The sequence below is a fragment of the Sander lucioperca genome, chromosome 10 (assembly GCF_008315115.2).
Source record: "Sander lucioperca isolate FBNREF2018 chromosome 10, SLUC_FBN_1.2, whole genome shotgun sequence".
Lineage (NCBI taxonomy): Eukaryota > Metazoa > Chordata > Actinopteri > Perciformes > Percidae > Sander > Sander lucioperca.
The window spans coordinates 24,467,539-24,589,434 of record NC_050182.1 but is presented as its reverse complement, the minus strand read 5'-3'; the positions used below and the strand labels follow the sequence as shown (position 1 = coordinate 24,589,434).

General features: G+C 41.5%; 10 protein-coding genes across 14 annotated transcripts in view; 4 read left to right on the top strand and 6 right to left on the bottom strand.

The window, feature by feature from the left end:
- The first annotated feature begins 2,708 nt into the window (after positions 1-2,708).
- On the top strand, positions 2,709-6,215 carry mfap5 (microfibril associated protein 5). Its single transcript, XM_031299573.1, has 7 exons — positions 2,709-2,831; positions 3,827-3,902; positions 4,014-4,046; positions 4,176-4,202; positions 4,337-4,424; positions 5,279-5,352; positions 5,826-6,215. Exons 2-7 carry the CDS (start codon positions 3,860-3,862, stop codon positions 5,936-5,938), a joined length of 378 nt encoding a protein of 125 aa, XP_031155433.1. The 5' UTR covers positions 2,709-2,831; positions 3,827-3,859; the 3' UTR covers positions 5,939-6,215.
- A 45-nt stretch (positions 6,216-6,260) lies between these two features.
- Positions 6,261-12,930, bottom strand: LOC116049670 (adaptin ear-binding coat-associated protein 1-like). Its single transcript, XM_031299560.2, has 7 exons — positions 12,678-12,930; positions 11,581-11,681; positions 11,054-11,158; positions 10,749-10,830; positions 10,517-10,625; positions 10,148-10,295; positions 6,261-7,974 (listed from the first exon to the last, which is right to left on the bottom strand). The coding sequence occupies exons 1-7, from the start codon at positions 12,776-12,778 to the stop codon at positions 7,862-7,864; spliced, it is 759 nt and encodes a 252-aa protein (XP_031155420.1). The 5' UTR covers positions 12,779-12,930; the 3' UTR covers positions 6,261-7,861.
- A 627-nt stretch (positions 12,931-13,557) lies between these two features.
- Positions 13,558-15,456, bottom strand: aicda (activation-induced cytidine deaminase). The gene is made up of 5 exons (XM_031299564.2): positions 15,321-15,456; positions 14,445-14,610; positions 14,068-14,350; positions 13,776-13,891; positions 13,558-13,650 (listed from the first exon to the last, which is right to left on the bottom strand). The coding sequence occupies exons 1-5, from the start codon at positions 15,338-15,340 to the stop codon at positions 13,600-13,602; spliced, it is 636 nt and encodes a 211-aa protein (XP_031155424.1). The 5' UTR covers positions 15,341-15,456; the 3' UTR covers positions 13,558-13,599.
- Positions 15,457-18,631: 3,175 nt separating this feature from the next.
- On the bottom strand, positions 18,632-20,690 carry nat14 (N-acetyltransferase 14 (GCN5-related, putative)). 2 transcript variants are annotated; one of them, XM_031299552.2, is made up of 4 exons: positions 20,499-20,690; positions 19,912-20,069; positions 19,519-19,824; positions 18,632-19,425 (listed from the first exon to the last, which is right to left on the bottom strand). In XM_031299552.2, the coding sequence occupies exons 2-4, from the start codon at positions 19,990-19,992 to the stop codon at positions 18,976-18,978; spliced, it is 837 nt and encodes a 278-aa protein (XP_031155412.1). In that variant the 5' UTR covers positions 19,993-20,069; positions 20,499-20,690; the 3' UTR covers positions 18,632-18,975. The 2 variants fall into 2 exon arrangements, with proteins under 2 accessions (XP_031155412.1, XP_031155414.1); XM_031299554.2 differs by having other exon boundaries at positions 19,519-19,662.
- Positions 20,691-20,838: 148 nt separating this feature from the next.
- On the bottom strand, positions 20,839-28,558 carry znf628 (zinc finger protein 628). 2 transcript variants are annotated; one of them, XM_036005935.1, is made up of 10 exons: positions 28,406-28,558; positions 27,394-27,968; positions 27,119-27,191; positions 26,078-27,010; positions 25,159-25,329; positions 24,659-24,992; positions 24,019-24,173; positions 23,362-23,604; positions 21,172-23,225; positions 20,839-21,131 (listed from the first exon to the last, which is right to left on the bottom strand). In XM_036005935.1, exons 2-9 carry the CDS (start codon positions 27,777-27,779, stop codon positions 21,219-21,221), a joined length of 4,302 nt encoding a protein of 1,433 aa, XP_035861828.1. In that variant the 5' UTR covers positions 27,780-27,968; positions 28,406-28,558; the 3' UTR covers positions 20,839-21,131; positions 21,172-21,218. The 2 variants fall into 2 exon arrangements, with proteins under 2 accessions (XP_035861828.1, XP_031155343.1); XM_031299483.2 differs by having other exon boundaries at positions 20,839-23,225.
- Positions 28,559-29,313: 755 nt separating this feature from the next.
- Positions 29,314-35,577, bottom strand: il11a (interleukin 11a). The gene is made up of 5 exons (XM_031299565.2): positions 35,180-35,577; positions 34,267-34,424; positions 31,357-31,452; positions 31,051-31,212; positions 29,314-30,895 (listed from the first exon to the last, which is right to left on the bottom strand). Exons 1-5 carry the CDS (start codon positions 35,184-35,186, stop codon positions 30,716-30,718), a joined length of 603 nt encoding a protein of 200 aa, XP_031155425.1. The 5' UTR covers positions 35,187-35,577; the 3' UTR covers positions 29,314-30,715.
- A 12,577-nt stretch (positions 35,578-48,154) lies between these two features.
- Positions 48,155-56,946, bottom strand: rasip1 (Ras interacting protein 1). Of its 2 annotated transcripts, none has more exons than XM_031299493.1 (16): positions 56,651-56,946; positions 55,800-55,921; positions 55,018-55,469; positions 54,585-54,845; positions 54,282-54,502; positions 54,029-54,193; positions 53,289-53,493; positions 52,907-53,205; positions 52,638-52,799; positions 51,478-51,518; positions 51,025-51,179; positions 50,783-50,895; positions 49,608-49,902; positions 49,013-49,176; positions 48,789-48,930; positions 48,155-48,688 (listed from the first exon to the last, which is right to left on the bottom strand). In XM_031299493.1, the coding sequence occupies exons 2-16, from the start codon at positions 55,919-55,921 to the stop codon at positions 48,510-48,512; spliced, it is 2,976 nt and encodes a 991-aa protein (XP_031155353.1). In that variant the 5' UTR covers positions 56,651-56,946; the 3' UTR covers positions 48,155-48,509. The 2 variants fall into 2 exon arrangements, with proteins under 2 accessions (XP_031155353.1, XP_031155355.1); XM_031299495.1 differs by having other exon boundaries at positions 54,312-54,502.
- A 1,577-nt stretch (positions 56,947-58,523) lies between these two features.
- Positions 58,524-61,811, top strand: LOC116049682 (cytochrome c oxidase subunit 6B1). 2 transcript variants are annotated; one of them, XM_031299576.2, is made up of 4 exons: positions 58,524-58,628; positions 59,147-59,285; positions 60,862-60,962; positions 61,485-61,796. In XM_031299576.2, exons 2-4 carry the CDS (start codon positions 59,180-59,182, stop codon positions 61,536-61,538), a joined length of 261 nt encoding a protein of 86 aa, XP_031155436.1. In that variant the 5' UTR covers positions 58,524-58,628; positions 59,147-59,179; the 3' UTR covers positions 61,539-61,796. The 2 variants fall into 2 exon arrangements, with proteins under 2 accessions (XP_031155436.1, XP_035861852.1); XM_036005959.1 differs by lacking the exon at positions 58,524-58,628 and having other exon boundaries at positions 59,165-59,285; positions 61,485-61,811.
- A 5,717-nt stretch (positions 61,812-67,528) lies between these two features.
- slc2a3b (solute carrier family 2 member 3b) lies at positions 67,529-78,698 on the top strand. Its single transcript, XM_036005949.1, has 11 exons — positions 67,529-67,777; positions 67,868-68,029; positions 71,112-71,216; positions 71,698-71,858; positions 72,363-72,603; positions 73,539-73,701; positions 74,464-74,651; positions 76,000-76,104; positions 76,198-76,299; positions 76,406-76,609; positions 76,692-78,698. Exons 2-11 carry the CDS (start codon positions 68,006-68,008, stop codon positions 76,932-76,934), a joined length of 1,536 nt encoding a protein of 511 aa, XP_035861842.1. The 5' UTR covers positions 67,529-67,777; positions 67,868-68,005; the 3' UTR covers positions 76,935-78,698.
- A 2,057-nt stretch (positions 78,699-80,755) lies between these two features.
- Positions 80,756-121,896, top strand: part of ephb6 (eph receptor B6) — a 45,339-nt gene continuing 4,198 nt past the window's right edge. The window contains exons 1-16 of the mRNA XM_031299487.2: positions 80,756-80,916; positions 93,949-94,013; positions 103,240-103,512; positions 105,909-106,078; positions 106,170-106,465; positions 116,630-116,785; positions 117,163-117,434; positions 118,029-118,110; positions 118,826-118,950; positions 119,056-119,218; positions 119,824-119,938; positions 120,035-120,090; positions 120,469-120,585; positions 120,702-120,949; positions 121,093-121,311; positions 121,397-121,546. Coding sequence (XP_031155347.1) covers positions 80,811-80,916; positions 93,949-94,013; positions 103,240-103,512; positions 105,909-106,078; positions 106,170-106,465; positions 116,630-116,785; positions 117,163-117,434; positions 118,029-118,110; positions 118,826-118,950; positions 119,056-119,218; positions 119,824-119,938; positions 120,035-120,090; positions 120,469-120,585; positions 120,702-120,949; positions 121,093-121,311; positions 121,397-121,546 — 2,613 coding nt within the window. The 5' untranslated portion in view covers positions 80,756-80,810. The remainder of the gene's footprint in view (positions 80,917-93,948; positions 94,014-103,239; positions 103,513-105,908; positions 106,079-106,169; positions 106,466-116,629; positions 116,786-117,162; positions 117,435-118,028; positions 118,111-118,825; positions 118,951-119,055; positions 119,219-119,823; positions 119,939-120,034; positions 120,091-120,468; positions 120,586-120,701; positions 120,950-121,092; positions 121,312-121,396; positions 121,547-121,896) is intronic.

Genomic DNA, 121,896 nt, shown 5'->3' with positions numbered 1-121,896 from the left:
ATTGGGCCCAACACTGAACCCTGTGGAACACCACAAGACAGGGGCGATGATGCAGAGTGGGAATCCCCAATAGAGACATCAAACTTCTATCTGAGAGATAGGATGTAAACCAGTCTAGGACCATAGACCTACATCTGAGGCCATCTGAAGGTCATTATGGACTCTCACCAGGGTGGTCTCAGTACAGTGTCTCTTCCTATAGCCTGACTGAAATTTGTCATACAGCTCCAAATTCTCTAAAACAGCTGTAAGTTGATTAGCCACAACCTTTTTGAGAATTTTGGATAACAATGGCAGCTTTGAAATGGGGCAAAAGTTCTTTAAAACTGTTGGGTCCAAATTAGGCTTCTTTATTATAGGTTGGATAGTGGCATGTTTAAAGTAGGACGGGACACAGCCTGTAGCCAGTGAAGAGTTGACAATAGCCACTATACTAGGGCCAATTGCAGGAAGTGCTTTTGAGAATACTGAGGGTGGTATTATATCCTGTGGACAAGAGCACATTTTCATTTTCTTGGTCAGGTTTAGCAAATCATGGAGGCTGATTGGATGGAAAGACTCAATGGTAATAGGCCTAGGTGAAGGAAGGCAGTCTACATGAAGGTGTGACCCAGGCTGAATATTTGATCTAATAGACTCTACCTTATAAATAAAAAATGACAGCAGCCTATTACAGTGATCTTGAGAGCATATTGTAACTCTGCCACATCTATTTCTAAATGTGGCAGAGTTACTTGCAAAATGAAACTAGACTAGAAATAGTCTAAAAAAAAAACACGAAGCAGAGCAGATGAGGAGCTGAGTACCTTGACCATCTTATTGTGGAATGGATCACAACTTTCATAAAGATTCCATATGGTGATGCTCTTTTTTAAAATAGGTCAGCAGAGGCAAATACTGTATGTTTGCAGAAAAATGTAAAGTTATAATTTAGTTTTAGTGCTTATTTTACAAATATCTTATTGAAGGCATCACCTGTTAATGCACAATATTCCAAAGCCACTCAGGAATAAATGAAGTATAAAAAGTGATGCCAAAACTCACAGCTACAACGGTGTCTTTTCGATGGAGTCTGTAAAGGCAGACATGATCTCCTCAAATACAATTCATCTTCTCTAACTGTTTTAAAGACTTCCCCGGGAAGATATGGTTTCTCAAAATCAGAACAAACCAAGCAAGATTTATTTATTTCTATGACAATAAATTAAACCAAGGCTGCTGTTTCTGTTTCTGCAATATGAGCCATCACTGGACAATATCCTGCACTATGCACATTTATCTATTTATCACTCTTTGCTACCTCCAACTGTGCAATATGTCATCTCTATTCATCCGCACCTTACTCATCTGTATATCTGTTTATATACTGCCTTTTATAAGGTTGTTTAATTCTATTCTATTTTTTCATTTCCATTTCCTATACTTTATGTATATTTTTTCTATGTCTACTTAATGTGTATTTGTGTTATTCTGATGTGTGTAAATTTTTTATTTTGAGCTGCTGTAGCACAGGAATTTCCCCAGTGTGGGATTAATAAAGTCTATCTTATCTTATCTTAATTTATCTTAACAAATGGTGTAACAATTAATATGTTTGTATTTGTATTTTTTGCATTTGTATTGATTAATAGTTTACCTTATAAAATGTCATAATAATAATAATAATAATAATAATAATAATAATAATAATAATAATAATAATAATAATAAAAAATATACCCTTCACAACTTTCTGGAGCCCAAGGTGACCTCTTCAAATATCTCTTTTTCTTTCACCAAAAGTCCCAACCCCGAAGATATTCAGTTTATAGTGATGCAAACCAGAATATTTGGTGTTTTTGCTTAATAAATGACAATTAATCAATTAATATTTTTAGGTTTTCTATTGACCGACTAATTGATTAATCAACTCATCATACCAGAAGTAAATTAAACAAACAAAGTGTGGTTTCCATGGAGAATTTAAATCATCCATATTCAGGTTGTGCGACACATGATGCGGGGAGAGGAAATACATGTTTAAAACACAGGACTGTCACTGATTATTACAGCAGAGACAACCTGGGCTTGGCTCACATAATGGCATTAACTGTACTGTCAAATCAGTAACTTTTTTTGACTAACCCCTTATAGGATTATTTGTGGAGGCCAAAACCCATGTTCTATGTGCACTGCTCCACCTGCTGGTTATATTAAGTAGTGCAAAAATCACATTTGAGGCCCACTGTGGTTGGGTGCCTTTGCTAGTAATTAGTGTCTTTCAATTGCTTCATTATTTAGTTTTCTCCATTAATATGAGAACTAATCCAAGCAGATTCCAGAAGAATGGTAAGTAAGAAACAAGTAGCAGATATATTCAGACAAGACTGTGTTTATCTTAAATAAACAATGACTTTGAGTATAAAGAAAAGGGTGTTGACAAATTCCTCACTTGTGCGCCTTTATAAATTTAATGGAGCCTATTTAATGAACAAGAGCAACTGCCCTACTTTTTGTGGAAGATGACAGCCTGAATGTTTGGCTTTGTGTGGTAATCAGACACTAGAAACAGGGCTATGGAACTGTACATATGTCTAATAAAATGTCTGTGTGAACCAAAGAAGAAAAACTCTTTACATGAAACACATCAGATTGAGGCTGCATGATACATCTATTTACCAGATTGGGGCAGGAAGAAAAAGTAAAAAGCAAGAAAACTGTGATGGTTAGGAGGACAGGGGGAGGAGGAGGAGGAGAAGGAGGAGGGAGGAGGAGAGGGAAGGAGGGGAAAGAAGAAAAGACAAAAGATTCATAAAACTAAACTAAAGCAGTTGTGGACGACAGCAAAAGTTGTAAGTACGAGTTAATTATGCTTCTTTTTCACCCGATTTTAACTCATATTATAGCAAATACACAAAAGTGCATCTGCACATGCAGGATCTCTCACATCCTAAGATATTAATGGTAGGATATTTCCTATTGATAGGATGTAAACATTAACTGTAAGAGTGAAAGCTCGGCTGATTTACATCAAAATTTATATTTTACAGTAATGCAATGTGTGGTTGTATGCAGAGTTCATTAAGTACAAGCAGTGAAAAACATGCCACTCTCACAAACAGATCAACAGAGGCATGCACCAAGTTAAACCAGGACAATCCAGAGTTTTCAAATCAGTAATTGCAAATGTGTGACTCTGGGATTATTGGAGCAGAAAAATGCAAAACTATCAATGATCAGGGGGCTTTGTGATGATTGTACAGTGGGAAAGCAGTAATATGTTCTATGAAAAGAAAGCTGGAAAAGAATGTGCGACTGTACCAGAGGAGGGGCGGAGGGGCTCTCAAATAGGGCACAAAAAAACACATTCTTTTGAGAGAACTCACGTCTTGGACTCCAAAGTTACACTGACACATCACGAGAGGAATGATGCAGGGAGGGAGAGGGAAGGAGAAAGAGTGAGGGCCAGACGAAAAACTAATTTTAAGAGGTAGAAACTTTATAAAGTGTCATTTAAAACTTGTTCTTACAGTGGCTTCTCTGCTACTTAATCTGGTTGTTTACAAGCAGTCCAACGTCTACATAAATAAACTGTAGAACAGATTATTCCAATGCAAAATGACATCAGGCACTCCTCTATAACGATGACAACTTATCCAAAACACAGCACTACTCTGTGATTTTAGCTGGAGCAAAACCTTAGGAAAAACATTACAGTGACCTGGGAGCATTTATATACAAGGAGATTAAAGGAAACATAAACAGCAACAAAAATCTTGAGTGCGGATATTGAACAGTTCCACTCTGTGAAATCATTCTGACTCTTTTCCTCTTTGGTTTCCTCCAGCTCGTAAAACTCACCCTCTTACAAGTTGAAGGAATGGGCAGCCTTCCAGTGGTCCTGCTCCTCTGCAGTTTCCACGGTAACGCTGCCAAACAGAACACACAAATCATCATGTTTAATTACGGTTGAGTCGCTGTGTGTTTGTTTTTATGCTGCGAAACACTCCCCTCATGTGGTTTCTGTTCCACAGCGTTCACAGCTGTTGCCCAAGCCCAGCAGCCCGGTAATGCTCTTCTCCTCATAAGCCTTTTTTAGTTATGTTGCATGACATCTGTCAGTCTGTGAGTCATTGCAATGGGTCACTGCTAAGATGTGTTCCCAACCTGATTGTGTTTTCTCTCCTTGTTTCTAGAGAGCACTGACGCCACCTTGCCAGCCAGTGAGTGACAGCAGATTGGAGATGACCTCTGACCTGCCTCTCAGGAGGCCCTGTGAACTGAAAGTTTCCTGTGCTTCATCTTGTCAGTGTGATTGATACATTTTAAATATGTATTGTCTCTTCTGTCTCTGCAGACTGTAGGGAGGAGATGTATCCTTGCACCAGGATGTACTCGGTTCACCGGCCCATCAAGAGATGTATTGGTGCTCTTTGTCTCTACAGGTGGTTTGCAATCTTTCTACCGAACACCAGTTCTAATTTAGCAATTGGGAATTAGTAGTTGGTCCCTTTACTAAAGTAAAAGTAGTGACACCGCAATATAAAACTACACCATGACAAGTAAAAGGCCTGCCTTCATAATTTCATTTTCATCAAGCATCTGAATATTCATGTCTAAATAAGCAACAATCAGAGATTAATTTCAGAAAAAACACGTTTAGTTTTAATTTATCATAAGGACTGTGCAGGAGTGATCTGCTAGCTTAAGCATACAACCCTCAACTGTCATCAGATTTTTGATTAAAATGTTGATAAAACAGCGAGAAGAGCAGAGACAAAAACAATAGTACAGAAATCTTGCATAAAATAAACCAAATCTGCTCATTATAAGAAGCTGATTGAATAAATAATTTCAGGGCCTTTTAGTCAAAGCATATTAGCATTATCAGCAAAATGTATTAACAAAATGTACTTAAAGTATCAGTGCTCGTTATGCTGCAGAATATCCCCTGTCCGTGTTTTGATTGGTTGTTACATGTTAGATGTTATTATTGGATTAATATCACTGATGCATAAATTGGGAAGCAGCTTTTTAATGTTGTTGTTGGTCCAGGTGGAGCAAACATTTTAAAAATGTAATCCAAACAATAACTACTAAAAGTATAAAGTTGCAGAAAAATGACAATACTTTGAGTACAAGTACCTCAAAATTGTACTCCAGACAGTACTTGAGTAAATGTACTGTAACAATCCACCCCTAGTAACTGTAGTTGCACCTTGTGACACCAGGTCAAACTATCACTTCAGCTCTTTTACAATACTCATGATGTTAATGTTTTCTCCTACTTCTGACGCAGCCTTCCTCGTGTCTACGTGATCAACAATGAGATCTGCATGAGGACGGTGTGCCAACAGGATGACTATCTGAAAGGTGAGATACTCGCGACTGGAATACTCTGCAAAAGATTCTCAAACTGGACAAACTCATTTCCATTTCATCCCTCAAACCCATCATATCATCCTTGTTCACTGACATATGCAGTTGCTTCTCTACATAATAATTTTTCCAGCTAAATATTTGAATGGTTTCTCCCTCCCTTACTCACCCATGTACCTGTGCACTTCTCTCGTTATAAGTGTTTACTGTTGTCTGTGTAGTATTTCAAATTGTATTTTATGTAATTTCTATGCATTTCTAATGTATTTATTTTCTAGCCCTCCTTCCCTTTCCCTAAGTGGCTTTGCCAATTGTCAGGCCGCCATTGTAAATAAGAACCTGTTCTTAATGACTTGCCTGTAAAAATAAAGGTGAAAAAAAAAAAAACTCTACATGTAAAACAAGCACGTTGTTGGATATACGTGATCATGCATTTACAGAAATGATCCGTCTTTTGCACATTACAGCCGAACTGTGCAGAGAGTTGTCCGGGTGGCCCAGGCGTGTTGAGAGGTCATCTAATAGGAAACGCTGTCGCAATCGCCGTAGCAACCCCAAAACCTGGGCAAACAAGGCCTGATGGGGCCCAGGATGGCGATGTGACCACCTCTGAGGATGGAGCCTCAAACCAGGGACGTCGTCAAATAAAAACAGCCCATAACACCATAAATCAACCACTCGACACCTGTGGGCCTTTGTTTTTTCTCTTTCACACATACACACAAGTGTGCAGAGTCATATCTGTTTATGTATTAGTCTTTTGTGTGTGAAATATTGAAGCTCATTTCATCTGTGTTTTTTGACACAGATCATGTCTTCCATGGTTTACGATCCATTAAAGGTACTGTAGTAATGGGCCTATAGCAGCACTGAGTCATTTCATTGTACAAAGAAAGACCCACTCTATGTATATCTTTATGTTTTTCTTTGCATATACATTTCCATATTCATATACAGTTTGAATAACAAGTAACATTTGGGAGAGATGCATATAATTTAAACAGTAAACAAACACTGACAGACATTGTTTAGGGTTTTACACTCACACAGTCTCTGTATTCCAATCAAAATCTATCGTCACACCACTTGTCAGCTGTCACAACACATGTGCATGTGATACCAGTGCAACATAAGCCATCTCTCTGTACATGACAATATCACAACAAAACACTTCATCAAACACAGACTAGCTTGGTCCCACATTGCATTTGCCTGCATCAGAATACCATTAACATTACATCTTAACATGGAATTGAAGTTCACAGTTAAAACCCAGTTTGTACAGTACAACATGCTGTGTGATTGAGGTCTGCGACCTGACCACCTTCTCTAAAAAAGAGAGAAGCAGATGAATGTCTCCCCAGACTGACTGAACAGTGCAGAAACACAGACCTATTCATTGAGGAGGAGAGAGGTCGTGACCTAAATGACTCACCAGTCGCAGCTTTAACAGCTGGGCTGAGTAGAGATGACATAACATGGACTAAATCATTTTGGTTTCCCCCTTGAGGCAAAGATAAAAGCACTTGATGCCTCTCTTTCTTTCGCTAACACCCTATCGCATCAAACATTCTTAATTCTCTGTCTCTTTGTACTGCTTTACAGTTAAAACAATGCACACAGTGCCAAGGACCCATCCCCTGTGAAATATGTGTTCAACAGCTGCAGCTCAATTTGAAATGTCCTCTCAAATTGATGCCGCAGAGCCACTAGAGAGCGCTAGAGAGCACAACTAGTCTGTAAATCAGCTTCTTTCAAGTAAAATCATTGTGTGGTAAACTTCACCTTAACGTAAGTCGAATATTTGAACAATCCCTGTGTTAAATGCAGACTTTATGCATTACTAACTACGTAGACAGAGTAGACTGCCAGTCAGTGCATATAGTCAGTCCCACTGCTGGGGACTTGAGAGATCAAATAAGCTACAGTACATACAGATGACAACATCAATGACAAGAATTACAAACTACCAACAATATATACATTTAAAATAAATATTCTCTGTACAGAAATTCATTCATTATTATATTTAATTCGGTTTCATCAATCAGATGTTTCTGATTATGTCTCCCTTGCTCATATTTCTATTGTGTATACTCTACGATAGAAATCAGCAAATAAACCATTAAGACGAGGACAAAAAGGGCAAAAGCTGAATTCAAATGGGAAAATGGAAACTAGAGAGCTAGATTGGATATACGGAAGGAGAGAGGGAAGAGGATCCCCAAGTAGGATGGGGGTGGGGGGTGGGTGGAGTGGAGAGTGTGATGGCCTATAGTTGTAACTCTTTCTAATTAAGACTGGATTACGAGGTCAGGGTGTATCTCTGGCTAAGAGCAAAAGCCATGAGGGACTGAACTAAAATAAAACAAACTAGCACAGGGGGTTACCCTGCTTGGCAGGGAGAGATACGGGACCCCATAACGGGGGGAAACAAAAGTTGCAAAATGTGCTGCATTGTTTACAGAGAGATAAGTGGGAGACAAACAAAATGTATCCCTCCTCACTTCGTGGATACGGAGTCAAAGTCTCCCCACAGGTCTGAGCTGGCTGTGGTGGTGGGGTCGGAGGGAGCTGCTGAGTTGGAGTTACTGGTGTCCAGGTCAAGCAAAAAACCTGGTTAAAAAAAATAAATAAATACTGAAACATAATGCACCTCTGAAAAAGTAACAAAAACATAGATTTCTGATGTGACGGTTTGTTTCTTATCAGTCTAAGAATTCAGCAACTTTAGGCAGGATTACAAGAAATGTAAAATCTTTATTTTACAAGTAATTTTACCTGCTACGATGTCTAACAATTATAGTTTGCTAAAGGGTAAGTTCACCCAAATAACAAATAAACATACAGTACTTTCCTCCTCACTCACCCTAGTGGTATCTAGCCATGCAGATTTAGTATTATATGCTGAGGTTTTGAGATATCGACCTCTAAAACGTCTTCCATTAGCCAAACACAATGGAAGTGAATGGGGCTTCATTTGTGCTGCTTTAACCATTGAAAACTCAAAAGCAATGAGTCGTTCAACAAACAGTCTCCCATTTACTCTGGGTAATCCACACACTTTATTATTAACAGTTTTCTTGGGGGCTATTTCTTTGGAAGAGAGGAGTTTCAATGAAAATGTTCAACGAGAGGTCTGTGGATTATCCTGAGAAATTGGGACATCATTTTGTGGAAATTGCATTTTTTCAATGCTTTGAGCACCACAACCAAACTTCCATACACCTTCATTGTATTCAAATGGCTGCAGAAATTTCAGAGACAAGCATCACCAAACTTCAGCACATGAAACCGAAACTGTGTGCATGACTAAACACCACTTGGAGTGCGTTGAAAACAATTTCAGTTTTTTGATATAAACTAGTGTGATTTTCAGTTTAAAAGCGTCTTTGCTACAAAGGGCCAGAGAGGACAGGGGCAACAATATTTTCTTTAAAGGAAAATTCCAGTATTTTACAACTGGAGTCATAGTTTTGGTTACTATCCCTACAGGTCAGCATAACATTGCACTCACCACTTTCATTGTAAAGACTGTTGAAACAAGTGCTCCACTGGAAACAGCTTTACAACAGTCCCCAATGGGGCAAAGGAAATACAAGCTTTCAACAACGAAAAACTTTCCTCTGGTTTACATTGACTATTAACATGAACTCTCAATCTGTATGACTTCTGAGGTCACACTCTATGTCCCAATGTGAATGAAACAGCTGCACTGATCTAGAACAACCTATAGGTTGAACACGGATGTAAAGCTGCAATGCAATGGATCATTGGGGTAATAATGTTAAACATTTAACCTTCCTTTAGGACAATTAAGTTAAAGGACAATTCCGGCACAAAATCAACCTAGGGGTTAATAACACATGGGTACAGAGTTGACCGTTCTCTGGGATATGTTTTCATGCTAATCGAATGTGATCAGTTTTAGCGCAAACCGCTAATTAGCTTATAAAGCTAGTCGTCGGGGCATGTGAAAGTAAAAAGAAATCACTATTTCTATACCACTAACAATGCTCAAAATAGCACCACACTTCCACGGTAGCATAATGAGGGTCCCTACATGTAAACCGAAGCATTGAGAACTTTTTTTCCCAAGATGGCGCCTGCCTAATAAACTGTCCGCACACTAACAAAGTTACATGTAGGGACCCTCATTATGCTACCGTGGAAGTGTGGTGCTATTTTGAGCGTTGTTAGTGGTATAGAAATAGCAATTTCTTTTTACTTTCGCATGCCCCGACGACTAGCTTTATAAGCTAATTAGTGGTTTGCGATAAAACTGGTCACATTCGATTAGCAGAGAACGGTCGACTCGGTACCCATGTGTTATTAACCCCTAGGTTCATTTTGCTTGGAATTGTCCTTTAAGATTGAGTTAAGATTGGGCTGGCTGTCTCTACAGTAACAGTGGTGAGGACAATGCTATGCTTACTGATAGATATGTTGACCAAAAGAACAACCATCGGTCTCCAAATTTAGTTTTCTCATGATCATGGGAAATCATTTTTGTGATTTCAACATAACACAATAAATACATATACCATATATATATATATATATATATATATATATAACACATATATATGGTGTGATCCTGATATAACAAGCTATCAAATTACTTTCTTGTGATTATGGAATAATTATTGTGGGATATATAGGATAACAGAGCATCTTATGTGGAGATCATGATGTATTTATTTCCAGATGATGAGAAAACAAAGCGCAAGACAGACTGTAGGTGCATGACCTCGCCGGCTTTCTGTACTGTAGTGTTACAATTACCCACCGGTGTCACTTCCTCCTGCAGATGGTTGTGTGTTATGATTGGTAGATCTGGACGAAGGAGGTGGGGCTAACTTGCCCCCAGGAGGAGGTGGAAGAAGCCCAAAGCCACCTGAACTCTGTGGGCGGGACCTGTCCTTCTTTTTTGATTGCTGGAAAAGGTATAATTAGGAGAACCCAAAACTCAGTGAGTGTGTGGGTTTATACAAGTTCCCAGATTGTTTGTCAAGACCACAGAGAAAACATACTAAAAGAGATTAAAAAAAGTTTAAATAGTAGTATACATTTGGTAGTTCAATCGTCAAACTGAGAGCAATTTTGCTCTTCCACTAACCAACCTTATAAACATTAAGTTGAATGAAAATAAGGTTACCCCAATATTGAGAGTAATGGTCTGTCCTTCTTTGAAGCCTAGGTCCAGTTTAGGGGTGGTGTCTGGAGCCTGCTCCTGCTTCTTAAATTCATCTTCCTGTTTCACCCACCTGGAGAAGACGAGGAGAGACAGAAAAGGCAAAAGTATTACGAGATAGTTAAATAAACCAGAATAAATAAGTTCACTACTTAATTAGTTATTATTCGTGACACACTATGAAGCAGCTGCATACTTGAAGTGGTCTTGAAGTGCAACATTGAAGTCAAAGGAATCGCCTCTGTCTCCAAACCCAATGCCTATGAACGCACTTCGGCCTATGAGAGGAATGAACACAACAAACAAGGGTTAGGGTTTAGTAAGAGATTTGCGAGGTAGTGCACACAAAAGCGCACTAAACCTGGCAGTTTCTCGCAATAATCTGTACACTACAATTAAACAGTTTCACATCTCTGCTCTGGATCATCCTGTTCAAACATGTTCTAAATTATGAGCACATTTACAAAATATTTATAGCTTAGCAACAAACAGTTTACCCACCGTTGTCATCCTGGATGCGGAGCACAAAGTAACGGCTTGAGTCACTAACTGTTTCCACTGTGATGCCAGGGTACTCGACCACTGGTGCTTGGGCAAACAGCTCCCCTGTAGAACAAAAAAAATATGTTCATTATCTATTTGGCAAAATGGTCCAGTGGAAATTTGGATCACGAAGAGACACTAAAAAAAACTCAACTAAGAAATCCTCAGATTTATAATAGGGCAAGAAAGTAAACATTTGGCTTATGCTGGGCAAGATGGATCCAACTTCTAGTATTCAGATCATATAACAAATGGGGCAATATAAAGTATAATCCAAGGACAACAACCATGCCAACATCTGAAATGCACAGACAGAAAGAGATTATCAGCCTGTTTGCTTCAAAATAAACTGCATGCTTGGACGTGGGCTGGGTCACCTTGGAATAGATGAGTAACAGAGAGGGGGATGTTGAACACAGTGAAATGATTTACAACAGCGACAGTGCCAGTAAACAATGGCACTGTTCTGTCTGCTTCTCTCTCACCAGAGATTTTGTCTTCCAATTTCACGTAGGCCACTTTGCCCCGGGCCGTCACACGCATGCGTCCTGTCCAGTCGGGGGCATCCAGCTTCCAATCAGCAGCCCTGGGACACAAATACACACAGGCAGTCAAGGAGATGTAGTGTGATGTAGGTAAATTGGTGACAGCGGTTCATTGAAACTGATGTTGACACGGATGGGGAGAATAGGCAAGAAAAACAAGAGATTTGTGTTTTGGGTGCACGTGTCTGTTGTTATGATTCGTCCAAAACTCAGACACACTGTAGCTCTAGTTTGGGCTATTTTCTATGTGAACAGACCGTGACTAAGGCATCAGACCTACGGCTGAAATATTACATCATCACCCTTACTCATTGTACATATGGTCACTGGTTAACCAATCATGTGTCTCATGGGCCTATGCTACTGTTTGGTTGGTGTGAAATCTACTCAGATGCAGCTGGAGCACCAGCCAATGAAAAAGGGCATAAACAATTCAATGTCAACCTTTTCAACAACACAACAGCTCTCCTGCATAACTCAGAAACAGATAAAGGTGTCTGTCAGGACAACACTTGTCTTTCAGTTTGATTACCCATGGCCATGTTTAACCTTTCTTCATCAAACAGCATCGACCCTGCTGAAGTGTCCTTGAGCAAGGCTTTTTTACAGCTCCAGGGATGCTGCTCTGTTATACTGCCTACTACCTAAATGTCAGACAAGCAAAATAAGAGTCTCTAGAGCTAAATAAAATGTAATTACCAAGAAAGTTGTCCTATAAAATCACTTTTAAGCAGTGTAAGCATTATTTATCCTGATGTGCCATTGGACGACAGCATATTAACTGACAGGAATGTAACCCATCCATCCCAGTCCCTGTTTAGAGGGCTAACGCAGTGCAGGTATAACCGTACGTATTTCCCATGATGACCTTGCAAATCATACAATAACAACCAGCACAAACACCGCCGTTACTTGAGCCTCCGTGATGATTAGGGGATGAGCTCGGTAGGTAGGTCGCCGAGGCAACGACTCCTAACGGCTGCAGCTCGCGGATGCTGGGTCAGAAATCTTGCCATCAGGCCGCTGCTCCCCCTCACCTGATAGCCCGGTTGGAAGCTCTCGGTGGGATTCGGTAAACGTTGACTTCAGGTTTGACACAGAGGACCGCCTCGTACTCGGACTGACCGTCAGTCGCCATCTTGACTTTTACTCAGTCGGTGCACGCCACCGTTGGTGGTGACGGTGAGTGGCGTGTCCGACCGTGCGGCGTTAAAGCGTGACCGTAATAGACGGTGTATTTGCGCACAAACTGGCGACCCAGCTTCACTGCTACTGTTTCAGTGATGCCCTTAAAGGGACATTCCAGCAATTATACACACAAAGATATTTTACTTAACATGGAAAGTACATAAGTACTTCTGAGCCTGCATCAACTAAATGAAAATATCTTAAGTGACATCACATGAGTAGTTTTGGCTTGGGCTCGGAGACTGTACAGCAAACCTAGCTACATTACAAACTGGGGCATGCCATGGAGTTTGAAAGAAATGAGTGTTGACTTGTATTAGGAGCTAACATTTAGGATATCTCTGTCTCTGCTGCTTCAATTTGAACCATTTACGTGTTTGCTTATGTCTCTCCCATAATTTGTCACTATAGTTCACTTTTAATTTGCAGTCAGTCCAATGCTCAACACTTATTAGCTGTTAGCTGGATACACCACCAGTTAGCGGAAGTTCTATAATAATTTTTGAAAAGCTAATGTTAGCTTGGCTAACATAAGTTAACATCAACAACACAAGACATAATTATCGCATTGTTTTATTTCACATGACCATATTGCTACAGAAACAGCAAGCAGCAGCTACCTAATGTTGCAAGCCTTGCCACAACTTTTCTCAGTTTTTCTCATTCTCAGTAAAAGCAGTTGTAGTGATGGACCAACACCAACATGTTTTTTCTATACAGACTTAATGATAGACCTAATGGTAACACCAGATCACAGGTCACAGGTATTTTTCACAGTCCAAGAAGCTTGAAGGCATCTCTTAAATCTTCTGTTTCAAAAGGCTGAGAAAGAAAGAAAGGGAGGAAGGAAGAAAACATGTAATTATTAGAATTTTTAAACAAATCTTGATTGGTTTGACTTAAGACTGTAGATTGAAGAAAGACATGCAGTATAGTAACTATTGTACCTGGAGGATGCGGTTGAGTTTTCTGGCAAGGCGAACAGAGTTTGGGTGCAGCTCTTCCCAGGCCTTGAAGTTGCTTTGCTTACGATCCACAAAGGTCTGCCAGCAATAAAAGAAGTCTGAAGAGAGAGAGGAAAAAATGATCATTGTTCACATCCAGAAAGCGACCATGATAAGGAAAACAATGACTTTTTAAGTGGAATCTGGCTTGTTTGATCTTCTGTTAGTTTCTTGCTCTAGAATCATATAGCCTACACATCATCTCTACCACATATACACCAATTTATGCCTCCACCTTTGTAACTCATGACTGTGATCTGCACGCCAGCTTTTTTCAACATTCTTAGGCCATCTCTTTCAGGGCTGTTCTCCATGTCACAGAAGTAAAGGCGAGAGACGAAAATCCTTAGGCGAAGGTTGGGCGTCCGGCTGAGGAACTGGGACAGTCTGATGGAGCAGTTGGCACAAGGAGACCAGGAGCAGAACCAGGTGATGGAGTAACTGAGCCTCCTCTCTCCAGTACCTCCGCATCCCCACAAACCAGGGCACAAGGCTCCAAGGTAGCGCAGGAACAGCAGCTATGGAGAATGAAAAAAATAACAGGGATAAAATCATCCTATACTTTTAATTGTTATTTTCTGCCTTTCCCCCATCTTGACCCACATAACTTACCTCTACATGGCAGCCATTGCGATTGCGGAGGTGTCCAAAGTCAAAGGATAAGGAGTCTGGCCCCACTCGCCTCTTCACTACAAAGCAGAGATATGTCTCATGCCGACCCCTTGCCCAGCGCATGTTCTTGTAATGGTAGATGAACTTTTTTCTGGGCAAAAGCACACTGAGACAGAGGGATAAAAGGTGTCCTTTTTATTAGGTAATGACATATGAGCGCAGTACATCCTACCTAAAGAATACTTAAAAAGTTCTTTTTTAAATAATAGATCCACTTAAAAAAAATGTGCAATCTGAATTTATCAGTCAACATTTAATCAGTAATAATGCTGTTCTCGAAAGCGTTGCTGTTCTGTAAACAGAATTTGTTGGCGACAGAATCTCAGTAGTATTCTGTAATTATGCCAGGAAAGTATATGAGACCAATTCTGTAAAGAAACTCATTAAATTACCATTTTAACTTATTATTAGTCAGATAACTCACACATGAATTCAAGTTTGATACCTACAGTAATTAGCACAATAAACTCATGTAAAACCTGTGGTTAACCAAATGTGAGTAATCGATAGTCAGAAGACAACTAACATTCACTGCTTTTTTTCACTCTCAGTTTCACAACTTTTAGCAAAACCAGGACATTAAAGGCCTTCATCACTCATTAATACTGAAACCTCAATTGATGATGCTCAAAGGTGGTATAGTGCCATAATTATTTAAACAGAATTTCACTAAAGAATATTTTTATACTAGTATCAAAGTATCATCACTTGTAAAAACCCTTTTTTCATTTAACAGTATGCATGTGTAATCTGTATAAATATGTGTCAAATAGAAAGACATACATCATATAAATAGAATGTATCCATTTTGCTCACCTGTCTAGCTTTGTAATCATTTCGAAAGACGCGCTTTGCTTTCTTACTCGGCGGGTGCAATAAATGGAGGTAAATGACAAAGAGTGAAAGTGTGTGTGTGTGTGTGTGTGTGTGTGTGTGTGTGTGTGTGTGTGTGTGTGTGTGTGTGTGTGTGTGTGTGTGTGTGTGTTGGGGGGTTAAAGGGAGGGAACTGAGAACATATACCTCTAAACATAAACATCCTGCAGACAACAGAGGCAGCTTCTGGTTGGACAGAATGATTTTTCAAAGTACATTCAGGGGGCGTGATACAAAAGAGATGGATGGATTGTATTTTCTTGCTGCAAAACAATAAAAGCTATAAATAAATTGCTCATCTTCTAAATTCTTTTAAGGGCATCACATTTTCCTGTGTTTTAAACATTTTAACGTTAGTTCACATGGTGATTGAAGTGAAACCATTCTTTTGGTTACAAGGCAATAAAGGCATTTTATTGGTGGAAGTAGATTACACAACAAAGATTTTACTAAATCTGAGTGAACACACATGAGAGGACGAGTGTTTGACGTGATTTGTAACCTTTGGAATTTTTACATACGTCAGTAAACTGAGCCAATTGGCTGGAACTTTCATAACACTTAAGACTCATCCAGTCTCTGGCCCTTCCACTTTAGTTTTCCCAGATCATTAGGTAAAAGCTTCAAGATACCTTCTCACCTTGATCCACAGTGGGATCGCCACCAACCCCTCCTGCTATTCAGCCTTTCCACTTAACTTGTTCCCTCACATCCTCTGGGCACCAAAATTTGGTGGAGCCATAGGTGTTCCCAGACCTTGGAGGCCCCTGACACCTACTTCATCCTCTGATCTGGGATTTCCCAAACTGTGTCAGACTGGGAGCAGAACTGTAGTCGACCTCCCTCACCCTACGTGTGTGCTAGAACGGCCGGCCAGCTGACCGACCACAGTGTGTGAATAAATCTCACTCATAAGCCTTTGAACCATCAGATGCTGTCATCCGTCCTTGCCAAATCAGGATGTGTATTATTTTGCTCTCGTCTTTTCTTTGCTCTGTCTGTTTTAGCTCTGGCCCAGTCTGCTCACTCAGTGGCACTGCATGCAGGCATCCTACTTTCCCATGACTCCCCTCACCCTCTCATGCACTCTGTGGTTTGGGGAATTCACCGTTTCCCAGGGTGGCTGTTTTTGGAGCTCATCTGTGTGTGTGTATGTGTGCATGTATGTGTGTGTGTGTGTGTGTGTGTGTGTGTGTGTGTGTGTGTGTGTGTGTGTGTGTGTGTGTGTGTGTGTGTGTGTGTGTTAGCCATCTGTATGAGCATGTAATTAACACAGTCTATATGTTATACATCATCTGGAACTAATTTATCTAATTTATCCTATGATTGTGTGGTGCCCCGAAATTCTGAGTGATTCGTGTGTGTGTGTGTGTGTGTGTGTGTGTGTGTGTGTGTGTCTGCATGATCTGAGCGACCTCACATCATATTGCATTACTCTTACGGTGCACTAAGCCTAATGTCTCTGCACATTTGATCTTGTGTGCATGTGTCTTTTCTCGACTTTAAGAGGCTGATCAAATGCCAAACTATATGTAACCACTTCCTACCCAGCTCTCTGGGTTTGACCACAGTTGACCAAGGTCATCTCACAGTCACACATGAATGCTCACGTGCACTACCACTGCTCCGATGTGTGTGTGTTTGTGTGTGGTGGAGTAGTACAGTATGGCCAGACACGGCTGTGCATTTAACCCATAGTCAGGGGCAAAAACTGGGTGTAGGAAATGCCAAGTCATACTTTCCAAAACCCACCCGCCCACACCCTGCACACGTGCACACAAACACTCACACACAGCCATACCGTGCAGACACACATGACCACAGTCACAAACAGACTTTCTTTCCAGTGTGTGAACTCACATCTGTTTCCTGACAACAATAATAGCTACAGATCAGGCGGGTAGAGGCCCAACAGGTGTCTGCTCTTTGACAGTCATGAAGAAACAACCTGATGATGACCAAGAAGTGGCACAAGTAAAATACAGCTTTCACAAGCTGAAAATGACCTTACCACACACTAACTCATGCATGTAACAACACTGTTATGTTACTGGGTGTCTCAGCTTTTTCATCAAAGTTAATTAAAGGACAGTGATTTTCCACTACAGCTTGCATGATTGAGTTTGCAATAAAGTATAGGCCTTTATTTGTCTTCACATCAGGTGAGATATGCCTCCTTCCCACACATATTAACAGTGTACAAACATCCTGTGGTGTTTATCTGTGGCACATTGATGCTATACTGACTTTGCTTGAGGTTAGCAGGAGGTAGATGCGCAATGCGAGCATGTGAGCTGCTAACCATATTAAGGTTAGCCTCAGACTGGGGCTGTGTGCATTTCCCCACTTAGTCACATAAACTGCCAGTCACCTGCTAACCACACACATTCTTGAGTCAGAATACCTATGCATATACTGTATTTAATGTGCTGTGTTTTGAAACTAAAATCCAAGTAATTTTTTCAGATTTTGATTAAAAAAATAAATACAATATTTTAGGGCTGCAACTAACAGTTACTTTTATTATTAATCTGTATTTGTAATTCATATTTAATGTAATATACTGATGTTACCACAGCCCAAAGTGAAGCCTTAAAATTGCTTATTGGGCGCCTGGATGGCTTGGTTGGTGGAGCGGGCGCCCATATATAGAGGTTTACTCCTCAACGCAGCGGGCCCGGGCTCGACTCCGACCTGCGGCCCTTTGCTGCATTTGATTCCCCCCTCTCTCTCCCCTTTCATGTATTCTGCTGTCCTATCAAAATAAAGGCTGAAAATTAAAAACATTTTAATCTTAAAAAAAAAAAAGTCCTTTAAGTTTGAGGTTTAAAAAAAGCATACAAATCCTTACATTTGAGAGCTTGTAACCAGAACATACTTTTTGACTTGACAATTTAATAATAATGAATAATGTTTGAAACTGTCATTGATTTATTTCCTGTTAATGTTTCAGCATTAAAGAATGCAACAAAGAAAACCAAAATGAAAGAAGAAAAAAACTGAAGACAAAGGAGGGAGCACTGTTATTTGCAGACTCATGTACCCACATACTGTACGTCAGGGTGAGCAACGGCAGCGAAGGAGCGTGGAGAAGGATGAAAGCAGATAAATTCTGCAGATTCACATAAACCACACACACTTCCTATACAGTAACTGTACATCCTCCTACACATCTGCATGGTTTCACACACAAACACGTGTGCAATCATACACATAATTTCCTGTGTGGACATCTTTTAAGAAAAGAACCACACAAACACATATTTAGTAAAACATATTTTATTAAATTAGAAATAATGATAGAACAGCATGACTGTGGCTTCATGATGTCATATTTGAATGATTACATAATAAACATCCATTTCTTTTATGAGAATGGAGAGATGGTACTTTCTATGATGAAAAGGTAAAAATACTTAAACAGAACAGCAACACATACACTAAATAAATAAATAACACAAATACTGAATAAATTATGAACTCAAACTAATCAATAACACCTTTAGCAGAGATCCATAGTTTGCACTGATTTTATGGCTTCTTTACCTTTAGCCATTACAATGCTTTTTTCCCCCTCCAAGAGTCCATCACCGCTCAATCACAGGTCTTTGTAAAATACTTTAGTGAGTGGGTATCCCAGAAAGCCTCTCTCTGGAGTCTCCAGCTTCCTCTCCTCCTCGTCATCTTCTTCCTCATCAGCCCCCTCCTCAAATTGCCGATAGCCCAGCTTCCTGAAGAAGGCCTCCCCCAGCTTGGAGGGGTAAGGGACGTGTGCATACACTCTGCGTGTGCCACCCTCACTCTCTCTCTGCTCCAGACTCTGTACAAGCAGCCGGCCCAGACCCTCCCTGCGGTACCAGCAGCCCGTCACCAACCTGCAGATCCTCCTGATATTCGCTCGCTTCTCACTTTCCCTGAAGATGCACCCGAGGATATCACCATCGCAGTCTGCCACCCACACCTGCCCTGCTTCCTGCTCCCTCTCTGGGGTGACATTCTCTGTTGACGAATCTTTGTCCTTGTCTTTGGGTGTGATTCTGCGCCTTGGCTGAGTAAAAGAAATAAGATTATTTGGCTGCAACATTTCCTCACTAAGTGAAAACTACCCCCCAAAAAACATCATGCAAACCAGTAGACTAACCTTTTTAGTCACTGATGTTTTCCCACTGATCCTACAGTAAGGATTCTGCAGTGTCTCATCCTCTGTCCCTCTGTAGCTGCTACCCACATAGTCCCAGTAGGGGCGGCTGCTGCCCAGAACCCCTGTGGACCGCGGCATGGTGATCTTGAGAAAGATAATTAGCAGGAAGACAGGAATAGCAAGGGCCAGGATAAAGGAATGGACAAGACAGCGCAGGATTGAGGAGAAAACAGCCAGGATGAAGAGGCAGAGTGGACGCGTGAGGATGTGGAGGATGAGACGGTTTTCTGTGCCCTCGCAGCCCTCCTGGTGACATGCAAGTCAAAAGAAATCAGCCTCACAAGGACAAGAGTAAATTCCCATAATGAGCTGGTCTAATTATATTGTACAAACCTTTATGAGGGCTTTGACCATCTCTATGTCGTCCTCCTTCATCCTCCTCATCACCACCTGATCCAGCTCCAGCCTCACCATGTTTAGGCTTTATGCTCCAACAGCAGGATTGCTGCACCACTGTTTCTATACACATCCACACAGTGTGCACAGGGACCCTACAAAAACAGGGCAGTCATTTATTCTTGTTGTTAAAAAAAAGTGACACTGAAATGCAACGATGTCTGATACTAAATCATGCAGATAACTGATACTTTTGTAGACCTTATTGTGTTATCTATACTATGACACACATGCTGTAGTTGAAATGGGTCAGATATTTCCAATATTCATGTTATGCAATGCACTAGACTTCGTCGACAGTAAGCTAGTAGAAATGTGACATCACACCCACGCTGGCTCTAAACAACATAGACAGACAGACAGATGGGGGATTATGGAGGATTTGTAGCATGCAATGTGTCGTCATCATTCTGTACTTGACTATAACGCACGCCACAGGCGAAAAGACCTTGTTCAAATCCTTATATGGTTATTACGAAGTGCTGACACCCCCCGCTTCTGCTCTAAACCCCGGTTTTGCTTACCTTCTCCGCCACGCTGCTCAAATCAAACTGAAAATGGTTAAACACTCCGCATGTTTAAAATTAAAGCAGAAACGGACCAGAGAGTAGACCAGAGACATTTCTTAAGGAAAGGAGGGATTCTGAACACAAACGTACTCTGTTCTATGTCCCGTTGCACGTTTTCAATGTGTCCATCTACGTCATTTCCGTAAGCATGATCCGCACTGCGCAAAGGATACGTGAATGGCAAACGCAACGTAACAACGTAAACAGCGCTCCAATTAATCAATTACCTTTGAATGTTCAATGTGTTTTAAGGACAAACTCAAACTACAAGAAAGCAACAAAAAAAGGCAAACGATAAAAGATATTGACAGATTTATTAATAATGAACGATTTACTATTAACATTGTGAAGAAAGTGTGCCATGTACATTTATTCACAAAAATTCTTAATTACTTAAACAAACTGCATGACAGTATCATTTAAACTAATATAATCAGGAATATTCCAAGGTCCATGTACAGCCTATTTGAATGTATAACATTTCTAGAATGTGGCACCATGGGATTACAACACAGTACTCCTCTAACTGCATGTTCTCCCTCAGCTCCAGGAGAACACAAACTAAAGTGCTAACACACTGAGCCCACAAATACACACACACACACACACACACACACACACACACACACACACACACACACACACACACTTTCTTCTTCTCAAACATGCACACTTTCAGTTAGAGAACTGCATCTCTTTAGAGTTAAGTATAGGTCCATTTCTTATTGTGTCCTCAGATGATGTCGGTACCTCTACATTGGCTGCAGAGCTGTGTTCCTTAACAGACTTTTCATTTGCCTCAGCTGTTACACTCTCATATTTCACCTCACTACTTTGTGAGATCTCTCCATCCCCTCCTCTCTCCATTCTTCCTTCTCTTAAGCTACTGGTGCTGACCTCAATTATGACAATTTCCTCTCCATTTCCCAGCTGAAATATGCCTTCCATGGCTCCTCCATCCTCGTCCACCCTCCCACTTGCGGTATTGCAACCTGCCCCTTCTTCTCCCATCATTCCCCCTTGACCTTCTATCAGGGCTATCATCTGCATACCCTCCTCCGTTTCCTGCTCTATCTTGGTCTCACCCCCAAGTTCAAACACAACCTCCTGCCCATCAAGTGGCACCAAACTTTGGGTAGGTGTGCAGGAAAGATGCAAGCTGGTTTCTTGCCCTTGGCTGAAGGTAGCACTGGACGGACCACTGTCCTGTGCCTCAGTGTGAAAATGGAGGACATAAGACTCTCCCTGGCTGCCTTCCTCCCCTGTCTGTCTCTCCCCCTGTTTTTCTCCACCCCATTCATGCAGAAGTGACATCATCCCTCCCTTATCTCCCGCATTTGCTCCTTCACCTTGCCCATCTGTCTTGAACTGCAACACAAGTGATTTTCCCTCTCCACCTATTCCTCCATCCACCGTCTCTCCTGATTCATCCCCTTCAAACTGTAACACATATGACTGCCCACCTTCCTCGATATTCATCCCCTCCTTTGCCCGTCCTTCATTATCAAAACATAACACAAACTGTTTCCCTGCCATGGCATCCCCTGTTCTTACTTGCCCCACTGTGGTATGAGTAGAAACTGATGCTGTGGCTACTGTGGTGCCTGATGTAACCATGGTAACAGTTGATAGGGGTCCTGAGGTGTCCACTGTGGGGGCTACAGTGGTAGAAGATGAAAGAATTGGGACAGCAGTGCAAGATGTTGACAGGGGACAGTGAGACACTGTGGATACAGATGATAGTAAGGAATCTGTAGCAGCAGTAATAGTCTGTGAGACGTTGGTCACATTACAGTTTGACAGTGACAGAGCTCCACCTGCAGTGTGACTGACAGGAGCTGCTGCAGTTTTCTGAAGAGTAGCTTTTGCTTTGCGTCCCCGTCTGCCCCGAGCAGTCCGTGTGCTTTTCCCTAATATGGGCTTGGTCAGTAGGGAGTTGGCTGAGAGAGTGTGTGTTGGCGTGGCAGTGTTTGTATTGTTGATATTGTTGGTGATTATGAACCTGGTCTGCTGTTGTTGCTGTGATGTGGTCGGAAAGTGGGAAATCCGAGTCTGTGTTTGGTTTAGGACGGGCTGGAGCGCTTGGATAGTCTGAAGCACAGGGAGAGCCTGAGGCTCCGGAGCTGGATGAGGGTTGTTTGCCGTTGGGACGAGAATTAAGCTGGAGTGGCTGCCGTTGTTGGAGGGGCACTGTAGAAGGAAGAAGTTTTGGGGCTGGGACGGAGGTGGTGGTGGTGGAGGTGGAGGGGCTGGTGGATGGGATGACAGAGGAATGAGCTGCAGGCCGCTGGCTGTCTGAATCATAAAGTAGTTCTGAGAGGTGTTGGGGGGAATATTAAGAGCTGGCTGGGACACAATCAGGCTGCCATGGTTTCCTGAGGTTTCCAGAGTGATGGGGTTGAGCAGAGTCGTGGTGGTTGTTACTCCCCCAACACTGGCTTTCACAGCCACTCCATCTCTACCTCCACCACCAGGGCAGGGCAGGGGAACACCACTGCCATGGGTGCGGATGTGCCTCTGCAAATAGGAGTGCATGACAAACTCCTTTGAGCAGTACGGGCATTTGAAGTCCTTGCTTGAGGAGTGTGTACGAAGGTGGAGCTGGAGGTTGGAGGAGTGTGTAAAGCTTTTATTGCAGTGTGTGCACTGAAAGGGTCTCTCACCAGAATGGGTGCGTTCATGCTGCTCACAGAGAAATAACAAAAGAAGAGGGAAGACAAATTAATAAAATAAGATCAGATTAAACAGATCTATTCCATACTAAAAACGCTAATAATCTACATGAGTTCATAGCTGAATCTGTCCCGGCTGTACTGACCTGTTTGAGGTTTGACGTTTGGGAGAAAGACTTTGAGCAGATGGAGCAAGTATGAGGTCGCAGTCCAGAGTGCATCTGACTGTGTCTACGCAGGCAGCTGGTGTTCTTGAAGGACTTGCCACACTCCTTACACACATATGGCCTCTCGCCTGTGTGCTGCCGCAAGTGGTACTGGTAGTGAGAGCTCCATTTGAAAGTGAGAGGGCAGTGAGGGCACTGGAATGCCCGAACACCTGTGTGTACCTGGGTAAAGTGAAAGTAAAAAAAATTACACTTTTTGGTGTTTTAAGTTATTTTTGTTATATGATCTACCACTTAATTGTATTTACAATACAAAAACCTATAAGTATCTGCTAGACAGTTTTTGGTTGTTATTTGGTTGGAAATACAGTTTTCAAGTGTAGTACGTAAAACTTAAAGAATGCAATGAAACCCATTGTTGCCATTTCATTATCTTTTCCAATAAAACCTAAATGCAACCTAAGAGAATGCAACCAGGAAACATCATGTGTGAACGTTGCAATCAATTACAACTGTTACAACTAAAACACACTGAAATTATACGGTGACATAAATGATCAAATTTAGCTCTCAAATGATGGATCTCTAATTGGGAAACTTAACTTGTGTGTACATTTCTTGCAACAGAAGTCTTACCCTCTGATGAATTGAAAGCAGAGATGACCTCTTGAAGCTCTTTCCACACTCGGTGCAGCGGTAGGGCCTTTCCCCAGTGTGATCCCTCATGTGATACTTAAGCCCTGATGAACCTTTGAAGGCTTTTCCGCACTCTGAACAGCGGTATGGCCTCTCTGTATCAGTGTGTGAAACAGAGTATCACGATTGTGAAAATTAAAACTTATTACCACCATGTGGTTGCGCCTCCGCCAACCAATCAAGTTGCAGTTTACATCTATGTCTGTCCAGACTCATAATATATGTAGTGAAGACTTTGAAGCAAACAACATATGACATACATATAAAATGACAAAATTACACATGACATAATACAGTAAAAAATAATTGAATTAATGTTGATTGTCTAGCCCCATTGTAGTAATTATCAAAGTAAAGAACAACCTCTTAAGCGTTAAGTTATTTTGAGAGAAAAAAAAATTCCCTGGTTGCTATAAATGTATTAAACAACCAATTTGATATTGGATACAGCATGGCTAGCTTTTCAGTAAGAGAATTACCAGAACACATGAGCAGATTGCTTGGCTCATATTTCCTATTTTTAGTCAGATCTCCATTGTCTCTATGTTTTGTGTCTGCTCTGCTATGAAAATGCCTTTACCTCCAGCAGGGGTGCTCTTGCTGGCTCCTGTCTTTTTGGGGGCTTTGGTCGGTTTGGCCGGTTGTTCCTCTTGCTCCTCACCGACGGTAATGATGTTGACATGGATCTCCCTCTGGCCTTCCTGCTGCTTGTCAGCATGGCTGGGAGAAGAGGGAAGGGGGAGAGACAGGGAAAGGGAAGGAGGGCACACTATCTCAGCCTCTGCCTCAGCCAGGAGACGTTGCTCAGGCGTGTGGGAGTGCTGGTGGGTGAGGAGGGAGGAGAGAAGGGGAAAGGAGCGGTCACAGGCGGAGCAGCTGAACTGGGAGCGGGACTGTGATGACAGAGAGTGCATCTGAACAAAGAAAAAGGGGAACACAGGAGGAAAATATTACTCTACGATAGATCAATCAAAATGCAATATATTAATCTCATTGCTCAATATACAGTGCAGTGCAGCAATTTGTATACCAGTGCTAGTAGAAGAGCAATTAGAACTTATAACATTAAAACATTCTCACCAGTGATACATGTCTATTGAGGCCTCCACTGGTCTTAAAGGTCTTATTGCAGTAGCCACATGACAGCCCTGCCCATGTGGTTCTGGCCTCTGGCTGAACGATCTCAGAGCTCTGAGTCACCTCGGTGAAGCTCTGCAGCAGGTCAAACTGGGCCTGGGTGGTGCCCACATTCTGAGGACAAACCAAAGGAAGTTATACACATAAATAAAACATATCTTCAGGTCAAACTCACTTTATAGAGTAGGTATGTATTTATTTATTTTTTTTTACATCAATTAAAATTAGATTCTGTAGACAAATTAGTGTTTGTCTTCACTTTCAGGAGTACGGTCATTCTATTCCATACCATGTTACAAACAGGTGATATACTGTACCTCATACAACTTAGTCTAATAATCAGACTGAATTGCCATTTTGTTTCACTTCATTTATTTAGCCTGGTGTGTTTATAACTGATGTCTTGTTTTTTCTAAACCAATCAGCAGCGAGTGACATATCGGTCACGCTAACGTAATTTTCAGTTGACGCAGAAGCTGCAATAGCCAGGAGCAGTTCCCTTTGTCGCATTGATCAAAGAAATTTGCTGATCTGTAAATCAAAGTGAATCTCATCTACGGTTGTCACCATTTTTCTGTCTGAATTTTTCATGAATGTAGCTAGCAAGCTAAAAAAGAAAGATGAAGTTTACATTTCTAATCCCACATGCTGACCTCTAATTCAAGTCAATTGTATCTCTAATCAAGGGAGACAGCTGTCACTGGGCACAAACCCAGACACATTTGAATTGCTGAACAAATCTGAGATGTGGGTAGTGATTCAGAGGTCTGGAACCAGGCTACATACAACGCTCCATGACCTGATTCCCCATTTAGATAATTCACTTCACTTTCTGTTATGGAAGTTTAATCCAATCACTTACTGTATTGCTGCCATCTGCTCCCTCCGTCAGTCCAAGAAGCACCTCTGTCGTATGTCCATTTTCAGCCACTGTGGTAGTCTCCACCACCTCCTCAAAATCAGCCAGCAGTTGTCCAGCTCCCACTAGCCCATCCGCCACCTCCATCCCTGCCCCAGACCCCACCTCTCCCCCGGCCCCATGTCCATCTGGAGCCATGTGGGTGGACTGGTGCTCCTCTAGATCTGTTCGTGTGCCAAAGGTGTGGCTGCAGCTGCCACAGCTGTACAGCAGCACACTGGCCCCGGTGTCTGTGCTCAGGTGAACCTCTGTCCCGATGGCCCTTGATGCACACACGCCTTCCCTAGAGGAGGTGAGGGTGAGATGGGGGAGAAGATTCGGATTCTGCCCGGATGAAGTGGTTGACAGGAACACTTCTTCCATACCCAACCCCACTCCATCAGTTCCCTCCTGGCTCACAAATCCCACCATGTCAGTCAACATGGACGATGTCACTTCCTCTGTCCCAACCACCACCTCCACTACCTCACGTCCCTTCCTTGCATCCTCTCCCCTCTTTGCCTCCCTCCCTCCTGCATTGAGGTGCGAGTTCTTGTGCAGGGCCAGGTTTGATGAATGTGTGAAGCTTCGTCCACACTCACCACAGATGTAGGGCCTCTCACCTGTATGTATCCTCATGTGCTGCCTCAGGTTGGTAGACTGAGTGAAGGATTTGTTACACACTGTGCAGGTATAAGGCTTGAGACCAAGGTGAACATTTTTGTGTCGTCGCAGACTGCTTGAGTTCTTGAAGGCCTTGGGGCAAGTGTCACAGGGGTATGGACACTCTCCAGTATGCTGGCGCAGGTGATACTGGTAATGAGAGCTCCATTTAAAGGTCAAAGAGCAATAGGGGCACACGAAGGTACGCACTCCAGTGTGGACACTCTGGTGGACCTGGAGATAGACAGAGATACAGATGTGAAATGTCTTGCTCATTTGTAAGACCTTTTTTTTTCCCTAAAAGAATCCTTGTTTATAAAATGACTTTGTTTGACATCTCACCTGGAGCAGAGAGGAGCGTTTGAAGGCTTTGCCACACTCCTGACATTTGTAAGGCTTCTCCCCTGAGTGAGACCTGCAAAGTATGCCAAGTATAGCTGTTTTTATTAAATGTATGGGCTATGGAATACACTACTTTGAGTTTCCTGTAATCTGAATTTGGACACTTCTGCCTCTCTCTCCTATTCACTTCAATACATAAAGTAATATGTACAACTTCAGGACTCTGTACCGTGTTACATTTCTAAGGGTGGTAAAGAGAATGTAATTTAGGGTACCGTTGGTGGTAGAGTAGAGCAGAGGAGCCCTTGAAGGCCTTGGGGCAGAGGTTGCAGCGGTATGGTCTCTCATTGTTGTGGCTCCGCTGGTGGTGGGTAAGCCTGGACGACCACCTGAAGCTCTTCCCACAGTCCATACACTGGAAGGGATGGTCCGACTGCTCGGCCTGCTGGGGTGGGCCCGGCACAGATGATGTCACCATGTCAAGAACCACCTCATCCCCACGCTGTACTACTCCCTTGTCTCCCTCCACCAGCTCCCCTCTGCTCCTATCGTCCTCGCCATCCTCTTCCGAACCAAGAAGGGATGGGAAATGAGAGAGGGAGGCGGTGGACTGAGGTGGTAAGAGTTCTGCTTGGACCACTAAGGCCACTGAGTTAGCCATTACCAGAGCAAGCTGGTAGCAGATGAGGGGGTTCCTTGGCAGCAGGTGTGGATCAGTTTTGGTGCAGCATCATGGTTTTTCTGTTACCTTTCCTTCGTTCATGTTTTCTTCTGTGCCTTTCATAAATTCTTTCCCTGTCAGCCACTGGAAACACCAGCTGTCATCCCAAGTAGACAGCTCAGGACAGGTCTGAGAAATGGAAATAAATACAGTATTATAACTTGGTAACTCCTGGTGAGAATGTCCCCTTTAAATTTCACCCCCTGACTCCCTCCCTCCCTCCTGTATGAAGCTAGTCCCGCCGCCCCCTCCCTGCTGTCTTTCCTCTGGCAGTCAGTCCCCGCAGTGCGGTGCTTACCATATCTATGGGTGCTTATTAGCAATACACACAGAGGCTACAGCGAGGTTACACATGAAGCTACTTTATAACTGTATCCAAATATAACCGATCAGCTGTGCAAGCCGACAGACAACACGCACAGAAAATATCAGTTTTCACAGTATCAACAAAAACAGCTAACGTTACTGGCCTTCATTTAAAGCTAATCTCACCCCGTCAATGCGGAATAGCGTCGGTTAACTGCTCGATAAGGATGTGCATAAATTCAGGCGGAAGCAGTACTCACCGAGCATCTTTAACTCATCCTAAAGCTATATTGTTGATATTATGAAAAGGAACTGGGTACCGCAGTGCTAATCCACACAACCTTAACAATAAACACAGCGCAAACTAACAGCAGTTCTCCACCCGATGCCGCCTTCTAAGAACAGCGACGGCGATTGGCTGTTTGCTACAATAGATGTACTACTGCCATTGGCTAAGAGCTTCAACAGACAGATTGACGTTTTTAAACCTTGCTTAAAATATTTCTAACTTCCAAATTTGACTTGAAGCACTTATCAGTCATGTATCTACACTTCAATATTTTAAAAATAATTTATAAAGTGTTTTCACTATCGATATGTATCCTTTATTTTCTGACTCTTGTGCACAGACTTCTGGGTAACGAAGTTCTGTGTGTGTGTGTGTGTGTGTGTGTGTGTGTGTGTGTTGTGTGTTGTGTGTTGTGTGTTGTGTGTGTGTGTGTGTGTGTGTGTGTCTGTGTGTGTGTGTGTGTGTGTGTGTGTGTGTGTGTGTGTGTGTGTGTGTGTGTTTGTGTGCTTGTTTTACTACATTTGTGGGGTCCAAAAACCGGGGAATACAGTATACTTGTGGGGTCTGCACAGCCTTGTGGGGCCCAAAATGCTGGACCCCACAAGGTTAAAGGGCTGTTTGAGGGTTAAGACTTGGTTTTAGGATTAGGGTTAGAATTAGGTTATGGTTAGGGTGAGGGTAAGGGTTAAGGTTAGGCATTTAGTTGTGATGGTTAAGGTTAGGGTAAGGGGCTAGGGAGTGCATTATGTCAATGACGGGTCATTGTGTCTCAAGGTGTGTCTGCCCTATACCTCTTGATATACAGTCTATGGCAGTAGCTCCCATCTGTCCCAGTTTACACTGCAGGTGGACTATAGGTATTAAACATATACTAAAATCCATTGTGCACATTCTTTAGTATTTATTTCACCAAGGCACATATTTCACATTGAGGCCAATCAGTGTGTGGAAGAGGCATCTTGATGTTACAACAATAATTTAAACATGATGGTATAATAAAAGTAAATAAGAATACAAACTGTATAAAAGTACAAAAAGAATGGAGACTTGCTCCACCGCAGCACAAAATAAATAGTTCCAACAAGTTACTTAAATAAATAGTCAATACTGTAACAAATACTAAATTAGGAATGAACAAAAAATATAGTGATAAAGTTGGTAAAGTACTAAATTATATTGTAGAAAACAACATAATACACAAACGCACTGTGTACAACAATTTACATTATTGTACACTTATGTACACCTGTACAGAACAAAGTGTCACAATACATAGTATTTTAAGGCTTTGGGTGTTTAACTAACAAAAACAAACTTTTCTACTCCAAAGCACAGGTTTAAAATCAGCCATCTCACTCATCCAAGAGGCTAATCCTAACAAGTTTGTGCAAAGAATGTAATGAGATCCATCAGTTCTTAGCAACAGGGCACATTCATACAACTTTACCACAACATTAAATATGCCTCCTCATGCAGATCGAAACAGGCAACGACAATAGACTCTGCCTGTGGTACAAAAGAAAGTATTCACTTCTCTTTGGCTACCATTTTGACATTTTCAGATGTATACAATTAATTTTAATTGATACGTTAAGACGTGGCACGTTTAACATGGTTAGAAGATAACATTAACATCTAAAATGTTTACTCTAAGGGCACTTTAAGTGAGATAGTGAAAACCTTGGCTGTCCCTATGTATGCTACATCTACTGAAAGAATTATTGGCTAAAGAAATACACAAATGCAAAGTAGATTAAACAAAAGTCAGGAAGTGCTACTGTGTTTTTTTTTTTTTTTTTGAGGATCAGTGAGACACAAGACAAAAAGAAAGATTACAGAGATGTGGGCAAATAAATTCACGTTAATACAGAAATAAAGATGAGAGTGACAAATTACAACTTCAAATAAATAAAATTAAATAAATTACTAACAGTCAATAAATAAATAAATACATAAATAACATGGTCATGAACAAGGCCCTTTAGGAGAGAGTTTGGGGAATTATGACATGATCATCATAGTTAAACTGGCAGTTTGCTTTAACAGGAATCTTAACGGTTGTAACTGGCTGCAGTATAGCTCATCTTTATTGGCTCTGATGGAAACACATTCTTCAACACACATGTCATTAGTTGACGTTTTGGCCTTTTAAGGGATGCTGTCGACTACAGTGCACACTGACATAGTCCTAATTCCCCTTTGGCTGAGGCGGGATTCCATGTGTCCTCACTGGCTCTGCAGCCATGTAGTTGAGAGGAAATGAATGAATGGGTTTTGATCGTCATTGCACTGCAGAGACTTTGGGCTTGAGGCTGATGAATGCTCTGTATGCCCAATCACAGAAGAGCTTGAAGTGTTGAAGAAGCTCATGGCTGGACTGCAAGACATCAAACTGATAGGGGAGGTGAGGGGGGAGGGAGGGGGTTGCCTGAGTCAGCCTTGGTGCTTCAACTCTCAACATCTGTAGGAGAGAAGACAGGTAGACAAACAGATTAGAAAAACAATTAATTTATTACACAGTAAAGTTATAAGTGTTAGCAATATATTAGAAAATGACACAATTTCCTGCTTAAACTTACATCGACAACTGAGTATCAAAAGGGGAACGCTCTTTACCTGACGGTGCAGCAGATTGATGAGAGATTTCATTTCTCTGATCATCTCTACCAGCTTGGGCAGCGCAGGGTGGTGGTGCTTCTTTGAGACCTTGTTCAGCCACTCAAAGTGGTGCTCATACAGCTTCAGGTCAGCATGCAGCTGAGAGAGTGTGGGCTTCAGCTGGAAACAACACAGACATACTTAGAGACTTTGCATGGGTGTGGCAAGATGTAACTGTGTGGATAGAAACAGACTAGCCCCTCTCCATTCACGAGCATGCACGCACACACACACGCACACACAAATACATTATCAGAGCATTACCTCAAGATTGTTGAGGTCATTGGCTGATCTGTTGCTCATTTCTGGCAGAGACCTGAACCTGTGGGGCTCCACGTCTGAGTCAAATGCATGCTCCCTCTGAAAGAGAAAACAAGACAGAGCAGCCCGTTAGTAATTTGCATCAGCGCAATTGTACTCATCCTGAGACAAGTCACGGCAACATGAGGAAAGTATTAGTCTTGCACCTCGATTAAATGACTGTTTTCTGATCTTAGAGACAGTAGCTCTCACTGAGGGGAGTGTGGTTGATCGGGTCAGCGTGAGTTCACCCACATTCAGCCTCCCCAAATGTCAACAATAAGACCAAATGACCTGAACCCACAGGATGTTTTCTACAGGGAGCGAGGATAACAACATATCCAGTGACTAAGAAATCTCCAAGTGGGACAGACAACACAGGGCTGTAGGGAAACTCCAGGGTCACAGCTATAAAAAGAGAGAATGACGCAGTACCACTGCCCAGCTAGAGTTGTGTTGTAAACTTCGTCCAGACAGCAGGTGTAATGCTCATCGTGGCCACCAGAGGGAGATAAACAACCTGACAGGTACATTACAAAGGCAGCTGTGCTCATCGGTGGTACAATTGGTATTAAACATGTACTCCAGATTCAGTAATGAATGCGAATTAACGGAGATGACTGATGTGGCATGCGTCATTTCCAATCAGCAGAGGAACACAACAACATTAGGACGATGAGTGCTGAGAAATGTTTTGTGTAAACAGGTAGTGTGTGCTTAATGCTTCCTTAACCTGTTATGCAGTGTTTTTCTTGGCCTAATGTTTGCCTCCAGTTGTTTGTGTTGATGTTTTTAGTGATGAATGTGCCGCATTGTCTCGCATGTCTCTCCATCAGCCTTTCGTACGAGCTCACTTATGTTTGTGGTCCAATGTTTTGTCTCTGTTGCTTTTGTCCCCTTCCATCCCTCGCTTCCCTACCCTCCCCCCCCCCCCCCCCCTCTCTCTGTCTCATACCAGGTACACAAGCACATGCAACATCTCGTGCACATGTGCATGCATGCACACACATACACCACTGGCTTGTCATCTAGTTGGCTCTCTGATCTCTTCATCTCTTGTGGTTTTTGCTCCATCTTTCTCAACCTATAATTCTCCCTCTTATCCTCCTTTTCTCGCTCTCTCCATCACAGATCATGACCTCACCCGACAGAACTAAGCATCCAACCTTTTTCTTCCTGAATGCAAATACTGGAATGTGATAAATCTTTTTGATTTTTATCAAGTCACTTTGCTGTGGCGACCGAAAGCAAAACACCAAACACCGCACCTACACAACCATGACTATTTACAGAACCATCAATGCACACACACACACACACACACACACACACACACAGCGCCACAAAAATGCATACACACATATGCTTGCACACATATACACATTTGCACCCATACTGTATGCATGCAAACACAGACTCACTCACACACACATACGCACACACAGTTACGTCGGAAAACTTATATAGACCTATGTGTGTACACACACACATTTCTCTCTTTAAAGAATCAGTTTCATTGCTTTTTTGCAGGGACTTTCCATGGATTCCAGTTCTATTTATCTTTCCTAACTTTGTGCTCTCTTTAGTGGAATTCCACACAATAAGGAAAATATTTAAAATAAATCTTCCATGTTACTGAACACTGTCTAATACTGTCCCCATCACCCTTTGATAATGCTGGTTTGTTCACATCTGGACCCCAGGTTACAGACTTCTGCTACACAATGGTCTGTGACATTGTTTTAAAACAACAAACCCACACACACATACAGAACACACACCCACACTTTCTGAACACTATCTACCAGCCAAGACTAGAGAGAGTATGTGGCTATTTTTGATTTTATCCCCTGAACAAAAGAGTTTAACGATTTGCATAATGCAAAAATAGAATCTAGATCAGTCATGTGTAACTAAAGATCCACAGATATGATGCCTCTTTCTTTTCACCTGTTCAAACATTGTGTTGATACACAATCACCAGCTGGAGCAAAATCTTGGATGAGTTCCTCAAATCTGATTTTCCTACCCACTTGACTGTCCACTAAATAAAGTTTTGAGCCAGTGTTGTCAGTACGGTGCACATTTCATAAGAGAAAAAAAACTCTTCAAACTCCATCCTCACTTCCACAGTCTAGCCACAGAACATAAACATGTTTCTATGTAAACAGGCAAGTGATATACTTTGCTGTCATGTCATAGATGGTATGCTTAGCAGTTCAGCTTTAGTTGGATGCAGGTAAAGTGTTGATATGTATAGTCCTAAATTAGTCTGGATGGGAGAACATGTTCCTAGAACTTAATGTTTGGTTTCTCTATCCCCTGACCACATCGTGTATCTTGTGTATCCATCACTGTAGATGTGTGTTTATTCTCCTTAATTCCATAAAACTTGATATTAATTCATTTCACTGGACTGCATAAAGGCACAAGCCTGGCCACCAATCTTCCTTCAACCGCCACAAGTCAAGTGACCAGGCAGACCAGGAGGTTGCTGAGTCAGACCTCTCCGGTCCAGTGTGGATTAAAAGTGAGATCACTCAGTCAAATCTCCCCTAAAGCTTTTTGCATGCATTCTTAAGCATGCAGATGGACTTCAGCCAGTCTGAAAGCAGCTTAAGTTAAACTGAAGTCCTGAGCAAAACTATTGTACAGTGCATGGTGCAAAGTTAGTGCTGCTTGAAGTGATACCTAAACTGAAAGGTAACATTAAGACCAAAATCCAATTAGGGAAAGATCAATCAAGACAGGCTGTGCATCCTCTTCCACCCTCACACTAACAATTCAGTTAGCACAGGATAGTCAGGGCCTCATTAGCCTTTCCTCCAATCAATAGCTGAGATTGGCAATCACCATGACGACATCTTCACTTACCAGCAGTTCTTGGGTGAGCTTCATTAGATTTTTGGTCTGATTGGACAGTTTGTCCATGTCAGTGGGTCGCCGCTGTGGTACTGGAGAGGCAGACGTGAACACGGGCAGCTGAGCCAATAGCAGCGAGAAGAGGAGCGACGAGGAGGAATCCAGCAGCACTGTAGGGTAGAACAAAACGGAAGCAATTAGTGGAGAGGCGCTGTCATCTCGCCATAATGATAATGACCTCAGGCCACGGCTGTCAGCTCCAGGGGGAAGATATTGCACCATAATATAAACAATAGCTCTAGACTTGGCAGAGGAATCCTCAAGAGCTTCAGTGTCAGAGTCATGTTTTCACAGGCTGAATGCAAATCATTAAATCATTAAAAAGCCCGGGCTTTGACACTGAATATCAGCATCACTTTTTTTTACCATAAGCAACTGCAATGAATGCTGCTGATTGTCACACCTGCAACTGGATAGGTACGTGAGTTGGTGGTATAAATTATATAGACCCAGCCAAGTCAACTCTCTAACAGTAAGCTCATTCATTCTTTTCCTTTCAAGTTCAAATACAAGGTAGACTAAGTATTAAAAGGGAACCACAGTGGTGTTGAAATGATGAATGCTTGATAATTACAGGTGAACCACAAGAATCACAGCCAAAATAACACTGCAGGAGCATCTGAGCTCCCTGCCATATAGTGTAACTTTTACAGTGTAGGGATCACCAAAGAATACAGTTGTCAAGTCATAAGTAAGAAAAAATAATTTAGCCTGTATATGAAGGATAGAATAGGTGTTTACAGTCACATAAACGTTATAGATCCATAGTTTAAATAGCGTTTAAAAATAAAGTAACACTTTAAAAGAAATGTTAATTAACAACTAAAGCAATTATGAATGAAAACATACTCGTACAAACACTTACATTTCATATTTGGTTCGGATCCAAGGGATAGGTAAACCAGCAAACAAATGGTAGATAAATAAATAAATAGAAAATAAATAAATAAATTGAACTCCGGAAATTGTCACGTGCTCCGGTTTCTTCTTCGCACGCTTCAGTCAGAGTGAGGAGGAAAGTTGTCAGGACGAGAGAGGATGAATGGGAGAGCAGAGTGATGACTGAAGCACTCAGACAGAGAGAGAAAAGGAAGGTAAAAGTAATCAAACTTTCTGTCTTTGGTAAAGTTTGAGATGAGCCCTTGTAGTCTTTATGGAGTGCTGAAGGCAGAGAGACACTTAGACAGTTTGGAGAGAGAGAGGCAACAGAAATGCAGAGAGAGGGATGCGAGTGTGGTAAGTCCAATTTTTGCGCGCAGTGAAGTGTTTAGGCTTGTTTAAAACTTCCTTTATAAAGACGTCGGGCCTATGACACATCGGCAGTGACTCACTTCATTCATAAAAACACACACACAGACACACGCTCTCTCTCTCTCTCTCTCTCTCTCTCTCTCTCTCTCTCTCTCTCTCTCTCTCTCTCTCTTTCCTCCTCCCCTCCCTGCTGCCTGTCTCCCTTTGCGAAACTTAAAAAAAAAAAATGTTCCGTTGTTTTTTTCTGTTTTATTTTCTTTCCTCTATCACTTTCTCCCGTCCTGTCCTGTCCCTATCTCCAGCACTTCCTCTGTCGCATCCCGCTACCTGCACCAATCAGTCCCATCTACCTCTTTTTATCTTTCCATCTCCAAATCTCTTCCCCCCTCTCTCTATCTATCACTGCAGACGTTTTAAAAAGCCCATTGTTTTCACGTGTATCAGCATATCTTATATGTAACCATCTATCTTTTAGAGGCTCTAGTTTTACCTGCCCTTTCTTTTTTCTTGTGCTGTATTCAGGGGTGAAATGTCATAGAAGGTGTGTTCTTATTTGTGTTATTTAATTTATGGCAGAGCTCTTTTAGGCTACACATGCCACATTCCCTGTATCATAGCTAATACGCACAGCAAACACCTTTTCTCTCCCATATTTCTCTCCCTCCTTTTCTCACCCCTTGCTCTTTTTTTTTAGCGCCCCTCCTGAGACAGCAGCCTGTTATTTCCACTGCCCCCCCACCCACCTCCTCTTTTTTTCACTCCTTCTCTCCCTCTCCAGGGTGAAGGAAAGAGTGAGGAGTGAGAGACGGATAGGAGCAGGAGCGAGGTGTTGTCCAGACCAGAAGGGGCCTCTAAAAGTGTTGCATAGAAACAGTGAGCAGACACACACACACACACACACACACACACACACACACACACACACACACACACACACACACACAACAGGACATTAACACAGACACACACAATTGAGGGATGGGAGGTGGTTGGTGGGGTCAACACAGCAGACACACACACACACACACACACACACACACACACACACACATACAAAACATGCACATGGATGCACCCACACGACACGCGCTGTGTCATAGAAAAACATGCTGCTCTAATAAACCAAAACACACCAAAAAGACATTTCTAGCTCAGAAACACACACTGATACATGCAGAAACATAACAGTTTACTGTATACACATCAACATGATTTATCTCTCACACACACACACACACACACACACACACACACACACACACACACACACACACACACACACACACACACACGTAGAGTGGGGCAGCCTGGAAACACTCAGTCAGGTGCAGTAAAGCGTGGCCTACTGTTGCAAAGGGCAAGAATGAGTTTCCAGACACCACAGGGGGACAGTTGATGCATCATACTGTATATCACAAGGGAGTCAATGGGTGCGTTTCCATACACCTGTGAAAAACTGACTGGAATCGGCGAAAATGCGGCGAAAGACAAATAATGATGGCAGATGGAATCATCAGTTCTGTGTTGAGCGATGAGGAAACTGTAACACTCCTCAAATAAATACACAAAAAAACTAACAATGTTAGAAGTTTGACTGGTGCTCCTTTAAGTTATCTCGTTGCACCTCTTCTTCTGCAGTAGTATTATGGCACCTGACTGGAGAATCATCGCACGTATTGCTTATCTTGATGAACCAACTCCTCATAGTTGCACAACAGCAGTGGATGGAAACACACGTTAGCGTTCACATTTTCTTTTGCCGTTTTTCTGAAAATTCAGCTAAAATATGCACCATACTTGGATGGAAGCCGGACTTCAGACACAAACAAACAAAGGAAGAGAGATAGAGAGACCAGGGGGAAGTAAGAAACCGTTTTTGAGTCTGGGTGTGAGATTAGGAGACCCTCATTCACAGACATACACTCATGGTGTGGTTTGAAAATAATTAGTGGTGGGCCTTGTATGCGCACAGTCGCACACTCATACCCATATACACACAGAGTTGCCAGTCCGGTGGTGGGCCTACACAGACAAACAAACACCCTCGAATGATGAGGGCCTGGTGGCAGCGAGTGGGTGGCAGAGTTGTTGTGGTGAAAAGGGGTCATACTCTGTTTTTGCGGGTCAACAGTAGAGAAGAAAAGCAGGAGAAGGAGGAGAGCAGTAGAAGAAGGAGAGGAAATAGATGAGTGAGGTTGGACGTAGGGAGATATTGACACACTCACTCTTTTTAATTTCCCACATCAAAGGGCCGTTTGAAGACACAGCTGGGGAGAGAAGAAAAGAAAAAGTGAAGTTAGTCACTCTCCCTCATTCCCTCTCTGGGCTGCCTCTCATGATGGGGGTCTTCTGGGTGGTTCTGAAGCACAGTCTTCTTCTCCATCCGCCAGCGCTGATCACTCACACACTATGATACCGGGTGGGTGCCCTTTAAGTGTGTGTCTGTGGGAGCGTGTGTGTGCACGTGCATAGATGTCAGTGCACAAAATAAAAAGGGTTATGTATCTTTGTTTAGACTTTTGTTTTTGTGTGTGTGTGAGCGAGTGAGCTGGTGCATGCATGTTGGAAAAGGGGGAATCCAGGGTTTGTGTGAATGGGTGTGCGTACAGTATATGTGTGTAATTATGGGTATGTGGTGGTATAAGTGCGGTGTCTGTATAACGTGCATGAGCATCAGTGTTTGTGTGTGCGTCTGTGTGTTTGTGTGTGGCCTTCATATGCTACCCATTACATCACCAATCTGTTTAAACCACCATAGGAGGAGAAACAGAGTGAGACACTCAGACTACGACCTCAAAGACATCAGAGAGGAAGGGGAACCTGTGACATGGCCTGCCAGGCCTCGCTGCCAGACAAACTTTACTCACACAAGCTTCACTCAATTCGGTCATGCTTTACACTAGGTTTCCTGTGCGCCATGGCATGTATTCACACATTATTACGCAGGCTTCAAATCATTTGAATGCCTCACACTTTTCGCTCACCTTTTGCCGGGTTGTTAATCCACAATGAAAGTTGCTCGATTCATTCGTTTACCGGAGTCACTTTAAAAAGTTTGATTTAAACAAATTCAGAATGAGTGTTACTGTAATCTTCATAGTTTATTTATCTGACAAGGAAGAGCTTGAGTATGAATTGGTTTTGTCCGTTGGGGATTGTTGTGTACTTAAGTGTGATTATGGTTGAAGTCTGATAATGTGGGTTTTCCCATAAGTGTTTTGTTGCCGTCAGTTAATTTCCATGTCCAGGTAGGTGATAATATAATCTTGTGGATTTTAGGGTTAACTCTCATGTTCTGCTTAGCTCAGTGTCATATGTAAACAGTGAATATGTTGACCGTGACGCAACGCTGCTCCGATGGTAAAAGGGATTATAGGAGAAGGAGTAGTAATAAATTCATCATTTTTATGTTGCACCCTCATTTCCTCCAGGGAATTCCAGCAGGGTCTGAGTAAACAAACGCAAAGATTACGTACAAAAGGAAAACCAAAGGTCTGACCTTTTACTGTTAATATTTACTCTCCTAAACAGGACACTTTCAAGTTTCCCCATGACCTTCTCCACCTCCTCTCTACTCCGTCATTTTGTCCCCCATTCATTCTCTCCAGCTCGCTGCCAAATGCGTGACTCCAGCTGGGTATCCTATCTGGGGAATTGTCATGGTAACCTTACCCTAACTTGCTACCCACCGCCATCATCTCCCCCATCCCCGTTCTTGCCCCCTTACTTCAACCTACGTCAGAGAGAAAGTGAGTCTGTTAATAGTTGAGGGGGGTAGGGAGAAATAGTGACACACAGGAGGGGGCTGCAATCATTGGGCAATAAAGTGACGTCTCTGACTCTCTCTTTCTCGCTGTCAGTGGTCAGTGTTAAAGTGCTGATGTCCTCCTTCAAATATATAAAGATATATGACAAGAGACCCTCTTCTCAAGCCCCCCTCAAGCTCCCCTCCTCTGCCGAGTCTTTAGTTGATAAAACTCCCCATGGACGTGATTCACAAATTATGCGTGTCAATTGCTCTCTTCCTTTTCCATGTGAGCGGCCGACTGGTGGCAAATATGGCTGTTGTGCATCTGTTGCTTTGCCTTTTATTAGACCATTAAATAGGGACATTAACCAGCATCATTATTGCAGGTTTCCTCTGCTGGCTCAGCTCACAGAGCAGAGCAAAGGGCAGGATGCAGGGATGAAAGCAAGAACATGAGGCAAACGTCTCTCCTGGCAGAAACTTTGGGTGTAAAATGTTTAAATCAGCTCTCTTATTAAACATATTTACGAGGCTAATTTTGTTTGGAAACCAAACTCTATGGTGTAGTGACAAAACACAATGTACGTGTGTGTGTGTGTGTGTGTGTGTGTGTGTGTGTGTGTGTGTGTGTGTGGGCGGGCGGGCGTGCATGTGTAACAGTGAGAGTAAGCCGAAATCCTCTCCCTCTCTGACTCTGCGTTGCTCACCTGCTCACGTTCCTCTCTCACTTAGTTTTGCGTCTGCCAGTGAGGAAATCTCTGAATGAACTAGTTGAAGCAATAGGTCACAGACAGAGTGTGTGAGTGAGTGTGAGAAGGAGAAGAGGAAGGAGAGAGAGAGAGAGAGAGAGAGAGGAGGGGGAGTACAGCGGGAAGCAAGCAACCCACGCAAAAGGAACTTTTTACTGTGCAAACACTTTCCATCTACCCTGCTTGCTCCCTCCATCTCAGACTGGTGTTAATACACTGGAGAGCCCAGGCCTGTCTCAGAGCTCCCGCTCCTCTCACCGCCATTCTCAGTCGCCCTAAACATTCTTTCCTCTCCTGTCATTGCGTGTCCTGTCTGTCTGCATCCCTCTCTCTCTCCATCTCTTCCTCCTTTCAAAGTGCTTCCCTACCAGCTCCTCTCTTACTTTCTCTTTCACACACTCACTCGCTTCCACTTCACATCCCTCTCTTGTTTTCTCTGGTGCAGTCTGGTGCGCAGGAGGATTAATAAAACATAAACAGTACAAGCTTTAAACAATCAAAGCATATTTAATCAAGCAGTGAATTATTTGTATCTCTTGGCTGTTATATATATCTGCACCAGTGACCCTATACAGAACTTAAAAAAAGAAGAAAAAAAAGTAAAAGAGAGGAGAGTGAAAGTCCTATTTCTGGTGCATTCCTCAGCATGCAGAATAGTTATCCCGGAGACAGTACTTGTGCATTCCCTGTCCCTTTGTCAGTCTGTGTGTGTGTGATGTATACTGTATCAGAGCTGACCACTACTTGCCGGCGCGCCGTGCGTCTGCATCAGCCACACACTGAGCCTGTTGTCGTGTTATTCTACGGAAGCTGAGAGCTGCTGACAAACGCAGGGGAAACAGGGAGGGGTGTGTGTATATGTGTGTGTGTGTGTGTGTGTGTGTGTGTGTGTGTGTGTAAAGGGGCAGTGGGGCCAGGAGAGAAGACGGGGAAAGAGTGAGAGGAGTGGGAAGACAAAAGGAAGAGCACTTGTGTGACGTCACAGTTTGCCCTACTTAGTGACTTTGTCAACGTGACGTGACCTCAGTCACATTGGGGGGGCGGGGGGTGCCCTTTTGCAGACAGATTGACACACACATACACACAGACACACAAACAAATGCACAGATACACACATATGCTTACGTCTGTTAGACAGTTCATCCCAGCATTTAAAACAATTTATAACCCACTGCCCCCTTTTAACCTGACATGTCCTGGCTGTTTCTTTGAATGCTGACGCACATCAGGCCCCTTCATCACTGGCCATTCATTAAATTAACGCTCATTACACGCTGACAATCGTAAATCAACCTCCTACAACAATGATAGCAGATAACACAACTTATAACAGTGCACATGGGCAGCTGTATTGATTCTACGTTGTTCCGCCGACCACTTCCTGTGCGTCAACCATGCAGAGTGTGTAAATTTCATCATAACCAAGAGCAAACACAGGAAAGGAAATTTCATATCCGCGTGTTGTCCCTGTTTATGTTTTGAAACAGCGTATGGACATCAGGATCAGGGAGCTGAGTACAACAGTTCGGAGAGTGCATTTGAAAATGTTTGGAAATCAAAAAGCCTACTCTCCACATTCAGTAGGCTGTGCTTTGACCGCACAGGGAGGGGAGGCGGACCTCAAGTTCACTGAAATGTCAACTTTGGTTTGAAGTGACTTTGACTAAAAGCGGTGCAAATATGGCACAGAAGATACACTGTCTTCTTTTTTGGATTGAAGTTTCTGCAGTTGTTGTCGCATTGCAGTTTCGCTTTTTCGCATATTGTTGTAGATAGAAAACATTTACTGTAAATGTTTATATAGACTGTGGACTATCTACCCCTCATCCTCCTTGGACATGCTATCTTATCTCAGGAATAGTGAGAGCAAGATATGGAAGTAATGTGTTTGCGTGCATTCTTTGTAACCACCATAATTATTATCTCCAGTTGACAAGTCTGACTGCCATCTTTTACTTACATCTGCACGACCTGTCACATCCACGGCGTCTCTCCAGTTTTATTTTCTTGACCTTTGTTCATTGTGGTAACTCACAAAAGCTTTGTTTAGTGTGCAGTTAGAGAACCATCTTTTTCATTGGAGGGCTGTGACTAAGAGGAATGACATGAAAGTTATTCTAATTTCTCTATTCTTGTTCCCGATGTTTATGTGCACTTTGACCCCCTGCTGTTCCCAATTAGCCACAAACGGTTCGGTCGGGAGATGTTTAAATGCCTTACATGTCTTCTTTTATCAATAACAGTCTGTTAGTCAAGTACTTAGAAATGAAAACTATCCAGAATATTCTATTTTTGGCACAGAGTTCACACACATTTCCATTACGCCAATGCCGCCCCTGTCTTTTTATGTCTCCCCTTCCCTTTTCTCCCTGACTCCTCATCCTCTTTCTGTTCATCAATCACTCTGTCCATTTACATCAGAAGGTCACCGCTGGATGTATGAATGGTGTCAATTGGCCTCAGCGTCTGCCTTGTATTACAGACGCCCTCGCATCTGGCTGGACCCCTGGTAGCGCCAGGAAGCATGCCAGGAATGCAAGGAATGGCTCAGTGAACGATAAGAAGGAAATTCACATCAGACTGGACTTAAAGCCCAGAAACAACAGGAGCAGGGACAATCACTAGGGATAAATGAAAGGGATGACGACAAAAGAGTAAGATGGGAGGCGATGGAATAGGATGCCTGGACGGACATTGGTCTAGATTTGACACTAAGACAATAAATACAGTGACAGAGGCTATCCTGGGAAGCCAAGAGGGATGACGAAGATGGGATGGTGACACATGAAGAGAGAAACAAAAGTTATGGGATGGGTTGGGAGGATTGGAGAAAGATAGGTAAAACGGTCATGGAGAAAAAACGAAGTGATGCTATGGAAGAGAGTGACTGAACAAAGATAGCAAGACTTAAAACAGACTATCACCAATCTAAAGGTTGTTGGGCGACAGCGTGGGATAACTGTGGCACAGGAAGAGGGATATAGATAGAGGCATGTCACAGGAAAGGCGAACCCCTTTAATCTGCCCCTGATTGGGTGTCAGTGAGTGGGAAGAGGAGGACACACACACGCCTCACAAGCAGATTTCTGGCTGGTGAATCTTTGGGTTTGACTGACAGCACCTTTTTATGATTCACTAACCCGGCTTTTCTGCTGTCTCCCACACTGTACCATCTGCAGAGGCTTTCAAGCTCAGTGTGAAACACAACATTGCCAAACCCTGATCCAGATTAGCTTCCCCTCTGCAGTGACCTAGTAAATCTGACTTTACATCAGTGTCTACTAACAAGCAAAGTCTACATCCCTTTTGTCTGGCTGCTGGCGCTGATTTGGGGCCAGCCAGTTGGTAATTGTTTTGAGCTGCTAAATTGCACCGGGAGGGATAGGATTACCTACCACCAGGGTAGTCCCCCCCTTCTCGCTTCCCTGTTTCCCCTGGATTACATCAGAGTTTAGGCTCCTTCATCTGTGAGTAAGCACATACCTCACAGTCACAGGGGAGGCCAGAAACATGTCTAAAGTGTTACAAAAGAAAGGTGTGTAATGGGATATATGGAGGAGGGCAGGAAGTGTAAAGAGTCCTTCTTACACATGGTTTTCTATTCATCTCCAATGAACAGATAAGAATGGTTGATGGTGATCTAGTTTCTGTTTGTGTGTGTGTGTGTGTGTGTGTGTGTGTGTGTGTGTGTGTGTGTGTGTGTGTGTGTGTGTGTGTGTGTGTGTGTGTGTGTGTGCTTATTGTTCCTATCTGGCCTTAACCCAGTCTTTTCTGTATTCAGATCATAAATAATGAACAACCCAGAAGGAAATGAAACATTATTCACATAAAACTCCCCAGGGTGCCTTATCTTGTGTGACAGTGATTCATTTCTGTAATATCATGATCACAGCATAAACCTTGGCCAATTACAATAACAAAATCTAGATAGATAAATAGTATTCCGGCCACAGTCTGGGCTTCTTCTCTCAAAAGCTACTTACTGATTAAACTTCAAAGTAAAAAGCATTCTTGCGTGACAAAGCAGGTCCTGTAATTCACCACTCAGGGAACACTTTCCCAGGTCAGATCAACATTGTAAAGCTCAACAGAGAACATACAATACAGTAAGTACATAACATTGTGATGAGGGGCAATACGTGAGACTTGATTTGTACTGTATGTGTGGTTGTACAGAACAAATTGGGGTCAGAATTTGATCTAGTGAACTTGGACAGTTCTGCCTCTCTCGTATGTTTAAGTAAAAACCTCATATAATGACTTGTGCGGTTCCCTGGCTTTTCGACCCATCTGAAACAGCTGACGCAAGGAAGATAGGTGGGTGTGTGTGTGAGTTTTGAGGTGAAAAGCACAGGCACACAAAGAGAGGTAACTCTTTTGTAACTCCATTAAAAAGCACCCCTGGGAGGTTTGGACGACTGACAGCTGAGGTGGAGCCCGGGGCAGCCAAGCAGGAGGGAGAGTGTTTATGTGTGTGTTTTCCTTCACTACTGGTGCTTATGTATATGGCTGCAGGGGTGTCTCTCAGGTCCGCAGCTGAGTGTGAAGGGGGTCCACTCAGGGGTATAGGAACAGGCCCCGGGGACGACCTATGGAACACCCCCGTTTTCCTCCAGGGAGTGATCCTTTTGAGGTGCGGTCCCCCACCACTCTTCACCTCCAATGTGCAGAATCAGTGGAAGGCAGAAACCCAGAGAGTATCCCTGACACTAATATGGAAAAAAGCCTGTTTGGAACGAATATAAGGGCAAATATTATTCTTCCTGAGCGTAACCACGGCGAGCACCTCTGACCTGGCAGTGAAAGTGCTGAAACAAAAAGCCCAAAGACTTTTTCTGCTCCATCAAAGGAGAGCAGCATAAAATAAACATGGCCATCAGATTACCACGCTGAACACGGGGCCGCGTTAGCCCGCGCCGGCTGCCCTGCCGCCCAACCCCATAGCTCTATGGGAGTTAAGTGTGGGGTCCGCTCAGTCAACACCATGACGCAAAATGGAACAAGCCTCTGACAGAAGCCCCAGGCTGATGGAATAAGGCCCCTACCCACAGGCCCCCCGGCCCGAGAGAAACATACTGAGCGAGAAACGAGAGAGAGAAAAACGGGAAGAAAGGAGGGAAAAGGTAGATGAGGGCATTTTGGAAAAGAGGAAAAGCCCAGCAGTTCCTAATTGGTGGCACTGGCCCTGTCCCAAATTGAAAAGCACACACATAAACGCTCTGCTACCCTGCAGAACCAGCAGCAGCAGGCCAGGACAGACAGCCGCCAGTGGAGAGAAGGCCGGGGCAGGGCAGGGCAGGGCAAGGCAGGGTACAGTGGTTGGTGGTGGTGGTTGTAGCTGCCAGTGAGACTGTGAGGCTTAGCTGGCTAGTAACAGTGAACAGCCTCAGCCTGGTGGATCTGACCTCACAGGGGTTCTTTTATATCCCTGCGTGTGCCTGTGTGCATTTGTGCGTAGGTGCACGCACGTGTGCACCAAAAAAAAAAAGTTTGTGTGTTTATGTTTGCATTTCACATTCGGGTGACGTAACCAGGAAAACAGATCTGTCCCTTGAGGAGGACCAAGGCTTTTCTTTCGGCCTTTTAGTCATCTCACTGAGGCCCTGCTGTCCATTTCATCCATGAGTCTCCCCATCTCCAAACTCAGTCACAGTCTGTCGTCTGTCTGCATCTGACTGATTTCCCTACCGGCACCTCTGACCTTTTCACCACTAGTCTCAAACCTCTCGCAGATTCCTCCACCCCCAGTCTGTCTTTTTGTCAGTCAGTCTGCTCCTTTGTTTCCTTCCTGGTCTTAACACAGGACTTAGCCCAAAGCCATGTACAATATTCCACTCTTACTTTGTTTCAGACAAGAGCAAGTCTCGCATTGCCAGACCTTACTCCACAGTGCTGTGGAGTAGACTAGAGCTGACTTGGTGACTGTGTCTCATGCAGCCTGATCCTTCAATATTTTTAATCTGAGACCCAAAATAAGAAATTTAGCTTAATTTATTAGGAGCCAGACTTGTAAAAATAATATTGTCCCCCACAATGCAGGTCTCCGCTGGTATAAGAAACCAGATTCCGTAATATTTGGTAATGATGACTCTGTTGGACATAAATGCTCACACTTTCCCCTCTGATTTCCTGATAAAACATGTCTCACAACCTCCATCAGTGGCCCTACAGTCATGGTATTCTGCCCTTTCCCGTGACGTATGACTTGAAAAACCTCCTTATACTTCAAGCTTTACGATGACGTACAGCTCAGGTAAAGTGTTACCAGATAACAAATAGATACTGAGGCCGTTCCAGGTTGTAGCTGTTAGTGTGAGAGCCATGGGCCCTTTTTGGTTCCTGAAAATGACTCCTGTGTGTAACAACAATGAGCACAATCACTGTGGTCCACTGGGCCTCACACCAGCAGCATTGCATTACCACGCTCGCCTCCCTACTGTTCTCCTTTTCTTTTCATCCTTCTCTCTTTTCTCCTCTGACTCAGCTGTTTTGTAGGAAACTCCGTCTCTTTGAAGAAGGGAAGAATCTTTCATTACTCGACAGCAGGGAGAGAGAAGGAGATGATAGGGAGAGAATAACTGCCCCATTGTCTTCACCCTCCCCTCCCTTCCATCCACCAATGATAATTGTGTTGAGCTAATTACAGAGAGCTGCTACAACAGGTGTGGGAGTCTGCACCTGGGTGAAGAAGTCTACTTAGTGTGTGTGTGTGTGTGTGTGTGTGTGTGTGTGTGTGTGTGTGTGTGTGTGTGTGTGTGTGTGTGTGGAGAGAGACAGAGAAAGAGTATTGTGTGTGTACTGTATATGACTACGCAATTCTGGGTGAAAGTGTGTATGACATTTTGTCTGTGTCAGTGATTGAGATCACAGAAAACTGTGTGTGTGTGTGTGTGTGTGTGTGTGTGTCACATGCTTACTAAACCTTACACGTTACTTGATAGTACTCAGACATTGGTCACCGTATTGTATCACAGACTACCGTAATATCACACAATCACCATGGACCTATACCAGTCTGAACTCCATCTGTGTTTAATTATAAAGCTACAGACTACATCTGTTTGACATTACTGGAAATTTGAAATTAGCACACAAACAAAGTCTCACTCTCACTCATACACCACATTGAATTTCAAATGAGAGTGATTACAATCCCCTAATTGATAAATGTGACCACAGAGAGCCTCTTCTTATGATTCATAATCTATAACCGGTCTTTCTCAGTGGCATGTTTTTGATGTCAGCACTGTAAGAAATTGGGGAGACAGAACCGGAGGCAACAGTTATGATGTAAGCAGGGGGTCTCTCACGGGACTGATGTGTTTTTTTGTTAAAGCTTTTTACCGTAAAGGAATTCATCTGAGAGGCTGACCGGAAGAAAGGAAGCCATTTGGTCGGGCGCCAAAAGGAGGAGCGTGATAAGTTTGTGGAGACGTCATAGAGCTTCACTCTCAAAACAAAGAAAGCGGTGAACTGTTTTCTCAAGAGGTCTGCCTGACTAGACAATGAAATTGACTGGATATTACCAAATTGTGACAGTTCAAGTTAAGCTGTTACTCACTCCTGTTGATGATATCACCTGTCTGCTGCCTGCTCATAACAGCCACTTGCTGATTTATGCTTAATGAGCTGCACTTTAATAGGGCCATAGGATTGTACCACATTAATGAAATGTGAAACCCTACCAATCAGACCACTTGTGTGTGTCACATCAACAAAGGGAAATGAAAATCTCCCCTGCTCTTAAGTCACTGGCTTTGACCTTTACGACAGCTTACCTTGGTAAAGTTAACCTTTGTGTGTGGTCGTCACAGCCTCATTTGCTTTCTTGAGTCATGACCCCTTCGTAAAATGCTACCATGATTACAGGAAATGAGAGTGTGCCTTTGGAGCAGACGATAATGTAGATGTTTGATCGCCTCCTTAGTCAAGCAATTCTACCTGCAGACTCATCATTTAACGTCAAAGGGGAATGAGTCCTGCATCGCCACCTTGTGGAATATTCCTTTGGTGTGGAAGTGTAGGCGATTGCCAAGCCCAAGGGGCCCTGCTGTGGGAAACAAGCTTGTCAAAGATCACACGGAAACTGTAGGTCTTTTAGACTAGAATTCAGCATTTTATTAAAAACAAGTAGTTTAAAAACATACATGGAAGCCAAGTAAAACAGTCACGTAAAGCATAACACTGCATGGCCCAACAGACATGAGGTTTTTACTCCCTGCTTTGTAAAACCTATAAAGGCATACCAAATCCAATACATTTCTTTTACTTGAAAATATCTAAATGGATAAATGAATTGATATGGAAATGTCATGAAAAAACAACAACCAGGCAACAAAATGCAGAAAATATGTCCGGTTTGCTTTTTTTGTGGTGTGCAGTTAGCGGTTTCTGGTGATTTCCTTTTCATTTCTGAGACATCCATGGAGAGACAAATATGGGCTTCCTTAAAGCCGAGTCCTCTGATTGGCGGGGAGCTCATCCTGGTCGAGTCCCCACAAGAAGGTGCGGAGACATGTCACTTCCTTTTGGAGCTCAGGGCTCGGGATTGGCTGGGAAAGGTCGAGGCGTGGAGTCTCATTTGGCAGGATTAGAGGAGGATGGTCCAGGAAGCTCTCAAAGATGTCTAAAAGATGAGTAAAGCAAAAGAAAGAATTGACTTACACACTTAACAATTAACAGATAATTTTCCTGGGTGGATTCTTATCTCTGTTAGTTTTATTTACCTCCACTCAGCTCTGTGCCTGGCAGAGGGGCCCAGGATGCTGGTGGGGCTCTGGTTGGACCCAGCTTGTAATGGGTGAGCAGGTGGTGCAACTGGGAAGGGCTTAACAAGACATGGTCCTCCAGTAGACTGGTCCAGGATGACTGATAGACGAGAGGTTAATAGTCAATCAGTTAATAATCTTGGGCTAGGACTGAAGGCTTCCTACACATGTAGCTGTGTTACCTGGATAAGTCGAGTCTTGGGAATACATAGGAAGTTGACTGTGACTGACAGTTTCTTCATAAACTCAGAGGCTATGTCTCCTAATCCCGCCCCCTGTAGCCAGTCCAGAACCAGGTCCAAGTTTGTACGGATCTGGACCGCTCTGGACCATGAAAACAGTCCATCTAGAGTAGAGAGAGAGAGAGAGAGAGAGAGAGAGAGAGAGAGAGAGAGAGAGAGAGAGAGAACAGAACCAATTCTATTATTAAAGAGAGCACTTAAAGAGCAGCTCTGATTTTAAAGTGAGACTATCTAACTTTGGAAAGAAGAAATAACACAATCTTACTTTTACAAATGAAAAGTTCTAATAATAATAAACAATAAAAGACACCACTGCTCAATTTATTACACTCAGGGGTTTTACTGTTACAACCTTCCTTAGTCTGGTATTATTGTTTGAAACTAAATATTGCGGTATAACTGATCATTGTCACAAACTTTGTGACTCTTCTCTACTTGAGCTCCTTTAACATTATGTCCTAATTGTCACTTGTGGCCACAGTGGCTGCTGTTCAGCAAAAGTTACTTAGGCTCACTTAAACCTGTGACCTCTCACCTCTCTCCAACAAAGTATTGAGCAGGGAGGTGTTGGTGAAGAAGAAGAGGTAGCCAAAGGTTTGGGAGGTGAGCGGCGGGGACAGACACGCCTCGCGCGAAAGCATCAGAGTACAGCGATACACTTCCACCAGCCCGGCAACTTTGGGCGGTAAGGTGGACACGTCATCCACCTCTACTTCCCCTCCTCCTTTCTCTTCTCCCTCTGCACTCTGAGCTCCATCCTTCTCCTTCTCCTTCTCTTCGCTGGAGAATGGGTTGCTGTCCAGTAGCGCTGGGAGGAGTGAGTACAGGGTCTTTGTGGACAGAAAGACTTGAGTTGAGAAACTTGAGTTAATTTCTTGGCAGGGAGGGGACAGATTAAATAGGGATGGGTTAAAATGAAGATGATAGACAGGAAGGTGGAGAGTTGTCTGTTGGTCTGTCCACCATTTTGGTCCACATTAAAATATTTCAACAAATATTGGATGGATTATGTTTTGGACATTTGTGGTTATGATTAAAATGTCTCAACTGCTATTTGATGGATTTTCTTGAAATTTGGTGCAGATATTCACATCCACCTCTGGATAGATTCTAATAACTTTGGTGTTCCCCTGACTTTTTTTTTTGGTGCGATCATCAGGTCAAATGTTCAAATTTGTCATTTATGACCAAATACCTGCAAAACTTAAACTTTGTTTCCATCAGCCTCAACTGTACTTAGAGTGTTTAATGCTAATTAGCAAATGCTAGTAAGTTAATACGCTAACATCTGTTTTTTATTAGTATGTAGTGTGTTTACACTGGATAGATTACAAAATAAAGTATACTGAAATAACTTTACTGACTACAGTCAATTTGCAAGTGTGCTGTTGATTTACACTATTCTCCCAGAATGCAAAGCACAAAGAGAATGGAAGAGCTGCTCACAGATGGAAAGAATTAAAATAAATTGTGGGTGTTGTTGGGGATGGCCATGGTGAGACAACTCCAGAAACATCTTGGAAAACAAAAAAATATGTATTAAGTCTTCAGAAAGACAATTTGCTTGTCGCTTTGTGAAGTTTAATTCGAAGTGGTATTCCAAAGTATTCCTGGCGTCATACATACAAAGCAATAAAGTTGTTGACTTTTTTTGTATGCTAACTGCTAAAACAGTATAGCGAAATTTAGTAGCATACTTTTATACTGTACCTTGGTGAGGTGATACACACACTGTTGGAAGGTGTGCATAATGACGTCATCCAGCTGCGCCAGAGCTTCTGAGCAGGTGTCCATGTCAGCCGTCAAAACTGGGTCCCCCGGAGCTTTAAAAAAAAGATCAGTAAGAGTAATTAAAGATTTTATGCCCACTTTAATTTCTAATTTATTTCATTCAAAGGCTTTTTTTTTTTTACTTGAATCAGTAATTTCCAGTCTTTTCAAATCACTCTCACCTTCAAACTCCCACTCTTTCTCCATGGCTTCTACTTTGACCTGAAAGAAGTTAAGGAGCTCTGTGGCATTTGACATCCAGAACATCAGGGGTCGAAGATCAAAGGACAGTTTCTGGACATTCGGCGTGCTTATCTCACCTTCTTGCTCTGTGGAACTGGACACATTTATGTAATGCCAAAGTTATGTTAGCTGTAAAATATTTGTGAACATTCTCCTGTCAGTATTTTCTTCATGCTTTAAAAGAGAAACACACCATACTGTGAGTAAAAATAGACTGTTATTATTGCTTAACTATATTTAAACCTTTTTTCAACATTGCCTTGTTATAATGCTTTCATCATACCACAAAAATGTACCAAAGACATAACAGCACAAGCACAAATGTATCATGAATCACTCAGCAGTAGATCTCTGAACAGAGGAAATATGAAGTAGAACAAAAATGTTCTTACTTTTGCGTGGGATGCTTATCCCCAAATTCCTTAATGTTGTCCTGTAAAGAGAGTTGGAGACAGAAGAGAACAGACATCTCGGGTTAGTGTGGGGAGGAGGAGGGGGAGCGGGGTCTAGCCCTGCAGCCAGGACAATTACAGCACATTTTCCAACAGGAGGGCAGTGACATCAGCTCATCCTCGCTCCTGTCCACAATGTAGCAGGCCACAATGAAGGGCACATGTCTGACTGCTGGTTTTTCTGTCTGACTGAATATCTCAATCTGCCTAACTGATGTTTTTTTGCCTACAGTAAATGTTTGAAGTAAGGACGTGGCCATATTGTCATGAAATACGTTCCCAGAAAAGGTTCATGCTTCAGATGAACCACCACTAAACCTCTGAGATATTTTATTATTTTACTTAATAACATGAGGCACATTTTATATGTAAGGCATGGCTCTATGGATGGTAATGTCAGTCGATTCACTCCTTTGCTCCAGACTTATTAAATAGAGTGACATTCATGGTTCCCAGAAATCCTATACTGACTATGTTGATTCCCTGACTTTTTCTCTGGCACCACCAGCAAGTTGACATTTTTGTCTTTTACTAAATTGTGTTGATAATTATTAGATGGATTGCCATAACATTTGTTTCAGACATCTATTACCCCATTAGGGTTGAATTGTAATAACTTTGGTGAACTTCTGATCTTTAATCTAGCACCATCATCAGGTCAAAATTATAATTTGTACAACACTTTTGTTTATAACCAAATACCTGCAAAACAAATGACATTCCCATTAGCCTCAGCTGTACTGTGTTAAGTGTTAATTGCCAAATGTTAGCATGCTAACACATTAAACTAATATAATAAAAATGGCAAACATTATATCTTCTTAGCATGTTAGCATTGTAATTATAAGCATGTTAACATGCCAATGCACCGCTGTTCCTAAATAGGTTTTTCTTGTATTTATTGGACATGTTATGCCTCACAGAGCTAACAGTAGATGATCAGAAAGGGGGGGAGAGATGGGAAATGATATGCAACAAAGGTCCATGGTTGTTGTCATTGTTGCGGCTCATGCTTGGCACCATTAATCCCAGGCCACCAGGACACTCCACATATCATTTCTTTTATTTTAGATATTGGTCTGTTGTTGTTTTTTTCTTACCCAGACAATTTCTTTAATTAGATTTGCTGACTTGAGTAATATCTGTGGTGTGAGCGCGGGATCCAGGTGTTTGGAGGCATGATCTATCATGATTGAGAGGAGATAAGCAGGAGCTAAAGGTCCGCCTCCAGAGTCTGGGGAGGAATTTTTGGAGATAATCTCCTAAGAGAAAAAGGGATAAATATGTAATTGCATGTCATTGGGGCCATTTCTCTATGATACCAGATAAATGAATAGTTAGTAAGAGCTTCTTTATCTGCCTGTCTCACCTGTAACAGAGCATCTGCGTGACGGGGATGAAACTTCAGAACTGCCTCTGTAGACCCCAGGTAGTGCCTCAGAGCTTCCTGTCTGTCCACCAACCCTGAGGGGCAGCAGGTGGTGGAGGCATCCACCTGCCATGGCAGGGTCAATGCCAGCGGTGGAGCTGGAGTCACACGTGGGTCACGGTACAGGAAAAGGAAGTGGTTCCCCAAGCCAATCACATCACCAGGCTTTAGGACCGTCTCCCTGTAAAGGGCCACTCCATTGTGTGTGACTGCGCCTCCTCTGAAGGGCCGCATCAGAGCTACAATAAAATAAAATTAGATTTAGGTAAACAGCAGGTGCACCATGGATCTAAGTATGATATGAGTCAGTGACTGTTAGTACCCTGTCTGTTGGGCATCTCAGGAACAGCTGAGTCTCTCCTGACCAATAAGTGTCTGGCCAAGAGGTCATGAGCAGAGAGGAACGTGTCCACCTTCAGAGGCCTCTTCCCCTTCCTCTCCCTCTCTCTATCCTTCTCTCTCTCCCTTATTGTGGGCTTTCTTCCAAACACATGCGTATGTCCCGCCATGATGTACAAAACAAAATCCTAAACAAAACACAAAGTGGAGAGCAGAAGAAAGTCAGGGAGGTCTGTTATCTTTTAAGTGCTATGGTTTATATCAATCTTGTCCATCTTAGAGATGTTAAGTTGAACAGAAGGCGGTTGATAAGGTATGAAGTGTGTCACAGTTTGCTACAATGGAGACCTGTGTGATGTACACAGAGGGGTTTTATGCGTTCGGTGGATAAATTGTTGAGGCATTGTGTTGCTCTGAGGCTGTTTTGTGCAGTACGCTGAATGGGAGAGGCTTGTAGAGGGATGGAAATCCTGATGGTATGTGGCGATTACAGACATGCAGGTATGATGTAATGTACTGGGTGTGTGCACGCGTGTACATCTGCACAAATCCTCTATAAAAATGTCTGTTAGTTTGCATATGTGCACATGAGTGTGTATGCACCTTGCTATAAAGTATACAACATAAGTGTCTGTGTGCCTGTGTTTACATAGTGTACGTGTGTGTGGGTGTTGTTTGTGAGTGTTTTGTGTCCGTGAGATATCATCTGTCAGCGTGTCTTGCCTTGCTCTGATCGTAACCCTGCAGCAACAGGAAGTAGGGCCGGTCTGTGGGTGGAAGGATCAAACTTTGTGACATCACTTCCAGGTCACAGCTGGAGTAATCTTTCTCGTCCTCCGCAGGCTGGTTCGTCCATCCAACCTTTGCTTCAGCTTTTGAAGCTCTAATCTGAAGAAAAAGCGGGTTAAGACATGATTGTTAGAATGCCACATGCATGATTGATTATGTTTTTTCCTCACCACATCAGCTTCTCTACCTCTCCGTGCTGTGGGTTGATCATGCTCACAATGTTCTTCCTATCCTGCACTCCTCCGTTGTTGTTAGGTTGTTTGCTGACGTGGTTGCCTTGCCGACGCCGCAGACTCAGGTTCATGTCACTGATGCTCCTCCTGAGCTCTGAGTTTCTTCCACGGTGGCCACGCTCGCTCTCCTCTGGTCCGCCTCCTGATGACATCCTGCTCCGCCGCCAGCGCACACCTGTTGCCCAGACAACCAGAGGATCGGTCAGTCTGACCCGTGTCGTGTATAAAGAAACCTGCCTGTTGAGTCTTACACATACCTTGATAGTTCTCTCCCTCCCTCTCACGCTCCTTCTCCCTCTCCCTCTCTTCTCTCTCATAGTCTTCCTTTCTTTGGATTTCAAAGCGCCGCTCAAATCCGTCCTTAGGCCGCCACATGTCCACTAACAACAAGGGACATTCCCATGGGGCAACGCTTCTCCGGCACTCTGTCTCCCATTTGATAGCTCCATCTGGCTGCTGGATGGGCTTTCCAATGACATCACACAACAGGAAGTCCTCTGGGCTGTGTTTCTGGAGAACTAGAAGGTAATGGAGGAAGAGAGGAGGAAAGGGGTGTAATTATTTTTCCATAACACCGCTGTTTATGTTTATATTAAGTCATTCCCAATTGGTTTAAATATTTGAGCAAACAATTCCCAGTAATGGGTCGCAACAGAGGTCCAAATGAGAGAAAATTTCCCTCTCTCATACCTGCGTCATCTGTCTCCTCCCTCTCCCTCTCAGTGTACCGGGTGATGACCTGGGCAATGAGCTGTCTGGCTGTAGAGTGAATGTTGGCCAGCAGGGAGCGATAGTTGGCCCCACTAGAGAGGGCATCCCCATAGATCTTGATCAGGCCCGGGGCAGAGGAAGAGGCAGGGGGCAAGTAGTGGTGGGAGGAGGGGGCAGCTGAATGAGCCCAAACCTCTCTCTCCCTCTCCCCCACCGCCCGGTCCCTGTCGCTGTTAGAGCGCCCTCGCAGGAAGAGATGGGAAAGGCGTTTTGTGCGGGACTGGGTCGCAGCAGGCCGCGGCCTGAGGAAGGCCGGGGAAGGAGATGGGGATGGGGTAGGGGAAGCCAGCGAGGGGGTGGAGATAGAAAGGGAAGAGGAAGGAGCAGAGGGGGCCTCGTGGAGGGAGGCTGCGTCAGAGCTGGTGGTCGACCTGGGAACAACAGAGGAGGGGAAGACAGATGGAAGAGAGAGGAAGGAGAAAGGAAGGGACCAGTCAGCTGTGAATTATGACTGACTAAACACAGACAAACAACAAGGACTAAAATAAAAGAGGGAAGGGTTACAGGGTTGAAAGGATACCAGTGACAGTGGAAGTAAGATAAGATGACATAAATACATGAACTATTCATTCAACAATCAGGCACTGAATTCTAACTAAACAATAACTGCCATGAAAGTTCCATAACAAGAGAACAATTATACATGACTTAGAAGCAAAACAGGAGATAAAAAAGTGAGTTTAAGAGAACTTCAGACTAACTTGACAGAGATAGCGCTGGGCCAGCGACCCCCTAATTTGGCAAAGTGTTTCCTGGGCGAGTTGATCCACAGACCCACTGGGAAATGGAGCTTTCTGAAGCGAGGACTGCCAGACCCCTCCATCTGACAGAGGGAGAGCATAGATATGCAGATATTGAGAACAAATATGTTTTTAACTCAATAATCTGCAGTATGTCAAGATACTGTAAATTTAACTTTTCCCCTAATCTGCTTAATCTACCTCCACACTGCAGCAAGGAATGTGAGTCAGCAATGCCAGGATTGAAACAATATAACAATATAACAATGGCATGATGTCACCATTAAAAAATATCAACAGGATACCTACAGCAGGTTGTCAACATGGTGAAAACAAACAGAAAGAAATTAACTCAAAACACCCCAATCAGCCCCTGAAAATTATAGCGTGAATTTCCCATTCTCAAACAGGAAGCATCTTTTGTAAGACTCAGGTCCAGCTGTTGCACTGACAGGGAAATACCCACTCCAAAGGTCACTGTCTGTCCTATTCTCAGTATTATTTCTATGTAAATTACAATCAAAATTAAGGATCACGCTTGCTTTTTTGAATTTGGAGGCCTAAACAAAATCATTGTAGTCCTCTGGAAAACGACTACCTTTTAGTGTGATTTCTAACAACACTACTTGTTATGTCTTGACACGTGTGTCCACACCTAAAATCTAAGTTGTCATACTACGCAGAAAAGACAGCAGTTTTTAATCCTTCCAAGATGTTTTGGTGGAATATTTAAAAAAATCAAACCATGAAATCAAAACGGTACATGAAAGAAATCCCAATGCTTTTAGTTGTTAGATTTTGAATACACTTACCCACAGTTACTACTGATCCTTCTATAGTGTGTTATGAGGATTCTTCGCCACTGAAATGCAAATACGCAGCTCAAAATAATCTAATAACCTTGTACGTTTCCTTTTTCCCGTGACGAAATTCCATTTTCAAAAGGGCCTAAACCTAACACACATCTACATATATATCTATAATTCCTAATATCCTTTAATATCAAATAAGTTATCTTAACTAAAATACCTTTCTCTTTTGCTTTTCTCTCTAACTGGAAAATATCTGCTCCCTCTCGCCCTCTGGCTCTCAGCCTCTCTGGGTCTATAGATAGAGAAACAGGCCCATTGTTCTAAGTGACAGAATTTCCTTCCTTTGCAGTGGACAACACCTATATCCTGACTAAGTGAGAGAGAGAGGCAGAGATGGGTGAATTTACACACACATATACAATGTAAGGCCTTATTGGGAATATTGCATACTGTATTATACACCACAAAGCAATCTAGATATCTATATTTTGGTCTGTCTGGATTATACACAAATATGGGGTCTCTGTTTCATCCTAATAAAGTTTAGTTACATCAAACAGGGTTTCAAAGCCACATAAGATTCCCAAGAATGTGTCCATTTAAATCCTGTACAACGCTGTGATTTTTATTAGAACAGATCACAAAACATACAGAGGGCCCAGTTTGAAGTTTTGCTGGAACGAGGATGAAGGAAACACTCACAGCGAGACAGGAAGCTCAAGGGAGCGACAGAGACACCTGCGATCTTTGACCTTTTCTTTGACAGGAAGATGGCGATGGAAAGAGAAAGGAGACTGGCTCTGTGTCCCAGTTCAGGGGATGGATCCTCCAAAATCTGCATTTCTAGACCGAATACAACATCAACACGGGTCAATAACCCTTTTCCCATTTCGAAGGCTCCTCCACTGATTCAAAGTGTCACTGAGGGAGAAGAGAACAGGTTACTTCAAGTTAAATGTGGACAACATGTACAATAGCTGTAACATTAGCCTGATATTATCATAAGTCAGCATCATATTGATACAACAAATTAGGTCTTACTGTAGTTGGCCTCCTTGCCAATCATACATAAGGAGCTGAAGAATACAGACTATAGGCCTACTGTGAGTGACTTTGTCAAACATTAAAAAGAAATATTTAATCAAAGGACTTTAAAATGAATTCTACGTTCAACTGGTTACATCCTAAACGCTGTGTTTTCTTGCGGCCTGAGGGGACTCCTGTCAATGACTTTGAGCCAACAATCTGATACACTTTAGCAATGATTTGTGACTTCTAGGACTTTATATATTTTTAGTCGAAATACCTTAGCCAAGCCCAAAGATTAATGTTGCTATGTAGGCTACTTAAAAATTGATTTATTGAAAGCAACACAAATTCAAACTGACCACAGCAGTCTTCTTCAGAGGAAGCCATACTAAATTTAAAATTAGTTCTAAATTTTGTCAGCCACCTTCAAATCTACAAGCCTATTTGGTACTAAAATGTGTGTGGAGTGTTGCTTAAAGCTTTGCGTCCAAGATTAGGTAACCTACTTTATTTGTTTCAAAATAATACACCTTTAACAATGACTACATTAGCATGTAGATACTGCTTCTCATTAAACCACCAACATGCTGTAGTTTTGTGCCGATCCATCCTACTGCTGAGGTGGGAAATATCAATAAAGCAACATAATATTCCACGTGATTGGTATATTTTGTCTCTGTTGCATTAGATTTGTAAGCTAAACTGATCCCTCTATTATGAGACAGGCTAGTGATAGTTGTTATAGCTCAATAAAAATGAATAAAACATATTTTAGAAATATATAAACTTAAGTGCGCTAGTCTGGATTGTAAAAACAAGGACTGGTCAGGCAATATAGTACACCCATGACTCCCACCCGTCAGCCGATATCCCAGCATCCTTAGCGCGTCGACGTAGGAGGGCATGTTTCCGGAGCGCACCGAGGACACATATCAAGAACTGTCCCAAGGTTAGCTGTCGTTAACTCCTAAACTTTGTGTGCTTTGTACAAATGTTAAGCTTCTATTGCTCAAGCTCTCTGATGTTTTGACTTACCAAACTCCCGGAACAACCAGGCGTCCTCAAATGTGTTATCTAACAAGATCTAGCTAGATATATTAACATGTTAGCAACGAGCCAGCTAACAGCTAAGATTAGCTAGCTAACTGACAACACTTTGTCAAGCTATGCAAACTATGCTAGCTTGTATTCAAACATATGTGGCCGTGTCAATATTTGTTTTTGACAATAAACTTATCAGAGTTAGATAGTTGTCATTAGGTTTGATAAATGAACTAGCATTGCGTAATGCGTAAACAAATCTAACCTAAATTTAACATTGATCGCAACGGTATATTTAGCTTAGCCAGATAACATTGAGCATTATACTGAAGTAACACCGGGTTAGCTCTGTTCATTTAAGTTTTTTTTTTTTGTATAATGCTGCACCAGCTGTGAGTTGATCCACCCTGTGTCTGTGTGTTTTAGTATCGTTCAGACGTGTGATTGAAGCTCATAAAGATGTCTGACACTTTTGATGAGAAGATCAAGAACTACAGGACGGCTCCCTTTGACGCCCGATTCCCCAACACCAACCAGACCCGCAATTGTTTCCAGAACTACCTGGGTGAGAACATGGATCAATATGTTGTGATTACTCGTTTATAAGACTGGGGAAAAAGTTGATAAAACTGTTCGGACTTAGCATCCAAGGACAGGACACTGAGAAAATACCTGAACTTGTCATGATGTGTATACTGCAACATAATCAAAGCATTTACACACACATAAACGTGGTATTTTTTTAGGTGCACCAATAAAATGTGCATTCATCAGCAACTTTTTGGTTTTGTTAAAATCTTTGTATACATTTGTAAAATCTTGTGTAGAAACGACCATCACATTTACTCGGTTCCCCACAAGATAGCTGGCAGTTAACGGTAACGCACAAATCAGGCATAGTTTAACTTCTAAGAACATTTTCACTTGAAATTAAAATATGACCTCCACATGACATTGGTAGTAATAGGTACACACAAGTCACAGTTCAGTTCATACCCTGGTTTAGGAGTGAGGGTTTAGTGTGAGTTCAGAACAGCGGAAAAAAACATGCATAAGGATACGTTTATTTTCATTTATTTTGAACAGACTGTAGTGCAAGTATCAAAGACAGACACAATCCCCTTGTTGGGGACTGAGGTAACATTTTGCCCACTGGAAACTTTTGTAAACTATTTTCATTATAAAAACAAGGAACATTTCAAAAACTTTTGTATTACACTGTATGAACACTGAACACTTTCCCAAAAGGCAAAAGGACACAACAGGCTATAAAACTGAAAGGCATCTCTTATGTTTTAACAATGAAAATACAAAATAAATAGAATAATAAAAAACAGAGCTTGTGCATTAAGAGGATGGTTACAATTAGTTCCACCTTGGCTATATGCAGTAATTGTTTTATCCTATTCTGCTTTTGAGTCTAAAGGCTGCTTGAAAGCAGCTGGGGTGAGGAGTTGGGCTCCGGTTTGATTTTTCCTTCATCTGGGTGATTGATTGGGTCGTTGAATGTGCGTAAGCATGTTCGCTGTGTTTAGATTTACATACCCTGATACACCGTCCTTGTTTTCTACACAACTCTCTAACCTAAGCACCTGTTGCTAACGGCGTACAGCTAACAGTTTCCGGGCACAACTCGTGCTTGTGAAATCTGGTTCCGTATTACGTGCATACTGTGACGGTTTGGCATAAATACACAAACCGGTACAGCTCTATTTGGTAGTATTTAAAATTAAATTTTTAACAAGTTCAGCAAATTATCAACTATATACTCAACTGGAATCAGTATTCTGATTAATCCATTGGTCATAAAACACAATAAAAAAATGAGCGGTGTAACCATTACATAGCCTCTGAGAGAGTTTTTTCCCGGCACTGTGATATGCAGGTTGGTTCAGATGTTATTAGCCACATTGTTTCAGGTATTAGCCCTGAGTGGTATGGTTATTACTTTTCGCTTCAGATTGAAGCTTGATCATCTTGCTAATAAAATGTAACGAAACAACAAAATCTCTGGTTGTTAATTTGTTCTGTCCAGACATTTTAATGCTGGTACTGACTGCCCCTTTGATCTCTGTGGCTTCTTTTTTTATGGTGTTTTTAGTATGAACATTGTGTCACATTTTTGTTGTGTTTTGCTCCAGACTTCCACAGGTGCAACAAGGCCCTGTCAGCCAAAGACCAGGATGTGGCTCCCTGTGATTGGTACCAGAGGGTTTACAAGAGCCTCTGTCCCATGAGCTGGGTAAGTTATAGGATAACAGCTAGTACCCTTATGTGAAGGTGTATGAAAGTGGAATGCACCACTACACTTCTTTCTAATAGTTTCATTGGACACACACACTGAATGTTGTTGGTGCTGACTAGATAAGATTAGCTAATGTGTCCCAGAGACACTCATTGGTTTCCTGCTTCTTGATATTCTGAGTTGTGTGTGTGGTTTTGCTTCTCTGTAATTTATTTTGCTTTGTTGTGTGATTTAACTGTTTGTCAGTTATCTCTAGGTGGTCTCATTATTGTTGAGGTTCTTTTAGAGTTGCTGCAGCTGTTGAATTGATGAGGAAATTTGTACATGACATCAGATAACAGCTGTGAGACTATCTTAAACAACATTCTGTTCCCAAGGCCAAGACATCTCATATCTGTGTCGGTGTTCCAGGGACTGACATGAAACTACTACTGTCGATGTAAAGCTACAGTTCTGCTAGTGCTTGAACATTAATTTGTTGTCAGATGGGGCTAATGTTTTCTCTGATATCTCCCGCAGGTCGGCAAATGGGACGAGCAGATAGAGAATGGAAGTTTCCCGGGAAAGATCTAAAATCGGCAGCCGTTATTGATCAGGACAGTTCACTGCTAGACATGCTGTTGCACCTTTACCTCTGTAGTGTGCCTCATGACATCTTCAAAACGGCTAACAAACCATCATCAATAATGTTAACTGTTATTAACTTTAAATATAAACACGCACAGCTTTTTACCTTGCATGTTAAGGTCTGAAGTTTTTTTTCTCCGTCTATTGTAGAGTACTCTTCGGCTTTGTTTGATCAATAAATACAGTGCGGATTTAATTAAAAGGATGTTGTTCATTAAACCGTTTCAGTACTTTGTCATACTGGATTTACCTATAGGGCATTTTTCCAAGCTAGACACAGTAAACTGTTTTCTTAAATTGGTTCCTTAATTTCACAAAGCAAGCCTGGTTATGAACTATACCCATTCAGGGGTAGATGCAATGGTTGCCATTAAGATTTCAGTTTAACTTGCAGAGACCTGTAGTCTCTCTGGATCACCTAACGTAGCCTTCAGCTGTATTGATTTTTCTGCTCTGTATTCTCCAAAGTATTCAAGACTATATTTCACCGGAGATGAAGTGTTAAAGCTTAAGTGCGTAACTTTTTAATATTATTGAATGTCCGTTGCATTCAAGCCATTGCCAAATGAGTTGCTACAAAGCTAATTAGACTATCAGCTCCACACAACTCTGTATTTCTCAGTATGACTATGTTCAGAAGATTTCGTCATTGCGTCGTCACGCACAGAAGCTCAAGTGAAGATAATTACCTCTTCTGAGTCCATGTTTTTTTAATCCTCCATGTCCTCCTTGGCTCCTGGAAACTGCGTGGAGGAGGGGGGGGTGCGCAACAGAAGGCTTGTATCGTGGACGCGCCGACTGTTGTTGTTAGTACTTCCTCATGGGGGGACAGAAACTACGCTCTATAGCTTTAAATTAGTTGTTTCTGAAACACCTCTCAGGACTGTCTAGTGTAAAAACTTAATATAACAAAAGCCTCTTTCCGACCAAGTAGTTACAGGAACGTAGTTCTAGGAACAGTCCACTTCTAAACAGTTCTACTTACTACTCTTGTGTGAACACAAAAGATCTTTTGTTATTATAACACAGCCATCTAACCACCACAATATTTTGTTATGATACCACAGCCATTTAAATTGCTGCTGCTCTTTTTAATCAAGCAGGTAGGCCTACCTTCATGTGTGCATTTACAAATAACTGTAGTAACCCACTTTTCTATTAAATATTTAATTTATATAAAAGTAAAACACAACACAGCAAACTTTAGAGTGCAAAGATAAACTTAAGACCTGTTTACAAAAGTAGAATGCATGCTAAACAGTGAAGTTAATATAATATTAAAAAGATGCAGAAAAGGGAAAAGGCCCTGAAGTAGGAGCTGAAAGAGTTACAGGAACTGCGGTCAGAGGAACTTAATAATCCCTAAATTGGTCCAGTCGGAACACGAGAAAAAAAAGGGTTCTAGGAACGTTATGTTTTAGGAACTGTAAAAAAACCCTCCGGTCGGAAAGGGACTGAAGTGTTTCCAGAGGGTGGCAGTGGTGTTAAAACCAGATGCTTGTTTTGGTGTAATACTCTATTTTCACCACAGTGTGGCACAGTTGAACTGTATCTCTTTGACTAAACGGCTTACAAGTGAATTGTTACTATAAAGCTTATTGATGTAGGGCAACTGAATAAGTCTCTTTGAGGACCAGTATCTGATATATTTGTATTAATTTGATGCTCTGAGTCAGTGTGGCACATTGACTATTAAAGGAAGCTGATCAATGGGTGTGATAGGTTGTGTTGACATGGAGTTAGTGCTGCACCCTGCAACAAGTACTGATCTACTGAACTGATTCAAGTCTGGAAACCATAGCATTAGTTCATTTCATCAGAGGTGGCTATGTGCACATAACTTGGCATTCACTGCAACAGAAGTAGAAGAATGTCAATGATTTCATGATGCAAATAGTCTGAAAATGTACAGATTTACAGGTTTCACAGATAAGAAAAACAGACAGAAAACTTTAAAACATGTTAAAAAAAGGAAAGGGTCTTGCCTATACTTCCTGTTCAGTCATCCAAACACAGCATCTTCTGTAATACATCTTAAAAATATATATAAATTACTTCTTAAAACAGTACTGAAAGTGTAGGCTGTGCTGAATTACCAAAAAACATACACAAAGATTCTCGTCTTGAGATTTTCTCATTCATTACTTTCTTTCAAAAGTAATATTCAACATGTTCAGGTTCGTCAAACACAGTGTTGTCTTCTACATTTCCTCTCTAATGTGTATAATTATTTTATCGGTCAGACAATAATTAACTTGCTCCTCTTTACCAGGATTTCACTGTTTACTTCACGCTGCCATTGTGGGTGGGTTTAACCTTCAGGATCTTAAGAAACATGCAGTCTTGCATTGTGTTACAGTGACAGTATTGGCGCCTCCGTCCTCAGTGCAATCTTCCTTTGATTATCATCAGCTCAGCACATCCTCCACTGGCAACTGTTCACCTCAGCTATGCTACAATACGTCCTGACAAGCCAGAGAGGGTGTGTTCCGCTCTTCTCTGTTGATCTGTTAGGCCAGATAAACTTTCCTTAAGCCTTTACTTGTTTCTGATAGTTGTGCCATAGATGTGGTGGCAAAATAAAAAGCCTGCTCAAAACATAAAGCTAAGTGACTGCTAGAGAGCTGTGGATGTCATGTGGGAGTATATGTCAGAGTCAATTTGTGTCAAAATCATGGCAACTCTAAAAACACAAGGTGGCACTGCTGTACCAAATGGAAACGAGTAACACCTCCAGTAATCTGTTGTCACAATGCTCCATCTCTCTGTTGACCATGAACCATAGACTTATATACAGTCTATGCCCTGAACCACCATATCATCGTTATAAATACGTTTATAATGTTTAATCCCACACATGAACTCAAATTGACCAAATATACCTGAAATTGAACTAAAGAGAAATGTGTATAAAATTATGGAAACATTTAGAATATTTCTATTTGATGCAGTGACGGAGCCATTTCAAAACATTGACAACTGTGTTTGAATATTTTGCTCTACGTAATATACCATAGGCCAATAGGAAAAGGTTCAATGACGTGTTGGAATATTCAATATAGACTGTAGTTTCAGTGTGGGAAAGGAAGGGTTTTCTTTCCTTAGCTTTTAAGCTATCAGACAGAAAATCTTATGGAACAATCTTGCGTTTGCCAATATTGTTGTTCCCTGTTCAAACATTATTAAAGCAAAACCTGTTATAAATTTGCTGATAAAATGGCTTTTAAGTAAAAGTTTAAAAGAATGGTGCACTATAATGGCCACAAAAGCAAAACAAAGGAAGGAACAGGCTTTACTTGTCTTGTTGACTTCATATTAAGTCTATGCCACTTGAATTTACATACAGGGCAACTAACACACACGGATGTTTTGAGCTCAGGCTACAGGATATCGTTTGCAGATAATTTGATTTGCTCACTCAGGCCAGGTCACCGGAGGAGATGCTGCGGGATCGGTTTCCTTGGAAACGGCTCACGGGATCCAGTTGGAAAGACTGGGACAGAGGTGTATTTTCTAAAAGAATGAAAAAGTATTGATGCAACATTTGCACATCTCTCTCTCTCTCTCTCTCTCTCTCACTCTCACTCTCACTCTCACTCTCTCTGTTAGATCCTTTTCTTGGTTATTTCAAGAGAAAATGAAATAATTGATTGCACAGAACCAACCGTTTTACTCTTTCAACAGATTGCCAGTCACTTTTTTTCCCCCAGGTTCTGATGTATCAACTCATTGATGAATCAAGCACAATAGTAATGACTTACATCTGCTGGCAGGCCTTAGGAAAATGTGGTTTAATCTTAGTTTAGCAATAAAATATCAGTATTGTAATGTGAGTGGATCTGTCCAAAAGGAGGCGTGGTTGTTTTAAGGTATTTTGACATTTATTAATATGTACAGCATATAACCTAGGTTGTCATATTCACAGTCAAAGCTATAGGTTCAGCCATGGTTTGGTTAGGACTGAGGGCTCTGAATAGCTCCTTGAAACACTGCATAATAGTGGCTCCTCTTCCTGTCACGTATAAGTTAAAGTCTAAACTCTGATGCAATGTGTAACGGCAGTTCCAAAATGAGCAATAGAGAGATGAGTTAACGCTCAAACAGGCGTCACCTGAATGTGTTGTTGAATAATATCCTGTTCATGAGGTCAGATACTGTTTTTAAACTCATACTGGAATATCCATACTTGTTGCTCATAAATGAATAATCAATCTGTATTTAGTTTTGATGTAAATGCCAAAAATGATCCGGTGTCCACTCATTCTGCTCAGGAATTAATGTCTATTTATGTCCATCATTTCTAGAACTAGACTGTTATCTATAGGCTACAGTTTAAAGGATCACATGTGTGATTAAATGTTAAACTAGAAAACAACCTCTAAGTGTTGGCGCCTCCACCATCAACTGTAAGAGAGTGAGAGTTGAGATCAAGTTAAAACTTTTTGACCATAATCACTCCATCATTTATTCCTGCATTAAAAGAGTTTATAACACAGATCAGGACTGTAGCTGCCACTGAGGACACAGAGGTCAGAAAACTCACAGACCGATACAGACTTTTATTTTTGATATGTGGTCAATGTCTTCTGTTTCAGCATTGTATGATAGGCTACTGACAGGCTTTTACATCTTTAAGTTGTTTTCTCTGGAGACATGCTGGGTCAGAGGATATTTGTTTTTTTTTAATAAAATTTCAAGACAATAACCAAACCAGAAAAAACATGTTCATATTTAACCTAACGTTAAATGCTGAATTGTCTCCCAAATCCAAGATCATGGTGATGTAATGTAATGGATGCTGATGTTGTTGTTGACGATGGTCATTGTTGATATTGTGTCAACTTTGTAGGCTGATATGCACTTTTCCTACCCTATGTAGGTTACTTTGACGCTGCTATCCATGCACCTTGTACTGGTATTTATTTGTCCTCGTACTGTTACGGTTGTGTTCCAGTTGGAGTGTGTGTAGAACTTGTATGTATGTATGTGTCTTGTATGTGTTTATACTTGCTGCACACCTAATCGCCCTTCGGGTACACAAATAAAGTTGAAGTTGAAGTCATGTTCAGGGGCCTCCACTTGAACCGTCACTTAAAATGTAAAAATACAATAAAATAGGAACCCACCCTTCTCGCCAAGTGGATTTACATATGGCTCATTACTCCCATTTTCTGGAGAACTTGTCAAATTCCAGACTGGGATTTAGGTAGGCTGTGTGACATAGTTGATGAAGAATTAGGAGGGCTCCCCGTTTGTTTGCCACCCACTGAGCCGGTCTCATGATTTCTGCATGACCAGGCTTTGTATCTGAGCTCGGTGCACATTGCCTTTTGTTCTCGCGCCCCCGGTGGGCAGCCGACGGCCCCGCAGCAGCACAGAGACTCCTTTCATCGGCACCGTTTGTTCTTCATCTCGGCTCCGTACTGTACGCTCGGCCGAGCACGTCCCCTTCAGCTGAGCGGAAATGCATCTGCGCTGCTTTCACCGGTATTACGACACGAGACGAGTTACTCCGAATTGTGAATCGGCTGGGTGGGAAATTGCGTTAAGAGTAAAAAAAAAAGAAGCTGTGAAACGTGCTGGTGAACTTGTACCACTTTCTATAAAACACACACTGATGGGAGGGAACATGAACATTTGTCTGAGCAAACACATCTGGACAGGACTGATTTACTGGATGCCCAAAAGCTGGCACAGATTCCACATAACGGTAAACAAACATATATATATATTTTTTAATTATTATTATTACAATGCCGATTAGTTCATGTAGTTTGTCAATGTCAAAAATTGTTCACATTAATTTGAGGTAGCGAATTATCTGTCTGTATTCTTATTATCACATTATTAGAATTAAAGTAGTTTACTAAATAAAAGTTGATCAGTACCGCATTATATGCAGCTCCGTTGCACACTGTGGGTTAAGTTCTCTGCAGTCTATTGAGAAGGTGGTTTATACTTTGTATTGATAAAAATAAGCAAAGCGACAGTAATTTAATTTGAAGAGAAGAGGTTACATCACTTCTTTCTAATTTGATTTAATAATTAAAGAGCCGAAAAGGAGGGTGAATACAGGAAGCAGAGGGAGGGGTTTACTGTCATTTTGGGCACTGACTCCTGTTGAATTCAGTGAGTACAGAAAAGTCTCTCTGAGTCCTCAGGTCTGGGGTTTATGATCATTACTGGTGTGGTATAGTTGTTCAGATTCTTTAAATATTGATTATTTACTCATTTAAGGAATGTCACACATTGTTCTTGTGTTTGTTTATTTCCAGGTTTTCTCTGCTGACTGTTGTTTGCAGAGGTGTGTGTGTGTGTAAGGAATTAGAGGCAGCTCTGTCTAAGAAGCTTCAGTCTGCGATCTGAAGAGTCCCTGTAGTTTTCTTCTGAATATCCTCTATCAAGCAGCAGAGATGGAGCGGATGGAGGGCGATAAGGTACATATAACTGTTTCTAACTTTTATTGCTGCATGAGTTGCTCATGTGTTTTGTTTTTTTTACTTTAAAACTCATCTTTTAAAACCTGCATGTATGACAGCGCTGTACAGTTTCTGCACATTAATCTTCTCAGGTTAAGCTGTCTCTCTTATTTCTCAGTGGTCCCTGCGGAAGAGTGCCAGCCATTTTGCCATTGTTTGTTATGTTCTGAGCCTGATTAGTGCCAACACATCCTAATGAATAAGAATGTGGTATTTACGAGTCATAGCCTGGCTATTCTGTATTTTTCCTTTCTGGCAAGGGCAGAAGATGGGGGTGAGAGTCAGTCAGAAGAAGACTAAGAGAGAAAGAGTAGGAAATTGGACTGGTGGGTGGCAAGTTAGAACTTGCGTGTGTTTTAGTTCTTTGATTGTATTGGCTTGCTCCTTAGAAAGGTGGCATAAGGGAATAGTAACATGACATAGTAACATGAAAAATAGACCTGGAAAAGGGAAAGCAAGGATTAACAACTTGCAACAGCACAAATATAGGACAGATGAATAGTTTGTGTTTCTAGTGATAACATGCTACACAAGAGATGTAGTGTTGAATTTGAATGCATTACCTCTCTGGCATTATAAAATGAAAATGTGCCTGCTGTCAGTCTTCCCTGTGGTTTGTCTTTTGAAACATACAGTTATGGCTGTTGCACATCATGTGTGTAGATGTAACTTCCCACCAAGCCACAATAAATACTTGCATGCACTCCAAAAAGCCTTGTGCAAAATGTATGCACAAAATCATCATAGTCAAATATGCCTTCCTTTTGTAAATATATTTCCTTTCAGTTGTACTTCAAAAAATGTGTTATGGAACTGCTGGAAAAGCCATGCTTATGACAAAGAGACACAAGACAGGGTCGATGCAGTATAGTTAAAAAACATAAAGGTAGAAAACTAATTTTGTGAAACAAGTGGGAGAGAGGTTTTGAATGAGAGAGAGAGAGAGAGAGAGAGAGAGAGAGAGAGAGAGAGAGAGAGAGAGAGAGAGAGAGAGAGAGAGAGGAACGAAGATTGCAATATCACATGAATGTGGAAGCTGAGTCTAAAAAAAAAAGGTGTGTCAATCCAAAGTTGTTCTTCTAAATATTGAGAAAGACGATGCACTGTTGAAACACAGGTATTGCATGTGGTTTTAAGTAATTTGTTATTTTTTGCTATTTAATATTAGAGGGGAAAATGAAGCAAACCTATGTAAAAGAAGTAACCACATTAAGAGGGTAAAGCATAGAAACTGAGGTTTAAAGTGCATTGGAAACAGAAGCTAAGAAAAGAATCTCACTACAAGATCCATTTAGTAGCTGTTCTGGAGCTTTCAATCATATCACATGCTCTTCATGAGCAGACAGAGTTTCCCAACTGCCATTGAACAGTGCATGTTCAACGTCCATGTCAATTTGAGTTGTCAGTATTTGTATTACTTTTAACATTATATGCTTGGCTGATTTGACAAGTAACCTACGTATAAAACACAGATACATTATTTCTGTGCAACCACATTCCCTCCAAACATGCAGATAGACATGCATCATGCAAAAGTTTAATTTGTAGTAACATGTTAATGTGATTATATTCTCAAATGTTAGACCACTTCTTTTTACATTTTTCATTTATTTTTTCTCACTCCATCTTCATCATGCATTTGTTTTATTACCGGATCTCTGTATTTCCCCTTCACTATCACTTTATCGTGTATGCAGCACTTCCTGTGTGCAAAACGGTCAAGATACTATGTCCTTCACATATAGTTCACATCAGCTTGTTGTGTCCTTATAATGAGACAAGGCCATGATGACTCGAGAAACACACTGTGGCTTGATTACAACTGATTATCACTATCTTACTGTGGTGAAATATTCTCAAGTAATTCATCACTTCCTCCTGCGTGTTCTATCATTTTGACCTGTCATGGTAAGGCACCTGATAAGAGCAGCCACAATTATGATGTACTTGAAGCACATTTCTGATGGTTCTGTTATCAATAAGGAACATTAGAGGGAAACTAAAGCAAACAAAAGTACAGGAAATCACATAAAGAGCATTCTTGACCTTGGAGCAGCTAAGAAAACCTGAATTATGAAGTTCTCTGTTGAATCTCAGTACATTAGAAAAAGGAGGTGGCTGATCAGATGAAAGAACACAGTTTGTTTCAAGAGAGGAAGACTCTTTGAACTGAATGAACATGCGTTTTCATAATGTTTGCGGAGTTTTGTTATTGTATCTGTGCAGATAGTGATATGAATAGTTTGTGTCTGTTTTCTGACGTGAGTTTGATTACAAATATGCATCATGAATGTTTCACTGTGCATTTAGTGTTGAAACGGGCGGATTTTGAAAGGACTGGATTATTAAAATGGATTTCATTCATAAGCTGATTTGGACCATTAGACTCTGGAAAAGTTAGTGGGTGTATTACAATAAATGTAAAAGAGAAGAAGTCACTAGGTGGGTTATTAAGTCAAAGTGAAACTTTGATTGGGGATTTCTGTTTTTGGCATGGCGCCTCCACATAGTCAAACTCAAACCACAACTTCATGTAAACCAATTACTCCGTTCAGTTCTGCTCGGTTGGATACTTTTACATATTGCAAATTTCACTCCCCAACATGCCCTGCCATATTAGAGGTTATTGTCTGGTGTATTAGCTTGTTATTACGAGCTAATCCTACTTTAATTCTGAAACCAGCAGGAGAAAAAACACTCACAATAGGATTCAGTCTTATTCTCTCAGGGTGCCTTTAGTATACTTAGCTGAGAAATACCTCAGAGCTGCAAATCATGGAGCCTGTGCAGTGTTGTAACACCTAGCTTTCACAGCAGTGCTGTGAGTTGCTGATGCAGAAAGCTGAAAAAGGGAGGGAGAGCAGATGTAGAAAGGCTTATTGTGTGCGTGTTACAAGTGTCACTATAAACAACACAAGCTTTGTGGAGCCAGGGACAGGCCATGTCCACCACACAAACCAAGGGGGTTGATGGTACATAAACTCCATTTGCTCATTGTTTTAATCTTTCATATCTCTCATGTCTTTTCCTCTTGCAACAGCCGAAGAAGAAGGTAACCTTTTACCTTCTTTACTGCGTTTCAACAGCAGTCATCGGCTCGCTACAGTTTGGCTACAACACCGGGGTCATCAATGCACCAGAGCAGGTGTGTGTGTGTGTGTGTGTGTGTGTGTGTGTGTGTGTGTGTGTGTGTGTGTGCGTGTGTGCATGGGTGTGTGCGTGGGTGTGTGTGGGTGTGTGTGTTTGCTGGATAAATTGCAATGCCACATCTTCTCTCATTTTCTGATATTACCATTGTAATAACTTAAACACTTTTAATTGCCAATTTGTGAATCATTGTGACACTTTTAAGTTGTTGTTCTGGATCTGTGTTTTTTTGAAAATTAAAGTTATTGTTCTCGACATAAAGTCCCTTTTCATTTGTGAGCACAGCATTGCAAGGTGGCAATGTTAAAAGCTATACTGCCCCCATGTGGATGTGTCAAAAACTCCCAAATACACATCCAGCAGGAGCTTTGTCACATCTGTTAGACCCTAAATACATTGTGTTAATCATAATTCAGATTAGACAAACACTTACTTAAAAGCAGCCACTTCTAATCCCGCCACACTTTTCTGTGGTACAGAAATTGCGTAGGTTTTTCCAGAATGTGTCGACGGAGCGGTACGGGGAGCCATTCAGCTCAGGAACCAACACCATGGTGTGGAGCTTTGCTGTGGCCATCTTCAGTGTGGGAGGCATGGTCGGGTCTTTCTCTGTCGGAGTCATGGTCACCAGATTTGGCAGGTGAGAACACTGTGGTGCAGGAAATGGTTTGATGTAAAATGACAGAAAGTAAATCAACCAAGTCCTTTTCAGGATCATTTGTGCACTTAATGATAGTAGCTGTTTTGGTTCTTATATTTCCTTCGATAAGTCATGTAATAACTTAGAAAATAGATTATTTGTTTCATTTATCAAGCAAAAATGTCAAACATATGCTGTTTTTTGTCTTTAAAATTTTGAGAGTTTCTTTCTTTGCCAAATCTGATAGCAAATTAAATATCTTTGGTTTTTTTTACTGTTGGTTGGACAAAAAAGACATACGAAGACGTCACCTTGGAGTCTTTCATTATTTTTAACTGAGAAAATAGTTATTGCTAAAGAAAAAAAATAAAAAGGTGCAGTTCTAATTTCCTTATGCAAACTATTTAGACATGCCTTTTATAGCTTCTTATTTTTTATTTTCTCTTAACTCACTCACTGACTCACTAACCATGTCCTTCCTTCTTACTCTCCTCTCTTCACCAGGCGTAAGTCCATGCTGATAGCTAACTTCCTAGCTGTACTTGGCGGGGGTCTGATGGGACTGTCGGCTGTGTGTAAATCTTTTGAGTTGGTCATTGTCGGCCGGTTGATCATCGGAGTGTTCTGCGGTCTGTGCACGGGACTGACACCCATGTACGTGGGCGAGATCTCTCCTACTGCTGTCCGAGGAGCCTTCGGCACGCTGCACCAGCTCGGTGTAGTTATTGGCATCCTGGTGGCACAGGTATGATACTATGATATGGTGATTATGTTACTGTTATAATATTATCAATGCTTTGTGTATTAGGTTGTGCAAAAACTGTGGACTGCAGAAAAACGTGGACTAAAGATATCAGCTGTGCTTCAAGAATGTCATGTCCATCAAAATGAAAACATTGCACAACTCACCTCCAGTGCACAATGCTTTATTCACCTTTTCGGACATCTTCCTCAATTCTTATTTACATGACAGATCAATGAATTGTATATAAGGAAACTGGAAACAGCTTTAAACGCTACTCTATAAAGGCAAGACAGCCGAAAATGTTTGGTGAGGTGAACGGAGCATGGTGTCCTGGAGAAGAACTGTGCGACTAGTTTTAGTTTGATGAAATTGAAGCTAACCTCATCTGAGTCCATTAAAAGCAGTGGTGGAATGTAACTAAGTACATTTACTCAAGTACTGTACTTAAGTACAAATTTGAGGTACTTGTACTTTACTTGAGTCTTTCCTTTTCATGCCACTTTCTACTTCACTACATTTCAGAAGAAAATATTGTACCTTTTACTCCACTACATTAATCTGAAAGTTACTTTACAAATGCACACAAAACACATGTAGTTTATAAAATGTTTTATGATAAATTAAGCTACCCAACAATATATAGGCCTACAAGTACAGCGGAAATGATGAGCCGATTAAACACTTGGTTTATTGACAGAACTTTTGATCGTTTCCGGTTTCTAAAATGTGAGGATTTTTACTTTGAAAACATAAGTACATTTTCCTGATGATACTTACATACTTTTACCTAACTAACATTTTCAATCCAGGACTTTTACTTGTAAAATTGTGTTTTTTGTTTTTTATTATTAGTACTTTTACTTATGTAAAGGATCTGAATACTTCTTCCACCACAGATTATAAGTACTTCATGCCCTGTATTCTGTGTATTTAAGATCTTCGGTCTGGAGTTTCTGCTTGGCTCAGACACTCTGTGGCCTGTGCTGCTGGCTCTGACTGTCCTGCCCGCCATAGTGCAGAGCATCATGCTGCCCTTCTGCCCTGAAAGCCCCCGCTACCTGCTCATTGTCCTCAACCAGGAGGAGGAGGCAAGGAAAGGTACGTTTTGAGACATTCTGCCAACAAGACGGCAACATCAGGTTTTTAATGAGACTGAATTTAGAATTAATCTTTAATTTTCAATGATCTGTGGATTGACGCATGGCCCTGTGATTTATTAAAGTGCTCATATTATGCTGTTTGGCTTCTTCCGTTTCCTTTATTGTGTTATTAATCTTTTTTGTGCACGTTATAGGTTTACAAAGTGAAAAAGCCCAAACTCCACCCCAAAGGGACTTACCATCTCCAACAGAAAGCACTGTTCACAAACTGCTCCAAACAGCTCTATTGTAGTCCAGCCTTTACTTCCGTGACGAACGCTCGTCACTTTGTAACACACGTTATAATGCTCGCCTAGCTGCTAGCGTGGCACTCCCTCATACTCATACTCTGCTTCTGACTAGCCAGCTGCGCTGACCTATCTATTGCGCATGTGCGACTCCCAACGAAGATGGAACAGAAGTGAGATGCCTCACTCGGTAGCTAAAACAGAGAGCTCAACACACAGGGTGAAAAGAGGAGCTGCAGCAATGTGCAGTACAACAAACATATGGTGTTTTTTGTTTTTTTAAATGAAACCACATAAACCTATTCTGGTACAACCTCTAAATACAATTATGAACCTGAAAATGAGCATAATATGAGCACTTTAAAGTTTTATCACATTGTGTTCCAAGACACTTCCAGCCTTTCTTTACATCATATTTGCACAATAATGTACTTACTTCATCTCTATTCATCCATCCCTTCTTCTCTCTGTAGCGCTGGTACGTCTGCGTGGCTGTGAGGATGTGAGCGATGATATTCAGGAGATGAAGGAAGAAGGGATGAAGATGGCCATGGAGAAGAAAGTGACCATCCCCGAACTCTTCCGCTCCCCAAACTACCGTCAACCGATCATCATCGCTATAGTCCTCCAGCTCTCTCAGCAGCTGTCTGGCATCAACGCTGTGAGTAAACACCGTATCCTGTAATGGAGCACAGTGTTAGGTATATGATTATCAAGTGTCGGTCTAACATCTCATACATGAATCTTTAAAGGAGCATTCACTGAAATTATATGAATGTGTCTGACAAGCACATTAAAAGGAGATGCTTCTTGGCTCCAGGCAATGTTAAATTGAGTGGAATAATTTAAGACACTGAGGGTCAATGGAAAGAGACAACCACAGTGGTATTTGATAAGTATTTTGTTAATAAGGTCATTGCACCAGGCTGACTAAATGTGTTAGTGTTCCCTCGTCTGACCTGACAATCACAGTAACGCTGCAGCGACCTGCGGCTAAAGGCTGCAACATAGATTGAACTGTGACTCATTTACCAGCACAGTAGATATTAGCAGCTAGCTACACAAAAACAATGTGTCTTATATCACTGTGACAATGGATCAAATTAAAACATCGGTAACTATAAGTATTTTATGGTTGTTCAGCTCACTGTTCCACAACTTAAATTGTAAACTATTAAAAACTGTTACTAAAAAACTTTAAAACCCCACTGTATGCTACCTACCAGTGGTGTAGTCTAATGTATTGTAGCGGGTATACTGTACTGTATATAAATATATTGGCCTATATATATGGGCCAGAATCTGCCTTTGGAGGAGGGGGGGCATATCATAGTGGGGGGTCTGTGTGTCCTCCCCAAGGGTTATTTTCAGTGTCAAAGACTTCATTTCCTGCATTCGGATACACTTTTATGCACCAATTTACGGTGGAAATACCTTTATTTAGCCTATGCGAAGAAGAAAAACACAGATGACAATTCAAAATATATCAAAAATATAATGGAAAGTATGTTGTTGCCTGTCATTGGGCATTTTTAAGTGGGTATATGGAAATCCTGGAGCTTTCTTAGTGGGTATACCTGCGTATCACGTAGACTACATCACTGCTACCTACCCAGCACCAACAACAGAATTTCAAAGTTAGCGACCAGCTTGTGAACATAGTGGAGCATTTAGACGCTAAAGAGCCAGATATCGCTGTCAGGAGTTGATGGAGACCAAAACAGAGCTAAAGAGAGTGAATATTGGACTTACATTCGCAAGATGGATGTAAACACAGCTCCAAATAAATGCTAATGTTGCTCTGTGTCTGCTGGATGTGTAAATTAGCAGCTGTTTGCTAACACGTTAAAATGTGCTTATATGTCAGTGTTGTGTTTAAAGCTTGTTGCTCTGCCCGCAAGTAGCCAAAAATCAACCAATAAAGGTTTAATGTAAAGACTAAATTAATTTTATTCATTGAAATAAATAGTAGCCCATAATAGTAACTCTTCATCTTTCTCCCCTTTTAGGTGTTTTACTACTCCACAGGTATATTTGACACAGCTGGTGTTACTCAACCCATCTACGCCACCATAGGAGCTGGAGTTGTCAACACTGTGTTTACTGTTGTCTCTGTAAGTGTCTGAATACACATTTGGTGTCTCAATAAAAGGCACGTTTTCCATTTATTGGATTATTAATCAATCGTTTTCTTGTTTTGACTCCAGCTCTTCCTGGTTGAACGGGCGGGACGAAGGACGTTGCACCTGATTGGTCTGGGTGGAATGGCTATCTTTGCCCTCATTATGACGATCTCCCTGGTTTTGGTGGTGAGTGATGTTTGCTCGATTCCTGTGAGCTTACAAAAATAAAAGTGTCCCCATTGCTCCTCAATTATATCTTGTCCTCATTCTCTTTTTTTCTCTCTCTGAGCAGAAGACCACGCCGTCTCTGAGCTACCTGGCCATCGTGGCTGTGTTCGGCTTTGTTGCCAGTTTTGAGATGGGTCCAGGTCCCATTCCCTGGTTCATTGTGGCTGAACTCTTCTCCCAGGGCCCCCGACCTGCTGCCATGGCCGTCTCTGGTTTCTCCAACTGGACTGCCAACTTCCTGGTGGGGCTCGGTTTCCCTAAACTGGAGGTATGGACATTTACTTCACTAAAATCTTCAGATTTACGAGAAGTATCCGTTTTTTACAAACACCTCGGTCTTATTCTCTCAGGAACTTTGTGGTCCTTACGTCTTCATCATCTTTACGGTCCTCCTCATCCTGTTCTTCATCTTCACCTACCTGCGAGTGCCTGAGACCAGAGGAAGGACCTTTGATGACATTTCTCAGGGATTCGCTGCCAATGCAGGGAAATCCTCAACGGAGCCTGGGGCTTTGGTCACCGGCCTGACAGAGGGCAAAGAACCTGCACCCATGTCTCCCACAGACAAGGTTCCCATGATGAATCTTCCTTAGAGAGAAGAAGGAAGACTCAGGGTACACCACAGACACAAACAGGTTTTAAACACATAGATATTGTAAGGAGTTATATTTCACAACACACAAATGGTGAAAGAGCAGCGGGGTGTTTAGAAAAAGCCAACTAAATACAGTGTTAAAAGATTCCCCAGTCAGACATGGTAAAATAATTGACAGAATTCCCTGTAATCCTGCTTTGAACATGGCCAAACTTAACTGAATTACCAGTACTTAATATTTGTTGACATCCCCACTGCCAGCTCCAAGCATACTGCCATATAAGAGGATCAACATATGTTCAGTGTTAAGTCCCAGGTCTTCATCTACCCCAGTGTTAAAAGGTTGTGGATTTGGGGGAGGGTTATGTATTGAGGTCAAGCGGTTTTAGAACCCGTAGTTTGACCCAAAAAAACTGACTTGCTGTGCCCGTCTGCCTGCCTGATGTGCCTTGCTGCCAGGAAGAGGGAGCCATGTTGTCTTGAGTAGACAGAATGAACATAGAGGTGCTACAGCAGTCCCTCTCCCCTTCAGGTGCACAAAAAAGCACTGTCTATAGACTTGTAAAAGTAAGTAAAATAAATATTTCTTGCAGATATTTCTTGTGTTGTTCGAAGTCAGCATATTAAAAAATAGGACAGTTCTGCAAATTAGTACTGTCTACATCAAGTATATTGTTTGTATGAGAAGGAGTGTAGTCTAGCACTGCCAGGCCTTAATAAAGTCTCCTGATATAGTAGACTTTCTGCTCTTAAAAAACACAACCTAACCTCTTGTGTTCTATAATTTCATTGCAGAGTACAGTCAGTAGTGCAGTCGTTTACAGTAGGCATTACAGCAGTACAACAAAAAACTCAGGTGGCTACTTGTGTTATACTCTGCTTCTAACTGTGGCATAGAAAATACATTTATCATCACTGTACTTGAAGCTCTCTTGACATCAGTATGTAGCAGCAACATCTGCATCATAGGTCATGAAATAAAATATCTTACGATATCGAAAATAGTGTTATGTGGTGTTAAATCTGTCAGCGTTAAAGGGTTTGAGGGATGTATTGAACACATTCACAAGTCTAATGCTAATTAAATAACAACACATATCTTACATCGAAATGAGATACAGTATTAGCCACGGGGCATAGTGATGTTGAATAAAAACACTAAATTAATTGTATTTATTTCAGTGGTTAATGCACAAAAAACATCTTGCCGTATGTTTTGGTTTCTTATTGTCTGACATCATGTGTATATATTGTAGAATCGCCAGTTACTGCATCATGATCAACGATTACAGCACAGTGCTTATACATTTTTTGTCAATTTTTGTACAGTTGCATCTTCTTCTTGGATGTGCACACACTCATAAGGAAGCATTTTTCAATGTTTGAGCTTAGCAGCGATTTCATTTGCACTTTAGCAGTCGGACTACTTTATAATGATTGTTTATATTGTGTGTGGCTCTCTGTAAATATACTGTATGTGTTAGGAAGTGTATGGTATTTAGTTATGTTTCTCTTAATCCTGTTTCATCTGTGTTTTTCTTGCATTGTTACTATGTTGAATGCCACTATATTGCTTAACAGTAAACAGAAGTGAGAAGCGACAACGCTTGAGTGTGTGTGAGAGTCACACAAGAGATGACCTTTACTGTTTTTCTATCATGTCCTCTCTTCTCCTGATGTAATAATATGAGTGACACTTTGACACGCTTTGAGAAAGGAAATAAAGTTGTACATCTTTTAAAGGAATGTGTGACTTGAATTATGAGCTTTAACAGTCTTTTTTCTGTCTGTAATGCTACGAGTGAAAGCAAGGAATGTTTAATGTATAATTGCTATAGTGAAAGTGTAAGAGTATTTTGTCTGGTACCCATTTCCGCACTGTGGCAACTTCATTTCCTTTTGTGCACCGTGGCAAAACCTCAGTCAGCTGTGCAGTTATGCACTGTAGCTGACCAACCTTCCGTAACACTGTCATTAAGCCATGATTGAAAACCAGAGTTCAGTTCTCTCTGTGGCTGCTGCTGCTGCTGAACAGTTGGGTTTAAAAAGATGTACTCGTGGTTGTGATGACGTTTTAAGAGTGTGTGTACGTGAGGAGGAGTTATGAGGTCAGGTTTCCTCTTGGGTCACTGCTTCAAAAGCCAAACCAGAACACATGTAGAGATGCGAGATAATATTTACCCCAAAGAGGAATTCCCCTGAAAATATACTTTACATTGCTGCCCTAAAGAAAACATTCTTCGAAAATTACAGGTCTTTGCTGTTGTTTTATGAGTGTAGTTTTAGGGAAATCACATCCCAAATTAACTGTTGTTGATTTTATTTTTTTTAGGAAGGAGACAAAAAAAACCTTAGGGCTGCAACTAACAATTTTTTTTCTTATTGCTTAGAACACAGGTTTTCTTCTCAATTATATTTTTTTAACATAGTTCCCAGAGCACATGGTAACCTCTTAAAAACGTTTTATTTTGTTAAACCAACAGCCCAAAACCAATAGATATTCAGTTTACTATCACAGAAGACTAAGAGAAGCAGAAAAAATATTCACATTTGAGAAGCTATAACCAGTGATATTTGGCCATTTTTGCTTAAAGATTTAATTAAGTTGATGGATCGAGCATAAGTTAAAGATGAACTGATTACTTAACTAATCGTTTCAACTCTAAAAAAAACAAAAACATTCAGACATTTTATTTAAGCTGGCACAGGGAATAGGTTCTGAACAAACTGAAAACGGATTACCAAGTTTTAATTCCCCGCTTAATGACTGGAGGACCGTGATCCTTTTTCCTCTTTACCTCTTGGAGCAAAGAGCCTTGGGTAAAGGGCCCCCGGCTGGCTGGGAATGGGGCCATCTAACTATGTCAAGCCAATAGGCAACATCTCCCTGCAAGAGTCTACTGAAGTCTTACTCAATGCAGTGAACTGGGGCATGAAAGCCCATCAACAAGCTGCAGTACTGCAGTCTGACCAGCGAGTGGCGTGCATTAGCCAGAGGGGCGTTCAGGTCTATGTGTTTGCATTGATACATCCATGGGTTGTGTGTGTGTGTGTGTGTGTGTGTGTGTGTGTGTGTGTGTGTGTGTGTGTGTGTGTGTGTGTGTGGTGTATGTGTGCGGTGTATGTATATATGAGTGTTTGTCTAGATATTGTCTGGATGAGCAATCCTGTCTGGCGAGGAGTGTGTCTGAGAGACAGAGGGGAGAGGAGGAGGAGGGGGGTGTTAGGAAGAGGGACGATGGAGTGCACCCAAAAATGTGTCTAAATTATATTCATTTTCCATAAAAGGTAGAACTGAGACAGATCAAGAAAGAAAAGGAAAAAGAAGTTGGGCACCCTCACATGCCACGGCTTGAAAAATGCAAGTTAGCACAGTGTCCAGACATGTGAGGGATGCCACAGTTTGAGGCACAGTCTGCCAGACGGCCTTGCTGAAATTTGTGCGAGGTGTTGGGAGGAGAGCTGGAACTGACGTCGCTAGACATGTCTAGACAGTTGTTTTAGAGACCAGACAAACTTGTTTATTAATTTTTCCACCTCCTTCCCCCTTTGTCACTTTCTCTTGTTTACTCTTCCTTGCTTTGTCTCTGTCTTTGTTTTTCTGAAATATATATATAAAAAAAACTTTCTCCTCTTTCTCTCTCCTCGTCTCTCTGACAACAGTGTTTTGTTTACTTCCTCTGTTGGCAGTGTACTTATTGTATGAGCTGCTCTGTAAATATTTTTCTCCTTTCTCATCCATCCACCCCCCCATCCTCCCTTTCTCTCTCTCTTTCTCTCCCTGTCAGATAAAGGGCGCACACAGACTCCACCCCCTCTCTCACCCCCCCTCTCCCTTGCTCTGTCACACAAACTCACTCTATCTCCTTCTTTCATGCTCTCTCCCTCCCTCTCTTTCTGTCAGTGTCATTCTGTAGTGGAGATGTGGAGTGTCTTTCTGTCTCTCTGTCTGTTTTTTCAGCCCAATTCAGCTGAGGAAGGTAAGAACTAAACTTTTACTTTATTTTAAAGCTATGATTGCATGTGTGTGTGTGTGTTTATGTGAGTATAGCCGGATGGAGAGTTTGCACGGCACTCCAATCATGTGCTCGTGATGAACCCACAAGTGAAGGATTGACACTTGCTATGCTTCTGTATTAGCCCTCTAAGAATGTGGCTCTCTGGGAATACTGGGCACTTTGACATTGTGTGAAACTGTGGCACATTAAGAAAGGGCACATTTATCACAAGAAAGTGACAAACTCTCAATTTTTGGGGCCCCACCTCCAGCTTGGGAACCCCTGAATAATTACCACCTTACCCCCCCTGCTTACACAGCCCTGTGTGTGTTAGTTTTGTGTGTTGTGTCTGAAGCATCTGTGTGTATGCATATGTATGCAGATGCTTGTGTGTGCCACTGTGGCAGCACATCAGATGGGACTTTGTTGGCATCGAGGTGCCAGGTGCGTGCCGGGGCCTATCAAGCTCCTGCAACAAAAGAATATGGAAATGAGGCAGGAGACAAATGAATAATAAGTTGTATAACCCGTTTCTCTTTGCCTATGTATTTGGTGACCCCCTGCCACCCACCCACCCACCACCGGGTCATTCATGATCTTGTGGATGTGACAGCCAGAGACCCCTGCCCCCTCTCCAGTACTGTTATCAGTGCCCCTTGTCTTCACATTCTCATCAATGAATGTGTCTGCTCTTAACTCCTCACACTTACATGGAAATATTACATGTCTTAAAAAGTGCAGGAGTGAGTGAGCGAGTAAGTAATAAAGAGAGAGACTAAGGAACTGTCTGGAAAAGCTGAAGTGTTCTGTCAGATCGGAGTGGGCAGACTTGAGAAATCTGACATTAATTTGATGACTCAAACTGCCTTTAAATGTATGTGTGCATCTGTACATATGTGTGAGTGTGTATTCTTATAGGTGCATCTGCCTATACATAGCTCCTGCTCCTACATCCTGTCCCCAACACTTGAGAGGGATTCAGCAGTCAGCACGCAAATTACTTTCAAAGGATCTGGCTGCACGTTGGAAAGAGCTGCACCTGTTCATGCTCATCTCCCAGTGGCTTTAGTTTACTGCGAGGTGTGTGTCAGTAATAGTCTATAATAGAGGTAACTTATATGTCAGCCTCATGCCACAGATTTGAGCTGCGTTTGTAACAGATGGCCTGGACTAAGATGAGACAGAATGATAGAGAGGGAGAGAGGCTGCACAGTGTTACTGCCCTAGTGACTCTGTTTGTGTAATTGAAATAGAGCTCTTAGTAATACAGTATTAATCCAATAGCATGGACGTCCATATAAATCCACATAAATTGAAACATCTAGTTATGTCACGAAGGGAGGATTTGGTGTCTGCCTCAGCTTTGATCGCAGTAATGACGTGTCTGTCTGGACTGACTGGCCACCTGATATGTTTTCTGTCTGTCTTTCTATTGTTTGTCTGTCTACTGCTTTTGAAGTATATCTGTGTATCCACCACTAACAGCCCCTATTTTTGTCTGCTTTCACACCACAAACCATAAAGAAGTGTAATTTTTAGCCTTCATTTCTTGCCGTTGAGAGTATAAAAGCTAGCTTTCTGCCGCTTTGCATGCAGACACTACAGAGTGTGCGAGTGACAGAGTGTTTGATTCATCACTCTCGCTAGCTGCCTGTGTAAGTGTTAAGGCCTTCGCCCACATGCATTGTTGATGTGAGGTAGTGATGTGAAGCCACATGGCTGGCCTCTAAATTGTTGGATCTGTGTCAAGGATTCCTTGTTCGCATTGGATTAATACACCACATTGAAAGGGAGGTCTGTGCAGGAGGCACACCTGATGCCCCTACAGCTCTTCCAGTCATGGATGAGTGGTGATGCTCACTGAGCTATGCATATCCTGAAATTAACCTTATATCATTAGTGGAATGTATGTCATACCCTGAAATGTAATTTAATCTGATTTAATGATTTCGCCAACAGCCTGCACAAACTGTAGACTAAAATGTTAACAGGAATAAAACTGATTAAAATGTGAATGACTTGTTCTGTATAAAACAAAAACCAATCAGGTGAAATTGTTTGGCAGGTGTTATCTGCTGTTGTGGAAAATAACTGAATAACCCAGCACTGCACTTAAGTAGCCTACCATTTGTAGTATTTTCCTTTTACAATATGTTCTACTTGTGCTCCACCACATTTTAGATGGGAATATTGTACTTAGTTTTTTCGTTACTTAACTTTAATTACTGTGCCCATAACCGTCATCTTTTGTATTTAATACGTGTAAAAATCAAGACACAGTTTGGAGGGATTCACTGACTATCCAGGTGCTAGCTTAGCCCCGGTGACTGCTGCACATAGCTCCCGAGGAGACCCGGAGTCGATCTCAGCTTGGCAGGTTACATCAACTTTGGTCTTGCTTTGCCAGACCTTGAACTTTACACTAAACTAGCATGAGGTAACTCATGAAAGTAGTCATACCCGGACCCGTCTATAAACTGAAGGCAAGGCAGACAGAGAGACACCACTATTTAACTCACGGTAAGACAGCGAACAAGCCAACGACTAGTCAAAGTAACGGAGTGTTACTGAACTTACGTTAAAGTAACTGTAATATAAATACTGAATTACAAATTGAATCCCTCACACCATTCATTACTGGAACTGCAACATGACCGTCTGGGAATCATCTGGGAAGTTTAGAAGTTCCATTTGGAACTGCTCCACTTCTAAACTTCCCAGATGATTTCACTGTTTTAGGCCTAAAGATGTAAAAATTACCCAATATTTCACAAAAAAACAAAGAGCAGATAAAAGTCTGAACAATTATTACAAATGTGTGTAGCAGAACTGCTACTTATTGATGCTTTAGTTTTAATAATACAGCCCAACTAATACAAGCCGATGCATCAATATTTGGAAATTTTTCTCAAATCTGAAAACAGTACATTTAAGTTTTTAAGATTTTAAATGCTGAATTTACTGATTACACTTATCTCTCATGACAGAGTATTTTTACATTGTAGTACTGGAACTTTAAAGTTAATTAAAGGATCTACATACTTCTTCAGCCACTGATTATCTGTACATAAAAAGAAAACCACCATGCGGTATAAACTTTCAGCCATGTTGACATTCTCACTTTAAGGTCATCAGGGCCTTCTTTTCTTACGTCACTTGTTTCAGGCTTTAACTGTAGATTAATTAGGCAGATTACAATCCTTGGTCCTGGGTGTAGTAAATTGCCTTTTCAGGACATGATGAATTAGGGAAAGGGTCCGTGTACTTGGTGGCCAACGGATTTTCGTTTTGAAAGGAAAAAAACAAAAACGAAAAACGGCCAGTTTCCCAATTACCATTAGTAAATAGGAAAACAAAAAACGGAAAACAACCCATTATTCGTTTTTTGTTTTGATATTAAAAAACGGAAAACGAAAAACAATCTCGTTATCCGATTGTCTTTGATGTATTTGTAGATGGAACTCGGAAATTAAAATGTGTGTATAAATCTTATTCCTTTGTCAGTACCCGATCCGTACCGCCTGTAAAATCCGTTCTGTGCACTGCCTGATCAGTTCTACGCTTGCGCGAACACCGGCAAACTTCACAGCTCTATGCACGCATTGGCGTAAGGATGTTTGGACATTCCCGGTTACCGGAAGAAAACATTAGACAGTTACAGTCACAGTTGACCGTTATGATGGCAGAGATGAAGTTTACAAGGTGTTTGCTGGAGTTGCCTAAAGTATCTGTTAATGATATACGGAGCGTCGTCTGGCCATCCAGTACAACACCATGTAGCAAATTAAATAAAGGCTTCAAATTTTACGTTTCGTCATTTCTTTGCAACTTTGAAGGTAATTTGCTAACGCTAGCTAGCCTGAGCTAGAAGCCTTGCTTTGGTGTTATAAGTCATGACTCCATCCTGCTTCAGGTTAACCATGTTTTAAATAAAGTTTAAGCATGTGTATACCTCTCACTTCATGTGTTTGTACTTTTATGAAAGTATCGGGTAAAACAGGGCTACAAATGAGATCTCTGTGAGAGACCAGCTAACTCCTAGCAAACTATTATGTAGCTCAATGCTGGACATTTCACCCCTAATTCTAGTCACTTTACTGTATTTGTATTTGTTTAGTATTTGGTTTAGAAGCCTTTATTGGTGATTTTTACGGTACAAAGTCCTGCTACATACGTACATAGCTAGCTATATGCTCCGCTATGTTGCGTTAGCATGCAGTTACAATAGTTAGCTATGAGTATGCTAACGTTAGATTGTAGTGGAACGAAGCAGCACTTTCTAACGTCAAAAATCACAGATAAAGGCTTCTGAACCAAACACTACACAATCGGACATGTTTCAGCAGGAATGTGACCCGGAATTGGGGAGAATTTAACAACATTGCCAGCTAAGATGACCGTTAGCATGTAGCTACTATAGTGTTTACTGCCGTTGGCATGTAGCTACTATAGTGGTATACAGCAGTGGTGGCTGGGAGAGCTGTCATCCCATCTGTCGGTACACGATCCGTTCTGCCTGCACGATCCGTTCTGCACATGCGCAAAATGTTCGCACATGCGCGGTTGTACGAGGATTTACGACACTGCACGATCTGTTCCACGCTTCCGGTCGACAGCCAAGCTAACGTTAGTTTAGCTAACAGCTAATTCGGCTAACCGCTAGCTGATTGTAGCGGTCTGCCGTTAGCTTCCACAGGCAAGCTAACGTTAGTTTAGCTAACGGCTCATTCGGCTAACCGCTAGCTGATTGTAGCGGTCTGCCGTTAGCCTCCACAGGCAAACTAACGTTAGTTTAGCTAACAGCTAATTCGGCTAACCGCTAGCTGATTGTAGCGGTCTGCCGTTAGCCTCCACAGGCAAGCTAACGTTAGTTTAGCTAACGGCTCATTCGGCTAACCGCTAGCTGATTGTAGCGGTCCGCCATTAGCCTCCACAGGCAAACTAACGTTAGTTTAGCTAACAGCTAATTCGGCTAACTGCTAGCTGAGACAGCATGTAATAACTTTAAAAGACCCTCAAAATAAAACTTGAAAATAAACGTTGACATATATAACAAACACTTAACATATATAACAGCTGTTACGTCAGTTCTACTTTACTTGTGCTCATTTAAAATACAATCACTCAATACTTGTCTTTATTGTTATTACTGTGAAGTCTTAATTTAGCTGTAGCTGCTTTTCCCATTACGTTTGAGTTAACGTTATTTTAGACTGAATCTAGCTGTCAGCTAGCGGTTAGCCGAATTAGCTGTTAGCTAAACTAACGTTAGCTTCCCGGTGGAGGCTAGCCATAGGCTAGCGTGGAACAGATCGTGTAGGTTGTATCCTCGGTAAAACAGTATTATCTTGCGCATGTGCAGAACGGATCGTGCAGGCAGAACGAATCGTGTACCGACACCATGTGTCAACACTTTACAACCAAACATTACAACTTTTTTATTAAATCTTTTTTTATTAAATCTTTATTATACAATAGTCATAGCTACAAACATTCGAAACTTGTCACTGATCCAAAACCGTATAGCGACATCGTTGTTGTGTTGTTTACGTTAATGTTTTTACCTTTAATACTTCGTCTTGACTAATAACCATAGACTGTCTATTATTAATGCGATGAAGTGTAAACGTACATAAGTGTCCTTTTGAAGATGGTGTCGGTACACCAGTACCGTGAGTGATTGTATTTTAAATGAGCACAAGTAAAGTAGAACTGACGTAACAGCTGTTATATATGGTAGGTGTTTGTTATATATGTCAACGTTTATTTTCAAGTTTTATTTTGAGGGTCTTTTAAAGTTATTACATTACATGTCTCAGCTAGCAGTTAGCCGAATTAGCTGTTAGCTAAACTAACGTTAGCTTGCCTGTGGAGGCTAACGGCAGACCGCTACAATCAGCTAGCGGTTAGCCGAATGAGCCGTTAGCTAAACTAACGTTAGCTTGCCTGTGGAGGCTAACGGCAGACCGCTACAATCAGCTAGCGGTTAGCCGAATTAGCTGTTAGCTAAACTAACGTTAGCTTGGCTGTCGACCGGAAGCGTGGAAGAGATTGTGCAGTGTCGTAAATCCTCGTACAACCGCGCATGCGCGAACATTTTGCGCATGTGCAGAACGGATCGTGCAGGCAGAACGGATCGTGTACCGACAACATATACACGTATTTTAATTTCCGAGTTCCATCTACAAATACATCAAAGACAATCGGATAACGAGATTGTTTTTCGTTTTCCGTTTTTTAATATCAAAACAAAAAACGAATAATGGTTGTTTTCCGTTTTTTGTTTTCCTATTTACTAATGGTAATTGGGAAACTGGCCGTTTTTCGTTTTTGTTTTTTTCCTTTCAAAACGAAAATCCGTTGGCCACCATGTACACGGACCGGAAAGTTTGATAAGAAAATAAATGGCATGCTTGTCACAGTGGGAGTTAAGTCCTGCCTGCAAAGAGAGACATTACATGCTGGTGTGAAGTGGAAGAAGCAGCATCCCCATCATCGACACTGTAACTCTACACTGTCACCAGGCGTTCATTTTAGCATTGTTTTTATGCATATTTTTTTCTGGGGCTGTTGAGAGCTCCGTAATTCCTCAAATGAATGACATATCTGCCATTTGTGATACAACAATCTGTGGAACGGGCCGATTGCTTGGCACGCGGTAGGCAGAGAGAGAGAGAGAGAGAGAGAGAGAGAGAGAGAGAGGGTCATATGATCGTTAACGAATTTAACACTTCAGCAGAGGTGTTCATTTTCATCATTCCCTCGCTGTTGTAAAGGCCCTGACACACCAACCCGATTATCGGCCGTCGGACAGCCTGGCGAGGTCAGTGACTCGAGTCTGTTCGGTGTGTTCCGTGCCGTCGTCAGTTGGAGGAGCCGTCGGCCTTCATTTGGGCCGATTTTAGATGTTGAATCGGAAGGCGGGCAGTCGGACTCAATGGCCAATCTGATTGGTGGAGCGCTAACTCGGAAATGACGAGCGGGATGAGCGTGACTAACGCCTCTCAAAATCTGACCAAGATCTTTTAAATTGACCTTTGTCGATCTGAAATGAAGACAGATTCAGCAACTGCATAGCCTATTTCTTGCTTAAAATGTTTTCAGAAACATGTTTCGGTGAACTAGCCAGACCCACGTGAGGCGTTCGTCCAATCAGCTGCTGGTTTTAATTTTTTGGACGACAATACAGATTAATACAGCTGTTATGGAAACGTATTACGTCTCGCGCACGCGCACCCAACCAACTCGTGGAGGCAGTCAGTCCGACTTCCTTTTCTGTCGAAGGTCGGCCGTCGGGTTGGTGTGTCAGAGCCTTAAAAAAAGCATTCAGCGTGTGACGTGCAGGTTACCTTCCCCCCAAACACGTACACACATACATACATATGTCTAGCTTTATTAGATAGATTAGAGGTTGAAGCTGTCAGGCGGCTGTACGCAGGCGTAGTACAAAATTCTGGGCCCTGTAGAAAGGCATTCTCTATGGGCCCCTCCCCACATCCAAAGCTATTAATTCTAGCATCTTTTTGTACTCAGTCCCCTTTCCACCCCCAGTCCGACACCCCTGGCTGCACACCAAGACTCTGCTTTAAGTCGGTAAGTGTCATGGCAGATAATGTCACAGATAATACGCCTGTGCGGACAACGAGGCAACGAGTTAGAGCCAAAATGTAATTGAAAGATGAACGCGTGGTATGGACTGCCGTGACAGAGGAATGTAGTATGGCGTTTTGAATTTCACATTAAAGCTGCACTTGGCAGTTTGCATGTTGGCATCAACTAAACTGTGAGAGCAAAGTTTGATTGTTGAAGGCTTCACTATTTAGAAATTATTACACAATGAGATTACAGTAAACTGATCTCCTCTCAGATTTACATTCCTTCTTAGTAGCTGTTGAGGGTGGAGATGGTGATGAAAATATGTTTGTAGCAGGTTCTGTCTCTGATAAGTAGGTCTAGATTTCTTTTGAGAGAGAACTCAGTGCTGGTTAGAAGAGACTTTTGTATTTTTTGATTCTATATTTCCACTGACTGCACACATTACTTTCCTCCAGTGAACATTTAAGTAGGAGGGAGGGACAAACTTCTTTGCTGTAGCACCGTTAAGGAGTATTTTTTCCAAAAGTATTGGGTCTCATTAAATTTGGCTTCTTTCTTGACAAATCCAAGCCTTCCTAGGCCTAAAATACACAACAAAAAATCCTCTGAGAAGAGGAGAATGATGTCTAGAAATATACGCGAACAGGTTAAAATAATGGTTTGACGGTATTTGTGGAATAGGCTTATTCGCAGAGTTAGATGAGAAGATTGATACCACTCCCTAAGATGGATTTGAACTTCTTTCTCAAACTCTCTTTTTCATTTGTTATTATAAAACCATTCCTTTCACTTTTTGTGTACGTACAACTAAGTGCAACGCTATCAAGGAGAGACTGTCTAAAAAATGTGCATTGTATGTGTTATCTCCATATTAAAACAATATCACGTCTCCCCCCCCTCTCTATGACTCTTCACTCCGCCTTGGAGGGTAGCCGCTTGGAACGAGGTCAGACAACATGAACTAGTTCTTTTCTAGTATAACCAGGCCCAAACTCATGTCAAGAAACCGAATAACCGTATTTCCCAAAATGTTGACCTACTCCTTTAGGATGTATAGTTGCCCAGAACCATACCTCAGACGGTATCCTAACCTATTTTTGCAAATGTCTTGTAATCAAGGATGAGAGTCAGTTTTGTGAAAGGTTCTCCTACTTGTGCCTGTTGCTGCTTGTTCAGTGACTCATTACAGACTCTGCTCTATCATCTAACCTGGCTTAAGTGCTGTTTGTTGCAGCTGCACTTTCATTCAGCTTAACCGCCAGAGAATTTTTTGATAACTCCATTTGACATGTGCATGCTTATTTCTGGAATCGCGTTAATCCCCCTCTTTCCTCACTCCTCCACCCTCCTGCTCCCTCTCTGTCTTGGCCTATCACTCTCTCGTTGTGGTTGTTTGTAATGATGGTTTGGTGTAGGCCTTGTCCTTGACTGACTGTCTGTGGGTGGGAGCATCTGGAGCGTATAAAGAATGGGTGGAGATGGGTGGATGAGTGGACAAAAGACAAAACACGACCTGACCGCTGCTGAGAACGCTTGCAGGCACTATGGGAATTTCTGTTGAAAATATGTGTGTGCTGTGCATGTGTGTGTTCCTGTAACTTGCTGTTACCTGTGAGCTCAATGACTCTGTGTAGTCTCTGCAGGTGCATTTACTTTAGCGTTAAGGCATATTACACACTCGCACCTCTCTAGCCTACGTTAATATTAACACCAAAACCAGGGGGGCTCTATTGCCCGGAAAGTGTGCGGTAAAGTAGCATACATCCACCGTCATAGAGGCGTGACATGAACAACAGCACTACACTTAGCGCTGGAGTGTGGATGCATGCATGGCTACACAGAGAGGCAAAGTGTTGGGCAAAGAGAAATGGATGGAGAGAGGGTCACTCAGCTGAAGTGAACACTCCAGCGGCAGAGGGGACAGTCATGAACTAATGCAGGTCACCTCTGCACAATAGAAAAGAGCATTTACACCCACGCCACACAGAGAAGGAGAGGGAGAAAGCGTGAAAGTAGTACATTCATATGCACAAACAAAAATCTATCATCCTCTTCTCATTCCTGTCTCATAATCCTGCCCTTTTCTTTCTATTGTCGCCTCTTTTCCTAAACAAACAGCAGATCTGGCATCAATAATGGAGCAGAGCGTATCTCCTTATTTAACATACAGCAATGCCTGCTGTCACTTTTTAGATGAATAATACACACATGCAGAAAGGGTGGGTGGGGGGAGAAAGGGACAAGGGACAAGATGGAGGTAGAAAAGGGGGAAAGGTAGGGAGTAGAGTGAGTATAAGACCAGAGTGGAGCAGGAAGTCGTGAGAGACGGCGTGCATTAACACAGCACTCAAGTCCAGATTGCAGACTCAGCACTTCTCCAAACTGACAGGGACAAACTTTGAGTGTCTCGGCCCTCAGATGGACCAATGACAGAGATGCTGTAGAGCAGTTGTTGTCTGAGAGTTAAATAAAGGGGCTTTCACTGCCAAGTGGACCTGCCAGCAAATGTCCTTTTCTTTTGTTCAACTTTGTCTCACACACACACACACACACACACAAACACACACACACACACACACACACAAGATCTGGTCACGATGCCTCAGCTCAAGCTAATCCTTGAAAGGTGTGTGCAACACGCTTATCTTAGGATGTCGAGGTGAATTATTCAACATGTTAATGTCACGCAATGAGACACGCATGAAGCTCTTTGAACATTCCTCCATGTAATCCTCATGTACAGGTTTGTGGTGGATAGAGCAGAGGCAACGTGCAGACCTGGGGTCCCCAAGGCCTCACGACAAGAAGCTAAATAGTAGAGGCATAAATATTAATGTCAAAATAGTTTGCTGTATATTATTTATGCATGACTCTGCCCCGAAGCAGAGGGTTAATTGAATTTAGAATGACACATTTGCAGCATCTGTGTGTGTGTGTGTGTGTGTGTGTGTGTGTCTCCTTATCTGATATAAATAGGATGGTGCTTAATGAGGTCAGAATGCATGATATATGCGTGCGTGTGTTTCATGCATGACATGTTTGTACATATAAAGATAGTTTATTCCTTTGACAAATGAAGGATGATTCATGACAAGAGACAGAGAGCTTGGAAAGCTAATCAATAGGCTGTTTGCATGCCATCACACACACTGGCAGGTGTTTTTAATTATTTTGTCCACCCCTTTTTTATTAATGAGGGAAGGCTATATAACAGAAACACCTCTCTGTATATAATGCTACACAGTTCACCACAAACTGCATCGACCATAAAACCATCGACAGCTAACGTTATAACCTTCATGAAGGGAGGATTTACTGCAGCACTGTTGTATTAGACTGCATCCGTTTGCGCTAGGTGTGCCTAATAAACTGGCAACTGATTGTTTATCCTGTGACAGATGCATCATCAAACGAAGTAGCAAAGGTGTGCCACTAATGGAAAGCACCATTCTTTTGAAATGCTTCACACATGCTGGCTTGGTGGATTTAGTCGTCAAGCTGTCCAGACATACGCTGCACTAAAAACTATTTATTGTGATGCCTGTGGCTGCATATAATCCTTAGCTGTCACAGTCCATTTGTATTCTTTTCTTTATATAATTCATATCACTCCAAAATCCTGGAGGTCTTCCATGGAAAATGTGTGAATTTAGTAAGATTGACATAAAGACAAGCTAGTGGGTGAAAACAGATAGACAGACTGGAGGGGAGGGGGCTCGTAAAAGAAAAAAGAGGAGGGAAATGAAGGATTGAAGGACAGATTTGCGAGGTCTCCATCTGTGAGTATAATCCTAAAAAAAGAAATCGGTTTACAGCACATTCAGAGAACAGAGAGGTGGGGGTGAGTTTGTGTCATAAGTCACAAATGATATCAGTTTTGTGTTATTTGTTTGATTTATTAAGAAGACAGAGGGATTCAGTGTGTGTGCTCAAGCCTGTACACCTGAGAAATAAAAAAATGGAGCTATCTCCATGAGTCACTGGTGTTTTGGTGAGACAGGGTACCTTTTCAAATCCCATCCTGTGTGTGTGATGATTATGTAGATAATATATCTCTGCTGCTCTTTGCCTGCTTGTCAGAGAGAGAAAAAGAGAGCCTTCTTTCTCTCCGGTGAACGACTGTATGACGTGAAATGGAAACCAAAGCATAAAATTTGTATGACAACAATGAGAAAAATTATTTATTTTTAAACACAGGCGGATGGCTGCTGCCTTCGACAATGCTCTGTGTGTGTGTGTGTCTGTGTGTGTGTGTGTGTGTGTGTGTGTGTGTGTGTGTGTGTGTGTGTGTGTGTGTGTCAACAGCCCTTTAGGTGATTAGTACTGTGCTTAATGAAATCAGGCACTGTGTGTTTTTTCTCCATTAACTCCATCCGCGCGAGCATCCAAACTTGAAGTCTGATGTTTTTGCCACATCTGCTCTGTGTGCACGATAAACTTTGGCCTGCGTTCAATCGGTGGGTCCTCAACAGAACTGAGCACAGACTGTGCCAGACTGAAGGAATGGCAGCCACCACGGTTTTGGAATACTAATGGAAAATTCAAGGGCTTCAGTTTTGTGTGGGAAGCTGCTGCCATGTGTCAGCATGCAGCACTAAGCATTAAAGTCACTGGGTGTGTGTGTCTGTGATTTCCTTGCCAGCTTGCTTTTTAAAGCACTTAAACCTAAAAGCAAATTATGGGAAAATACACTCCATACATAAAAGTCTATTCTCGTGCTTTCACTCTAGATCACTGGAAATGAGCAAATATCTGTTTAAACCTAAAACAAAAGGAAAACCAACAGTAAACATATGGCCAGCCACAAAACAATGGTTCCTTTTGGGCCAAACTAGAAGAAGCATCAGCTTGCTAAGTTTCAACAAGATGTGACATTAATGGTTATGGCCTTTTAAAGTTGGAAAATTTGACCTTTAATCACGGTGCCCCATCAGGTCAATCAGTTTAATTTTTTAAACACCAGAACATTGTGTCAAAATGCATCATCACTCAGAATCAGTTATTGGGTTTGACAGCTGGAGCACTTCCTGATTTTATTGCAAGGGGAAGAAAAGGAACCTGGACCTGTTCCACTGCCAGTAGACTGGCTGCCAACTACTTGTTGTATTTAACAAAGGGATAAAAGACTGTTTGATTGTAAAAGCTCCCCCCAAAAAGAATACTTCACAAAGTTAATCTCAACTTCAGCGTCACTGGAGCACATCCACGTTTTCGCTCTTGATGGCATCACAGTATCACACAGTCTGTGATTCAAGCCTTGCGACAATATCCCATGATTGCAGGTTCTGTTTTACAGTCACTCTGCTCAAGTTTAAACTCTTGAGCAGCAATCATTAGCATTAAACTAAAAGCTGTACATCTTGTTTGTCTGGTTGTTTTCTCACACATTGTCTTTGTCTCTGCTTCCTTACCTGTCAGTGATGCTGCTGGACACAACAGAGTCTACCTCAGAGCTGGGCTGGACCACCTATCCAGACACGGGGGTAAGCAGGGACCTCACTCTCTCAATGTGCTTTCCAGCTGTTGGAGCATTAAAGCAATCATGTTGCGGGGGCCAATGTTGCACACATGTTACACATGGTTACATTTTGAGTGTAAGGGTATAATTACATTGTTTGTTGGGCATTGTAGTGGAACCCTAATGAGGGATTAAACACAAGAATGCATTACACATTTTTTACAAAACCAGTCCTGGTAGGTAACTGATGTTAAGGTAAACATTTAAGATAATCTGTTGATTATTTCTTTTTGGATTAATCAATCAATTATGTCAGAAAAAAGGCAGAAATACCCATCACCATTTCCTGGAGCCCAAGGTGACGTATTCAAATGGCTTTTTGTTGCCTGACCAACAGCCCAAAACCCAAAGATATTCGGTTTACAATAATTTAAGACAAGGAAAAGCAGCAAAGTGTCACATTTAAGAAGTTGGAACCATCAAATGTTGACATCTTTGCTTGAAAAATGACTTAATTTATTTTCCAAATAATTGCCTGTTACATTAAGATTAGGCTACATTAACAGGGTTTTGGTAATGTGTTGGTAAAGGTTTGGTGATATTCAAAATGATTATGTTTGTGTATATAACAATGTAGTTACACTGTGTATATTCTTTGTTGCTTCTCAACCGATCATAATTGACACAATAAACATACATATATCCTTTCCAAACTAGATTGCAACATTCACCGTGCTTAGAGATCTCTATGCTACATGTGTTGATTCTGCTTGTCCATATCCAAGCTCTTAAAGTCTGTTAAAGTCAGTACAGACATTCACACATCCAAATCAAACATGAGCACTGTTGTATTCGTTTTGCTTGGTGGCAAATTGTCTACGGTTACATTGATTGCAATGATTCAAATAAACAGCAGGCTTCCAATAAACCTTCTCTGCTATTTTTGCTGTGGACATCTCATTGCTACAGACAATTGCTGTTCGCAGAAAGTCACAGATCTCAGCTTGAAGATTAGGATGAAGGATATAAATGTGTATTTATGGGTTAGGGTTATTTTGCAGGATGTTTGACATTTGACATTGATTGGTGGAGCTTTTGGCACACACAGTTTGAGAATGAGCAAGGTGTCACCTTGCTTTCAGGACATCCTTGAGGGCTAAAATGCTTTTTTATATTGATCTCTATGGTTCAGTCACTGATTGCAGTGATTGAACCATAGATCTTCTATTCTTGAGCTACATTTTATTTAAGGTTGTCGCATCGCCTTGAGCTGTGTAAATATATATGTGTGTGTGTGTGTGTGTGTGTGTGTGTGTGTGTGTGTGTGTGTGTGTGTGTGTGTGGGGGGAAGGGGGGTGGGGGTATGTGTGTGTGCTTGCGTGACTGTGTTAGGGTCCTGGGTCAGTTAAATCCGTTCATCTGTGAGTGATTGTGGCTCAGTTCTAATATGGCTCATAATTACACACACACACACACACACACACACACACACACACACACACACACACATCGTCTTCATTGTCATTTCAGATAATCAGTCGAACTACATGTGAGAAACTGCAGGATAGCACAACTTACTGTGGAGGAAATTCCTATGCCCATTACTCTACCAGTACAGAACAATATTATTCTTAGCCTCTACCCATACATGGGCGATACGTGAAAAACATCTGATATATACATTTAGAGTATCATACAGTGCATGAAATAAAAACAAGTCATAACTACCTTAACGCTACAAACAAATGAGCCAACCATTACTGAAAATACAGTAGTCTCACACCAATATCTGGCGAGCACACTCACATCGAGCCTTTTATCTCACCTTACACTAAAGTTTAGCTTTATGCACTCATTATCACCCCAGTCTGGCCTCCATAATTGTACATGATGTGTGATTAATTAGGGCCTCGTGTGTTAGAAATTTGTGAACCATGATGGCAGCTGCTAATAGAAGGCCATTCATTTTTGTGTGTGTGTGTGTGTGTGTGTGTGTGTGTGTGTGTGTGTGTGTGTGTGCATGTATGTGTATGAGAGAGAGAAAGAGAGAGAGAGAGAGAGTTAGTATGTGTTTGCGTGCATAAGCAAGTCAAGCATTTGCATGAGTTTTTTTTCTTTATGGTCCCTGGATGAGAAGTACTTCTGAGATGGAGATATGGTTATTTGACCCAGGGCATCAAGCTGAGAGAAGTAGAAAGACAGACCAAGAGAGGGTGGGAGAAAGAGGGAGGTTGTGTGTGTGTTCTTTTTTTTTAACCCTTTCCTCACTTTTCTCTTCACATCCCATCTTTTCTTTTGCTTGAGGCTTCATGGATATTCTTTTCTGCGCTCTCCTCCTACTTCTTCTTGCCATCTTTCCATTCTTTTAATGTACCGACAGGCAGCTCCTTTGCTTCTTTGTCTCTGCCTCTCTCTCCCTCTTTTAATCTTTCCTCCCTTTGCCCTTCACAGTCCCAGAGCCACTGGGTCTTTTCTTTATATTATTCCTTTTATCAACCCCCAACTCAATCTCCACTCTGCCCCTTAGTTCCCCTCAGTGCCAGACCAGCAGACTCTCGACTTCTTACTGTTGTCTTTTTTCCCCTCTCCTTGGTTTCACACATTATTCCTCCATTGTGTTTGCTTTGCTTTGCTTTGCTTTGTGTGTGTGTGCGCGCATATGTTTTGAGGTATCTGTGCATGCCTTTCTCAGCTTCTGTGTGTTTGTCTGTGTGTCCGAGGCCTTGCCCCTCCCATTGCTGTGTCACTGGAGAGATTGCGTGGTTCTCTGGCATTTCGGTTCAAATTAAATCACGAAGATGAGTCGTCCCTAACGCTTCATCCACCCCTCCTCCCCAATCTGCCCCATTTTTTTCTTTATTCTTTCTACATAAGGGAGGGAGAAAATGAAACAGGGAGAAATAAGTAAGGGAGGGGAGAAGTGTGTGTGTGTGTGTGTGTGTGTGTGTGTGTGTGTGTGTGTGTGTGTGGCGGGGGGGGGGGGCGTTTGGGGTCAGAAAACAAATAAAAGCTGTGTTCTTTTCACAAAGGTACAGAAGCAAACTGCACGCAATGCCACACACAGATACCAGTGGCTGCTCTCTCTACCTGAAAGTCCCAGCCTTATGCAGCCACCTCACACACATACACGCTCTGTTTTAGGGATGTGCAATTAATCGTAATATTAATCGCGATTACAATTTCAGCTCACAAAAACAGAATAATCGAGTCAAACAATTATTTTGCACCTTATGTTTTGCAAGGAAACTCCTATTTTGTCTTCTGTTCTGAATGAAAAAAAAAGTTCAAATGGGAAAAGTATTGTAGCTCTCTTCACGACAACACAGACGCAGGTTGGTTCTTTGAAATGGGCGTTTATTGCTTTGCTCTTCTGTCCTTAATGCATCCACGTCACGCCGTGAGAACTATATGTGACTGAACGTAGTAAGCACGTCAAATGAATTATACATTACCAAAGAAAATAAAATACAAATTGCACTTAGTGCGAATATAAATAAAGCTTCACGTGTAAGATAAAATACCTCATTGGCTGCTTGTCCTGAAAAGAGGTTTTTAAATCCTTTGAAAATCCTTTACTGTTCGCCTTGGCCTTCTACAACAGTGTAACTCCAACTTAATTAGCAGAGGTGAGCGCCGTAACATGTGCTCATGTTAGATTTTTCCTCGTCCATTAACAAATTCCGCAGCAGTGGAAACCACAACAGAGAACTTTAGTTCTGAGAGAAACAAAAAACACAATGGACTAAAATCGTCAACTATTACATCACATTCATTTTAACCTTTACATTAAGCACATTTCATATTTATTTACTGTATGAGACTATGAGTATAAACTATAAATTTACTATGAATTTTGCATTAATTATGCATCATAAACAGCACATATTTAACAGCACTTACAAGTATTAAAGGAGAACTCCGGGCAATTTTTACGTTAATCTTGATCGCTATAAGTATGTGAGTACTGTCGATAGCAAAAAAAACGAGCCGAATCGGTGCTAGCTAACTGGAGCTGCTGCAGCTAATGCCGAGAGCTCCCGTTAGCTAAAACGGCAGTTTTGGGGGCATATCATAAAGAGTGCCTTTGTGCCTCTTAACAGACACAAAATCCAATTAAAATGTCTGTGCAATATGAACAGGGCCCTTACACGACAACAAGATGCGTTTTCAACTCAGATATTGTTTAAATTCACCTACCCTGTTAGCTGCGAGCTGCCGTCTGGGATGTGTGAGTGTTCAGCCAGGCTTCGGTAATAATCATCAAGCAGCAGTTCCCTGTGTATTTGTAGCATATATATCCATTTTGTGTGCGATCCATCTGGCGTTGGTGAATAGTAGTCTCTGCAGTGGCGAACTGTGTGTTAGTTGCCTTAGCCAGGCTAGCAGGGCCGTGGATTGTTGTCGGTCGCGGCAGGTGAGGAAGGTAGGGATCCTTCTAATTCCTTACCGCCTTCCTCACCTGCCGCGGCCGACAACAATCCACGGGCACCCGCTGGTCTGGTGGATGTCCTCCAGAGGACATTTCATGCTTTCGCGGCGAAATTTTTGCGGCGAAAAACGTTTATTTCCCCCTCAAAAATATGTAATTGAGCACTGTAGTGGTTATGATCATATCAGTGACTATGTAACTACATGGAAACGGGACAAATGATGCCTGTTTCTTGTACAGTAATAGCGTTACTGAAGACTAGCTCTAGCTCCATAGGTTACTCCAAGATTCTTCCCTTGTGAACACCTCTGCTCTTCACTCTTCTCACACCACGCTTCCAACTGCACACTGCTGTTTACCTTTTCCTGCTACAACTGAAATCCCACGGGACTTCAGTGCAAGACTACAGCTAGCCTTCTGTAACGCTGTTACTTTACAAGAACCAGGCATCATTTGTCCCGTTTCCATATAGTTACATAGTCACTGATATGCAGTGTTGGGAGTAACGCGTTACAAAAGTAACGCAATTACAGTAATGTATTCCTTTTTGCTGTAACGCAGTAATATAACGCATTACTAATTACATTTCGGTAATATTATACTCGTTACAATCTCACTAACGCGAGTTACAACGCATTGTAACTCAACATTTAGTGGTGCATTGGTTTTTTTAAGAATTCACCAACACCGCAACACATTTCTTCACAGGAAAAAAAAAAAAAAGCCGTATTATTTTCCTGTCGCTGTATTCGATGGTTGAGATGACTGCAGAGACAGATACATTTGCGAGATGGATATTATTTTCAGGAGTTATTACACTGCGTTGAAGTGAGCTGTCCTGTTTCTGTTCCTGTGGTCAGAACCAGAGACGGTACGGACAGCATGTATGTCCCAACAGGTGACGGTACGTCAGCGGCTGACAGATATAAACATGTCGGGAATTAATGTTGAGGCTTGCTACACGTAAATATCATTGCATTTTTATCAGCCGTGGAGAGTAACTATGCCTGTAGTGGAATGGCTTTGAATGACGACCAAAAACGCTTGTCTTTTACTGTGACCATTTACTGTTCAATATGTTGCAGTTTTATAAACAAGAAAGTGAACAACTTGAGCCTGACGGACATGTTGCATCTCAGTAAGCTAGCAAGAGTAGGCTACACAACAGACAACTTCCGTGTAGCTTACTTCAAAATAAAAAGCACTTCCTGTGACGGTTCGCAGTAAAACTAAATTACTGTTAAATAAGGTTGTGTAGGCTACCTTTTCACAAATCAGCTGTAAATCAAGTACTGTAAATAATGTTAATAGTGAGTTTTAATCACACTATAATTGAACATTTCCTTTAGAGTGTTTTAACCTAAACAACATGAATTTCTTATTGAAGTGCTATAAACAAACATTTTACAACAATGCCATACTTTAGTATTTTCATTTTCTCCTACTTGCCTATTATATGTTTTACTTATCTATTTTGTATAGCTTTAGTTACTTTGCATATTTATATTAATTATACAAAATATGAATAATCTATGATGTATTAAAGTGGATAAAGACGAGACTTTATTGATCCGGTGGTGAAATTCACAAGCTAGCTGCCAAATCAAACTTCCCCTGTTATTTTGGTAAAAGTAACTCAAAAGTAATGCAAAAGTAGTGTAACGCATTACAATTCAGAGACAGTAATATTGTAATATAACTAATTACTCTTAAATGACAGTAACTAGTAATCTATAATGTATTACATTTTGGATGTAACTTGCCCAACACTGCTGATATGATCATAACCACTACAGTGCTCAATTACCTATTTTTGAGGGGGAAATAAACTTTTTTCGCTGCGAAAGCATGAACTGTCCTCTGGAGGACATCCACCAGACCAGCGGGCGCCCGTGGATTGTTGTTGGCCGCGGCAGGTGAGGAAGGCGGTAAGGAATTAGAAGGATGCCGGTCGGCCCTGCTAGCCTGGCTAAGGCAACTGTCTGAGTTGAAAACGCATCTTGTTGTCATGTAAGGGCCCTGTTCATGTTGCACAGACATTTTAATTGCATTTTGTGTCTGTTAAGAGGCACAAAGGCACACTTTATGATATGCCCCCAAAACTGCCGTTTTAGCTAAGTGGGAGCTCTCGGCATTAGCTGCAGCAGCTCCAGTTAGCTAGCACCGATTCGGCTCGTTTTTTTTGCTATCGACAGTACTCACATACTTATAGCGATCAGGATTAACGTAAAAATTGCCCGGAGTTCTCCTTTAAAGTTTAATTTAATTTCACAGTTCTAGGTGTTTTCACTATTTTTTAAGTTCAATATTTGCAATATCTTTCCAAAAGTACAAGTACAATGAGTAATTGTGTTAAATAATCGTGATTTTAATATTGACTAAAATAATTGTGATTATAATTTTTTCCATAATCGAGCAGCCCTACTCTGTTTACTATTCTCCCACTTTTATCCCCCTCCCCCTGCTCCCCCTATGCATCCCTTCATCTCACTATGTGCTTCCTGTTATCCCCTCAATCTGATTCCCCTCATCCAACTCAACAGAGAGTGAATCACGGCCCGTGAGAGAAAACTGTCCTTTCACTCCATTAGACTGACAGCGCCTCAGACTCTTTCTATCTGCTCACTGATCTTATCATTATTCCAATTGGACTAAATATGAATGCACTCCCTCATGTGTGATGCTAGAAAGGTTTTTGTCCATACTGGCTGTCAGAACCACACAGAGAAAGAGACATGAGCATGCAGAGATACACTAACATGCACAAACACAGAAACACACACGCCAAATGCACACTGATAGGGAGTCAGGACCCTTTGTCCTCTTGCCATTGTTGCAGGGAGAATAATGATGATTAGGCCTAATACATAATTCTTCTGTGTTACAACAGAAAACGCCCCGCTTGTCACTTAGGGCTACACAGGCTTAAAGCAGAGCCTTTTCATCCTTGGAGGCACCGTACTGTATAATTGGTGAAACTAAACCCCTCGCCTACATTTACATTTTGTCTCATTCAGACCTGTGTCTCAGTCTGCGCTCCTCGTTTTTTTTCCCCCATGAACCTACAAACTCATAAATTTAATTTTTTATTTAAAAAAATATATATTTTTTGCATCTACAATGTATATTGAGTTATTACCATATCACTTTCGCATATCCATCGACTTACTTACACCTCACTTTGCGCCGGCTTTGTAATGCCTATTTAAGCTGCACTTTATGTAGCCTATTGTATTCTGTATTCCTGTATTGAATGTTAAACTTTATGTTGTCTTGCACGAATTTTAAAAAATGGAGATTCCCTAAAATACTACAAGATCTGCTCTTTTTATTACGAATTAACAGCTGCACAAGTCAGACACACAAGTGTCCACCACCTGTCACGTGTGAACAGTAATACACATGCAAATGCCAAACCAGTGCAAGAGAAAAACTAACCACATGTCTATTTATTAAACTGAATTATTGTTATTAAAATACATTATTATACTACTGCAACATATTCATGTAGAAAATGCCAACATCATCTTAGTTTATGTCTGTTTTGCTGAGTGAACCTACTGTCTGTCTTACATCTTGTCGTGTTGTGTCTTGTCTCTAATATGTCCGCCTCCATCCCAATTGTTTGTGGTGTTCAAAGAAGATCAACATATCTTTTCAGAAGTGTCCGTGTTTATAACCCACAGAAGGTACTGTGAACAGTTTTAATTTGAAGTATTTGTACTGAAAAAATAGTCCATTTGAAAACCCTTAACGTTGTGTTCTGTGTATTATACAGAGTAATCAGGACACATTTTCTGAAAAGATAATGTTGGTCAGTCAGTCCACCACTTTGGTCCAGGCTGAACTATAGTATAAATAGCCATTATGCTCCCCTCAGGATGAATGGTAAGAATGTGGTACTCCCTTAACTTCATCTTGCAACATCATCAGGTCAAATATAAATTTATTTACCTCTAGTTTATGACTAAACCAATGACTTTACTCTGTGTTGAGTGTTAGAAAACATTAGCATGTGATCATTGTCACTGTGACCATGCTATGATGCTGACATTATCATTTAGCTTAAAGCACAGCCACACAGCTGCTAGCATGGATGTGGACTCTAACAAATTCTATTCACCTCCATAATATTGAGGTGGGACACATAAAACCAAAATGATCTAAATGGCTAGATTCCAGTAGAAGTGAGAAAATGTGTTTTTGTTTGTTTTTTTGCCAGAAATTAAATATCTCTTGATCATTGCATTTTTGTCTGCAACACTTGACATGTGTTATGCTCTAAGAGTGAATTGTTTTAAGTGGTTTAATTAACTACTGGTTTCATAATCATTGATTGCTAATTAGAAAGTGAAAAGTCTATAGTAGATAACTAGGACAGTGAGATGACCTACATCATTGGGGTAGTAAAGAACAGTGTTTCACTTGTGGATTCAATACTAGTGTGTGTGTGTGTGTGTGTGTGTGTGTGTGTGTGTGTGTGTGTGTGTGTGTGTGTGTGTGTGTGTGTGTGTGTTATATCAGAACAAAACAAATACTCTTTTATATTCATCTCACTAAGGATGAATATGTCAAACAACATTGTGTGATGTTAGTAAAGGACCTGACCCACATGTTAGCAACACCAGCAATATGCTCAATATTTACATTCTACAATGTAAACCATCTTTTAAGATATGAGGAAGATTCATAACTGTGGACGAACCATAAACACACCAAGGTTTTTAGAAGGCTGATTCTCGAGCTCCCTGCTGAAGATCATGTTTCTCTTTTACAAAGTTGAGTTTACACAAGCTCATAATATTGTTTCTGTCTCTCTCAGTGGGATGAGGTCAGTGTCCTGGACGACCGGGGGAAGCTCATACGAACCTTCGAGGTCTGTAATGTCAACCAAAATCCCCGTCTGCAAGACAACTGGTTGGCTACGCCCTTCCTTTACCGCCACTCTGCTCCACGGGTGTTTGTCACACTGCGTTTCTCAGTGCGTGACTGCGCCAGCCTGCGATCACCATCACCCACCTGCAGGGAGACACTCACTCTGTACTACAAACAGGCCGACTCCCAGAGAGAGCTGGAGAGGACCTGGGCAGCTGAGGTGAAGCAGTATACCATATTTTTGTATTTACATAACATGTAAATACATCACATGTAAATACAAAATATCCTTTTACATTGTTATTAGGAGCTATCTACCTACCTACCTACCTACCTATCTACTTATCTACCTATCTATCTATCTATCTATCTATCTATCTATCTATCTATCTATCTATCTATCTATCTACTTATCTATCTATCTATCTATCTATCTATCTATCTATCTATCTATCTATCTATCTATCTATCTATCTACTTATCTATCTATCTATCTATCTATCTATCTATCTATCTATCTATCTATCTATCTCTCTATCTACTTATCTACCTATCTATCTATCTATCTATCTATCTATCTATCTATCTATCTATCTATCTATCTATCTATCTATCTATCTATCTACTTATCTACCTATCTATCTATCTATCTATCTATCTATCTATCTATCTATCTATCTATCTATCTATCTACCTACCTATCTACCTATCTACCTATCTACCTATCTATCTATCTATCTTATATAAAAGATTCCCGGGCAGAAATTGGGTCAAGACCATGTTGTGCATAAGATCTTGTTCTTATGATTTAGGTGTTGGAAAATATTTATACCCAGTAACTAACAGGTGCTAACGGACAAACATTATCCAGCTAATATGACCCCTTTAGATGAAAGAGTAAGAGACATAATACGAAGTATGGACGACATATCTGACCTGACATTGTAATGATTTTAAAATGAATTTCACCAAAATAACCCAATATGCTACTGTAATAACATCAGACTAAATAGCTTCAAACCATTGGCTAAGCTAACATAATCAGATACTTCCCACTATCTAAACTGGATGAGAACTACTAACTCTGAAAGACATATTTATGTATACATTTATAAATAAACAAGTAATACCTTAAACATAATTTGTAAATTTATATATTTACAAAACAAGTTATGTTATTCTTAACTTTGGCATTTATGTTAAAGTTTGAGATGCTACAGTTTGATAAACACATAACTGAAGTCTTAATTAGCCAAGACATTTCCTAAGTTTTAATGGTGGGGCTCAGCATCCTCATAGACACAGAATCAGTAAACAAACAGATGAATTAGATTGCATTTAAAATGTTGATTTAGTTGCATCAGATCACACCCAAATTTAACAAGGATGAATTTCTCTAATTTACGAGCTGGTTTTTTTTCTTGTCACTGCTTAAGGGAAACACCTTCAGGCAGAATTATTTTAAAATACTATTTTCATTTATGTTACACCCATGTCACACCAAAACAGCAAAACCTCTCATCATCTCATGACAAGTAGTAATTGTATAATCATCTGGATTATTGTTGGGTTTGTCAAGAATAGCTGTTGAGATTAACGGCCTCTTTAGGCCACACTGGTGTGAAGCACATACTTGTTGAGGACTGTGGTTTACAAAATGCAAAAATGTGCCACTGTGGTCTCCAGAAATGTCACTGCAGTCCCACTAATTACATCCTTAAGGCATGAAACAAACGACAGTGACCATTACTCATTGCAGGAAATTCTCTTAACCTCATGTGTTGCCAATGAAGCATGTTGCTTTAGTGACTGACACTGACTATCCAAAGATGTTTTATCTCACCAAGGAGGTTATGTTTTCAGTTTGGTTTGTTTGTCTTTCAGCAGGATTACAGAAAAACTACTGGCACGATTTTAATTAAACTTGGTGTAAGGGTGTAGAATAGGCCAAAGAAGAATTAAATTAAATTAAATTTTGGAGCAGATCACAATGCGGATACAAGAATTATTTTTTCACAATGCAAGATCGAGCATTTAGCCTTGGCGCAGGTCTGTGCTCTCCAAGTGCCCTTCTAGTTTATTTATGCATTTATTTATTTTTCTAGGACATTTTGAGCTACAGAGTCTGAATTGCCTGAGCTACTTGTGCAGTCGCAGTCACAGTGGGAGGGATGCAGTGTTTGTATAGATGAATGCATTTCTCCTTAGGGAAGTGAGATGCTTTTTAAAAATGCAAATGAAAGCCTGATGAGGAATCAGAGCAGAGTCACAGAAGAGTCAGGAAGCACTGCAGCGCTGAAAGTCTTCACAGGGACTTGAGCACGAAACCCTACTGGCCCCTGCGTACATCCAAGTCAACGTTTACTCTTCTCACTAAACCACTTCATATTATACATGTGCCTCGGCACTTATCCCTTTTGCTTCAGTTTTTTTATTTTTTATTTAATGCCCTGTATATTTCCAATCCGTATCCATCTATCAACCAGCTTATTTTAACGTCTGTAATTTTCCTTCCTGTCAACCACACATTCTCTCCATGCTATTTTGTCTTCTCTTGACCGCTAATTATCTTTCCCTCCACCGTCTGCTGTCCACTCTGCTCTTTCCTCACCACAGCCATCCAACGGAGAGAAGGACACCAGGGAGGGCTGGGTGAAGATCGACACTATCGCGGCTGATAAGAGTTTCTCCAAGGTGGAGCCCAGTTCACCTCACCAGTATCAACCCAACAGATACAGCCGAATCAACATCAAGACACGCAGCTTTGCCCCGCTCACACGCAACGGGTAATCATCACTTTGTTGCTCATGTTTTAGTAACATCATCACTCCCAAGGGTCTAAATGTCCTCCATCTTAACATGTGACCCTTGTTGCAGATTCGTCCTGGCCATTGTCGACAGTGGAGCTTGTGTTTCCCTCATGGGTGTGTCAGTCTTCTACCGGCGCTGTCCAGCCACCAGCATGTACTTGGCATCTTACCCGGCAACTCCCTCAGGGGCCGAGCCGACTGCCTTAGTGCCCCTGAGCGGGACGTGTGTTCCCCACAGTAAAGCACAGGGAGGCACGCCCCCTCGCATGCACTGCAATGCTGAAGGGGAGTGGATGGTTCCTGTAGGAGGATGTGTCTGTGATGAAGGCTATGAGCCAAACCTAAATGGATCTGCCTGCTTGGGTAAGTCTGAGGAAAACAGCTTGATGCCTATGGAGGTGGATAATCTCAACATCATGTCCATTTCATTTTCCACGTATAGTATCTACAGTATATCGGCCTTGTTATAATGGTTAGAATAACACTCCAGCAATTTAGTAAAGCACCTCCATAAAGTTAGGCAACTTGTGAGAGACATATCAAATAAAAATGGTCAAAGTTGAGGCAGCAGAGGCCAAGATATCCCAACTCTTGTCTCTACTATCGGTCACACTCCAAAAACACGCAACACAAATGTGTTCAAATTGTTTTGAGTTTTTCCATCTATGGCTCTGGAATCCATAAGAACAACAATAGGTAGTTAACTGATGGGGCAACATGACATGCAGTGGATCAGAGAGACCTTCTCTGGAGTACAAGACATGGCCTATTGCGCGTATACACTGAATTTTGAACAGGTAATTACAGATAAAATATAAAACAATTTCCATGTTCGAACAGTAATTCTAATTTCTAATTAAAGAAGTGACATCCCTAATTAACCTTTTCCTGTTAACTGACTTTGATCAGTATATTTCCCCTTTAAATACGCAAAGAAGTCTCTGTTCTGGAGAACTCTTTCAAACTAAAATGTCCAAAAACAAAGACTGGTAATCACTCAACTTTTGGGTAAATCTTGACTTCCTGTCAGTTTTCTTCTTGGTATTTGCTGAGATGCGAATCATCTGGATCAATACTGAAATGTGCTGCTGTCACTCTGATACACAACTGTGTTTGATGTAGCGACCAGAGGGGAATGAGGGCAGGCAGGTCGAGTCGGGTTGAGATGAGAAGGAGAGAGGCAGCATAATATCCATGCAGTGCATTTGTAGTGATGTAACATTTGAGTATATTCTGTCATAAATAGCAAATGGTAAGTATAATAGAGTTTTCCAGACATACCTTTAGGAATACAGAGCTGCTATATTGGTAATTTACTGTAAACTTTACTGGAGAGGAGGGAAGAGGAGATATTGTCAGCAATTGCAAAACTGGTCAAAAATGTTTTCATTTCTCAAAGTTGGTGTGAGTAAGAAAAAAAAAAGAAGTTAAAAAATAATGATTGTGAGATGTCCAGACGGACAGGAAGGGATATAGGGAGAGTGCTGGAGGAGGGAGAGAGGAAGAGAGGGAGAGAGCCATGGTGAGAGGGATGTGACACATTTAGGTCATGGCGATGTAATGGCCACTCGTCTGTGAACAAGTGACAGAAACCGCAGGGGGATATCGCGGGAGTGGAGGGAAAACAGGGAGAGGTGGAGGGAGAGTGAAATATAGGAGGATGCAAGTTAATGACTTAAAGAACTGAGCAAGCAAAGAATTCTGCAGGCGTGAAGGCAAAAGAGTGGATGTGTGTCTTTTTGTGTGAATGTGTAAGTATGCACAAGTGTATCTTGCTGCGATGCCGATACGTGCTTTCCACATTTGTCTGTAAATGCCGGGATTACAGTAAAAAACTGAAGTCCACCAGGAATTTCAATGGCCATAATTGCTCAGCTCCCTCGCATGGGGGCCCTCAAAGACTGACTAACTCCAGCACAATTAATCCTCCAATCCTGCCAAGTCAGCTGTGAAATGTGTACAAGCTCTTTTGCTTTACATCTGCACTCGGCCCAACACTTGTGTTTGTCTGCATTTGATTGATATTTACTGACAAATCACTCCCCGAAACAGCTCAGCTGCCAGAGCAAAGTCTTCCACTGATGGTCTATGAATGATCACAACACATTGCTGCCCACGCTGCTCTGGCTTTTTGTTCCAGTTCTCATTTGATTATGTTTTGTTGATCACTTCACTGACTAATGATGTGGATTGGCATCATTACATTGTTGTCCTCTCTGGCTCCCTGGGAATGTTGGGAAAAGAGGCAGATGGTTAACTGGCGATGCAGTCGTCAAGAATTATTAACATTAGCCAATCCTTGTTCTCACCAGAAAGTGGAGCACCGAACTTTCTTAACTATTCCAACTTGTACATTTTGTTCTTGTTTAAATAACGCACCAAGGACATTTAATAATAGCACAACGTGAGCAAATGATAGGCTGTACTGCTCTGAACTTATGTATTGGTTGGAAACTGTAATTAAAAACATGCCATTCTGCTTTCTGTTTTTTGGCGCCAGCACTTTGAACACTTCTAAAGGAAAAAAGCACTTCATTAGGAAGTTAACTGACATTTATTTCCACTTACAAGTGTGTCATCTTAACCTACATGCATTTCATTGAATACATTATTAACCATTGAGGATGTATTTTCTCTTCTTTTTTTTTTAAACTATTTTATCAAGTTGTATTGGGCTTCTTGCTATTTAAGTAAATCACTACAGTAAGAATTAATGCTGTTTGATATCCATGTGAGAATATTACACCCAGTGCAGTTTTGCCACCCCAAGCAAGACTTAGGGACAAATAAGGGACTTTAGATCCCTCCTCCTCCTCTCAGTCTCATGTGAAAATGAATTTGAGTGTTAAATGATTGCCTTTAACTACACACAGCTCTAATAGCTTTCTATTTTAAGATTCAAGGGGTCCATAATGTATTTCTTTATTTGTGAAAGTGGATTATTATAGCAAAGACATAGACACCAAGTGCAGAAGTGAACTGTCACGTTTTTGTTTTAGCAATTTCTTTTTTTACATTACATTCATTAGCGTTACAATTTGACACATATGTCCAAAGAGTCTTACTTTTTAAGCAGTGGTGTGGTGTGGCTTTATGGATTGCTATATTGGCTTTCAGTCGGTCGGTTGGCCCACCACTTTGGACCAGACGGAAATGTCTCAACAACTATTAGCTGGATTGACATGAAATTTTATACAGACATTCATGGTCCCCAGAGGATGAACCCTAATGATTTTGTTAATTCTCTGACTTTTCCTTTAGTCTCACCTGCAGGTCACAGTTTTCATTTAACCTGTAAACTATCTAATATCCTACTGGATCAATTAGCACAAAATTTGTACAGACATTCATGCTTTTCAGTGGAAGAATCGTACTGACTTGGTGATCCCCTGACTTTTCCTCTGTCTGTATCAAGGATGCATTGTCATAACTTTGGTGATGGCTGACTTTTGATCTAGCACCATCATTTTCATTGTTCATCATTACGGTTCTGTGTCTTGCTCAAGGACAGTTTGAGATGTACTGTCGACAGGAGAAGCCATGTCAGGGATTAAACCACCAACTATATTATTGAAGGGGTTATGCTAAACTGGCTCTGTACATTGGGGAAATAATCTTAGTTATTATTTATTTAGAGAAACACTCAAAATCTCAACTTATCTCCTTCATCAGGACTGTGGGCTACTGTTAGATCAGATTTGATTGAATCCAACATTAAGCAAACAACCCCACGACTGCCATAGATGATTCAAATTTAGTTAAATTCTGATTGGTGACTTGGCATCATGTTTTTTTCCAGTGGCGCCCGCCCACTTAAACCAGTGAAAACTAGCACAGAGAAAATAATACAGAAATCTCTTATGTGAAATAACCAAAACTGTTTTATCTTTAGCAGAAAACTGTGTGTTCGTGTACAGTATGACCCTATCACTCACAGTACAGTTAGAAGCTGATTGAGAAAGTTTTCAGGACCTTTAAAACTTGTAATAACAACTTATTGTGTTTCTACTTACAATTTATCACCCACTGTAAAATCAGAGGATCCTGTCTGTTTGAATAAAACAGAGGAAGGAGTGTGAAAACTTTACAGTCACCTGTTAATCTACGACGTGTGTGATGCCTGATTATTCTGACAATTCGGACTCACCAAAACAACACACCGCTGTTTGGACTGATGATAAAACAGCCAACTAAAACATCAAACACTTGCAAACACGCAGCTGGCATTTAGGCAGACAGACATTAAAAGATCATTCCTCAATTATTTATAAAGCTGTTTATGCAAGTCTAAAAAAAAACCACATCCGGCTATAGAAACAGTATATGATTGCTGTGACATTCAAAGCTCAGTTTTGGATAAAAACTTGTCTTTAGTCTTTTGAAAAATGATAAGGACAGAGGCAGACAGGAAGCAGCAGCTGTCAGATGCTTTCATCCTTTGACATTTGTATCCCACAAGGGAGACGGAGGGGCGGAGAGAACAAGCGGAAACACGACCGAGCATGAGACACAATTACACCTGTTCAGCCAAACATGAAACAGTCCTTTAGTTTTGGGCTCCCCGAGCTGGTCCGAGCTGAAAGTACATCATCCCCAGACAAGCTCCTTCCCTCTGTTTGATTCCTTTCAAACATTAAGCCGCTGTCGAGGATTTGGGACAAGGATTAGTGCCGAATGCTCAAATGGGCTCTGAGTTCATTTGGACCCGTATTGGTATTTTCTGTAGCGTGCAACTGACAGTGAAATATTCAACATGTCAGATTGTCCTGAGTTGTCACCCAGAACGCTCACTCGTAGCACAAACATATCAACTAACTACGCTGAGGCGCGGTGGGAAACAAGCATATTTGGTCACGGGAGAAAGAAAAAGTGCAAGTGTGATATTATTTTGAGTGTGATGGGTGACTCTATACGCTAGTCCCAAACAACACTTTTCACCAAACAGCATGGATATTTTCCTCAAAGCAGGCAGTAGGATGGGTTTTGTTTCATTTTTTTTCCTTTCAGATTAAAAAATTCCAGTTTTTCTTCTTAATTGTTACCCACCACGATATGTCAAGTGGACACTCATTAGCAATGTTTACATACAGTTGCTTTTCCTGTCCATCAAACTGAGTGAAATGATCAATGTGATCCACTATTGACTGTTGGCTGGACCTCTCTGTGGGGTAGTATCCAGGCGATGATTACAAATGAACCTGATCACAAGCAAACTACATCACATAAGGAATTTATTGAGCTTTATCGGGCTTGACTAATCAACAAACATTTACACTCAATTTCACTCAAAATGTATTCACATTATATTTAACATGTTATGCAAATGTTATTTCCATATGTCATGGTCTAAATTTTCTTTCAAAGAATGCTCTACCATGCCAGGAACATAATGATGGTCCTTTTTTTGCCTAAAAACATTTATAATCAACATTATTATAATAATGATGTATCAAATGACAATGTGATGAACCTACAGAGAATTATCACCCGACTCTGCCGTTGTTCTCGGCATATGCAGCTTTATAGTGAGTTTCACCTCATTGTTTAGCTGTGCGGCAACCGATTCACTCTCACCGCTCTCATAGCATTACTTCCAGCTGCAGCTGACAGCTGTTTTTATCAAAAAATCTCTAAAAACCCACTGTACCACACTGTGGGGGGAAAAATCAATACAGCATAGTACTGCGATAATTTCCATGGCAATACTGTATCGGTACACAGACGCCAAGTATTGATCTATTATTATATATTTGTTGGTCAGTTTGGCTGCTTGACATTTTGCAGCAATAAAATTGAAGTGAGATGAACAAACAGAAATTTATCTTTTTAGATAAAACAGATGTTGACAAAGTTATATACATAAGTATCGTGATGATATCGTATTGTGAGGCCTCTGGTGATTCCACCCCTACTGTACACTACCTGCTTAGTAACAAACAGCAGACAGACACAGAGACTAGTGGAGCCTTTAGCAGCTAAAGAATCACATATTTACCTCAGGAGACCAAAACAGAGATAAAAGAGAGTAAATAAATGTAAGTAAGTGAATATTGGACTTACATTTTCCAGATGGCCAGAAACATGACTAGAATAAATAACGACTAGAGGGGCACTCGGAAGCACAGACCTTGGCCAAAGCATTCTATCTCACAATGTAAAATTTTCAATGTTGAATTTTCCCAGACGGGAACTACATTACATTCACCACATGAAAGCAGCACAAATGCCCTTTCTCGCAATGTTGTCCACAGAGTTTTTCTTTCACATGGATTTTTGCCTTACTAAGATTTGATGCTTGAAAAACCACCTCATTAAACTTTTGGGAACTATTCAGTGTGTGATCTACAGTATGTCTCTTTTTCCTTAAGATTTTTGTAAACATTTAGGATTTGTGGGATTTGTCTAAAACATGTTGTGGAATTTATTCTATTGTGTAGGCCTACTCATTTTTCAAAATATGTTCAGGAGAGCTATTTTCTGTTTGAATAAGTCCCCTGTTTTAGCTGCAGAATAGTTCATGGGCTGTGAAGAACTGCTTATTCATAAGAAACAAATCAAAGGATTGCTTGCTTTCACATATGGCCGTGTGTGTGAAAAGATGATAATGGCCTTCTGAACCTACTAGAAGGTGTAGCAGGCTCCTTCTAACCCATGAGGCTGATAACCACTGATAACACCCAAGTAATCGAGCGATAACATTCGTAACAGGTGTGTGCTGCTGGAGCTTAAATGGAAATAGACGATATTAAAGCACATATGATTCAGTGTCTGTCTCTTGTTTCTGTCTGCACTGAATGACAGAATGTAGAGAAAATAATGGATGGAGAGACGCAGAGGAAGGCATTTACAGTTGGAACCATGTGTACTCATCTCTCCTGTTGTGTGGTCGCATCTGTGACCGAGCTTATGTGTGTTTGTGTGTCCGTGAGAGAGAGAGAGAGAGAGAGAGAGAAAGAGATTATGCAAAGAGGGAATGAGTGCATGAAACAGGGAGGGAGGAAAAGAAAAAGGGGAAAGAGAAATTGGGTCAGTGATCTACAAACCAAAGTATTATGTTAGCGTCAAATTATTCACCCCATTGCTGAGTTTTTTTCTGTTTATCTCTTTAGATATTAATTTCCGTGTTCAATTGTATTTGTATTTTTTTTCTCTTAACAGGATTTAATTTTATTTGCGTGTAGCCTTTGCTAAGCCAATCCTTTCCCCCATGTCATCCTCTATATTTTATTTATTTATCTTTCTTCTTTTTTGTGTTATTGTCTATTTTTGTTTTTTTTCATTTCCTCATTCTTTAATTGCCAGGTCATGACTGAAATACATTTTTTTGTAATGTATGCAAGCACACAAGAAAATGACAATAAACTAAATCTTGAAATAACTATTAATGTTTTGTTCAAAATCAGGTTTCTGGTTAAAGTATTTTGGCACCTACCCAAGTAATTACCCAAAGATTCTCAGTAGCTCTCAATGTGTAAGACAGCTGCAATTTATGATTTTTTTTTTCATATAATTATTTTCAGATTATTTGCTCAATTTTCCAATGTATCATTTAGCCTATAAAATTTCCATAAAAAGATGCTGATCTCAATTTCCCAGAGCTCGGCATGACATTTACAAAGTGCTTGTTTCTTGTCTGACCAACAGTCTCAAACCCAAAGCTATTTAGTTCATGATGATATAAAACAGAGAAAAGTGGCAAAGATATTTTTTGGGGGGGATTTTTGCTTTAAAACAGTTAATCGATTATCAAAGTACATGTTGTTGCAGATTCATTTTTGTGATGATGGAATAATCAATTAAGTAATAAATTCAGCTCTTATTTGTGAGTTGGTTTAGTAAACGTGTATTGCTTATATATGTCACTGTTACTGTAATACACTACAATATCCTAACTGTTTGTTAGTGATTTTTTTATCACCAACCCTCACTGTAACTCCTCGGTTTTCCACTTCTCCTCCTTCCTCTCTTACTTGTTCAGATGTATGATGTAAAGGCATCTGTGTCTCTGCTCATACTGGCCATGAATTGTCTACTGTCTGTGTACTTCATAGCTGGGAGATGGATAGATGTAGCCGGCTGGGGGGATGGGGTTTTGCAGATCAAGCAAGAGGGCAGAGGACTTACTCTCATTGGCTGCTGTAATTGTGTGGATGAGGATGTGAGGAGGAGGGGGTTGAGTTGCTGCCGGAGCTCGTAACGGCGATGAGAGTCTCTGTAGCAAAGTCATGTTTCGTGTCAGAGCTGTAAGAGAACACGTCAGGTAATGTGCAGCCGGGACATAAAAGATGGAGGAAGGAGGATATTTCCCTGTCCTCTTTCGCTCTCTGTTTCCTTGTTTTTCACCCATCATCTGGTACTCATATACCTATTCTACTGTTCATCCTACAACCGTTTTGGGCCATCCATTTCCATGTTCACTTCTTCCGCTTTTCTATTATATTCTCCCTCTCTTAACATCCTTTTACTTCTCTCCATCTCCCTTTTTTTCCCCTCTTCACACCTGTTTGAAAGCAAAGTCAGCTCTCTAAGACAAGTGAGAACACGGAAAGCCTTTTATCTGTTTATTCTTTACCCTCTTTCACATCTTACCTTCTTATCTTCTACTCCCCGACACCATCTAGTATATACACACATGCATCCACACACACATACAGCAAGTCAAATTTAATAAATGTTCTTGACAAGGTTATATAAACAAGGTGAGGGGTTCACTCCCATTGACCATAAAGAACACACACACATCCTCTCTCATCCATCCCTGTTTAAAAACACATGAGAGGATCCTTCTCTAAAGCTGCTGGGGCAGGTGTTATCAGGTGTGCCATTTACACACTCAAAGATACAAGAAAGGCTCACTGTATGAGAATACACACACTCTACATTTAGCTCACAGACAAAGGGAACTCTTTTTGAACGATGCAACCTTTAGTTGACACTGCTTTAGGCGTTCACACACACATACACACAGACACACACACACAGACACACACACACAGACACACACACACAGTGTGAAAATGGCAGCAGACCAACCCTGAGGCAGTATTCATAATGTTCTCAGAGACTTGCTCAGGTCTCTACTCAGGGCTGTGGCAGGCAGCAGCATGAAATGTGTGCTACCTTGACCTTAGCGCTCAGCTGTCCTGCTGTTGACATTAACAATTGGCACATTTCACAGATTTTTCCACCGTAAAACACATCAGTTCAGGAAAATGACCTGCAGGTTTAAATGGTATTTTCTGTGTGTGTGTGTGTGTGTGTGTGTGTGTGTGTGTGTGTGTGTGTGTGTGTGTGTGTGTGTGTGTGTGTGTGTGTGTGTCGCTCATGCTAGAGAAGGAAACATATGCATGCTTTGATTTTAGATTTTTAATGGTTTGCATCGCTTGATTTGAGGATAATCATACAATGTATTATTAATGTGTTAATAATAGGATCCCTACTGACTTTCTGCTCCATTTCCTGTTTTATTAGGAAGTAACTACACATATTTCATGCGGACTATAATGGGTTTTGGTGAAAATAATTTTAAAATTTAATTTAAATAAAGTTTAAATTTAAAGAAAAAAATCCCACATCTTACAGCTGATTAATTTAGTTTAGCAAACACAGGGAAAAACAAGTAGTCTGACTCTGTCCCAAAGCTCACTACTAAACTAATTAACATGTAACTCATTTGTTTAATTCATACAAAAACAAAGTGTAAAAATGAAACATAGTGGCTAGGCTAGCTGTTCCCCCTGTTTCCAGTTTCTGTGCTAAGCTAAGCTAATCAGCAGTTAGCTTCATATTTACTGTACAAACACGAGTTACATGGATCTTATCATCTAATTCTGCAAGAAAGCGAATAAATCTATTTCCCAAAATGTCAAACTATTCTTTTGAAACGGTGGTAGAGGGTCAGTGTGGCCATTTTGAACTTGTGTGTGCTGACTGGTGGTTTTGCTGCTGTCTGCTAACGCGAGCCACTTCCTCTGTAAACACAAGTAAATGACTGTGCTGGACGAAGCCAACAACAAACAACAGGCTGCTGTGTTTTAAATGAACTTTTGACTCAAAGAGAACCACAAGACAAGATTAAATTCATGCTTTACCCAAACATAGCTTGTGTGGTATTGGACTTTGGGACCAAAACAATAAAACTGTGAATTTCACGAAATGCTGTATATTATTTATGTTTCTTTTTGATATTGGTGACTTCTGAGCTGAGGTCATGATGCAGGTCATGAAGACTGTCTCTCCATGCAAGAGAAGTTAATAGAAGTTCATAGATGGTCATTTAAATTGAATCAAGGATGTGGAAAATATTTTTATTTAACTACCGTGCTTTTGTTTTATTGATATCCTTAAAGTATTTCTTCTTCATTTATACTATATTTTCTAATTGACACACCATGTATGTACACATCTCCTTATCAATGAATCTGACAAAACTATCTTATCTCCAGGCCCACTTAGAGTGAACACTTTATTTATTTGATTGTAAACTGAGAATGACGTTCCCTCGTGTCTCTTTGTGTCTCTCTGCAGCTTGTCCGGTGGGCTACTTCAAGTCCGTTGCGGGCTCCATTCCCTGCTCGGTGTGTCCCTCCAACAGCAGAACCAGCCAGGAGGGATCGAGTGTGTGTGAATGTCGCAGCGGATTTTACCGGGCAGCCAATGATGCCAACTCTTCTGCATGCACAAGTGAGCTTTGTTGGTTTGTTTGTTTATGCTCTCTGGGAAGTGTCTCATTGGTCATTTGTCATCTACTCAGACTGTGAGAACCGAGATGCACACTCAGTGACCTTAATCTTTTTTTGTCACAATTTAATGGAAATTTAATTCCACCAGCAGAAAAAAAACTGTTAAGTATGTAGTTTCTCTGCTCACTTAGCTTAAAATGTGTCATGGCCAAACTTTTGTTTTATAACATTCTTTCCATTACTCAACTTGGTTAAATGTCTTTGCCAGCAAGCAGCTTCTTTCATATCTTAAACTTTTCAGCAGATGCTTCCATCCAAGTGTCCGCCGCTTACATTATGTATGTCAAACCCCTCCCATTCTCTCTATCTTCTCCACAGCTCCTCCATCTGCTCCGGTCTCTCCGTCCTGGGAGTATGAGAGCGGCGATGGTGGGGTGTCCATAAGGTGGCGCCCTCCAGTGGAAATGGGAGGCCGCAGCGAAGTGTGGTACGGGGTGGTGTGTCGCATCTGCCCCTCAGCCACCTTCACCAACCCGGCGGCGTGCTCCTGGTGTGGAGAAGGCGTCACCTTCAGCCCCGCCCAGACAAACCTGAAACAAACCAAGGTCACCCTCAACAACCTGCTGACCAGAGTCACTTATCTCATACAGGTACTGTGGAAAACTGTCTGTTAAAGGCACAAAACACTCTTCGGTTATCACCTTGTAAATAGTCGAAAACTCTCTCCGAGAGTTGGTTTTACAGTAAAAGTGTTTTTTTGCACTGTTCTGAGTTAATGTTTGGACTGAATCAATGGGGACAGTTGGAAGCTGTTTTTAAGAACTTTTCTGTGAATGGTGAAACATTTCAAAGATTTGCAACACTGTAGAATGAACCCTTTAGAAATCCTTGTGAAATCAGTGTCTATTTATTGGGCTCAGCACCTGGACAAAAAAAGTGTTTTACACACTGATTGCTGAAACATTTCCTGGAGCCACAGATGAGGCAGGTCCTCTGCTGTAATATTCCATAAGCTCCACATCAGCAGAATACACTGTCACATTTATTATTTAGCTTGGGGAAACTCAACTAAATCATGGCTTATTTCTTATTCATAATGGGCAGATATTTCCCATTTACTGGTGTTTGTTGACTGGCCAACAGCTGCATGTGTCAGGCTTTGTTTCTCAAACACGGAAGCATGTCATAAAAGTAAATAGAAAAAAGCTTTGTATGTCACGGCTGTGTGTTCTTTTTATTGACAGGTGCAAGCCATGAATGAGGTGTCAGCTTTGAGTCCTTTTCCAGCTCGATACACAAGCATCAATTTCACTACGAGCCAGTCAGGTGAGCACATAACAAAGAGAGGATGAAAAAGATGAGATGAAAGAGAAGAGATGCTCTGATGATGATGTTTGTGTAGATACTGTATTGTATGTGTATGTCTGAAGTTTCTCTCTCTCTCGCTCTCTCTCTCTCTCTCTCTCTCTCTCTCTCTGTCTGTCTCTCTCTCTATTTCATCTTTCTTGCTCCTGCTCTCTGGACAGGAGGTTGCTCGAGGTTACAATATCCTGTCAGATCCCATTATAGTCACTGTGGAGGAAGAAAGGCAGAACTGAGAGATGGGAAGACAAAAAGACAGACAGAAAAAAAGATGAAAGTAGATGAGTGGGAATAAGTCAGGAGAATGGGACATTGTTCAGACAAAGTACACTATGATGAGATTTTCCAAGAAACTGATCAAGATTGATTAAAGGTCTCCATGAACCTAAATTATCTAATACCTTCTTTTATCTGCTCCCAGAAATGTCCCTTTAAGTGGTCTGGCCAGCCAGCACAGTGACTGCAACTAGATCCTGCTTGGTGCTCCATAAAAACTCCACTTACATGCTCTAAATATCCTCTCCAAGTTCTGTAACACTGCCCCCTTCTGGTCACCATCACTTCAACACAACTCTACTGTTTTATTGTTGTGGGATGATGGGGTTAACTGATTGATCATCATATCTCTTAGGGGAACTTTATTCCAGCTCATACATCAGTCACCTCTTCTCTCCCACAGTTCCCAGCACAGTTCCTATGATGCACCAGCTGAGCAGAGCCCCAGACTCCATCACTCTCTCGTGGCCTCAGCCCGACAGGCCCAATGGAGACATCCTGGAGTACCAGCTTAGATACTATGACAAGGTACACTCAGTGAATAGTCGCACACATACATGCAAACATGCGGCACAACCGCCCAAACTGGCACACAATAGTCACCACAAAATGTCCTCCTTCTGTGTCCCTCAGGGTTCAGATGTGGACAGTGCAGCGAGTGTGTACAGTGAGACCAACACGGTGACCGTCAACTCTCTGATCCCCGGCTCCATCTACGCCTTCCAGATCAGAGCTCGGAATGAACGGGGCTACGGCCCCTATAGCAACACCATCTACTTCACCACGCTGCCTCTAGGTACAACACTCATTTACTGTAATACCAGGGACACTGGTAGCAGGCCTTAATAATGTACAGAAAAGGATAATTTATGAGAGTAAAATGACGAATGATGATGAATATTATTAGAACAGTTTAATCAACTAGTTATTGAGAGATACAGCAGGAAAGAGTAGTAATAGTCAGTTTACTACTGAAGAAGTGATGTTGACCACCTCGGTATGAACACGGCAACTAACTCTTTCTTTTCCAACGATGTTCTCTAAAGTGGTTGGACCATCTTCTTTTATTAGAAAGCTTCCTGAGTTCAATTGAATCTACTTTAATTCTACTTTAAGGGATAATCTTTATAGGAAATCCTCAGAGATTACTTTACAAGTAAAATTAAAAACTGTGGGCTATTCTGTAATTGAGTGTGATATTCAATCCAGATTCTACTGTAAGTGAAAATAAAATGGCTGGTTTTAAAGTGTACTCATTAAAGAACAAACACATACAAAAATATACTGAGTTACAGTAACAACAGTGTTTGTAATTTTCCAGCTCTCGAAACCGTAAATGACAAAAACGCTGTCTCAGTGACACATCAACAGCTCATGGTATTCTCACGTTCTCTCCCACAGAGGAACATTCACAGCAGATCCAGAATCGACTTCCTCTGCTGGTTGGATCAGTGATGGGCGGTGCAGCATTTCTCCTGGTGGTGGCAGCGATTGTGGTCGTGGTGGTATTTCGCAGGTAGGTTGACGATCCATTATCATGATCAGACATATGATCTGATTTTTTTTTTAATCACGAGCACATTCCTGCATTTTCTTTGCTTTTTCATGGCAGTAAGAGGAGGGAGAGTCCGTACAGCGACAGACTGCAGAGGTACATCAGTAACCGAGGTGAGCATTAGCATATTTGATTTAATGTAATTTAGTTTAAATTCATTATTTCTTTTAAAGCAAGATATTTTCTTAGTGCAAAAGGCCACCTATTATAACAACATTGTTTACGATTTGGAGGCAAAGTGCATAATTAAGCTCTGTTACTAACAAAGTTTTGGTTTTTATTTGGTTTGTTTCTTTTTTGTTTGTTTAACAAATATTTCAACCAGTGGATGTTTTATAGATGTAAAATAATTCACCACGTCTGTGTATCTTTTATAGTGTAGTGTAGTCTCACAGATCATTCCTAGTATCAGGACAATACATGTTCTACATGTGGAAAGTAATGGGATAAAAAGTCAGAGTTAGGTCTAAAGTCATGCCTTTATATTCCAGGTGGAGTTAAGTATTATGTGGACCCATCCACATATGAGGACCCCAGTGAGGCTGTCAAAGAGTTTGCCCGTGAAATAGATCCCACTCATCTTAAGATTGAGGAGGTGATTGGTGCAGGTAGGCCTGTTTCTCTCTTTTCTCCTCCGCAGCGCAGTGGAGGAAGGTCTGGCAATGCAAGACTATGTGATAAGTATCAACACAGTGTAATCGGTTCCACCTCCTCTCTTCTCCAGCCCAGTTTGGGGAGGTTTCTCGTGGCCGCTACCGTCCACTGGGTCGAAGGGAGGTGCTGGTAGCCGTGAAGACTCTACGCTGGGGGGCGTCTGACAGAGAGAAGGGCATGTTCCTCAGTGAAGCAGGGGTCATGGGACAGTTTGACCACCCCAACGTACTGAAGTTGGAGGGTGTGATCACTCGTACCCCCCCAGAGAGGATCATCACTGAGTTCATGGAGAACGGGCCCTTGGACGCCTTCCTCCGGGTGAGACCACAACACCCTGTCTCCATCTTTGGCATTTTGTTAGTACTGCACACGTTTCACTTCACTATAAAGCAAAAAATCTCTTCCTCTCCTCTCCCATTCTTCTGTGCCCTGCCTCCATCCTGCCCTCCTAACTCTTTCAGGAGAACGAGGGCCAGTTCAGTGTCCTCCAGCTTATCGGGATGCTCAGAGGCGTTGGTGCAGGGATGCGTTACCTCTCCGAGAGAAACTTTGTCCACCGGGACCTGGCGGCTAGGAACGTGTTGGTCAACTCCAACCTGGTCTGTAAAGTGTCTGACTTTGGCCTGTCCCGGCTCATGAGGGGCCTGGACCACAACATACCTACATATACTGCCTCACTGGTACGAATTGGAAAATTGAGTGGTTTTTAATGGTCCTGATTTGTGGTTCCAATGTAACATAATTCACTAATTCATCCTCCATCAGGGCAGTAAGATTCCTGTGAGGTGGACGGCACCAGAAGCCTTTCAACATCGCAAGTTCAGCTCAGCGAGTGACGCATGGAGCTTCGGCATACTTATGTGGGAAGTGATGTCATATGGAGAGCGTCCATACTGGGACATGAGCAATCAGGAAGTGAGTATTTAGGAGAATGTTGCTTGAGCAGAGGAAGTCATAATCAATTAGTGATGGAAATGCACTCAAATCCTTTGCTTAAGTGCGAGTTTAACTGCTACAGTGCAATAACACGCCATTAGAAGTCCTGGGTCGCCCTGGTGGCACCAACCATGAGTCTCAACATCCGCTGTTTGCATTCAGCCAGAGACCTCTGCTGCATGTCGTTACCGATCCGTCTCTCCCCTCATTTTCTTTCAGCTGTTGAAAAAAGGCATTAAGATACCCCAAAAAAAATGAAAAAAGTAAAAGTCCTGCATTCGATATCACTTAAGCTGAGGTTAAAGTAAAGAAGTATTTAAAGTTAAAGT

Bases quoted from the DNA above. Each gene is read 5' to 3' on its own strand.
- aicda (XM_031299564.2), bottom strand. From the start codon at position 15,340: ATGATTACAAAGCTAGACAG. The intron at 14,611-15,320 runs GTGAGCAAAATG...CCTCTGTCTCAG, and splicing joins ATGATTACAAAGCTAGACAG to TGTGCTTTTGCCCAGAAAAA. The intron at 13,651-13,775 runs GTACAATAGTTA...TTTCTTTCTCAG, and splicing joins AACTCAACCGCATCCTCCAG to CCTTTTGAAACAGAAGATTT.
- slc2a3b (XM_036005949.1), top strand. From the start codon at position 68,006: ATGGAGCGGATGGAGGGCGATAAG. The intron at 72,604-73,538 runs GTATGATACTAT...TGTGTATTTAAG, and splicing joins TTGGCATCCTGGTGGCACAG to ATCTTCGGTCTGGAGTTTCT. The intron at 76,105-76,197 runs GTAAGTGTCTGA...TTTTGACTCCAG, and splicing joins CTGTGTTTACTGTTGTCTCT to CTCTTCCTGGTTGAACGGGC.
- znf628 (XM_031299483.2), bottom strand. From the start codon at position 27,779: ATGGCTAACTCAGTGGCCTTAGTGGTCCAAGCAGAACTCTTACCACCT. The intron at 27,011-27,118 runs GTGAGATGTCAA...GTCTATCTCCAG, and splicing joins AACGCTCCTCTCTGCTCCAG to GTCCACCAGAGTGTCCACAC. The intron at 24,993-25,158 runs GTGAGAATGTTT...TTCTTTGTTCAG, and splicing joins TCAATAGACATGTATCACTG to ATGCACTCTCTGTCATCACA.
- rasip1 (XM_031299493.1), bottom strand. From the start codon at position 55,921: ATGGAGGGGTCTGGCAGTCCTCGCTTCAGAAAGCTCCATTTCCCAGTG. The intron at 55,470-55,799 runs GTTAGTCTGAAG...TGTTGTTCCCAG, and splicing joins CCCAGCGCTATCTCTGTCAA to GTCGACCACCAGCTCTGACG. The intron at 48,689-48,788 runs GTAAATAAAACT...CTCATCTTTTAG, and splicing joins AGGCACAGAGCTGAGTGGAG to ACATCTTTGAGAGCTTCCTG.
- LOC116049670 (XM_031299560.2), bottom strand. From the start codon at position 12,778: ATGGCGACTGACGGTCAGTCCGAGTACGAGGCGGTCCTCTGTGTCAAA. The intron at 10,831-11,053 runs GTGGGTAAACTG...TTCCTCTCATAG, and splicing joins CCGCATCCAGGATGACAACG to GCCGAAGTGCGTTCATAGGC. The intron at 10,296-10,516 runs GTAACCTTATTT...TACCTTTTCCAG, and splicing joins CCATTACTCTCAATATTGGG to CAATCAAAAAAGAAGGACAG.
- il11a (XM_031299565.2), bottom strand. The intron at 31,213-31,356 runs GTAATGCTCTGA...TGTTGTTTCCAG, and splicing joins ATGACCTCAACAATCTTGAG to CTGAAGCCCACACTCTCTCA. The intron at 30,896-31,050 runs GTAAAGAGCGTT...TCTCTCCTACAG, and splicing joins TCAATCTGCTGCACCGTCAG to ATGTTGAGAGTTGAAGCACC.
- nat14 (XM_031299552.2), bottom strand. From the start codon at position 19,992: ATGGTGAGGCTGGAGCTGGATCAGGTGGTGATGAGGAGGATGAAGGAG. The intron at 19,825-19,911 runs GTTTGTACAATA...GCATGTCACCAG, and splicing joins TGGTCAAAGCCCTCATAAAG to GAGGGCTGCGAGGGCACAGA. The intron at 19,426-19,518 runs GTTAGTCTACTG...TCTTTTACTCAG, and splicing joins AAACATCAGTGACTAAAAAG to CCAAGGCGCAGAATCACACC.
- LOC116049682 (XM_036005959.1), top strand. From the start codon at position 59,180: ATGTCTGACACTTTTGATGAGAAGATCAAGAACTACAGGACGGCTCCC. The intron at 59,286-60,861 runs GTGAGAACATGG...GTTTTGCTCCAG, and splicing joins TTGTTTCCAGAACTACCTGG to ACTTCCACAGGTGCAACAAG. The intron at 60,963-61,484 runs GTAAGTTATAGG...TATCTCCCGCAG, and splicing joins GCCTCTGTCCCATGAGCTGG to GTCGGCAAATGGGACGAGCA.
- mfap5 (XM_031299573.1), top strand. From the start codon at position 3,860: ATGGGCAGCCTTCCAGTGGTCCTGCTCCTCTGCAGTTTCCACG. The intron at 4,203-4,336 runs GTGAGTGACAGC...CTGTCTCTGCAG, and splicing joins TGACGCCACCTTGCCAGCCA to ACTGTAGGGAGGAGATGTAT. The intron at 4,425-5,278 runs GTGGTTTGCAAT...CTTCTGACGCAG, and splicing joins GGTGCTCTTTGTCTCTACAG to CCTTCCTCGTGTCTACGTGA.